Genomic DNA, 144,179 nt, shown 5'->3' with positions numbered 1-144,179 from the left:
TAAGTAATTAAGTCACTGTGTGTTTGCTTGGGGGACGCTAGTGGGGCAGATTTGTCCCGACTGCTGGCAGGCCAGGACACAGGAAAACTTCAGCTACAGGTAATGGCTGAAAACTCCCCAAATGTGAGGAAGGACATTCAGGAACAATTTTGATGAATCTCTCTAGACACAATATACAAAAGAGGTTTAAAAAAATCAAAGATAATGAAAGAGATAATTTTGAAAGCAGCAAGAAAAAATATTCCACTGTCCGTGAGACATGTCTTATAAGAGTAAAAATAGCTTTATTAGAAAGCATTACAGGTCAGCAAAATGGGATGGGCATTCTTAAAGTGCTTAGAGAAAAGAAAGGTTACATGAGAATACTTTGCAAAACACTTATCTTTAAAAATAGTGGAAATAGTGACTTTTTTATGTAGACAAAGGCTGATAAAATTCATCTCTAGAACTGCCTTAGAAAACTTACCAAAGTAAGTTCTTCAATTTGAAATGAAAGGGTGTTAGATAAAAACTCAAACCATATTAAATTAGAAAAGTTCTTGCCAAAGAGAATATACAGACACATACAAAATCCTGTAATGTTGTACTGGCCCCACACAGATCTAGGTGCAGAATATAAGAAATAACTCTAAAATAATCTTAATGGCTACCAATTACAAAGGATGTACTTTGTGATACTTATAAAATAGAGGGACATGGGAAGGACAGGCCTTATACATAACTAAAATATCATTAATATACATTATTACAACTTTAGGTATTTTATATAACTCCAGTGTCAGCCACAGAGATATCATCTTTAAAGGACACAAGATAGAAAATGAGCCAAGAACCAAAGCTAGAAAAAAAATCAAAACAAAAGAGTAAAAAAAATCTACTAGATGTAGTTTTCTTGAAGTTGGCTGAATGTTTTGTTTTGTTTGACAAGTTCCCACTGTGTAGTCTAAGGTGGTCTGGAACTTAAAATCTAATTGAAGCTAACTCGTGTCAGATAATTTCTACTTGTGGCTATGATGCACCTTTACCAAATGATTAGTGATATTAAGTATCTTCTAATGTCTGTTGGCCACTTCATGTGTTGTGTGACACTATTCCTGGGAAGACATGAACAAATGTCTGTTTACCCAGATTGGAAACCAGCAGCAGACCCGAGTCCATCTTGGCGAACCAATGAGGTTATCTAGGCTACTTTGAGGAAGATGGGTGAGCAGACACTTACAGAAGGAGAAATGACTCTAAGAATTAAATAAAATTGCATGACAATTTTCAGGCAGTTTAACAGGTTGAAGAAAGTATTTTTTCCAGGAAGCTTAATTTGTCTGAGCCTGGTGACTTGTCTGGTCTGAGAGTGTCTCTGGACAGTCCTTACAGCTTATATATTCTTAGGGAAGAAGCCTAGAGAATTTGGTCAGTTTCAGGGACTTCCTGAAATTTTTTGTTGTTTGATTTCTGAACTTAAAGACATTCTAGGTAGGATGGGATATTTCACTTCCTTTAAGAACATCATGTGGGGAGCTGGAGAGATGGCTCAGTGGTGAAGAGCACTGGCTGATCTTTCAGAGGTCCTGAGTTCAATTGTTAGCAACCACATGGTGACTCACAACCATCTGTAATGAGATCTGGCACCCTCTTCTGGCCTACAGGCATACATGCAGGCAGAACACTGTATACATAATAAATAAATAAATCTTAAAAAAAAAAAAAGAACATCATGTGCCTTAACGAGCTTCTCTTCATGATGGAAGGTTTTATCTTCGAGAAAATTGTGAAAACATTTAAAAATATTCATTAAAACCCTTTGCTCATTTTTATTTTGTTTTTGTTTGAAGCTTTTGACATGGAGTCCTCTTTTTATTAGCCTGCATCTTCTCATTTACTGCATTATGAAGACAGCTTCTAATCCACCAGCTTACTCTGGGGAGGTGGGGGTGGGGTGTGATTTTTTAAGACAAGTAGAAATCAGATTTTTTAAGAAGTTCAAATCTATTAATATCATCAACATTAGTGAAAGCATTAAAAAAAGTACTATCAAGAGTTGATCTGGGTTAAATTGTCTCCCTTCAATGTGTGTTGAAGACATAACTCTGAGTTCTTGTGAGGGCCTTATTTTGATCTTAGGTCTTTGCAGATACAGTCAACTTAAAATGAGATCATTGGAATGGGCTACAATCCAGCTTGTCTGGCATAATAATAGAAGAAAAGAGAAGTACACATAGCAGGAACATGGTGCTAAGGTTAAGACCAAGACTGGAGTGATGTGTCATCAAGCCAAGAATGATGAGTGTCAAGGATCATTAGTGCCTTTGGCTAAAGAGGAGAGGCATGAAAGAGATCTCACAGTGGAACCAAACTGCTGACACCTGGAACTCTGATGTCTAGTGACCAGATTTGGGGGAGAATACATTTCAGTTTTAAGCTTCCCTATTTATGGTACTTTGTTCTTTCAGCTTTATGAAATTAATACTGCAGTTAATAAATGTTGCTGGCTTTGCAGCTGGGGTCTCACTGTCTCTGATTCTGGAAGCAGAAAGTGAATAGATGCAGAACCAACAGCACAGGCTCTGGTAGATTGTAAGCAATCTTGTTTATTAAACTAAGGACTGAGGTATTTGTGTGTGTACTTTTTGGCGGGCTCTGCTTCCAGCTGCCATGGTGGTTCCTAGTTGGCTCTGGGTCCTATGTCATCTTGGGGGTTCGGTTTCAGGGTCTTCTGGATGTCAGGATGCTACTGCGCATGTCAGAGCATGTCAAAACTCTTTGTTTGCTTAAGGCATGGCCCAGTGCTTTTGGCCTTACCCGCTTCAAATAATACCTATGATTCAGTAAACTTACAGATTAAATCACCCTGAGAATTTGTAAAAGTATTTATTGTAGTTATGTTTTTTTCTATAATTATGCAAGGTACATCGGTATCATTATCAACCTGACTATCCCCTGAGCTGTGATTGCTAAAGATGGCTGCTGCAAAGGTGAGCATTCTCTCAATAAGCATTATCAGATGCTTATGACTGGAAGAAGCACAAGAGGCAAAATTAGGACTAACAACGCCTTTCCTAAAAAAAAAAAAAAAAAAAAAAAAAAAAAAAAAAAACCAAACAAACAAACAAAACCTTAATAATAGTTTTTATACAGTAGCATCAAGGAGGGACAATAGTACAGACTGCACACTAACAAGAAGTCTGATCAAAACCGTTATCAAGGGTCTGAAATGTCAGCTAATTTGTCTCACAGCTATAGTGCAAACCAGAACTGAGATGCAGACCCAAAGATATTTATCTGTTAACAAATTCTGTGGTTTTCTACCATCCTACTGCCTCTCTCTCTCTCTTCCTCCCTCCCTCTTTCTCCTTCCTTCCTTTTGATTTGCAAATAGTGAACATATTGCTTTATTATTTCTTTCTCCTTTCTGTGTGTGTAGGTGTGTGTGTGTGTGTGTGTGTGTGTGTGTGAGAGAGAGAGAGAGAGAGAGAGAGAGAGAGAGAGAGAGAGAGAGAGAGAGAGAGTGTGTCTTGCTGTATAACCCAGGTTGGCATGGGATTCACTATGTAACTGAGGTTGGTCTCAAAATTTCAATTCCTGTCTGAGCTTTTTCAGTGCTTGGATTACAAGAATGGATCACAGTGTCTTGTTCCCCTGTCGGCTCTGAAGGAAAAACTTTCATGCCTCTCCCCTGGCTTATAATGGTGCCCACTTCTTCCCAATGTGTGAAAGCACGCAATATCCAGGGTGGGATTTTCATGCTCCCCTTCCCTAGCGAGGGGTCAAGGAGATCATATGTACTAGATGCTTGAGTCATAATTGATGCCACTCTGTCAGCTGGGGCCTGAGAAACTGTGTGGAGCAGGACTTCTGCCATGCCATGATGGAAAGATAGCTTTGTTTTGTTAATCCATGGAGACCTGTGAGTAAATGTATTCAGTCTATGCTAACTGGTCTGGAATACATACTCTACACATTTTCTTCCTTCCTTCAACATTGAGAAAGATGGGGAAATCGAAATAATCTTTAAGTTAATAGTATCAAATTAAATCATGTATGTCCAGAGTGCATATAATAAAGGTTTATTGCAAACCCTGAGAGAACCCAGAAGCTGTAGCTGATAGCTGAGAAAGTACGTTTCTTAAGATGAGATAGCACAAAGATCCATTCATGGTCAGAAAGCCACTCACTAAAGATCATTTTTCTCATTCCTCCAAACCAAATTATTTCAGTCAAAAATAGCAGAAGGGCATTATAAAAAAAACAACCCACACATATAAATGATAAAAGTTTCAACTTGAAGTTTTAGCACTATTCTGAACATCCCTTCAGAGAGTTTTGTGGAAGACATTCTGGAAGGTATTAGTCAACAATAGAAGTCTTTATCTTCTCTACAGATTGGGATGTGGGGAGAAAGATGACTGCACATAGAATTTCAATGCTTCTTCTCAGACAACAATGCTTCTATTGAGTGTCCCATATGTTCAATGATGCTAGCCAACCTTACTTCTGCTTCCACCCGACATAAACTCTCTTCTAATCCAGCCTCCTCAAAATCAACAGGCAAGCTATGGTTGCTCTTCTTAAGCCTATTCAATTTGCCTGAAATGCTTTTCTCTCCTAGCAGACTAAGCCCTAGATCTATCTCTAGTGGTGCGGTGGTTTGAATGAGAATGACCCCATAGGCTCATATATTTGAATGTTTGGTTCCAAGTTGGTGTAACTGTTTGGGAAGGATTAGGACCTGTGGCCTAGGAACTGTGTCATTGGGAGCCAGTTTTGAAGTTTAACACCTCTCTCTCTCTCTCTCCCTTGCTTGTTCTTTGCCTCGCAGTTGTTGTCTCATGGAACTTTTGGGATAAGGAGGTGAAGTTTTACACTATTCTCTGGATTTTATATGTTTAATGCCTTATCTGAACTGTAAGCACCCTATGAAACAGAAAAATGAAGTCTTTGCACTTCACCTCCATATTCTCAAAGTTCTATATAACAGTTTGTATTTTGAATGGTGCTTGATTGTTAGCTTGTGATGCTCCTGGGAGGTAGGGGGGCACCCTTAAGAAGTGGAGGCCACTGGGAAATTTTAGATTATTGGGCATGTACTCTTGAAAAGTACTGTGTGCCCTATCTCTTCCTGTCCATCTCTAATGCCAAGCTATGAGGGTGGCAATTTGCTCCCCAATTTTGCTCACCAGCACCTGTACAGCAAGCCTGAAAGCAAGTAGTTGGCCATCAGCTGAAACTGGCAAAGCTGTGAGCCAAAACTAATCTTTTCTTGTTTGTTGAGTTTTCTCAGGTGTTTGTCTTAGTGACCAAAGCTTAGTGATCAAAGTTGATACACTACGACACAGTACTGTAATAAATAAATATATGATGGCTGATTGGTTTGTAACTCTGTGTGTGATGGTGTAAGGATAGGAGGGAAATTGGTGTGGTTTAGTAGCAAGCTAGCAACTGAAATAAAAATCAATTTCTGGTAAAGGAAGACTATTTATTTATTGTTTATTTTCTGACATGCTAGAATAGTCAGTACTTTAGCTTAGAATCCTTGCATGGAAAGAATGTGGAGAAGAGTATGAGTCTGCTGAAGAGACACAAGGGAGGGTCAGATTGAGAGGGAGGTGTCTAGTTACATTCACTGCTGTAGATATCACTTTGTATAAATAAAATGCTGATTGGTCAGTAGCCAGGCAGGAAGTATAGGCGGGACAAGCAGAGAAGAGAATGCTGGGAAGTGGAAGGCTGAGGCAGAGAGATGCTGCCAGTCACCATGATGAGAAGCAACATGTTAAGATACCGGTATGCCATGAACCACATGGCAACTTATAGATTAAGAGAAATGGGTTAATTTAAGATATAAGAACAATTAGCAAGAAGCCTTCCACGGCCATGCAGTTTGTAAGCAATATAAGTCTCTGTGTGTTTACTTGGGTGGGTCTGAGCGGCTGTGGGACTGGCGGGTGAGAGAGATTTGTCCTGACTGTGGGCCAGGCAGGAAAACTCAAGCTACAATTCACCATTTATTTGGTTCATATTTCTTGAGTGCTAGGCACTGTGCTAAGTGTGAGTCACTACAGAAGAAGCAGACAGACTTGCTTTCTGCAGCTGAGTGAGGAGAAAGCAATAAGCAGTGAGTGTCCTGAAGCAATGGAGTTGGATAGAAAGAAAATAAAATGGCGATTGTCACAGTGGCATGGGAGGGTCATTGATCAAAGACTCTCAGGGATGTGAGCAGAGAAGAAACCAAAGTAATACCAGGGAGAAAGCTTTACCCTAAAATAGGGGGAAACATCCCAGCACTGTAGTCTGGAGTGGGTTTTGTATGTTTGTGTTTGAGAAACAGTAAGAGGCCAACGTGACAACAGAGAAAGAAGGAGAGCATGGCATGGGGTTGGACCAGATGGTGACCCAACAGCATCTGCACATGAGTTTCACACGACTGTGCACATTTTATCTTCTCTGCCTTTCCTAGCTAGTGGGCTCAGATCCACAGTCTCCTAGACCATGGTTCTGAAAGATCCACTCTCTTTCACACAGGACAGCTTTGTTTCTTTGAGGGGTTGTTTGAAGAAAACCTGCTCTGGCTTACTAGCCATCTCTTACAAGCATTCACTGTCCTTTCATGTGGCTTCTCTGCCACAGTGTACTAGCCAGGAAGAAGATGAGTGAGGGCCTTTTAGAAGCTCTGTAAATCTTTTGTGGTGTTGATGCCATGGATAATGTTTACGGCACAGTGGGGAAAGTAGCTAGGACTCACGATGCTTTGAAGACTACAAAAGATGGTGAGATCTGTTTTACAGTCAGGAGAACACAGGGACTTTCAGATGGAAGAATCCAGTCACAGCACTATAGTCATCTTTGTGAGAATATGGACATAAGTCCACAGCTCCTCCCTTACTGCGGAATTGTGTCTTAATGAGTGTCTCCAAAAATATCTCAAGAACAGACATGAATTTAGTGAACATTATATTGTGAACATCATAGCCACCAAGAGTGCTATAGTGGACACACTATATAATTTCCTCTTGTGATTGCTTGCTGCCTGAAGCTAAGACAAGATAAGTAAACTTTGCCTACTCTCTTCACCCAGGGAAACATAAAAGTTCAAACTTTGATGTATGGTTTCAACTAAATGCATGTTCCCATTCATGCCGTCTTAATGTTTAAAACTTCGAAGTCAAGGACCATTAGAAAAAGAAATCACACAGCAATAACTGAGATGAATGTATGCAATTAATTACTTTCCATTTAAAGTCCATTATAACCTCAGCTTTAATAACTTAGTCTGAAACACGGCTTAGAATATCTCCAAACGTTACATAGTAACAATTTATTAGAACTGGGACTATTTGTCTAGATTGAGCCAACCTAGATTTATTCAAGACGAGGATACTGGAAAAATAAACTGAGTTTGAAGCAACATTCGTAAAAAAGAAGCTTGAAAGCCAATGGTAACAAAAAGGAATTTCCACCCAGTCCATTGAGTTGCCCTGGCCTACTCCATATTTACCAAACTCCCCTCCTCCTAGCTATTTTCTTCATCTTCTATCATTAACCGAAACAGTAGGACTCAGTCTTGAAGCTAGCAGAAATAACCCCCTGAGGGAAGTAATAACTACCTAGATTTCTGACTGCACCCTTCCCGTAATACTTCGAGGCCTCTCCCTCTCTGCCCACGAACATTCCTGCCAAAGGTCTGACAGACCTCTGCTGGTTTCCTCTACTCCATTCTTGCAAATATGGCCTCTCTGCCGAAGGATCCCAAATAAGCAGTAGCAGCTGGGACTTCACATTGCAGGCTCATGGGACAGTCCCAGCTACCTTCTGCTCAGACTGCTGGGTATCCCTCAATGGTGCGAAGTCCATGTATGCAAAAGCCAACCCTCAAACTTCCTCCATCCCAATTCACTCTTCTAGTTCTGTTGACTCTCCCACCTCCTCTACCTACCTGCTTACCTACCTACCACACGGGGTAGTTTCGAGTCCCCCGACTCCGTTGTGCTTCAACCCCATTCTCGCTCCAGCTATGGGCACTGTTTTCCCTCGAGTTCCCTAGGGTCTCTGCTTCCCAGAGGAACAGATGAGCTTGCCCCATCACTCTAATGCTTGGCTCATATTGTATTTCAAATGTTCTATTGGAACTTCTGGTTCTGGTTGTATAGAGAGGAATGCTGATTCTTCACGCTGCTGTTTGAGAAGATGGTAAAAATCTGTCAAACGTTTCTTTATTTACCCTGGAAGTTATAGCTTATACATTAAAGTTGAAATTAATTACAGTACACAATAGGATTTGGGTTTTGTCACCTACAGAATCAGAGTAATCTAGATTACCAAAAAGTTCAGAAGGAACTCTGCAGTGTGACTGAGGTCACTGGTAGTTAGTCAATTAGAGTTGTATACAACATGCCCAAGGAAATAGAATTTTCAAGCATCCATATATATATATATGGATTCACACATACATATTCATATGTGAGCCAAGCACTTTAAAATAGAGAGTAAGACTTGAGATAAAGATAGCCCTTGCTTTCCTTGGCTAATGATCCTGAAGTTGACACCTAAACCCAGTCTATTTCCAGGACTCAGAAACTTAACCTAAAATTGACTGGATTGATGGGGCTGATGCCTGTGACTTCATGATTTATGAAACCAGTGTAACAATTTCTCTAGCTATGCTACATGTAAAACTGGATGACAAACTGACCCTCCATATTGGTCTAACCGGGAGCTGTGTGCCATTAGAATGAAAATATCCAAATACTCAATTTTGCTGTTCCTGTTCATTTGGGTCTTGTCCTGCTCTGGTTTTGCAACAACAATACGCAAGAAGTCAAGATCTGAATGTAAGGAAAGAAAACAAATCAAAGCTGAGGGAATTGTCCATCCACAGAATACGGGCTTTAGGGGGTCTATGTGCCAGCCATAAGTGGGCTACAATAATAACCCTGGGTTTTCTTATGTAAATATTATAGATCTTTGAAGATATATTTTTTTTCTTTGAAAAACAACTTTCTTAGAACATGAAGCTAAAAGAGGATCTGTATGGAGGAGTGTGTGAGCAGTTCCTAGGAACATTTTCTCCTTTTCCTGGGTCAGCCACACTGGTTGACAGCTGTTTTTAGAGGCTGCTGCAGATGTTCAGTTCCTGTAGAGTGTTTCCCTAGGGTTGTGGTTCCCAAGTTGTGGGTTGCAACGCCTTTGGTGATTGAAAGGCCCTGTTAGAGGGGCCGAATAACGGATATCCTGCATATCAGATATTTACATTGTCATTCACAACAGTAGCAAAATGGCAGTTACACAGTAGCAATGAAATAATTTTATGGCTGGGGGTCACCACAATGAGGAGCTGTATTAAAGGGTCACAGCATTGGGATGGTTCAGAACCGCTGTCTTAAGGGATTGCCGTTTCCTGATTATCCTGTGAATAATCCGACCACTTTGTGTGTGCTGTTTTTTTCTTCCCCCCTTTTCAAGTCTACTCTGTGTGCTCTTTTAAGACATCTACTGAAATACAAAGGTTAAGATTTACTGGCACTGCTAGTAAAATAAGAGACACAAATTTGGGAACTAAAAAGAAAAAAAAAGTCAGTGACAAGAGAATTAGACCTAGCCACTGAGAGCAATCAAAGCTGGGCTGTTAAACAGCTTCATTTTGCATTTCCAATTCAGCACGGCTGCTAGGATCACTGGCAGCCATCTGGAGTGCAGAGGTTTAAGGAGAGGTGTGGCTTCCATCTGATGAAGGCAGGCGTGCACACATGTGCTGAGACACATTTGTGAAGACTCGTGCTCCCAGGACTGGAGAACAAAGCTGACTCCCCAAAGCCCCTCGTGGTTTTCTCTTCATGAACGTGCCAGACTGACAGTTCTGAATCCTCAAGTTTCTTCTTCCCACAATAGAAGAGCATTTCAAGCAGGAAGATATCTAACTTACTGGAACATTCTTGGTGTGAGAAAGCATTAAGGAGCCTAATCGGGGCAGTGTAAGAACTCATAACTATGCTACAATTTGACCAACCGGGCTATACTAGAAGAGGGATTGAGAAATTTCTTAACAGTGCAGGCAGCTGTCAATTATTGTTCCTACAAGTTAAGTTTTTAATAAGGCTTGAAGATTACTTAACATATGCATTCATGGGAGGGAACCACTAAACAGAAAATAATGAATGGGATTCCGTCAATAGACAATACACCATTAAAATACAACATTTGCCTGTTGATCATGGCAGGTAGGTAAAGTCTTTAAAAGACCTAACATTTAGTCTTAAATTGTGAAGAAACTGTAGACTGCTGGTGTTTCCCAAGCCTGGTAAAGCAAATACAATACTTTCTAAAGGACGAGAGCACCAATCCAGGTCTCCAATTATTTTTTAAAAATTATCTTGCAAATCAGTGTCAGACAAGGAATTAAAAAAAAAATGACCAAGTGTTAAAGACAACTTGGCATGAATGTAACCTATCAAAACAAGCAGGTAATAGAAAAATAGACTTTTTTTTTGAGACAGGGCAATAGTTTGTGGTTGGCTAGTCTAGAACTTACTGTGTAGACCAGGCTAGTCCAATTTGTAATGACCTTCATGCCTCTGCTTCTATATTCTAAATAACACTACCATATTCAAAGAGATAAGAGGCAAACTTGGGATTTTTCTGCCATTCTTTAAAGATTAAAAACAGAATAAACCAATTTACACACTGAGTAAACTTATAGTTATTTAAGCTTAGCTGAAGACAGATACATTAGAAAAACAGTCAGAGCAAAGTGAGGAAAAGTTTAAAATGAGCAATACATTAGTCAGAAGATAAAACAAAGAGGTGTTGGGGTAAAGTCCAAGATGTTTAGTCAGCAAGGGAGAATCTGGGGAAGATGTGCTGGCTTTCTTTCTTTCTTTATTATTAAGAAATCTTCTATTCATCTTACATACCAACAACAGATCCTCCTCTCCTCCCTTCTCCTGCCCCCCAACCCATCCCCCATTCTCACCTCCTCCAAGAATAATGGCCAAGAAGATTTATAAACTGACAGAGAACATTAGATCACAGATCCAAGAGCACTTACAGGCTGTGAAAAGAAATAAAGTCAAATCGTCCTTAAGCACATTACAGTAAAACTGCTAAAACCCAAGAAAAACAGGAACCTGACAAGTAATGTGGAGAGACATAGATTTCTCTCAAAAATAATGAGAGATGTGGGCTGAGAGGAGTGTTTGTTTGCTGAAGTTCTTGTGTTAGACCTGAAGTAAACCAATAATCCCCACCTGGTAACTTCTAAGGACCAAATAACTTCCTGGGATTCTGGGAGTTGTAGGTCTTGGAAAACAACAATAAAGCCCCATGGGAAAGTACGGTGGCCTATGGGCGCCAACATGAGTGTTGAGGCTACTTACCTGGAAAGTTTCCAGGTGATGGTCCTGACCAAACTCCATCTTGGTCAGTATTAAAAATTTTAATAAAAACTTGCTTAAATTTAGCCAAAAGGGAGGAACTGTTTTTTTTCTGGGGAATTTCAGGATTAGCACTTGCTTATCCATCATGAGAACCCAGACGTGGATCCCTAGCAGCTCCATAAAAAGCCAGGCACGGTGGCACTTGCCTGGAACTCCATCATTGGAGAGCTGGAGACAAGAGGATTCTAAACCTCTCTGCACAGCTAATCCTGCTAAATCAGTGCACTTCAGATTCAATTAGAAATCCTGTTGCAAAAAAAAAAAAAAAATGGCAATAGAAGAAGACACTTGACACATCCAACTCTGTGCTTGACATGTATGCACACACATGTGCTTGTGTTGCTGCATGTGCAAACTTACAAGCATGAACGTGTATGCACACACATAAAACAAAGGAAAATTCAATTCTGTCTATAATAACATTGTAAGAACAAAATGCTTGTGAGTAAATGTTGCTTCATAATTTGGAGACTACAAAATAGTATTGAAAGAAAAGGAAGACACCTAAAGAAAGAAATATATTCCATGACTAAATGTTGGAAGACTTAATATTATTAAGAAGAAAATGCTGTACTACTTGAACCACAGATTCAGTGCAATTCCTATCACAACACCAGCTGGCTCCTTTGTGTTCATTGAATAAGTGGCCTGGAAATTCAAGAGAAATTCAAAAGACCTGGAATAATTAAGTAATCTTTCAAAGGAAGAATGCAATTAGAGAGTTCATAATTCTTGATTTTAAACATTGAAAACTTATTATAAAGCTAATAATAGTACAGTTTAACACAAAACTAACATATAAATTAATGGATTAGAAGTAAGAGTATAGAGATAACCCTCATATTTATGGCAAATTGGTTTTTTGACTTGAATGTCATGGAATCAGTAGGTAAAAAACACAGAGTTTTCAGTAACTGGTAGTGCGGAAAATGCCTATATGCATGCAAAATAATGAAGTTTGGGTCTTCTATCACAGGACATACAAAAGTTAACTTTAAGATGTAGGAAAGATCTAAAAGTCAGAAATGCCACTAAGACTCCTGTAAGAAAGACAAGTACAAGCCTGTGACTCAGGAAACATGTCAAAAGCCTTTGCCGATATACTACCAAAGCCACAAGGGCCCAAATAAAACAACCAATCCCATTAAAAGTAAACTTTCTGTGATTCAGAAATGCTATTAAAGATATGTTAAAATATTTGCAAATCATAAATCAGATAGAGAACTTTCATGGAGACTATGTAAAAGATCATTGAAGTCAATAAAGATGAAAGAGGATCAATTAAAAATTAGCACTGTAACAAAACAAAACAAAAACAAAAACAACCACCACCAACAAAACAAATAAAATCTAACAGCAATGGGTCTGAATACACATTTCCCCAAAGAGGATACATATTGCCGGTAGGCACATGAACAGGTACTTACCTTTACTAATATGGTAGTTTGAATGAGAACGGCCCTCATATGTTTGAATCATATGTTTGAATGCTTGGTCCCTAGTTGGTGGAATAGTTTTGGAACTACTAGGAGGTGTGGCATTGTTGAAGGAGATATGTTACTGGGGACCAGCTTTGAGGTTTGAAAAGCCCACACCATTGCCAGTTACATCTATCTTGGCCTCACAGTTGTGGATCAGATGTAAGCTCTCAGCTACTGTTGTTACACAGCCATACCTATTTGCTTGCTGCCCTGCTCCACGCCATGATGTTCTGGACGCACCCTTTGAAACTGTAAACAATCGTCCCCACCCGCAAATTAAATGCTGTTTTTAATAAGTTGCCTAGGTCATGCTGTTTTGTCATGGCAATAGAAAAGTGACTAAGACAATTTAACCATGTGAGAAATACAAATTAAAATCAAAACGGTACAACCTGTTCCTCACTGGAGCAGATACAATGAAAAGATAGTGAAGGCTAAGATATGTAGAAATCAGAGCACTCAGGCACTGGAAGGTGGCAAATTAGAATGGTGGAGACTCTTTGGGAAACGTCTGGCAGCTTTTCAAATGATTAATTTCAGAGTTACTGACCCAGCAAGTCCAAAGAAAAGTAAAATTATGTTTATATATAAAAAGGTACAAAAATGTCCTCTATGGTATTGTTCATAATAACCAAAAGAAAAGTGGAAGCAAACCAAATGTCTGTCGGTTGATGAGTGCATAAACACCACGTGTGTAAGACAATAAAAAGCTATTGTACAATTGCTTACAGAAATTGTAGGAGCCAGACTTTTACCTTTAGTACAGGCCCCAGAACCTAAATTCCAGTGGCATTCCATGACAAGAGAAGGTCTACACATGTAGTGGGGTATAACGATAAGTCCACTGGAGTCTGCTTAAGGAGTATTAAGGAATTTATTAGGATATATATTGGGGAGAACAACTCACTAAACAGGATAAGACAAATCCGTCACAGAGCCCTGGAAGGCTGATATCTGCTTCCGCTGCCTGAGTCAGTCACCCTGTCTAAGCCCATGAGGGAGAGAAGAGAGTGAGGTGTACATGCCCCTTAGGTCTTAAGTTAGCTCTGAAGCTATTCCCTAGGGACTGGTACCCACTACAGTGGGGTTTCATTCCAGGAGAGAAAGCGTACAACCTGGAAGGAAGGTACAAAGAGAATAAATATCCAAACTTCAGACTTTTCCTATGGTTCAGTCTCAGGCTGTGCATTGTTTGGACAAACCAAGCCACATTTTGAGTTCATAGATGTATTTGGATGCCAACCATAAAGTAGATCTTCTTGGGGTTTGGGGGTATGATCAAGAAGGATGGAGAACATAACTCATGGAATAAGTGGGTGAGTGGGGAGGAAAAAAAGGAATAACAATCTAAAAGCAAGTGAAAAAATAAAGGAAATAGGAATACGTTAGTGGAGTGTGGTGATATTTTATTTGTGCTGAAATGTGATATTTTACTTGTGCTTTCATAAATAAAGCTTGCCTGGAGATCAGAGGAAAAAGCAAAGTGTTATAAGTAAACAAAGAAGTCAGGCAACAGTAGTACTCGCCCTTAATACTATCACTTGGCAGGCAGGGATCTGTCTGGATCTCTGTGAGTTCAAGGCCACACTGGAAACAGAGCCAGGTGTGGTGGCACATGCCTTACATTTCAACACTAGTTAACCATGGAGGTCTGGAGGTCTGTACAGACAGACAGGAAGTGACAGAGCTGGGGAGGAAGAGGAAGTGATGTAGCTGGACAGAGAGAGCAAATCAGATGTCAGAACAGCAAGGCATATAGGCGTGGGTAGAGAGGAAATCACTCGTATTTGGAAGCTGAGGTACTGGTGAGGTGAGATTAACTTGTGGCTGTTCCTATTCCTCTGATCTCTCTCAGGTTTTCACCCCTATATCTGGCTCCATGTTTTTGTTTTTGTTTTTAAATAAGACTGTTTAGCAATTCATCTACAGTGAAGCAAAATGTTTAAGAGTTTTCAGTAAAAAACAATGATCTACATGGATGCAAAACAAACTAAGCAAAGAGTTCCAGTCATTTATGAAAACACTATTAAAATGTACAGACACAAGGCTGGCTTGTGGCTCAGCTGGTAGAATACTCACCTAGCATACGTGGATCCTTTGCTTCTATCTTAGCATTTCCGATGTACATACCCGAGGATAAGAAGTTCAACGTCATTCTCAGCTACATGGGAATTTCAAAGACAAGCTAGGAAACATAAGACCTTATTTCAGTAAATGAATAAAATTCTTAAAAATTGAAATATTGAAAATTGGAAGTGTGGAAAAGATGTATTATAGGACCCTAGCTGATCCAAAGTAATAATAAACAAAGACTCAAAGACAAAAAACTAGGAGGGATAGAGAAGGACACTTCAAAATATTAAAATTTCCAAGAATACACAGTATTCTAATTTTAGAAGTTTATTAAAATTTAGCTCCTAAAAACAAAACTTCAAAATATATAAGGCAACAGCTGGAAAAAATAAAGCAAAATAAATAAATAAATCCATAATTGTAGGGCTACTTTTAATCTAACAACTCTTAGGAAATTAAAGAAAGTAAGAATTTAGAGAATTTAGACACAGATAGTTCATTTAGTCTAATTGGTGAATACTTAAAACAATAAATCAACCAAGGGCAGAAAACTCCTTCTTAGATCCATAGATGATATAAGCATGAGTTATAGCTGGATCATAAATAAATTTCCAAGGCACAGAATCATTTAGTGTATATTATGTCACAACAATGTAGTTAGATTTTATACTAAAAAGAACAAATCAAATGTTAGCCTCAATGGAAACTGTCAAATATTTTGAGCTGAATACAAATGGAAATAAAAATGAATTAAAGCTTGAAGAATCTCAGTTATCCCTGGACAGAAATGTAGGTCTTTAAATGTAAATATTAGAAAAAAATTAAATACCAATGTTCTACCAAAAAAAGGGGGTGGTGGTGGGTGAGATTAGACTGGGGATACAGGTCAGTGGTACAGTGTTTAACTTTCATAGGTCCTGGTGTTTTTATCTCCAGCACTGAAGGGAAAGAGAGGTAAAAAGGGAGGGAGAGAAGGAGAGAGGCAGGGATGAAGGAAATAAACTAAGGGAAGCAGGAGCAGGCAACTAGGGCATCAACAAAACAGAACACACAAATGAGGTCATCCCGGGCTTGCAAATTGATCATTATTGAATATTATCAGGAAAAAAGATAGAAGACATCAATATTAACTGTTAGGATTTAGAAATGGGATTATACACTAAAAGGTTCACATATTAAAATAACTTGGAGAGAGGGTGCTAGAGAGAAGGTCCAGAGGTTAAGACTGCTTGATGCTCTTCCAGAGGACCCAAATTCAGTTCTTAGAATCCACATTGGGCGGCTCACAACCACCTGTAATTTCAGTTCCAAGGGATCTGACACCTTCTTCTGGCCTCTGCAGGCAACAACCCAGACATAACATTCACACACACACACACACACACACACACACACACACACACACACACACACACACACTCATATACACATGTAATAAAAATAAAAATAAACTTCTACTACATGTTAAAATTTTAGATGAAAGTGATAAATTCTTAGAAAACACCATTTGTTGGAATAAGAATCAGAATACATAGCTACTAAATGTACTGAGATATTTATTAGAAGTTTCCCACAGAGAAAAATTATAAGGTCAGATAGATTTGTACATACATTTTCATGGTAATTAAAATATCAGTAGATTTATTTGCAGCTGCTAAGCAAACAGAAAAAGTACAGTGCCCAATTCAATTATTTTTCTAATTATAAAAAATGATAGAAACTAAAAATTTAAAGAAGTTATTCAAGACAGTGGAATAATATTAACTGTCATTGTTTGTGGGTATGTGGTTGCACAAGCATGGAACTCCAGCTACTCAGGAGGTTGAGGCAGGAGGACCCCACCCATGGGACTACAGAATGAATTCTAAGCAAAGTTGATAAAATTAGTGAGACCGTGCCTCAAAACAAAGAACAAAGAGTGAGTTGGGTCAGTCAACTGTTAATTGTAGATCAGGGAAGGGCTCATGGGGCCTTACCCTTCCCTGCTGAACTATTGGCAACTGATGGATTCTGGGGAGGGAAAGCCATTGTCCTAAGTTATATGTCAAAAGGTGAGCCCATCAGACTCTAGTGGATAATTCCAAACCTTTCGCCACATACAGGGTCTAGGTTAAAACATAAGGATCTCAAAACAAAACAAAAAGACATGAATATGGGAGAAACCTGTGGGGAAGAGGTAGGGAATAACAGGCCTGGGTAGGAGATTAAGAGAGGGTTGGGGGTGTTAGGAAACAGAATGTACTACACCACTATACATATGTGTGAAATTGTCAAAGAACAAGATTAATCAATAATGAAAAAAATGGAGAAGGGGTGCAGGTCAGTGGTTGAACGCTTACTTAGCATATGTAAGGCCTCGAGACTAAGCCCTAGTACCATGAAAGCAGCCAACAATTGCCGGAAGGATGTTTAACCACAGATGTGCATTTCTACTTAGAAGCCATGGAAACCACTGCAGCAAATTAAAGACATAAATCAGTAGAAAGACAAGATGATTATTTATGTAGGAGCTTGTCCTGGTTAGTCTTTTTTTTTTTTTTGTCAAGTTGACACAAGCTAGAGTTATCTAGAAAACAGAACTTACTTGAGAACATACCTCCATTAGATTGCCTGTAGGCAAGTCTGTGGGACATATTCTTGATTTCAGTGTAGACGGTGCCCATTCCTGGGCAACAGCAGAAAACAGGCTGAGCAAGCCCTGGAAGCAAGCCAGTAACCAGCACTGGTTTATATTTTAGTTCCTTCTGCTGAGTTCTTGCCTTGAGTTCCTGTCCTGACATCTTTCAAGAAAACTGTAAGGTGAAATAAACCCTTTTCTTCTCAAGCTGCTTTTGATCATGATGATTATTATAGCAGCAGAAACCCTAATTAAGATAAAGTTCATTTAAAAATATGATTTCTAACCAAATTGACATATGGATCAAATGCAATCCAATGAAAATCCCAAATGGCCTTTGTAGAATTCTAGAAGCTAATTTCATCTAAAATTAAGTCAACCTTTGAAAAAGATCAGGATGAAAAGTTTTCCTTTAATGGCAATTAAGATTTGTTTTTAGGACTTAGCAATCAGGACAGTATAATATAGCAATCAGGACAGTATGATGTTGACATAATTATTGATAACTAAGCAAATAGAAGAATACATTTGTGAATAGATAAGCATTTAAATTGAAAGGGAAAACTACTCTTGCCACATCTTACACCATCCTTACAATAAGTAAGCTTAAATAATCTAATAAATATCTCAGTACATTTAGTATCTATGTATTCTGATTCTTATTCCAACAAATGGTGTTTTCTAAGAATTTATCACTTTCATCTAAAATTTTTACATGTAGTAGAAGTTTATTTTTATTTTTATTACATGTGTATATGAGTGTGTGTGTGTGTGTGTGTGTGTGTGTGTGTGTGTGTGAATGTTATGTCTGGGTTGTTGCCTGCAGAGGCCAGAAGAAGGTGTCATCCTTACACCAAAATGAAAAACAAAACAAAAAATTCAACCTGAGTGTATCATATTTAAATGCCAAAGCTAAAAAATTAATTTCTGAATTGTACAGGTGAACTTTCTGTACAGGACATTAAAAATATAATTATGACAAAGACTAATTTGGTTATATTATGTTTTAGAACTTCTGTTTACTTTGAGATATCTAGACAGTCTAATAAAGTGGTGGGTCACTAGACAGTATAAAAGAGTGGTGGTTCACAACTTTTTTGAGAGTTGAATGACCTTTTCATAGGGGTCACATATCAAATATCCTGCATATCAGATATTTACATTACAATTCATAACAGTAGCAAAATAATAGTTATGAAGTAGCAACAAAAATAATTTTAGGGCTGGGGGGGTCACCACAACATGAGGAACTGTATTAAAGGGTCGCAGAATTTGGAAAGTTGAGAACCACTACTCTAAAATGTTAGGCCCAGAGTGGAAGAAGATATTTTGAAATCTTGTAACTAACAAAGAGCTAGCAAACTTGTAGTGGGTAGCCATTCCAGCTTGGTTCTGGAAGTTCCAACCCCCATTGAGACTCTGGCAACTGTCACGCCTACGAGGCGGGGCAAGGGGAGGCGCCTGGGGACCCGAGAGCTGGATGGGCCAGCGCTCTCTCGGGGCGCTCTCTCGGTGCCTCCCCTTGCCCCACTAGCCGGCTAGCTCAGTCGGTAGAGCATGAGACTCTTAATCTCAGGGTCGTGGGTTCGTGCCCCACGTTGGGCGCCAGATATTGGAGAAATTATTTTGGCCACTCCACGTAGTTAAAAGGATATTTATTTAATGGCGTAACTCACAAATTAAGTAATGGGTATGTCACAGGGTCTGGGGAAGGTGTAACGCAGTCCAGCGGTGTTCTCCGGAGCTCTGCACAGTCAATCTGCACCGGTCAGCGTCCCGGCACCGAGAGAGCGCCCCGAGAGAGAGCTGGCCCATCCAGCTCTCGGGTCCCCAGGCGCCTCCCCTCGCCCCGCCTCGTAGGCGTGACAGTTGCCAGAGTCTCAATGGGGGTTGGAACTTCCAGAACCAAGCTGGAATGGCTACCCACTACACAAACTGAAGTTCAAAGAGATGTATAACTGAGTTTTTAAAGAGATAAACTGGGGCCAGAGAGCGGCTCAATGGACAAGAGCACTGGCTGTCCTTTAGATGACCCAGGTTCACTTCCCAGTGCCCACATGGCAGCTTACAACTATCTGTAACTCCAGTTGCAGGGGATCTGATGCCATATTCTGACCTCTAAGGGCACTAGACTTGCACATGCAGTATGTGTATACAGGCAAAACATTGTAAACATAAAATAAAAAAATTCTATTAAATTTTTTTACAAAGCAAATGACCAATGATAAAATTTTGTAAGAGATTGGAATTGACTCCAAATGGAAAATAAGAACAAGAAAACTTACACAACTTCAATAGTTTTTTTTTTTTTTTTTTTTTTTTTTTTTTTTTTTTTTTTTTTTAAAGTATAATCCTACTCAGTATTGCTACTGCATTCATGAGAATATTTGCTTTGAAAATTCTGGTCATATGTTCTATATCAAGGCTCTGAAGAAACAGAGAAGCTTATGATAGTGATGACCACTGTTGCAATAAATCTGGAGACCGGCACTGTTGACAAAAGCTGACCCTCACATACTGTGACCTTAAAATACCATTGCTACATGTACACCTTCCATAATGTGTGCATATTCACAGCAAGGGTACAACAGGATCTCTGAAATAGTGTTAATTATAGTCAAAACTACAGACAGGCTAGTTGTCTATCTGCATTACCATAGGTACATACATTGTGCTATTTTCATAGCAAAGAAGTACAAGCCTTCGGTTACATGCAAACATGGAAAAACAGCACAAACATAATGTTAGGGAATGGAATCAAGAGCAAAACACTTAAATGATTCTGACTGTATAAAGGTCAAAACCAAACAATCTAATTGACCATTTTTAGGCATGGAGAGTTAAAGTAAAACTCAGAAACTTACGTTTCCTGTTTAACACCGTCTCCTCATCCCAGCAGCTGCTCTCCCAATAACTGACTCAGAGACTTAATATAAATTATAAATGCTCAGCCGATAGCTCAGGCTTGTCACTAGCCAGCTCTTACATTTAAATTAACCCATTTCTATTAATCTATATGTTGCCATGTGGCTCATGGCTTGTTACCTCATTTTCTACATTTCATGCTTGCTCTGCAGCTAGCTGGCATCTCTCTCTCTCTCTCTTGACTCTGCCCTCCTTCCCATCATTCAGTTTGGCTTTCCCACTTAACTTCCTGCCCAACTACTGGCTTGTCTGCCTTTTATTAATCAATGAGCATAATCCACAACAAGTTACCATGAAAATCTTGCTAGGAGGAGGCTTACAGCATTTGGAGCACTGGCCTGGTGTATTTCTTTTGGGGGAGTGTATTGTCTTTCCTTATATGAAGGACTAACTAGCAGAAGGGGATGGGATAATGAGGAGGATGATATATTTTCCTCAAGGTGGAGGCTGGCTGGAGTTCCTCAGGATAGGAGGTGCAGAAAAGAAGAAAAGGCCCCCAGTGGGGGAGGAGCCAGGCAGTCTGCAAGCTGATAGGCTCAAATCCAAAGGGCCAAACCCCACCCAGATCAGCCATCCTGCTTTTTGGTGCCAACATATCTTCTGTATTGTCCCAGGAGCCTTTGCCAGTATAAGGAGAAAACAAACAAACAAACAAAAACAAACAACAACCAAATGTAATAACCCCTCCTTCTCCCCACTCCTTCCCTCCTATTTTGTAGAAAAGTCTCTCTGTAGTTCCAGCAGTGTCCTATATCTTTTGTAACACATAGTCTCTTGTTTAGAATAATTTTTTGCAAACCTCTGCTGTGGGATGTCCTGTATGTTGTGAATATATGTTGCTATGATTTACTGATAAATAAAACAATGATTGGCCAGTAGCCAGGCAGGCAGTATAGGAGGGACTAGCAAAGAGGAGAATTCTGGGAACAGGAAGGTGGAGTCAGGAGACGCTGCCAGACACTGCCATGAGTACCAACATGTAAGATACTGGTAAGCCATGAGCTATGTGGCAAGGTATAGATTTATAGAAATGGGTTAATTTAAGATATAAGAAGAGTTAGCTAGAAGCCTGCCATGGCCATACAGTTTGTAAGCAATGTAAGTCCGTGTGTTTACTCTGTTGGGTCTGAGCGGTTGCAGGACTGGCAGGTGAGAGAGATTTGTCCAGAGCGTGGGCCAGGCAGGACTGGAGAAAACTTCAGCTACAAACCTTTTTGAAATGAAAATAACTTCATTTTTCTTCAAATGTATTTGGATGATTCTTGGTACAAATACTCAAGGTGTTAGTGGTAGTTAATTTGATACAAGACAAGGTATTTAGAATCTCATTCTTAGAGATTTACTCCTTTTTCTCTTTCTGCTTGTTTTGTAATGCCTTGTAAAGGCCTTATAATTTCTACCCACTGGATTATAGGACCAGAGTCTGAAAGTGGATCCTTCTGTGATTTTCACTGAGTATAAGGATAGTTGGAGAGGGAAGGACATTTGGAATCTCATCTGAATCAGCAAAGGCTCTTCCTTTGCATCAAGAAGTTATCCTGGGAAGTTGAATAGAATTCAATGCTGGGTGGTGGTCTTCTCAGTGATTTAAGACATGTATGCAGCTTCTCCACAGGCTTTCCTCTACAAGATAAAAATAGAGTGCTCTTTTACTGAGAGAGAGAGACAGAGAGAGAGAGAGAGAGAGAGAGAGAGAGAGAGAGAGAGAGAGAGAGAGAGAGACAGAGAAACTCTGTGTGTCTGTGCACGCACATGTATTGGGAGAGAACAAATTTTAGTCATTGATGAACTCTACTGTGACAATGTTCACACCCTATTATTATTTTTAGAGAGGAGGAACAGCTGCAAAGTGTTTTGGGTAAAATTTAGATAATGATAACAGCAAAGTTTAGTTTTTCTTTCTTTAGCTAAAGATATCTACAAACACACACCTCATTTGGATTTTGCTGGAACAGCTTCAATATATCACAGTGCTTTGCCATTAAATTCACTTAAAATCCACATGTATAGTCCAGGCCATAATTAAGACAGTGAGATGTGAGCAAGGAGCCTGCTTGGCGTACATGATTGAAAAATTTTTGGCTCTGACCATTAGTTTTAGTTTTATCCCCCAGGAAAGTCACTGTTTTGTCCTGGGCTGGCCACTGCCTTTGACAAGGCCTCCTGGGAACCACAGCGTCCACATAGCCATGGCCACTCATGTCCTTTTGTGACTCTTAATTTTGACTTTAGGAAAATAAAGAAGTTAGATATTTTCAGTTTTTTTTTTTTTTTTTTTTTTTTTTTTGACTCAGGTGTTCTCAGTTCATGGAGTCCCCAGGCTTTAACCATGAAGCTAGTGACCCCTGGTTGGCACCAGTGTTTGGGGCTGATGTTCTGATGGGGGAGGACATCCGGGCAGGGGAACAAGGGCTGCTCACTTTTTCAGGAGGAATGTTTATTTTGCCTTGGGCAGAGGTCATGGAGGTTAACTTAGGGAAACAGGTGCCAAGGCCAGATGATACCTAAGTCGGTCAAAGAACAAAGAGCATGTAGAGGATCTGGAAATCCTCCCCAGTGCACAGGGGTGTGGGACACTTCGTGGAAAGCAGGAACGGAGGTCTGGATTTCAGTGTGTGGTTGCTGCCTCGGAGGAGGAGCACAATGTGGTTATTATGTCATTGTCCGGGATTTTGTGATAGGAACTTACGGGCTGTAATTTTAACTGCACCAGTTACTAAGAGCTAAGCAAGGCACGGGATAGCTTGGGGCCCCAATATCCTTATGTATAAAATGAGGCGAGTACTAGAATCCTGGAGCTTTTGGGAGAACATGGCAGAATAAGAAAAATGCCGCCCCCTCTCAAAAACAAACAAACAAACAAACAAAACACCCTTCTAATAATCCTAGACACCTTCAGGTTCATTCAGGCTTTACTGAGAATTCTCACCAGTTCAAAGGAGTTTTCCTAAGACAGCAACCCTGTTCCTTCGTCTCCTCACTCCACAACATCTCTTGCCCTGGAGAGAAAAGAAGGGGATGGTGGGGGAGACTGGGGTAAACCTATGACCCCCCTGGCATCCCAGTACTGTGGGGTCTGTCCTGAGGATCCAGCCACAGTTTAGGTGATCTCCGGTGGCGGTGGCCCTACAGGCAAGGAAGGGTCTAAGGATCAGTCTGCCCTGACCCATGCAGGTTGGCTGTCGGTCTTCCTAGCCCAGAGTGGCACTGGGCCCGTGGGACTCCCGGATTCAGCCTGGTGCTCCGTTGCCCACCTGGGAAGGCGGCGACGGGGCCTCAGGAGCCAGAGGCCGAGGTCCCCGCGCGGCTGGAAAGTGACACCAGCGCCCCCGAGTGCCCAGGCCACGGCACAGGGTCCGCTAGGCTGGCGCGCCATCCTCCCCGCCCCCCCCTCCCCCGCACCGCTCCTCCCGGTCCCCACCCTCCACGTTCCCACCCTCCTCCTCCGCCCCCGCCCCTCCCCCGCTCCCCGCCCCACCACGTCCCAGCCGCCCCGGCCGCGAGCGCAGGCGGCCCTGCCACCGCACCTGCAAGGGCGCTCGCTGGCTGCCTGCACCCGCGCGCCACGGCTCGCACCCGGCCCTTCCCCACGGTCGCCGCGCGGTCGATGACTCCCCAGACCCCTGGCCGACAACCATGACCACATCCATGCAAGGTGGGCAGAGCGCCGCGGGCCGGGCGGCCGCCCAGGACTCGCCGCTGGCCGGGCAGGTGTGCCGCGTTGCCCAGGGCAGGGGCGACGCCCATGACCCGGTGCGGGTCCCCGGACTGCACGCGCTGTCGCCCGCCTCCGACGCGACCCGCTACGGTGGTGCCGCAGACAGGTAGGCAGCTTCGGAAGGGGGGTGGGGGGTGGGGGGGGCATCCGGGTTCGCAGCCTGCTGGGGGTGAGGAGGCGGCCCAGGCAGGGGTGAGTGTGTGTGCCCAGAGCCCGACCAAGTTTTCAAAGTGTCTGCAGACAATTCCCGTGGAGGCAGCCCCAGCGGGGTCAGCAGGGTCTCAGGATCTCCAGGTGCCCAGTTATAAATAGGCATCACGGGTTGGTGGAGAGCCGTCTGTCTGTCTCACCTCTGCCCTTCAGTGTGAACCGGGAGGCCACACTCCAGACTGACCACACTCGGCTGCTGGGTGGCCCTTTTCATACTACACTATAGGCTTCAAAAACCGAAGCGTGAATGCGTTCACCTCCCACGTAGAGTCTTCCAAGGACCCCGGGGACGCGAAGCAGGGATTGACATTTGAGCAGTCTTTATGTTCCCAGGAAAGAGCAGAGAGGCTTTCAAAGGTTTCCCGTCTCCACAGGAATCAGCACCAACTGCCTTCGGAGTTGTCATACTTTAGGAAAGAAGAAGGCGACATCAGTATAAAAATCTGTGGCCCTTCTCAGTCACACATGTAAATACCACTCTCGCCTCTTTGTCAGGATTGCAAAGTGCTCTGACTTCAGTCAAGTTAAAATAACTCACCAGTGGGCTAGAGTACATCCATGCTAACACGTTTTATTGACTTACCTTCCCAGAAGGACTGCCTTGATGTTCGGTATCTATAAGCACTTGAAAAATTAACAGACGGTGTGTGGGCAACATTGTGAATGAAATTTGAAATGAGATGAACCACATCTATATTTAATAAATCATAACTTCCAGCAGTGATGAGTAGAAGTTCCTGGGGATGAGTTCACTGGATGTAGCTTACAGATTTTGTCAATTTAATAGGCGCCAGGCAATGGCTGACTCCTTGGGGTAATGTTTGCATAAATCATGATGTAGCCTGTATTGGTGTTCAGGAAAATCCAAGTGCAAGGAAATGGAGTGACCATGCCTAGTGAGTTTTTAGTTTTTTTTTTTTCTTTCTTTTTTTCGGGTGGTGGTGCTATAGAATTATTTGTGGTAATTGGCATATTTTATTCTGACCCACAGATAGCACATCACAGCCCTTTTGTGTACACTTGTGTGGTGTTAGCCTTGTCATACAGCAAGAGCACATTAGCCTTAACAAACGCTCTTTCCCCTGACAGCAATTATAGTTTATATTCTGTTTTATGTAAATGACGTCCTATGTTCTCTTGGTGTAGGAGAAAAAAGAAAGATCTGGATGTTCTGGAAATGCCATCTATTCCCAACCCCTTTCCTGAGCTCTGCTGTTCTCCGCTTACATCTGTGCTGTCGGCAGGCTTGTTTCCCAGAGCAAATTCAAGGAAGAAACAGGTATGCACTTCTCAACTAGAAATGCTAATGTCTTCAGAGGTTTGTGTCCACACAGACTTAAAAGATTTCTGCCACAAAGCATCAAAAGAGAATTGACAGAACAAGTCTCTTGAGTCGACCTTCCTTTTGGGGCCTCAGTCTCCTTAGCTGTATAGTGGGAATGTCCAAAAGTTCCCTCTTACAATCTTGGGGACGGAAAAAGTGGGAAGTGCATGGTCCTTGTCTGCTTCTGTCATTCACCGGGGAGATGGGAGGGTGGTACATGATAACAGGTTATCAATTTCAGATTTCAATGTTAATTGGAAGGGATGGGGCAGGAATAGTGGGTGGGTGGGTGTTTGCTTGCTTTGAACAGTGTCTTTCATTATACACTTTTCATCCGGTGCTAATCTCATTTACCAAAGGAGAACACTGTAAAGAATCTGACACAGATTATGAAAGAAGCTGGCTCAGTGGCTGAAGGCATTTGCTGCCAAGTCTGAGGACCTGAGTTGGATCCCTGGGGCCCATATGGTAGAAGGAGATAACTGAGTCCCAAAAGTTTTTCTCTTACTTCTTGATGGGTTCTATGGCGAGTACACGTGGCTAAACACCACCCCCTCCCCACACCATCTTTTAAAAAGGATTCTGCAGAAGGTAATTGGAGTTCAGGGGATCAAGATACTTTCTAGTAAGTTTCACGTTTTGGAAGAAGACCTCTGACTTGGAAGTGATGATTAGAAAATGGATTTTATTTTTGTATTTTCTTTCTTGTTTGAGCCTGACTTATACGAATCAGATTACAATGTTCAAGCAACCAAGAGACACTACCTCATGATTATACATTTTGAGAGAGAAAAAGCAACACATCCTAGAATTACTCTTCTCTTCTCATGGACTTATTCCAGTTTTGAACTAACAAAATAAAGAACAGCTTCACTTGACAAAATCCACCTGTTCTTGTAAGGGAAGGAACAATAAAATTCAACACTCAGATGACTGTGGTGAGGTAAGGGGAGGAGACAGGAAGCCATGCTCCCGTCTATTCTCTTTCCTTTTTCTGTCCTCCCTCCCTCCCTCCCTCCCTCCCTCCCTCCCTCCCTCCCTCCCTCTCTCCTCCTCCTCCTCCTCCTTTACCTCTAATAGGTTCAGTGATGTAGTTTTTCTTAGAGGGAAGGGAGGAAGTACTCTGGGAAGCAGACATATTTTTATTACAGTGAAGCAGTATGGACATAGTAGGGAATGTGTGTGTAGGAGTTTCACAGGTGTGCAAGCACTGTGTGATGTGTAGATGTAGAGGCTAGAAGTCAATGTCAAGTGTCTCCTCAAACACTCCACCTCTTGTTTTTACATTTATTTATTTAATTGTGTGTGCACACGTCTTCATTTTCACGTAGAGGTCAGAGGACAGTTTTCAGGATTGCTATCTGCTTCCCCCATCTGGGATCAAACTCAGGTCATCAGACTTGGCAATAAGTGCTTTTGTCCACCGAGCCATAGTGTAACCACTGCCTTCCCCCCAGCCCCCAACCTTATTCTTTAAGGCAGTGTCTCTCACTGAACCCGGAACTCACCGATTTTGCTAGACTGACTGGCCAGTGAGCTCCAGGGGACTAACTGTCTCCAACAACTGTACAGATGTACACTAACACACCCAACTTTTGGAAATGTGTTTTTGGTGGCTGTCCTGTAGGGAACAACGTTGGGACCCGATGGAGGTTGGGAGAGACTAAGAGGGTCCCTTCTCAAAAACATTTTTTTATCAGAGTGAGATTTCGTCTGATTGCAAGGCTGCATATAGCCTTACTGAAATATCCAAGCACATTGAGAGTTTGGGCATGTAGTTAGGGATGACATTTAAATGTGTGCTTTGTTGGATTGCTTCGTCCTGGGTGAGGAAGGATATGAATGATGTTGGCATAATAGTCATTTAAAGGAATTTAGTAGACAATTTCTTCAGTCATGGAGGGCCATGCATTTCTCACATTATCCTAGACAGTAGGCACCTAGGCAAGGCAGAGATGCCCCCCAAGGAGTGACTGGCAAAGCAGGGCTGTGGTGTGTGGTTGGGGTAGAGGCTGGAGAGAGGAAGAACAGTTGAAAGAGTGGTCTGTCAAGACTTTCTCTTTAATTTTATGAATAGACACAGGATGCTTCTGTCTAAAAGAAATACTGATAGAACAGGCTGAGTTCCGGGAGAAAAGTATTGGTGTGTCCATGCTCCTAGGGTGGTGTGGTTAGTGTTCATTTTCAACTTGACAAACTCTAGACTCACCTGGGAGATGGGCCTCTGGGCATGTCTGCAGGGATTATCTTGACTTGGTCTAATTTGAAGTGGGAAGATTACTTACTGGGGGTGGGACCAGTCTCTGGGCAGAGACACCCAACTGTATAAGATGGAGGAAATGAGTGAGCAGAGCAAGCATGCATTCATCCATTGGTCTCTCTTTCCTATGGATGCAATGTAACTAACCGTCTCATGCCTTACCACCATGACTTCCCTGGCAATGGTGGACTGTAACCTTGAATTGTGAGTGGCAACAACTCTCTTCCTTCTTAGGTATAGGATGTCATCACAGCAAAGGGAAGGGAACTAAGATTAGAAGAGAAAGGGGGTGGGCCAGGTCTCTCATCCAGGTAGGAAGTGCATTTCAGAGACAGGCAATGGTTTTCCAGTTAGGAAATGGAAAACAGGGGGAGAGGTGACCTGTTGCTCACTCCGGCAGGCTTCCTCTCTGCCCTTGCAGCCCGTGTCCAGCCTGACAGAGAACACTGCACACACAGGAGGCTCAGCCAGCCCAGGAGCTAGTGTCGGCTGACTTCCTGGGGCCAATCGCTGAGGTGTGTCCCATCTCCCAAAGACGCTTTTGTCCAACTCTGCCTAGGCCCAGGACCGACAACTTCATGTAGAGGACATCCCACTGCTGAGAAGATCCATTTCCTCTTTCTTCCTTCTTTCCTTTTTCAGCTCACCTAGACATCACATTGAGAATTGATCTTTTATTTTACTTTGTACCATCTCAGTTCTTTGGCATGTGGTGCTTTGAGTACTCTTGGCTCTCTGTATCAGACATTTCCCTAGGCTCAGCGCCTTTGTCTCATACAGACCAGCGGACCCCGCTTGTGACAAGACAGTATCTGCAGCTGTTGGTTGAGATGATGTCTATGATAGTGTGCCCCTCCCAATATGACTTTGAAACATAGGAACATGGCACCTTTCTTTGCAGTCTCTTTCATTTGTTAAATCGTTCCAGACATCTTAGAAGAAAATTCTTTTCTCTCCCTAGGGAAAGCAAAGAATTGTTACTTGTTATTTACAAACGAATGTCCAGAGAGTTTGAGAGAATCCAGACTAGAAATGTTAAATTTCATTTGACCTTTCAAAACCACAGTCAAAATCACTTTCCAGGCCACAAGTATGCTTCTAAAAAAAAAAAAAATCTTGAGATGCTTACATGAGTGTGATTGGTATATTGCATTGGAACCACAAATAGGACGGGCTTTATCTCTTTTGCAAGTAAGATGTGCCAAAGCGTATAGTGCTGTGTGATTTCAGTATTATTTTAACATGAGGAGCTAGGATGGAAATTGCTTCTTTATTCTCCATCCCTATTTTTTTCTTATTTTAATCACATGATATCGTGAGCCTATTTCTTTGTGTTTGACAGTAATAGCTATTTAAAGTAGTCCTTCCTTTAACATGTGTGATCTGGGAAAATTACATCAAAAATGATTTTCATTATGTAAAGAAATGTCTTTTCTAGTTTCTGATAGAAATTTGCTAGGAAATTATCCTTTACTGATGGATGCTAAAGGCCCATTACTTGAAGAATAGGAAAAAAGAGGTTTTGGTCCTCACGGCAGTTATCGCTTCTTGTGTTGATTTTTGGACCTTCGATGATTTTTGAGCTTGGACACAGTCTGTGTAGGGATTCTGGTCAGTTGCCTCCCAGGACTGTCTAGGATAGCTATTGCAGAATAAGGTGCCTGGACACTTTTAAGATTTAACCCAGTGAAAAACTGTGTCAGTGAAAGTTGGAGTAGGAGGAATGCTTGACATCATCTACTGCCCTACTTTCACTGATCTGGAAATTGTGTCTAAGTGAAGCTAGGTGCTTAAAAGTGATGTAACTAGGACTTGGCATTTGTATTTCTTGAAGACTTGACAATAGTATTTTTTTTTTTTTAAGGAAGGTACAGTTTCTAATGACAGCAAGGACCACATAACCAGTGTACATAATAAACTCTTACAAACATTCCTAGCTACAAGCCCCACCTATAATACAAGATAGCAGGCCCAAACTAATACCATTTGTTAATATTTATCTAAAGGTGTGGAATTTCTCCTTTTCTCCATTTTTTTTGAAATACAACTCTGATTTTTCTTCATGACTTTAGTCTCCTAAAATTGATCTGAAAAATCTATCAAAGAATTAGTTACATCAAATCATACTTGTTAGTATTTGTTAGTAACCAACTTTTATATGCAGTTTATGGTCCTTGGTAAAAAAAATATTAGAATGTAGTTGGTCATACTTTTAGTCTTTTCTGTAGCATTTTCTCTCTCTCTCTCTCTCTCTCTCTCTCTCTCTCTCTCTCTCTCTCTCCCTCCCTCCCTCCCTCCCTCCCTCCCTCTCTCTCTGTCTCTCTTTCTTTCTTTCAGAGGATCTCTATGTAGCCCCGGGTGACCTGACATTCATTATGTAGAAGAGGCTGGCATTGAACTCACAGATTTCCACTTGCCCCTCAGTCCTAAGTGCTGGGAGTAAGGATGTGCACCATAACACTCGGCCCCTATAGCCTTTTAAGATATATCTTATGAAAACCAAAAAAATGTCTCCCAAATAATTAAGACATTAGTTTTCCATATTCTTTTCCTTGGATTTTCTGAGTTCCTCTAATGTGTTGATGATGTTCAAAAGATAACTAGATTTTTGTCTTCTAATTAAAAGTTCTCATTCCATTGTGATGCCAATAATTATCCCACTGTGTACGTGTCAAGCCTGTATGTGTGGTCCCCAGGATTTATGTGTACTCTTCTATATTCACTTTCCTAATATACATAGGAACAGAGAAAGAAAGTCTACCCAGATGCTTCTGGTTTTCAGACTCAACAATTATTAAGAATTTGCTTAGTTTACTTCATCTGTTTCTTTAAAAAATGATAAAAAAATGATTTTTTTGTGGGAATATTTTGGAGTAAATCTCAGGCATTCTATCATTGTAACACTACCTAGTTTTTATATGTGAGCCCTGAAAAATACATTTAAGAGCTATAACCCAAATAGTATTATTTCCTAAGAAAAATAATTCCTTGATATCATTTGAAAAGCATTCATAATCAAATTTTCTCAGTTGGAATGACACGTGAAATCCTTACATTACATATTGACTATGTTTCAATGTCTGAAAATTAGTCCTTTGGAAGTCCGAATTCATCTTCAGATGAAAACAACATCATAAATTGTATTTAGACCCTTCAAGCTATTCTATAAAATTCCATTTAATGTGAAATGAAATGCATATGTATATATGAAGAAAAATAGAAACAAGTATTGTTTCTATTAGAGTGTCAAACTAGTCTACCTCTGAAACAGCCATTTGAATGGTGTTACTTGATAAATATCATTGTTATTTTTGAGAATGTAAAACTGTACAGATCTTTGTAGCACTGTTAAAGCAGGCTGTAAGAGCCAAGGTTTCTCAATGGGTCCTCACAAAAACACCTTCTGTGGAGAATTTGGACTCCTTGCAGAACTCCTTGAAAAATAATGTCCCCGAGAAGGACAGGGGAAATGGACTCCTTGTGTGTTTTCTTTGCTATGTGCACAGAATCATCTGTTCTCTTCTCTGCCACTTTTAGAGTCTGTCAATATGACTTTGAAAAGCTGTGGAGAAATCCCTCTAGTTGAGAGAAGGCAGGGATATTGCAGATGGACTTTGGTTGGTATCTTAGCCATGTATTGATTCTTTGGAGGAAACAGAGCCTCACATGAACTGGCCTGCAGAGTTATGTTTTGGTACCCAAAGGACAAAAGTTCACTGGTTTCATGAGAGACTGGACTTGCACAGTAGAAAGTCAGCAAAACCCAGGGCAATCAAGTTTTCTCTCTTTCCTGCCACAGACCCACCATCTAGCCCGTGCTTCTTACAACTTCACTTTGTTGTCTTAGGTTCTGTATTCTTGTTCACCAATGGCTGCCCCTCGGTTCTCTTAGCAATGGTTCAGTATGTGATAGCTGATAAGAGTCTGTATCGGTAGGGATATTATCCCAAGGTATACAGCTTCGAAACAGCTGTGGTCAAAGGGACAGAGGAATCTAGACCTCTACCTGCTCAGCTAGGGTATGGAAGGTTCTTGGAGGAAGGAAAGGTTCAGCAGGCATGGCATAGAGAGACAGAGAAAAAAGATCTCAGGTGCAAAAAGAGCTGCCCAGAGTGTGCAATTGCGAGCACAGCAAAGCCAAACAGGCATATGGGACAGGTGGTGACCGCTTATCAGCTGTCTGACTTTGCGTGTGGTCCTTAGTGTCCAGTTGTTCGCTTTAATTCATGTATTTTACACAAAGCCCGTTTTTCTAAGCAGTGGTTTCAGTTGGTGCCACTCTTCTGAGACAGTTAGCTGTTGGTGACCATTGTCTTGAGCTTCATGAAGCATCTTGGCCTCTGATGATGGGACTATCAACTCGGGGTCATCTCCACTTTGTGTAAGTTCCTTTCATTTACAGCAGAAGACACATATCTCGTTACATTCTACTGTTTCTGTAGCACGTCACCTACTTCAGGGTATTCTAGTTGGAAGGTTACCTCCAACTTTGGTTAATTTTGCGGGCACATTTGCAGTCCTTTTTTATTTTTCATGTTTTAAAAGCTTGGCTTCTGTTTTGTTTTTTTGCCTCAGGGTTTAGATTATGTTCTATCAGGGGAGGGAAAAATGGAGTCATTCACTGTTCAGTGTAAATGTGTATTTTAATATAATGATTCCTCAGGCTTTCATGTATTGCTTTGGAGAAAACGCTGATTTGTATGGAAGAGTAATACATTCTATTTGTGAATATATACCCTTATATTTAAGTAGATAGAGATGAACAAACTAAGGAATTATCTTTATGAAACTTGAAGGGCAGATCAAGGGAGAACCTAGTGAGTGGTCAAAGGCCTTGGCACTGGCAGAGGAATAGAAAGGATTCTGAGGTCATTTAAAAGTGAAATGAGAAGGAACATAGGAAGAGAATTCCTTGTCTCTTATGCTTTCTTGAAGTCTCATATTTAATAATTTTCAGAGCCACAGGGAAAATAAAAACGCACAGAAGACTTGAGTTCCTTACTCTGCGTAAGAATGTCTCCATCCCTAGAGGTTACTAGTAAATTTGAGGGTTATCCACATACTTCATTCCATAGATGAAATGCTGTATGTGTTCCTTTTGGAATCCCCGTAACTCTAGAGCATAGTGAACTTACAATGTTCTGTGCACCCCACGTTTAGCATTGTGTCTGTGGGATGATGTGAGTCAGAATGTTGTGATCGAAGGATGTTCGAGCGGGGACCAACAAGCCTACGTTATAATGCCATCCTACTGCTTCTGACAAATGTGATAGCAGACCACGGCCCACGCTTCCCAGGCCTTGGAGCTCTGCCATTTTGTGTTGGTCCCAGAGCAGGTGAGTCCTGTGGCTTTTATGTCATTTGTGACTCTTGTGTAGTAGACCGAAGATTCACAGGAGATGTCTTCCTTTTTCGCACTAGATGCTCCCTCAGTTGCCTTTCTGAGCTTCTTCCATGGTCACTTTTCTTTTCTTTTTTTTTTTTTTTTTTTTTTGTTTTTCGAGACAGGGTTTCTCTGTGTAGCTTTGCGCCTTTCCTGGAGCTCACTTGGTAGCCCAGGCTGGCCTCAAAATCACAGAGATCCGCCTGGCTCTGCCTCCCGAGTGCTGGGATTAAAGGCGTGCGCCACCAACGCCCGGCCCATGGTCACTTTTCATAGAGAACGCATCTGAGGTGAGATGGGGCAAGGGGAACAGACCCTCCTCCATGGAGAGAGTGAGAATAGGAAGGTGTAGTTCAAGTAAACATGGTACAGCAAGTCAAGTCAACTATCAAAAAGAGAACCTGGGGTGGGGTGGGGGTCTTCATATCTGGGAGGCAAAGGGGTGTGGCACTGAACTAAGTACTGAAACTGAGACCTAAGGATATGAGATTAGTTATGAACAGTTGAGGTTGCCATAGGCCCAGTCTACACTTAGCTCTGCTTGGCTTCCTGAGTGTGGATTGGCTATAGCTCAAGTTCTTCAAATTCCTCTGTTCCACCCTCAAACCCTTCATTTGATTGTTAAAGACAAAACCTAAGGAGACTGCTGCTGCGGGCTGCAGGAATATATCATAAGAACTCAGCTGGTTATGGCAAAGTCACTACCTGGAGGAATCAGGGAATTCCTCCAGAGGAAGCCAAATCCCAAGGAGTTTTTGGTGTTACTTGGCTTGTTATATATCAGCTGTATTCTGTTATGAAAATCATGTGTGCCTCCATAGTTTTTCCAATTGACTTTCCCCTAAGAAGGACTAACAGTGTAGACTGATCACTCTCTGGACATACACATTCCAGGTATTTGGAGAACAGCCTCAGGAAAGGCTTTCTCTGGAATCAGATTATCTCCCTTGGCCACTTTCAAGGACTACAGGAAACACCACCCAGGTGGGCGCCCATTGTTAGTCCCAGGTGGACTAACAATGGTAACAGCCCACGTGCAAGTCTCCTGACTTAGAGTAAATTCCACAAGGAGACGCCACCTAGGAGAGGTGGACGTTAATAGCTTTACACAATTTAGCTCAGACCCTCCCTTTTATATACCCGGACTTCCAAGGCACAAGAGAGAGAAGAGAAAAGAGAATGGAAGAACTAGATGGGTAAGAACTTGAGAGGAACGAACTGAGATGGGGAAGAACTAGATTGAAGGGCTAAAAGAGAGGACTAGAGGAACAAGATGGAAGATGAGGAAGAGCCAGATGGGGAAGAACAAGATGAGGAAGAGCCAGATGAGAGAGAAGGAGACGAGAGAGGAGCTGATAGGGGAAAGAACTAGATAGATGAGAACCTAGAAGAGACAGAACTAGATGAAGGAATTAAGATAGATCCTAAAGGGGACAGTAGATAAATACAGAGAGAAATCAGGCAAGAAAGGAGCTAGACATGAGAACAGAACTGAAGCTGTGTATAAAGGATGTTATGCCAGAGGAATTAAAGCAAGTGGACGATAGAGCTCCGTGTGCTGAGATTCTATTTCCTGAAAATAGTCCTCGCCGTTAGTAGTTCTCTCTCCTGAGCCCCTGGGATGTATAATATTAAGGCTGGTCCCTCTAATATTATACAAGAGACTACTTTCTGTTCTTAATTACTACTGGCTACACCTTAAACCAAGCAGACTAGAATCTACATAATTCCCTTTGTCTCTGCTGTTAACATCCTATTTTAAGCTACCTGCAGAGACCACAAATGGCCCTGGTTCTACATTAGCCCATTCTTTATCCATTTTTCTATGAATTTTTTATTAGGAACTTAAATAAACAAACAAACAAACAAACAAAAAAAACAGGACAGGCTGCTACAAAAGGGCATGGATCCAGGTAGGCTATTGATGCATGTAAACCAACCCTAGAGCTGAAATAAACTCAGAAAACCTTTATGGAAAAACAAACAAACTGGAGCATATGTCTTTGACTGGATGAAAGAGCTTTGATCACTTAAAATTAAGATAGCATCTCTTCCTTGGGCCTATGGTTTCTGTACACAGTTGATCCTGTCCAGCGGCTCCTCCTCTGCATTTTACACTTCACTCATTAAACTGTACTCAGAGTCCTGTCTGTTGTGAACTGGGCAAGCTTTTTTCTCCGACCGCAAAGCCCTGGTGTGGCTGCTTTCTGTGTTTGGCGGCTCTTCCTTGGGTCTTTATAAGATGACCCTTCTTATGTAGCTTTTGGCCGAAGACTCTGCCATCGTTGTGGTCCCTCTGCAGCGGTGTCCATGACATATATAGCTTTCATTCTTTTATTTTACTTGTTTTCCTACCTTGTCACATGTCTCAGTTTAGGTTTTGACTGCACTTCCATGCTCTGACTTGTCTTTTTATCTGTTTTGTCTCTTTATTGTTTTTCCATCCAAATGGATTACATTGAGTTCATTGTTCCTAGGTTCTTTTGCTGAAAATGAATGGACAAATGGATTATTGAGGGTAATAAATAATGGAAGCCTAATTTTATCCAATTGTGTCTGTTGTAGTCAAACCGTAATCAATGAGCTTCATTAAAATTTAAAAGTAACTGTAGTCCTATTAGAATATTCTATTTATAAAAACAAACTTAGAGATTAGGACGAATTGGACTTTAGAAATTCAGTATTTTACTTTAGTTCTTAGTACTTTTTGTCATCTGTAAGGAAACAGTGGAGCTGTTTCTAATTTTACACATTATTCTCATATAAGCGACAGTGCTCAGTAGACCTACTACACTTCCTTCCAGCTTACTCTGTATTCACAAAATCTGCACAGGAATACTTAAATACAAATAGTATTTGCCTGTAATTCTCTCAGCCTAAGGGAAAGACATTAGCAAATGTCTTATTGATTTACTTATTTATCATTTATTTTTGAGACAGGGTCTTGCAGTGTAGTTGCAGGTAGACTAGAATTTGTCCTGTTAGACCAGGTGGCCCTCACATTCTCAGAGATCTGCTTGCTTCTGCCCCCTGAGTAATTAATTACTAAGTATTACTGTCACTAGTGACTTATTTAGGCCAGGGTTTATCACATGAGAATAGGAACACACAGACCCCTTAGATACATGTCAATACCTTCCCAGGGGTGGGGGACTCAGAGAATCAGAGGGAATCAGTTTTCAGGTCTTCATCTTCTATAGAAACCTTACCTCCCTAAGAACTTACCGTGCTCACAATAGCCTCTCTACTTTGTGCCTTTCCTTAGGACAGAAAATTCCCTAGGGTAGTTGTTCTCAACTTGTGGATTGTGACCCCTTTGGGGCAGTTTATTAGATATCCTACATATCAGATATTTACATTATGACTCACAACAGTAACAAAATTACAGTTATTAAGTAGCAACAAAATAATTTTATGGTTCGTGGCCATCACAACATGAGGACCTATGTAAAAGGGTCGCAGCATTAGGAAGGTTGAGAATTACTGCTCTAGGACATCACAAGCCATTTTTATTTTTATTTTCTTTGTGAGATAGGGTGTTACGGAGTTGTTCCTGACTGCCCTGCCACAATTCTTTTGCCTCAGTTTCCACAGTGCTGGGGTTATCTTGCCCTGTATTTAAACCCATCTGTTGACAGTGCATCATGGTTAGAAAGGATTCAGACTGGTTTATTGAGATATATGAGCAGTTTAAAGGGACTAATGACACTTTCCATTGTCCATTTGTTCATGTTTCCATGTTCGGCTTCAATTGTTTTGTGTCTAGACTGTTAGCAGAAGATAAAGCCTCAGGGGAAAAAGTAAAGGGCTCATCTGTGAGAAGCGCTAAGTACTTAAGATGAACTTTGTCATGAATTTCAATGTACTTTTTACTGCACTAACTATATTCTTTTTTTTTCTTTTTTGGAGCTGAGGATCAAACCCAGGGCCTTGAGCTTGCTAGGCAAGCACTCTACCACTGAGCTAAATCCCCAACCCATAACTATATTCTTATAGGATGCATTGGCTGTTGAGAGAAAATGTGCCTAAAAATACCTGGTGTGATGTAGGCTAGTACTGAGGTCGGGTTCCCAAGCATGCTTACTGGAAGCCTTTTGCTGAGCACATTCAATAACAGCACCTATAGTGGTCAGTTTTGTTCAACTTGGCACACACTAGAGTCACTTGGGAAGAGGGAACCTAGTGTGAAGAGTTGCCTCCATCAGACTGGTTTTAGACATGTCTCTGGGACATTTTCTTGGTTGTTGATTGATGCAGGAAGGCCCAACCCACTGCGAGCAGTGCCTTCCTTAGGTAGGTGGTCCTTGTGGAGGACCGAATTGCAAGGCCTGCAAAATGAAGAAACCATGCAGAACAAGCCAGGAAGCAATGCTCGTCTGTGGTTTCTACTTCAGGCTCTTGCTTTGGCTTCCTTGGATAACTGATCATAACTCATAAGCTAAAATAAATGCTTTGTTTGCCAACTTGCTTTTGGTTAGAGTTTTATTTCAGCAATTGAAAACAGACCAGGTCAGTACTGGTGGGAATGGATACTGGAGAGAAGTCAGGCTATCTTTGTGCAGTTGCAACAAAGCCTTCAACCCATTCCTTAGACACTTTGGAGCTAGGTGGGGCCTACAGGATTGTGGAGAATTGAGGCACAGCACCTGGGCTGCTTAGGAAATGCCTGGCTTTGGTCATAGTAGCTCCCTTTAGCGGAGTGCAATGGCGGGGCTGGGAGTCTTAGCCAACTGGCTGCTACTGGGAAAATGAGCACTTTGGTCTGACTAGAGTGGGTTCGGGTGGTTGCCAGCATCCTCTATAGTGATTGGGTCTTCTAAATGAACATTTTTTTCCTACAACTACTAAGTTTTTAGGATGGATAAAAGTCAAAGATAAAATTTATTTATCATCTCTTTAAAACTTTGTGTACATCTCAATATTGAGATTAACTATATGCTAACAAATTATATTATGAACTATTTATTCCAGCTCAGATCAGTTCCCATCCCATTTCATCACAAAATATCTAAATATATTCCATTTCCTAAAATAGTCCCATGCTAGTGACTGGGCTGATTTTGCAGAATACATCATTTGCTTTCATCAAAAACATAAGAAAAATTTATCATGACATTCAATTTAGACATTTCTAATTTTATGCTTGATTTTTATTTAATTAAACCCAAAGTTGCAACCTGGAGGTGAAATGTGTACATACACAGTTTCCAAAGCAGGTCTGTGTACTTCCTAGGATTTCAACATAATGTGCAGAAGTCTTAGTCCCTCATCTTTATTATTATTATTATTATTATTATTATTATTATTATTATTGTTTTTCTCATTTTGGGGGGGGGGCTTTGCTTAGAACTCATATGTAGCCAAGGTTGTTTTTGAACAACTCTACTAACTGCACCTTCTAAGTGCTGGAAATACAAGCATGGACCACCATGTCTGGCAGTATTCTGTTATTTTCAATTTTGACTGTTTTTAGCTATTTCTATTATTCAGTCAAACACAATTTATTTTGTCCTTGTTCTTTGTTGTTTTGCTTCAGAATGATAATGATATCACCATATAAATGAACAGAAAAGTTGAATTTTATCTGATAGACTGTCTTTTCTGAGAGGAGATTAACTTCTGAGTACTTGGTTGAGTACTGGTTCCCTCTCCTCTCCTCTTCTTCCTCTTCTCTCTCCTCATCCTCTCTCTCTTAACAGGGTTCTACTACGTGGCCTGGCTGACCTCAGAGTTCTGATCCTCCTACCTTAACCTGATTGCTATGATAATAAGCATTCACCACCAGATGTGGTAGACATTTCCTCCAAATGGAACACACTAAATCTTACGTCTTAAGCTTTTGAAGGAAATATACTTGACACAAAGGACAAAAAGCATTTTATGAAAGTAAAAATCTAGGAAAAAATCATGCAAGAGCCATATGAATGCATTGGCTTGGCCAAAGTATGATAAAATTATCCATTTACTTCCAGAATTTTCTATGTATATTAGTTTGAAAAAATTGTATTTATGTAAAAGAGAGTAAGTCATTACTGGTAAAGCTGTGTTAATGAAGTATCTAGAAACTAAGAGAATGAATGAATCTGATTTGATGACATACCGTTTTCTAGTCAGTATGAATTTAGGAGGCCCTGACTAGTTTGCAGTTGACTGATTGATGAATGAAGATGATTTTTACCTCAGATGGACTTAAAGGTCAACATAGTCTTTAGTGACTTCAGCATTCTTGTGCCTCCTTTCTGTCACTCAGGCCTTATTACTGTAACAAAATAACTGAGGTGATCAACTGAAGAATGAAAGGGGCTTTGGGTCACAGTTAGGCAGGTTTCCTTTGGCGTCATGGCCTCTAGTCTGTGGGGAGTCAACCCATCATGGTAGCGAGTGCCCGGCCAAGCAGAGCTGTTCAGCTCCTGGTGGCTTTGAAGCTGCACAGGAAAGGGAAGGGCGCATGTGCCAGGTTCCATTTTAAAGCACTCCACTTGGGCCCTCCTCCTCACATCTCAAGGACCTGCTGTGTTTCAGTGATGCCATGGGTTGGAGACTGAGCTTTGAATGCCCAGGCTTTTGGGAGACCTTCACAATCCAAACTGTTGTGTTTACCCACCTTAATCTTTCTCCCTAGTACTTCCCGTCACCCAGGATTCCTTGTTCACATATATATGTTTACTCATTGCCTTTACTCACTAGAACAGAAGTTCTGTAACGACAGAAGTGCTATTGTATTAATATTTTACAATTTATTTTACTTTTGATTAAGCAAATATGTCTGCATGGATAGCAGGTGCAGGTGCCCACAGAGTAGTGGGGCAGATGTTAGATCCCCTAGAATTGCAATTACAGGTGCTTGTGAACTACCCTTTGTTGTTGGCACTATAAACTCAGTCCTTTTACAAGAGCATACCCCTTGTGTTAAGTTTTCTTTTTTTTTTTAAAGAATTTATTTATTTTTATTATATGCATTGTTATTTTGCCTGCATGTATGTCTGTGTGAGGGTGTCAGCTTTGGGATGTACAGACAGTTGTGAGCTGCCATGTGGGTGCTGGGAATTGAACCCAGGTCCTCTGCCAGAACAGCCAGTGCTCTTAGCCGCTGAGCTGTTGTAGAATATTATATCATGGTGTGTTACTTTTGTTTATGCTCTAGAACGTTTGTTTAATGATGCAAAGGATTTAATCAAACACACCCGCAGTCAGGAGGCTGAGTCAGCAACTAGCTGACAGGAAGTGGTAGGGAGGAGCCAGGTGGAGAATGGTTTATAAGGAGAGGGGAGGAGAAGCCCGAGGGCTTTTTGGAGGCAGAGAGCAAGGAGAAGAGGTGAGCTACTTGCTATTCAGCCTCTCTGACGAGCAGAGTTCCACCTTAACCTTTAGCTTTGCAAGAGTGGGTGCCTGAGGGAGCAGATTTCCCTCTGGCTGTGGCCCTTGCGACCTAACCAGGGCTGGTAGCAGTGGAGTTGCAGTTGCTGATGCAACCATTTAAAAAAAGAACAACGCTGACCCATCCCTCCAGCCCTGTGTTAAGTTTTCTATATTCAGTTTCTAGGAGGTTAAAAAAAAAAAAATGCCTGGCACTTAGTAGGCTCTCAAAAAATTTTTGCTTAATTAAAAAAAAAAAAAAAAAAAAGAACAAATGGGGAAGAAGCAGGGAAGTGTCTATTCCTTGGGGTGGGTGAGAGTCTATCTGTGATCATACTAATAATTTAATATAAATGATATCTAATTTATAAAAGAAACTTAGAAATGTTAAGTCTACTTCTTTGTCGGAGAGGGTTCTGCTATTGTAAGAGACTGGAAGGGACCTTGGGCAGGATAAACATTTGAGTATTGTTTGAGCACCATGAGCACATCCTAAATTTGGATCCCCCTTGCTAAGAGTAAGTCCTGTTCTTTGTCTCTTGGTCTCCCTGTCAGCAGGTTCACCCTTCCCAGCACACGTGTGCCAATGAAACAGCACATCTACTTTACGGGGCTGAGTCTGGTATGTTTTCAGCCAACCCACATTCACAGTGGGGGACTGCTTTCATTCTTAGGGAGGGCGACATGGTCACGAGAGTCTCCGTATTCGGTTGAAAGGGCCACTTTGGTGTTATTTAACTGTGTTTTGGCAGGACTCTGGCCAGTGTCTGGTTTCTCTTTAGAACCATTTTGCGTTATATTACAGTAGTCTGCCTGTGCTATGCCAACGAAATTAAGATCAGCTGGAACACTCTGGTGGTCATTGGCTTGGACTCTTAGGGCACTGGGAACTTGATGACCTCATTTAGGCAGAACCTGCCTTTGTCCCAAAACTGGAAGGGCTCCTTTACAAAACCACATCTGGTGTTGGAAGATATTTGGGTCAACGTCAAGTATGGAGTACATAGTAGATGATGACAATTTAATTGAGAAAGATGAAGAAGAGGTAGAAAGTCCCTTCAACAGGAACTTAGTCACGTCCAGTTATCTTGAAGACTTATTTGGAGATTGGTTTGTTTGACTGTAAGTGTGTACGCATTTGTGTGTGAAGGTCAGAGGTCATTTCTGGGTGTCTTCCTCAATCTCTCCTATCTTACTGTGTTTGAGATAGGATCTCTTACTGAACCTAGAGCTCTCGGTCTCCAGTGTTTGTCTTTGAGATGTGTGATGCTGCTGGCCATAGCTTTTTGATGTGGGCTCTAGGGAGTCAAGCTCAGGTCCTGAATCTTTCTTGTCAGGCCCTTGACTAACTGAACTGTCTCCTAAGCTCTGAAAGATGTAGTTTAACGAAAATTAAAAGAAATGTTTACAGTGCTGGCAGCTGTCTATAGGTCTTATGTTCTGTTAATCTGAGATTTCCAGGGTAAGGCCCACTTTTGAGTGAACGTTCTCCATACAGTGGGACCGCTGATGGCTATGTGTTGTGTGCACATGGTGTGTGAGATGCTTATGGAAGGATCACCATATGAGAAAAAGTCGCATGGTGAACACGGAGAACCTTTATGATGATGATGAATTTTGGAGACAAGGACTCACTATATATCCCTGGCTGGCCTGAACTCACAGAGATCTGCTTGCCTCTTCCTCCTGAGTGCTGAATTAAAGGCACACACTTGCCATTCCCAGCCTGAATTATTAAATTAATTTTAATTGAAAATATGAAGATGATTTTTTATTTGGGGAAGTGTTGGAGAAAAAGGACAGTTAACATGGATTTTCAAGCATAAATTAAGTAGCTCAGTACTATTACTTTCCCTGACATGTCAACGGCTGTGCAACTCATCTCTCTTCCATGTTGGGTGGTTATGATGGAGACAATTGCAGATTTCTAGTGTTTCCCGTTCTGTGTGTCTTTACAACCTCCTTCTCTTCTCAATTCTCCGCTGGCCAAAGTTTGTCCTCTAAATCTTTTATTTTATTAGCATCTGTGGTGCTAGCATTGCTGCTACTGGGTTTTGTAGCATTTGAAGAGTAGTTTTTTTTCCCTTGTTGACAGGAATGGTTCTTAGAAATGTGTCTGAAGACCGAATAATCCCCAGAGACTGGCTTTTTCTGTGGGGGGACCAGCCCTCACACTTATTTACCCCATGAACTCTTGAGGATTGAGGGATAAGAGACTGAGTTAGAGAGTTAAGAAGCAGAGAGAAACAGAAAGAAAACACAGGATAGACTTGGGTGGGCCGGATCCTTATCCACCTGCCCAGAGCTTTATTGCAAAGGTCTATTTATAACAAGGCCAAGGGGTGGAGCAAAAGACCTCCCCCTTGCTGGTTAGACCCTTACAAATACCTGGTACTCAAGCCTGTGGTCTAATCAAGCTCCCATGCAGTCCTGGTGGGTACAGCCACTAGGAAACCTAGTGGGCTCTAACATTTTGCTGCCCTTATTTTGATGGCTCTAAGGTTTGCTACATCGTTCCTTCTTGAGACACCATCTTGGTTTCTGCCTCTTGCAGGGTTTATTGTAGGGTGTTAATGTCCGTGCTCTTTAGGGTTTTAGCTTTCAATTTGTTTTCATCTTACTGCTGGTGTGATCTCATCAGCTTCCATGATTGCACTTGCAGTACTGTGAGTTGGAGCTAGAACTTTACCCCAGGGCCATTTGCTCCATGTGTTGACCAGCACAGCCTGGAAACGGCTCAAGTTCAGCAGGTTTCAAACGGAATCAGTTGTTTTCTCTTGGGATTTGCTCCTTCTCTACTGCCCTTCATTGGAAATTGAAGATTTTCCACTCACATCAGCCAATCACGGATCTCAGCTTATCTTCAACTTCTCTGTTCCTAGCTCTCCTTACCCATCTGATTGGTTACTAAGTCCCCTTGAGAAGACAAGTCTTGGGTCATCCACTTGTTTATTATCTGTCCTCCACTAAGGTAGCTCAGGACAAACCATCTTTCTCATAAGCATCTGGAGACTCTTCTCACTAGTTATTCTGTTTTGATTTTCTACTCTTAGAAATACATGGTTTAATTTAACAAAATTAATGCTTTAATTTTATTGTTGCTGTTGTTACTGAAGTCAAGTTCAAGCAACACAATAGCTGTTTTACAGTGATTAATTTACTGGCATTTCATGCATTCACAATATCACCGTCATATTCATATAATTTCAAAACCTTTTCATCATTGAAAAGAAACTCTCTCCCCATTAAATTATCAGCCCATCTCTTCCTCTCTCTCAGTCACTGATAGGCATGAGTCTGTGATTCATATCTATGACTTTACAAATTCTGAACACTTCATAAAAATGGACTCCTACCATCTGCGGCCCTTTGAGACTATTTCTTACAGTCAGCCTGTTTTCGTTTATTCATTTTTTAGTGTGAAACAACTCTCACTCTCTAGAGACATAATTAGTTTCTCTTTTTAAGAATGAAGAGATTGTTACTGTGCTCATTCCTGCCCATTTCTTTATTCTCCATCCTATTACATTCTACTTTGAGGGAAACACTGTTGAAGGTCGGCGAGCATTGTTCTTCCCTCCCATTATTTTATACCTTATCAACAAAAAGCACTGCCACTGCTGTTTCGATTTGTATAAAAGTACTGTGGGCCTGGCAAGACGGCTTGGCGGGTAAAGGTACTTGCTACCAAGTCTGATGACCTGGGTTCATCTCTAGGATCCATATGATGGAAGGAGAGAACTGACTTCCACCAGTTGTTAGTTGTTTGCTTATTTCTTTGTGTGTGTGTGTGTGTGTGTGTGTGTGTGTGTGTGTGTATGTATGTATGTGTATGCATATGCATGTGTGCATCCCCCACATATAGCCCCCCATCATAAGTAAATGAATGTAATATTTTTAAAAGGAAATATATATATACATACATATATATACACACATATATATATTCAACTATCTGTTTCCATTAGACATTTTATCCATATTAATGATTGTATCACTGGCGTTTTTTTGTTTGTTTGTTTTTTGAGACAGGGTTTCTCTGTATAGCTTTGGAGCCTATCCTGGAACTTGCTCTATAGACCAGGCTGGCCTCGAACTCACAGAGATCTGCCTGCCTCTGCCTCATGAGTGCTGGGATGAAAGGCGAGCACCCCCACTGCCCGGCATATCACTGGTTTATTTTCATTGCACACATCAGAATTTATGGTCTTTGCACCTGAGAATATTTCCATCACAAAATGTGGAGGGGTTCCTTTCCTTTCTGTTCTCAGAAGTGGAACTGAACGGGGAGACCGGTGCATTGTTCAGCCTTGCTAGATTCTGCCGAATTGCTCTCCCGAGTAGCTACCTATGCCTCTTTTTCCATACGTGCTGTCCAACAGCCACTATTTCACAATTGTGAGATTTTGCCAGTCTGGTTGGTACATCCAGTGGAAGGTAGCCACTGTGTTAATTTGCATCCCCCTGATTCTTTGTGAAGTTTTCAATAGCTTCTGATTATTCATTTTTCCTCTTTGTGAGTTATCGATGATTGTCTATTATGTCATTTTTCCCCTCAGGATGATTTGTGAGTGTCATGGCACTTTAGTAGTGCACTCTTGACGGTTGTAAGCATTGCTATTACATTTTCTCAGTAATTGTGACTTGCCTAAAATTTGCTTACAGTGTCTCTTATGATACAGAATATTTACTTTATTTTAGTCAGTTCTATTTTTAGTCATATTTGAGAAAAATCCCCTTTCTATATCATAAATGTATTTTTATCTAGCCATTTTAACATCTGAGTTAGCATGTGACAGCCTTTAAGGCATCACTATTTAATTCTTTTTTTTTTTTCAGAAGAATACCCTCTCATACTTGCACCATATGTTAATTACCTCCCTTCTCTTCCGAGAGCTTTGGAAACTTCTGTACATCATGACCACTTTTCCTTATGGAAATAATAGTTTTGAAGGCAACTCTATCATAGCATTCATTTCTTAAAATCGTTTCATGGATCATTCATCTCTATTCAAGTACTGCTTTCAGTGAGGTCCTTGACATGCTATGGCTGAGCTAACTGTCTAATTCTGTTTCTAACCCGTTCTTATTTATATTGCATGCTATGACCACACTGAACGTCTTCAGTTTCCTACTGCACAGCTTCTTTGATAAAAATAATAAAATTCAGTCACACCTTGACATGTGGGATGAGGGTCAAGGCTTCACATGAAGCTGATGATTAATCTTCCTGTGTCCCTTTATCCTTAATCTCAGAATAGCTAGTTTGAAGAGCATCTCTTTGAAGTGTCAGCTCAAAGAGTTTTCTCGTTCCCTGATAGATGGTTATGAGCTGCCCTGTTTTGAGATCATCTATCTGGTAAGCTACATGGCACTATCAATATATTTACTTACCAATGTTCCATGACCTGGGCAGCTTTCCCAGGAGTCATGCCTGTCTTTGACATCAATATATTTCTGGACTCTAACAATGTACCTGGACAAACTCTGTAAATACTTGTTGAATGAACGGGAGGTTCATAAAACTCAACTGTTAGTAGGATTTGTTCCAGGATATCTGATAGAAGAATAGATACATTCTATTCATATGTGTGTGTGTGTGTGTGTGTGTGTGTGTGTGTGTGTGTGTGTGTATGAACTGGCCAGAAGACAGCTTCAGATGTTGTTCTTCTGATCAGCCATGGATGCCAACCTTGTTTCTTTTTTTTTTTTTTTCTTTTTTTCGAGACAGGGTTTCTCTGTGTAGCTTTGCGCCTTTCTTGGAACTCACTTTGTAGACCAGGTTGGCCTCAAACTCACAGAGATCCACGTGCCTCTGCCTCCTGAGTGCTGGAATTAAAGGTGTGTCCTACCACCACCTGGCGCCATCCTTGTTTCTTAAGACAGGGCCTCTCACTGGGATCTGGGGCTCTCTGATTCAGGTAGGTATGCTGGTATGTGAACCTGAGGGCTCTATCTCCACCCCACGACCCCACTGCTAGGATTACAAGCAAGTATTTCACACTTTGATTTTTTTGCCCCCTGTGGGCTCAGGGATCAGAATGCCAGTTTTTGTGCATGCTGGCAAGCACTGGATGTACTGGATTGGCTCCCTACCCTCTCTTCCTGTTGTTTTTCCCATGGAGTAGGTATATTGTTTGAAAGAAATATGAAAAATCCTTTTTGTTGCTCTTTCAAGAATGTCAGGAACCTTTATCGTTATTTTGCATTGTGTAGAATTTGGAATGATTTTTCAGAGCCCAGAAGAGAAATTGGATCATCTTAAGTTCGGGATGTATACTTACTGAATGTGTAGCTGTGCCCTGGAGTATTAAATTAATTTTCATTGACAGATCATAGTCCTAGATTTAACTAAGATTGATGTCAGGAAGAAAAATCCTACTCAGTGCCCTAGAGAACAACTGGGCAAAACAGGTGAGGTGGAGAGGCCAGAGGTCCTTGGACAGAGCCCAGGGCTCCTACAAAGAGAGTGACAATCTGGCAATGGAGCGCTTTTGTTAATCTATGGTAGTCACTAACCAGCCCCACACATCATCATCAGAATAAATGCAGGTCTATAAGCATGACTGAGGGTAATGCTGTTTTTAAAATTAGGAAGTCATTCAGGAACGGAATTCTATTTAGAGAAGAATGTGACACTCCTTTACTTATCAATACAGTCAGTCTTCCACAGGTTGTTCATCTGTGATGCTTCATGGTGGCAGCAACAATCACTGGCCTACATTATTTGATAAGAAGTACAGGTTTCTCACACACCACCCTGCAGAGTCTGTGTCTCTAGGCTGAGGTACTAGGAGTTTGAACAAGTACCTGCCAGAAGAATCATCTGTTTCTAATGCAGCTTGTCTGTAGGGCACTTTTGAGGAGATCTTGCTGCAGTTACATTGAAGGTTTGAAAGAACAGCACTTCCCCTTCCAGGAAGCACTGGGCAGTCTGCCATCCTCACGGGAGGAAGTGTTTCTTATTCGTCATATGCTTGTGACATAAGTCTGTAAGTTTTCTACAGATAACTCCTGTCTAGATCTCTTTACTTCATCTCAAACTGATTAGCTTTTGCTTGTATTTTAAATGAGGTCACCTTTAAAATGAAAGTGTATTTACTGTTGGATAAGGAACTTGTATGGCAGATGGGAGTTGTCTTTGTTACATGCCTGTTGAGTGGCTGCTGAGCTCACAGGGGGCGCTGTGGGAATATGCTTTGGCCTAGGTAGGTCCAGACACACACACACACACACACACACACACACACACACACACACACCCCCAAAGGAGGCGTGCTTTAAATGACACAGGGAGCCAGCCTACTGCCTGATTTTATTTTATTTTTCAGTATGAACTTTCCTAGATCACATTATCAATTTATTTTCTTTGGATTATTAAAGCAATATAATTTGTTAAAATAAATGGTCTGTTGAGTAAAGAATTATGTGAGGTTCTTATTTGGTAATGATTTGAAGAAAAGTACTTAAAATGTACATTTAAGTAATTCTGATTCTTGTCATGGTTTCACATTGCATTATGAGCATTGGCCCCACATAGCATCTGTTTTAGGTTGTGTGTGTGTGTGTGTGTGTGTGTGTGTGTGTGTGTGTGTATTTTAATTGTGAGAGTTAAAATTATGATATACTAAAGGCCTAGTTGTCTATGAAACTGTAATTGGAGGATTTCTCCTGCAGATTATTATTTTAATAAAAATGTTATAGTGTTTTGCCAGATAATTGACATATATCGTCAGGTTGTATCATGTCAACATTATCCTTTCTTCTAGACTTACTGCATATGCAGATATTTTATTTATAACTTCGCGGTCTCTTTTATATAACATCATTCCATAAGTGATTTTAAAAAATCAATTCCCTGTTAATTATAATGAAATAAGCCTTGAGCTAAGCTGATTGTAAAATGAATACCTTTTTGCATCATTCTCTTTTCAAACTATCAACCTTTTGGTTCACAAGGTCATGGATGAAGAAGGGTCTGCTCCGTATTCATTTATAGTCTCTGCAGTTCCTTTGAAACATTGGACAGAGTAACAAATGTTAGTGTTGGTGTCAATGCCTAGATGCAGACTGTGTGGGCTAAGGATGATTAGGGACCCTGTCTTAAGCTTCCAGTGAGAGGAAGAGCCATCATCTCCTCTGGAATCTCAGAGGACTCTAGTTATCTAACAGTGTAACCCAGAGGAAGCACCAGTGTGAGTTTCTGGTGTGAAGCTTTGAGCAGCTGAGTGCTTGCTTTCCTCTTGTTGGAACACTCTCAGGAACTTTGAGCTGCCTTTCTGGAGCCCTGGCTGCATCACACGCTCCATCATTAACTTTGCCTGTGGTAGTTGAGAGTCTCAGACAGGTGATCAAGCAGAATTTATCATAGGCCTAACTCGCCCACTTGTTTTGTGTTTCTTATAAGCTGTTGTGCAAAGATACCTTCCAGTGTTTGTTTTATTCGACACTCAGCTATAGAAAGCTGAACGAGCAATGCACACAAATAATGTATGCTCATAGTGTATGTGCTCATATAGAGGCAGTTGAAGAAGTTTGTAAAATTTATATTCAAGCCATCCCTTTGGAAACTTTGCATGCACTTACCCATACCCATGGAAAGCATTGATTCAGAATTGAGTTTAGCATGTATTATGCTTAAAATACGACACTAGAAATGATCACTGTATTTATCAGTTCTCGAGTGGGGGATGCCTTCTGAATTGCATTTTGGTGTCTGAACACGTTGTCAAGCAACAGGAAGGAAAGTTCGTGATGCTCTGTGTGGAGAAGTGGGCTCCACTTCATGATGAGGGGAAAGCACAACACCACGATTCAGATCTTACTTGTGGTTGGCTTCATTGCTTCAAGCAAGCCCCTGGCACGTCACTTCTCTGCTTTGTTTTCAGACCCTTTGGAAGGATTGTTTTTCTTGGGTACCTTTTTTTCTGTTCTTTCTCTCATCTTTTCCTAAGAGGGATAGGAGGAAGCTAATCTTGCCTGTGTGTTGCTGTTTTTTTTTTTTTTTTTTTTAAAGAGGGAAATCTGTTTTTGTTTTCTTTCTTTTCTTCTCTTCTCCTCTTTTCTTTTTTTTGTGTGATTTTCTTTTCTTTTTTTTAATTTTATTTTACAATATAATTTAATTCTACATATCAGCCACAGATTCCCTTGTTCTCCCCCCTTCCGCTCCCCCCCGTCCCCCCTCCCCCATCCCTCAGCCCACCCCCCATTTCCATTTCCTCCAGGGCAAAGACTCCCCCAAGGATTGAGATCAACCTGGTAGACTCAGTCCAGGCAGGTCCAGTCCCCTCCTCCCAGGCTGAGCCAAGCGTCTCTACATAAGCCCCAGGTTTCAAACAGCCAACTCATGCAACGAGCCCAGGACTGGGTCCCACTGCCTGGATGCCTCCCAAACAGATCAAGCCAATCAACTGTCTCACCCATTCAGAGGGCCTGATTCAGTTGGGGGCCCCTCAGCCATTGGTTCATGTGTTTCTATTCATTTGGCTGTTTGTCCCTGTGCTTTATCCAGCCTTGATCTCAACAATTCTCGCTTATATAAACCCTCCTCTTTCTCGCCAATTGGACTCCTGGAGCTCCACCCGGGGCCTAGCCATGGATCTCTGCATCTGGTTCCTTCAGTCATTGGATGGGGTTTCTAGCACAATTAGGGTGTTTGGCCATCCTATCACCAGAGTAGGTCAGTTCGGGCTGTCTCTTGACCATTGCCAGCAGTCTATTGTGGGGGCATCTTTGTGGATTTCTGTGGGCCTCCCTGGCACTTTGCTTCTTCCTATTCTCATGTGGTCTTCATTTACCATGGTCTCCTATTCCTTGTTCTCCCTCTCTGTTCTTGATCTACCTGGGATCTCCCCCAAGCTCTCTTTCCATTGACCCTCACCGTTCATTGCTCCCACTCACGTCCAGGCTGTTCATGTAGATCTCATCCATTTCTCCATCATTGGGCGATCCCCGTGTCTTTCTTGGGGTCCTGTTTCCAGGTAGCCTCCCTGGTGTTGTGGATAGCAGTCCAGTCATCCTTGTTCCACATCTAGTATCCTCCTATGAGTGAGTACATACCATGTTTGTCTTTCTGAGTCTGGGTTACCTCACTAAGGATGATTTTTTCTAGATCCATCCATTTGCCTGCAAACCCCATGATGTCATTGTTTTTCTCTGCTGAGTAGTATTCCATTGTGTATATGTGCCACAACTTATTTATCCATTCTTCAGTTTAAGGGCATCTAGGTTGTTTCCAGGTTCTGGCTATTACGAACAATGCTGATATTAACATAGCTGAGTAAACGCCCTTGTGGTATGATTGAGCATTTCTTGGGTATATGCCCAAGAGTGGTATAGCTGGATCTTGGGGGAGATTGATTCCCAATTTTCTAAGAAAGCGCCATATTGATTTCCAAAGTGATTGTACAAGCTTGCATTCCCACCAGCAGTGGAGGAGAGTTCCCCTAGTTCCACATCCTCTCCAGCATAAGCTGTCTTCAGTGTTTTTGATCTTAGCCATTCTGACAGGCATAAGGTGGTATCTCAGAGTTATTTTGATTTGCATTTCCCTGATAATTAGGGATGTTGAGCAATTCCTTAAATGTCTTTCAGCCATTTGAGTTTCCTCTGTTGAGAATTCTCTGTTTAGTTCTATAGCCCATTTCTTAACTGGACTGTTGGTCATTTTGATGTCTAATTTCTTGAGTTCTTTATATATTCTGGATATCAGTCCTCTGTCAGATGTGGGGTTGGTGAAGATCTTTTCCCATTCTGTAGGCTGTCCCTTTGCCTTGTTGACTGTATCCTTTGCTCTACAAAAGCTTCTCAGTTTCAAGAGGTCCCATTGATTGATTGTTTCTCTCAGTGTTTGAGGTACTGGTGTTGTGTTTCGGAAGTGATCTCCTATGCCAATGCGTTCAAGAATACTTCCTACTTTCTCTTCTAGCAGGTTCAGAATAGCTTGATTTATGTTAAAGTCTTTGATACACTTGGACTTAAGTTTTGTGCACGGTGACAGATATGGATCTATTTGCAGCCTTCTACATGTTGATATCCAGTTATGCCAGCACCATTTGTTGAAAATGCTTTCTGTTTTCCATTGTACACTTTTGGCTTCTTTGTCAAAATTATATGTTCATAGGTGTGCAGATTAATGTCAGGGTCTTTAATTCAATTCCATTGGTCCACATGTTGGTTTTTATGCCAGTACCAAGGTGTTTTTATTACTGTAGCTCTATAGTAGAGCTTGAAGTCAGGGATTGTGATGCCTCCAGAGGTTGTTTTTTTTTTTTTTTTTTTTTGGTTTTTCGAGACAGGGTTTCTCTGCGTAGCTTTGCGCCTTTCCTGGAGCTCACTTGGTAGCCCAGGCTGGCCTCAAACTCACAGCGATCCGCCTGCCTCTGCCTCCCGAGTGCTGGGATTAAAGGCGTGCGCCACCACCGCCCGGCCAGAGGTTGTTTTATTGTACAGGATTCTTTTGGCTATCCTGGGTATTTTGTTTTTCCATGTGAAGTGGAGTATTATTCTTTCCAGGTCTGTGAAGAATTGTGTTGGTATTTTGATGGGGATTGCATTGAATCTGTAGATTGCTTTTGGTAAGATTGCCATTTTTCTATGTTAATCCTGCCTATCCATGAACATGGGAGATCTGTCCATTTTCTGACATCTTCTTCAATTTCTTTTTTTCAGGGAATTAAAGTTCTTGTCATATAGGTCCTTCACTTGCTTGGTTAGTGTTACCCCAAGGTATTTTATGTCATTTGTGGCTATTGTAAAGGGTGATGTATCTCTGATTTCCTTCTCAGCTTCTTTGTCAATTGTATATAGGAGGGCTACTGATTTTATTGAGTTGATATTGTGTCCTGCTATGTTGCTGAAGGTGTTTATAAGCTGTATCAGTTCCTTGGTTGAATCTTTGGGGTCACTCAAGTATACTATCATGTTATCTGCAAATAGGGAAAGCTTGACTTCTTCCTTTCCAATTTGTATCCCCTTAATCTCCTTATGTTGTCTTATTGCTCTGGCTAGAACTTCAAGTACTATATTGAATAAGTATGGGCAGAGTGGACAGCCTTGTCTTGTTCCTGATTTTAGTGGAATCGCTTTGAGTTTCTCTCCATTTAGTTTGATGTTGGCTGTTGGCTTGCTGTAGATTGCCTTTATTATGTTTAGGTATGTTTCCTGTATTCCTGATCGCTCCAAGACCTTTATCATGAAGGGGTGTTGGATTTTGTCAAATGCCTTTTCTGCATCTAGTGAGATGATCATGTGGTTTTTTTCTTTGAGTTTGTTTATATGGTGTATTACATTGACGGACTTTCGTATGTTGAACCACTCTTGCATCCCTGGGATGAAGCCTACTTGATCATGGTGGATAATTGTTTTGATGTGTTCTTGGAGTCTGTTTGCCAGTATTTTATTGAGTATTTTTGCATCAATGTTCATGAGGGAGATTAGTCTGTAGTTCTCTTTCTTTGTTGTATCCTTGTTTGGTTTAGGAATCAGGGTAATTGTAGCCTCATAGAAGGAGTTTGGCAATGTTCCTTCCGTTTCTATTGTGTGGAACAATTTAAAGAGTATTGGTATTAACTCTTCTTTGAAGATCTGGTAGAATTCTGCACTGAAACCATCTGGTCCTGGGCTTTTTTTGGTTGGGAGACTTTTAATGACTGTTTCTATTTCCTTAGGGGTTATTGGACCATTAAAATAGTTTATCTAGTCTTGATTTAACTTAGGTATGTGGTGCCTATCCAGAAAATTATCCATTTCTTTTAGATTTTCCAGTTTTGTGGAGTAGAGTTTTTTGAAGTTTGACCGGATGATTGTCTGGATTTCCTCAATGTCTGTTGTTATGTCCCCCTTTTCATTTCTGATTTTGTTAATCTGGATGCTTTTGGTTAGTTTGGATAAGGGCTTATCTATCTTGTTGATTTTCTCAAAGAACCAATTCTTTGTTTCATTAATTTTTTTTGATTTTTCTCTTCGTTTCTATTTTATTGATTTCAGTTCTCACTTTGATAATTTCCTGGCATCTGTTCTTCCTGGGAGACTTTGCTTCTTCTTGTTCTAGAGATTTCAGGTATACTGTTAAGTCTCTAGTATGAGATTTCTCCAACTTCTTTATGTGGGCATTTAGTGCTATGAATTTCCCTCAGCACTGCTTTCATAGTGTCCCATAAGTTTGGGTATGTGGTGTCTTCATTTTTGTTGATCTCTAGGAAGTCTTTAAATTCTTTATTTCTTCCTTAACCCATTGGTGATTCAGTTGAGCATTATTCAGTTTCCAAGAGATTGTAGGTTTTCTGTAGTTTTTGTTGTTGTTGAAATCTAACTTTAAACCATGGTGGTCTGATAGAATGCAGGAGGTTATTCCAATTGTTTTGTATCTGTTGAGATTTGCTTTGTGGCCAAGTATGTGGTCGATTTTAGAGAAGGTTCCATGGGGTGCTGAGAAGAAGGTATATTCTTTTTTTGTTAGGATGGAATGTTCTGTAGATATCGATTAAGTCCATTTGAGTCATAACATCAGTTAAGTCCTTTATTTCTCTGTTAAGTTTTGATTTGGGAGATCTGTCCAGTGGTGAAAGTGGGGTATTGAAGTTTCCCATTATTAATGTGTGGGGTTTTATATGTGATTTAAGCTTTAGTAATGTTTCTTTTACATATGTGGGTGCCCTTGTGTTTGGGGCATAAATGTTCAGAATTGAAACTTCATCTTGGTGGATCTTTCCTGTGATGAGTATGAAATGCCCTTCTTGATCTCTTTTGATTGATTTTAGTTTGAAGTCTATTTTGCTGGATATCAGAATGGCTACACCCACTTGTTTCTTAAGACCGTTTGATTTTAAAGTTTTTTCCCAGCCTTTTATTCTTAGGTAGTGTCTATTTTTGAATTTGAGGTGTGTTTCTTGTATGCAGCAGAAAGATGGGTCCTGCTTTCGTATCCATTCTGTAAGCCTGTGTCTTTTTATAGGTGGATTAAGTCCATTGATATTAAGGGATATTAATGACCAGTGATTGTTCATTCCTGTTATTTTTTGGTGGTAGTGTGTGTGTACTTCTCTTCTTTGGGGTTTACTGCTGTGGCTTTATCTATTGCCCGTGTTTTCAGGGTGTATCTGTCTTCCTTAGGTTGGAATTTTCCTTCTAGTGCTTTCTGGAGGGCTGGGTTTGTGGATAAGTATTGTTTAAATCTGGCTTTGTCTTGGAATGTCTTGTTCATTCCGTCTATGATGATTGAAAATTTTGCTGGGTATATTAGTCTGGGCTGGCATCCATGGTCTCTTAGTGTCTGGATTACATCTGTTCAGGTCCTTCTGGCTTTCAAAGTCTCCATTGAGATATCGGGTGTTATTCTGATGGGTTTGCCTTTATAAGTCACTTGGCTTTTTTCCTTTGCTGCTCTTAATATTCTTTCTTTATTCTGTACATTTAGTTGTTTAATTATTATGTGGCAAGGGGACTTTTTTGGGAGGTCTAGTCTGTTTGGTGTTCTATAGGCTTCTTGTATCTTCATAGGCATTTCCTTCTTTAAGTTGGGAAAGTTTTCTTCTATGATCTTGTTGAATATAGTTTCTGTGCCTTTGAGTTGGTATTCTTCTCCTTCCTCTATCCCTATTATTCGTAGGTTTGGTTTTTTCATGGTGTCCCAAATTTCTTGGACATTTTGGGTCATGACTTTGTTGGCTTTAGTGTTTTCTTTGACTGATGACTATTTCTTTTATCGTATCTTCAACGCCAGAGATCCTCCCTTCCATTTCTTGCATTATGTTGGTTATACTTACATCTGAAGTTCCCGTTGTTTACTCAGATTTTCTATTTCCAGCATTCCCTCTGTTTGTGTCTTCTTCATTTTTTCTATTTCCCTTTTCAGGTCTTAGACTGTTTCCTTCATCTGTTTCATTGCTTTTTTATGATTTTCTTTTAGGGCTTTATTGTTTTCTTCTACTTTATTTGTCCTTTCCTCTAGTTTTATATAGCATTCTTCCCATTTTTTGTTTGTCTTTTCCTCAATTTCATTTGTGATTCCTTCTATATAAGCCTCTACCTTCTTCATGATGTGATTGTTAAGGCTGTTTTCTTCTGCTTCTTCTAATTTTTGATGTTCAGATCTAGATGTTGGAGGAGGGCTAGTTTCTGGTGATGCTGTATTGCTCTTCATTTTGTTGTATGTACTTCTGCCTTGACGTCTGCCCATCTCCTTGTGGTTCATTCTTGGTCTTATCAGTGCACTTGGTCCAGACAGAGCTGACAGATTCAGGAAGTCTCTCTCTCTCTTGTCCAGATGGGAGCTCTCTTGTCCAGATGGGAACTCTGGGGCAGGATCCGAGCTGGGGGCCGGTTGGTCTCTAAGTCTCAGGAAGTGGCTGGGGTCTCAGGTGATGATGGGCATGGGGGCAGGGCTTGGAGATTGCAGGGTCTGCTTGGGGTCTTGGAGAAGGGGAGCCTTCCCAGTGGGGGTAGAAGGGATCCTGCCTGATGGCCAGAACCTGGGGCCAAGTTGGGCAGGTCTTCCCTGGAATGGCTGGTGCCCAGGGATGGGATCTAGGCTGAGCCCAGGCACGCACCTCTTGTCCAGATGGGAAGTCCGGGGCAGGATCTCCTCTTTTCTTCTTGTTTCTCTCATTTCCCCTCTCCCCATCTCCCACTTTCCTCTTCACCTTTTTTCTTTCTTTCTTCCCATCTTCCCTTCCTCTCTTCTGTCCTCTCCTTTTCTCACCCTCTTCCTCTTTACTCTTTTTTTTCCTCTCTTAAAAACAACCCAGTTTCTTTTATGCCTTGGGAATTGTTGGCTGATTCAGTCAACTGCATTCCTCAATATACTTTAGATTTAGGGAATGTGAGTGGTATGACTATATATTTTCACTGCTTATGACAAATAAGATAAATAATTTAAGGACTAAAGCAAAAAACAAATTTTGTGTGTGTGTGTGTGTGTGTGTGTGTGTCCGTGTGTGTGTCCTATTGAGGATGCAATATAGGGTCTTCCTTATGCTAAACAAACATTCTTCCACTGACCTATATTTCCAGCCTGTTGCTTAAACAAATTCTAGGTATTTCTACTAGATTACAAACTTATAAGAAGAGGGACTATAATTAGTTTGTCATTATAACCACTAAAACTTAGCAATACTGAGTAGTTAAGTGAGCAAAGATTAGGCCTATGACTTCTGTGTGCAGCTATATATCTGTGATAGGAAAGGGTGAATGCACTGGACTGGACATTGTCTTGACATCTCATAAACATTGCAGGCCGGCATGTTTCTAGCCTGGGTGCTGCATGCAGCAAGAGCATTCGAGGTTTTAAAGTTAAAACTGTTGATGTCCCTTCTACTTCCCTTTTCACTGGCTTTGGTTCAAGGATGCCGCTTGGTTCTCTTGTTAGGAAGTCCTCAGACCCTGGAGCTGTGGATCACGACAGGTCGGTGGTCAGCTCATTAACGTCAAGGGAAAACTGGACACTAGGCACTCATCAGACTAAGGAGGAGTAAAGGCAGATTTTACATGTGATTCTGAGGATTAAAGACTCCACATAGGGGGCCCTTCCTTCTGACAGTTTCTTTGAAATAACAAACCACAGTTCTTTCCTCAAGCTGAATAATGTACACTATGACAGTTCCAGGTTTTGCCAAGGATAAGATAATGATTGTTGGAAAAGTTCAAGGTAAGTTTTGAATTTTCTGTTGCCTTGAGCCTGATTAAAGTGTAAAAATAAGATTCTAAAGAATCCCAAGTGGAGAATAAATCATTCTACAAAGTGTTATCTTCCTTTGCACTTATCAGGGATTTTGCTCTAGCCATTCTAAAGTATTTGCTATTTTTATCTTCTTAGACTAAATATATTTCAAATAATTCCTCAAGTTGCCGAGAAGGGAAATGCAGCTATGAGAGAATCCTACATACTCATTTTAAGAGACATTTAGAATATGCAAGAAAATGTGTGTCAAGGATTTGAGTTTTGTTTCCCCTGCTCCCATTTTGAAGATGATTTGCATTTCAATGACACATGGGGTATTCATTACTTTCTTTGTATATTATTTGAGTTTGGGGATTGCTCACATTTTCATTACAGCACAAATTATTTAGGAGTTATGTATTTAAAAAACACAAAGTTACACAGAAAAATCTTATCTCAAAGAAACAAAGCAAAACAAAAAAGATGAAATTATTCTATTGTACCTTTGTGTATGTTTGTTACATATCCAAGCCAAAGCTTATGTTCTTTGTGACATGGCAGAATCTCTTACCTCTGAGAAAAGCTAATTTGCATTTGTACATAGAGTCAAATACAGGACATTGGAAGTCACAAGTTCATATCTGGGTATGGAGAAGGCAACCCATGTCTATCCCCAGTTAGACACATTCCACTTAAAATCAAGAGTTTTTCTACAATGTTGCTGCAGTCTCTAGTGCTAGCCACTGCTCAAGTACTCTTAGGTCCTGTCTATCTCTATCTATTCTTAAGATAAAGCTCCTGTATTATCTCTGAATACTTAATTCTTAGTGAACCATCATCTGTGGGGATTCTTGGTGTCTTAGGGTTATTTTGCTGTAATAAAGACCATGACCAAAAGCAACTTGTTGGGGTTTATTTTGTTTTATACTTCCAGGTACAACAACTCATCATGGAAAGAACTCAAGGCAGGAACTTGGAGGCGGAACTAAGGCATAAGCCATAGAGGAATGCTGACTACTGACTTGTTCCTTATGATTTGCTCAGTTTGCTTTCATAACCCCAGGCCCACCAGTCCTTTTCCTGTTATTTATGAATTTCTCCCTCCTCTTCCCTCTCTCCTCTTACTCCTCCTCCTTTTCCTCCTCCTCCATCTCCTTCTCTTCCTCTTTGAGATAAAGTCTCCATACATATCCCAGTGTGGCTTTAAATTGTTTGCTTTCCCCAGCTGCCCAAATTCTGGGATTTTAGATATGCACACCACACCACCTGATTGAGAGGGTTTCAGTCAATATACATATCTAATACATATATCTAATACAGATCTAATGTTGGGTCGTGTGTTACAAAGTCCCTGCAGTTGTTAGAAGCTGTACCTGGATCCTGGCATCTGTAACCAGCCATGCCTGACTCCTGTTCTCAATTAGCTAAGGAAAGAGATACATAATAGTGAAAAGCAGAGAAAGATTTATGTCATGTGGCTACATTAAGAAGAGTAAGTAAAGTGACAGTCCTTCCCCAAGTCTGTCTTCAGAACCCTGACATGGGAGTCCCATCATGGTGACAGGGGTTTTAATTCCTTGATATCTCACTGCAGGGTGTTCACATCATTTCTCTTTCTGTACATCCATTCATATAAGCCTGCACATACCGTTCACTACTGCACAGTACATTAGGGTTGTATTGTTTTTTTTATTATGGAAACTTTCTGTTTTCCCAAGGTTAATAGTTGTGTTGTGGTTTTATCTGTTTCTCTTTCTCTCAGCTGATCACCAAATCCCTCCAAGGAAACTGATTATACTCAACACAACCTTCCAAAGGGCACAGTGTAGGCAGTCTGTCAGCTCCTTCTCCACCCCAGAACCTCTGTGGATACCCACTGCTCTCCTGCTTCTCTGCCCTCTCCGGCGCTGCTCAGTGTCTGGGTTGTTGTCTGGTTTGTGTCTCTTCTAAGAATCCTGCTCTTTCATGTGTTCAATTCCTCATTTTGAGTCTCCTGATTTCTTCCTTTTTCTCTTTTTGTGTTGGAGTATCTTGCTGAGAGGAGACCGAGAAGTATTAGGTGTTTTTTTTTTTTTTTTTTTTTTTTTTTTTTTTTTTTTTTTTCCTGTTTATCAGTTTTGAAGTCAGCATAATTTTGCCCTAGTTTAGAACTATAACCATTTTCCCCCATTGGAGGCATTTCTTTCTTTTATTCTTTTTTTTTTATTAACAGATTGTTATGAGCTGTCTCTTTGGGACCTGGATTTTCCTCTGAGGGTCATCTGTTTATCGGTGATATTTGGTGGCTTAGTGTGAGGCTTTTTCAAGCATTCGTTGTGTTGGGAACGTTTTGACCTTTTTAATCTAAGTTTGTCTTTCTGTTTTTCTGCAACATATTTCTACCCTCTGTTTTGTTTTTTTCCTTCTCATTTTTCAAATTGCATAGATCAGATGTTGGGCCTCTTGACTTAATCTAACCATTTTTTCCCTTAATCTTTTTTTTTTCTCTTTTGTAGGTATTAGTTCACATTTTCACTTTGAGATAAAGACTTGTTTTCAGCCATTATGTCTCCAATATCTAAGAAAATAACTTTTTTTGTTTCTAAGTATTGTCTTCTATTTATATAATCTCTTGAATTATTTTTGCCAACTCTCTCAGAAGATCAAGTGTGGTTTCTTTGAAGTCACCCTGTCCCATGTATTGGTTTCGTTGTTTCTGTCAGTTGCTGTGGTCCTTTACTTCTTGGGTGGAGATATCAGAAACATGACTACCCATTTTTATTTTAAAACAAGGCCATAAAGTAATGGCCAGTTTGCTCAGTTTGGGGGCCAGTATCTTCAAGAGAGGCAATAGGAGTTGGTCAGAGGCATGGGCCAGACTGATCTCTGAAACAGAGAGTTCTTTTGAGAGACCTCCATTCAGTAGAGCCAGATCTTTTACTTCGCTGTATAAGAGAATTTCAAAATGAGCTGGTATGAAAAAGAGTTGGAGTCTATTAGAAGTACACCAAGCATGTCTTCTAGGACTCCCAGAAAGTGGGCACTGCACTAGAGAAGGCAGTGGGTTTAGAAAATTGGTACAGAGATTCTTGAGGATTGACAGCTTAGCTGCCTGGGGCCTTTGCAGACCAGCAATCCTGGGACTTAGAGGAGGCTGGCTTTCTCTGTGTCTATTCTCTTCGAGCCACAAAACAACTGGTGGTGGTGTTGAACCTGGTAGGACCTTTGTTTGATTGTGAGACAGTAGCTCCAGCTACCCCTGGCCTTAGAGTCTCAGTCTCCCAGGGTCTCCCCATTTATCCCGGGTTGATCTGGAACTCACAAAAATCACCAGCCTCTGCTTCCCAAGTGTCTAGTGTCAGGATTAAAGGAGTACCGCCACCATACCTGGCCAAATATGCTATTTCTTTTCTTTTTCTTTTTCCTTGGTTTATTTTTATTTTTTTGTGTATGGGTGCTTTGCCTAGATGCATGTCTAGGTAACATGTGCATGCCTGGTGCTCTTGGAGGCCAAAAGAGAGTGCTAGACCTTTTGGAACTGGAGTTACAAATGGCTGTGAGCTGCCCTTGGAGTGCTGGGAATCAAACTCAGGTGCTGTGGAAGAGCAGCCAGTGCTCTTGACTACTGAGCCATCTCTTTAGCCCATGGCACACTTGTTTCATTGGCAAAGTAAAGACAGCCATGGCACCCTGGGCCTGAGGCTCTGAATGAGGAGATGCTCTTGCTTGGAGGCTCCCAAGAGGACAATAGCAATTGTTCTCTAGGGCCTCGAAGCTTTGGGAGGCTTTGTCCACTTGGTGGAGAATTCGGTGGTGTGTTAGATCGTGAGTGGGATACCACGTGTTCTCATGGCAAGGGAGGTAAAATGCAGGTGGACGTGGCTGTTGTGCTCTTCCTCCATCCCTCGTCTGTCTTGGACATTTGGTGGCAGAGGGGGATTTGTAACTGCCAGAATGTCTCACTGCTGGGATTGGTAGGAACTCTCAACCGAGTGAGCTTTACAGTAGCACTGAGAGCCATTTCTCAGGGTTGATGCACATTCATTAGGCCCAGTAATCTTGCTGTGTTAACAAACTATGTAATTGATATACAATTGTAGTCATGGACTGAGTGCTACTCCTCATGTGGTATAGTTATGTTTGAAATCAATCAAGAGAAAGTTTACAAACATGGATTAGAAAATGGGATTGGTGCAGTTGCAGACTTAGAATACTCAATCAAAATAATGGAGATACTATTTTCTGTTTAGGAAAAGGATGTGGCTGGATCTTGGTTGTAGAACCAAGTGCTAGCAAAGCCACACAAATGAACTCATAGTAGATTAGAGGCAGTGGGTTTTAGAGGGTTCATCCAGTGGTGACAGCTTGCTATGTGCTCTCTGCAGAGGTAACTGAATGCCAATTTTGCAATTTTTTTTGATGTAATGAACAATCATCTGGTTGCTTTTCTTCTCTCCAAACTGTTGGAATTGCTTTATTTTAATGGGGCTAAAATTCGGTGGTTTATTAATTTTTTATTTTCTGTCACAAAAGACACATTTGGAAAAAGACAGTCTCATTCAAGCTAATCACTGGGAATGGGCTTTGGTTCTAGTGACTTTGTTACTGCCCAGTAACTCTGGAATAGGTAAAGAGTCTTAGAGATTGGTAGCTAACTTTGAACTTCTCATTGGTTATAGATCTTAATGCCCCATTAGTATCTGCTTTAAAGAAAACATATGTAGCTGTTGTGAGCCAATTCTGGGAAAAGAGATGAGGGATCTACTGAAAGAGAAGGTGTTGAGATGCAGAAGTCCATCTAGAGACCTTGCAGAGCTCAGGATTTGCAATAAGGAGCATTAGCATGCCTCTGCAGAAGAACACCCAGGGTGGAACACTTGCTCTCTCCTAACTTCCTGTGTTGAAATCTGTACTCCCAATGTGATGGAGTTAGGAGGTCATTAGGTCAGAAGATGGGAGGGTAGAATTCTCAGGAATGGAATTAGAGCCCTAGGGAGCTAGCTCAGTGAAGACCCAGGAAAAAAGATGAAGGCACTTGTGGAACCTGGCAGTGGTATCACCTTCAGTTTGGAGTCTTTGCCTTTTGCTTCCAGAATCATGAGAAAAGCATTTTTTGCTGTTTATCAGCATGTGGTTACAATGCAAACTGATTAAGATAAAAACTTTGTTAGAATAAGAATACAGATCCAGCAAAAATCTTTCTGTGGAACTTCAATGTGTGGCACTTTATCTAGAATAGGTTTTATTGGAAGCATTAGTGTAGTTGTGGTTTGAAATAAATATTTTCCAGCAGGATGGTTTCTGGTAGGTAAAGATTTAATAACCATATACCTCTATGAATGGCAATTGAATACTAATCTTATATTTTAACTTTGTGAATGCATGCCTGGATGATGGGATGGCTCTGTGTTCTGTGATGAGTACACTGAACATACAGAAACTGTAAATCTCCTTCATCAGTCTTCATGTGCAATTAATGTACTGGATTGAGAGTCATGACTACCACCAACTGAATGTTATCCAAAAGAAATCTCTGGAAAGGTTTTTCTTTAGAAGGAATTCTAACAAAAGAGTCTTGGATATTTTAAACGGAAGACATCGTTTTCCCAAAATAGCCTTCCTTGCAGCAAGCTGAACATTCAAAAATTATTGCATTGATTTCAGAGCCTTTTTACTAAAAATAGTTTGCAATTCCTCATTTATAGCATAAAATAATAGCCTTTACTTTGTTAATGATCTGTCGAATAGAAAAGAATGCCTGAAAAATAAAAATATAGGTGTATTTTAAACAATTTTGTGTGAAGCTTTGCTTGATGAAACCTGATTAATAGCTGAGACAATCACTTTGGGAGAATTTCACTTATTTGCTGCCATCTAGATCTTCTAGCATATTTCTTAAATCAGTATCATTATCAAAAAGCCATTCCTCATCAATATTTGAACTTGAAGTCAAAACGTTGCATAATCTCCCACAATTACCATTGAGAACACTTTTTTCTCTATACCTTCATATGGCTCTACAATGATGTCCACATTTGCTTTTTCAAAGCTTTCTCTGTGACCCCTGGCAGAAGTAGCCTAGTAGACCAGATGGTTTGCTGATTTGAATAAAGCCATTTCTTGGCCCTTGTTTTAATTTAGGAGTTCACCTCAGTCTGCCTAGGAGTATCTAACGAGAGAACATAAGGATGCTGCTGAGAAGACAGAGGTACTCTGGCAACATTTCTGTATTTTCTACCCACCCTTGGCTGGGCATTGATCTTAATTTCCTTATCTTAGTAAGACCATTAAATGAATCATTTGAGTAATAAAAAAACATTTTTCCACATGACATAGTATTTTAGAGAAGTGGCTGTAGATATAGAGCTCATCTTTATGGAGAATTTTAGAAACAGACTCATCTTTAACTAATGATGATGAAAGTGAATCAATAATCATATTTGGTTTAATTTTCAGGTCCAGTGTCAAGGTTTGAGAAATGTCACTCACAGGATCATTAGTTTGAACATTTGATCAGCAGCTGGTGACACTGTGTGAGGAGGTCGTGGGATCTTTGAGAAAAATTTAGCTGCCAATCACAGCTCAGAGGCCACTGGGGTTAGGCCTTGAGGGTTATAACCAATCCCCAGTTCTAGTATTCCCGATTCCTGACACGCTGAGATGTGTTGCAGAGATGTTTACTTCGTTGCATTTGACTGTGTCGCCCCAGCTGCTGTACCTCTCTGCCATGAGGAGGCAAAAGAAACCCTTCTGCTTTAAGTTGTTTTTAATCAGGTAGTCTTCATAGCCATGGAAAAAAATAACTAATAGAACCACCTTGCCTGTGTCATGGGAGGGTAGGAAAGAATGAGCAGGGAGTCCAGAAGAATGCGAGGTTCCCTTTGTGACTGGGCATTCACTTCAAAAGCTGCTATGGTGGACACCATCCTTGGGAAGTCTCTTGGTGTTCTCCACCTTCTGCTGTCAGAGATTATTTATCCTCCAAACTATAGGTGTATTTTTACTTCTGTGAGAAACATTTTATCCCTGACCCGTAGTTCTCTCCACTTGGTTCTGATACCCAGAATAAACATTTCCTTTGGGAAGTGAACCTAAGCATCACTTTCTGATCTTTCAAATAAAAATTAGTGGAGATTTTTTTCTGCATTGATTATCTTATTCAAAGTTTTAAACTAATTAACAGATACTAACAGACTCCCATTTCCTCTTTCCCTTTCATTGGTAAAGGTACAATCTATTAGTTTATAGTAAGAGAGTTAGCCTATGTAGCCAATGCAATATTATCATGCCAACTTTTATATTCAATACCATTACCATGGAGACATAGCAGCTATAAACACATTGAGGAATGTAGTATCCCAATAAACTAATTTATTATTACTATGATTAGCTAAAAGACACGTCTCTTATATGGAGAAAGAAACTGACTTGAGAAGTTATCCTCCCAATTGATGACTGCCTAACACAGTGCCTGAAACAGAATGAGTATTCATTAGTGAGGTGCTTCTTGTAAAAGATGCCATTGTTTGATGATTCCTTTTATTTCATAGTTTGGCTGAGTATAGAATTCCAAGTCTAAAATAATTCTGCTCCCAGAGCTTTGAAGTTATGAATCTGTTGTCATGTGATACTCAATTTTGTAGATTAAAAACAAAACAAAAAAAGCCATGTAATGAGTTCCATTTATTTGTAAGACTTTTTTGTTTTGATTTACTTACTGGTTCTTAAGCTTTTCTGCAGAAGCCTTGTAGTTTTCACTTGGTGGGGTTATAATATTTTCCTTCAATATGCTAAAAAAGTATTTTTTAGAAGAATCCAAACCTGACTCATGATTTGTCCTTGGTAAACTCATTTAAAATCAAACCCACCGTCTTTTATTCAGCTCAGAGAACATGATGTGTTTTGTTATTTCTTTCTTTTCTGTTTTCCCCTTCTGGGTCCACATTTTGCCAAGCATTCTGCTAGCTAGCCTTGCAGTTTTGAGAGCATTGATCTCTAACATCTTTGATTGTCAATTGTATTATTATAAAGTGGAAATTGTAATCCCTGGAAGGAGGGGTTAGGACTCAGTATGTCCGTCATTCTTTCCCTTTCAGATGCTGTGTAGCTCTGAGCCTATCCTTTTGATCAAGGGACTCCAATCTAAATATAGAACTCCAGCTCCTACAGTGATGTCTAGGCTGTTTTTAGCATGAAGGTTATTGGACATGACTCAGGTCTTCAAGGTAGCACTTACTCACTTGTGAAAGCCCTTTGAATAGTGTGGCCAGCGGGTTATGGGGCAAATACAAAGGTCAATTGTAAGGAAAGGATCAAAATATGTGTGCAAATGGGAGAAGACTGTTGACTGACGAGGTTACCCTTAGAGCTTGCTTTAAAGTAGAGACCCATAAAATAAACAGTGGAATCCATAATATTCTCATGTAGCTTCATCTAATGTTTTGAGAGGCATAGCTGTGGTCATGTACCATTCCTTCTTATTGTGTTCATTAGATCCTCATTGTTGATAATGCTAATGTGCCACCTCAGATTGTCTTCAAGCTGTTCGGAAAGCTGGCTGTAGTGAAATGTTGCGATTTTCTGTCCCTTATTCTCTATAGAGCCCTCCTGTTAAACCCAATGTATTACTTTGTTTCCTGGATCCAAGCCCTAGTGTTACCTTTCTTTGAGATTCTACCTTCCACTTTCTCCAAGAAGATTGTTCTCTTACCATCTGGCTCAGAGGCCTTTTCCTTCACAAAGCTCTTGCCAGTCTCTTTAACTCCATATTCTGCTTCTCTTTGTGGGCCAGAGACACATGTTACTTGTGTGATTCTTATGGCACATGGTATACTGCATCAAGGTGTTTTGTATCTGGAGGGAGGAAAACACATCTCCTGTTCTTTATGGTGGAGTCTTTCACTTGCTTGAAGTCTTGAGGCTCAGGGAGGAGTCCTCCTAACATGCGCAGCTGAGAGCCAAGATCCCAGTGATACAGGGACACAGAGATTACCATCACTGGATGATGCTTGACTAGACAAAATTCCTGGGTTCAAAGTTAAATGTGATGATGTCATAAACAGTACTACAAGCTGTTGATAATGCAATGTTTCCCTCCTAAGTAGAATGCATGATAAAGGAAGGAGTACTGGGGTTGCAGAATGCATGGCATGCAAACACCAGAGACAGCAGTTCAGGAGCAAAGCTGTGCAGTGTGGCTTCTGAAGAATCGATCGCTAAGCCGGGCTTGGCACCACATGCCTTTAATTCTAGTGCTTAGGAGGCAGAGGCAGGGGCATTTCTGTGAATTCCAGCCCAGCCAGGGCTACATAGGGATACCAACTCAAAAGAAAAACAAAAAATGAAAAGAAAAAAGGAAGAAAGGAAAAATAAACCATTGCTGGTTTTTGAGCAGTCAGAACGCATACCTGTTTTTATCAAGTACTTGCCCCTCAGTTTAAGGAGTCCTATCCATGACATAAACCTATGGATAAAATATAAATACATTTAAATAGCTACACAGGGAAATGTTATAATGAATCCTATTATGTTGTATATTATATTACAATGAATAAAGATATAGCCCTGCCGTGATCATACCTTCCTCCAATCTTACTGTCTTTCCTAGAAAATAAAATTGTTAAAAAAAAATTGGATGGTTCTCCTTGGTCTTTTCTACTGGCTTATTTACATTTATGTATCTGTTGCTTTGTTTTATTTTATACAAATAGGGTCAGACTAAACAACTTTTAATTGGGTGATTAATTCCTTTTGATTTAACACTACACAGTGTCACACCTCTTTGTTGGGCTGATCCTTCATTGCTGCTTAGCATTCTGTGGTGTGAGTAGACTGTATCTGATTGGTATGTAACCACTCTCAGTCTTGCCCAGTAGAGGTGGTTTATGACTACAAATTATAGTCATAGAACAGTTTTATGAATATATGACACATGGTACAACATATTGTATTTTAATGACATCATCATTAGAGTCAGGCTTTTCAGATGCCAGGAGTTAATCTTATAGCTAGGTTCTGTTAGTGAGTTTTCCTTTTTTAATTTTGTGTTTTGAGAGAGTGAGGTGGATCCTTTTCACTGTCAGAATTGCCAGGGTTTCATTCTTGATGCCATACAAGAGCATGTTTTTTCTTAAATCAGTTTTTTTTTTTGAAAAGAAGATACACACACACACACACATATTTACAAATTTACCTTAAAGTCTAATATAGAGCAACTCAATCTTCTTTATTATGTTAGCCTGTTAATGTCTGTTTGTATTTATATCTGTCTGTAATTCCCCTATGATTCACACTTTGAAAGGGCCAGATAAGAGTCTATTAATAATATATTAGTGCAATCTGATTCTCTTAGTAGCTGCATTTGCTTTACAAATGTGTGTTACTTATCTAGCCTCACTGTCCCTTTATTGTGGGTTACAGCGTTCAGCACTGTGGTGTTTTCTTCTTCCTTGTTGAATGCTTTTTACTCCGAGTTCATGGTCACCTGAGGCTTACTGCCTGTCTCCTTCCCCTTCCTCCTCCTCTCTCCTCTTCCTCGCCCTATACATTTTCCCGATTCTTTTGTTTTCTGAAGCTGTGGATCACTATTTATAAGGGTTTCTCTTTCCCAAAGAATAAAGTAGAGTTATCTTCATGATTAAACTGCAAATGTGTTTCCTTTCAGTAGACACGTTTATCTGTGTAATATTTCTGAGACAACATGGAAGCGTCTGGCTATCACTGCCATTTTCTATTGTTTTACAATTTATAGACTAAAAAAATCAAGACATTTTTCTGAACTTTCTGTTTACTTTTTATTAGAAAAGTTTGTATTTTGTTAAATATATGCTAGTCATTATAGGATAATTAGAGAAATTCTTAAATAACCTTTAAAGTTACCATTCTTCTCCAAAGATCAATGATAAAACTAATATTTTTCTTTATACCTCCCTTTTCTGTCAGCTGATTTTAGCATTGTGAGATAAGTTCTTTAAAATTCCCCTGTGAGTTACCATTTTCTATCGCTTTGATCTTAGTTACCAAAGAAGTCTGCTGTGTATTGCATGGCATGTGCTCCTTAGACTTTAAAACCTTTTTAGAAAGTTTTTATCATTTCCACACTGCTATGGTCTATATTTTTTGCATTTTGTTGTGACAACACAATCACATACTTGACTGAGCCTTAGTACTTTAGCTAATGCCAGTTTTTATTCCAGACCTGCCGGCTCTCTCATGTGTATTCCACCCATCTCTTGGTGGCTTTGGTTTATCTTTTAGCAAACTCAAGATGATCCCAAGAGAATAAGTAAACTTCTGAACATAGTTGCATTTATTATTAATGAGTCTTTCTGTTTATAAACCTCCTTACAGTTTCTTTCAAGTGTTTCATGAGAATTACTCTTTCAAGGTTAGCAAGCTGAATCCATGAAAATATGTAAGGGATGGATTTTCCCATCTCTCTTAGTAGCTATCAGAACTTACTTGCTTGCTATCCAGAGGTTAGATTTGGGAGAAAGTATTATAGTATGGAGTTTTTCTGGGAAACTGTGTTTTTTTCTTAATGCTTTTTTGTTAATATATACTTATTACATCTTAATCAATTTTACCCTCTTACCACTCTTTAGTCCTTTTCCTACTCCCACTGATCTCCCCACTCTTCTCAACTAACCCCCTTCTACTTACAGACGAAAGGCAAACTTTTAGATGAAAGGCAAATTTCCCTAGTGTTTCTGAAAGTTTGCCTTTTTCTTCTTTCTGCTTTTATTGTTTTGTAACTAAATAAGTTTAATTAGAGTTGCTAGTTGTGTAGGTGAGGGTTCATTTGTAGGAGCATGCGCACCTTATCAATGGCTGTACCACCAAACTCACAAACCATTAACTGGGTATAAATCCTCAGTGAGGGCTGGGGACCCCCAGAGTCCCTTCAGCTTCCTTGAAAGGATGTTGAAGGTCTCTGTCTTATATAGACTTCACAGGTGATGGCAGCTGCTGTAAGTTCAAGAGTGCATCAACCATGTCATGTACTTCCCATCATACCTATCCCTTCTTCTTTTTGCAACATTATTTTTGCCTCTTCTCTGATATTTTCTGAGCATTGTGGGGAGTGACATAGAGGCCCCATTCAGAGATGAGCATTCATCGGTCATTTATTTTCACCCTTTGACTAGTTATAAGTCTTACAGTAACTGCTAACCACTATGAAAAGAGGCACACTAATGTGCGGACTTAATCAGTGATTTAAAAGGCAGGTTGACAGGGATATCACGGTCATCTATCAAAACAGCAACAGCTTTCCCACTTTGTCCTGTGACTTCTTCAGCCTCGGGGTTCTGATTGGATTACAGTACTATCTATGAATTCCTTCTTGTGAAGGTGATACCAAATCTAATGGAAAGTGATTGGTTACCCACTCTGCATACTTAACCACTATTGCTGTAGAGGACACATCTTGCCTGACTGGTCCATAATGTTGTGCCCTTAGTTGATAGCTGAGTAAGACTGTTCACGACAATTCCCCCCCCCCCCCAGCAGCTTGCACAGCTCCTTTTGGTACTATGAGGGATAGCCAGCCGACAGAACACTTCTCAGTCACAGCCTGATTTCTCCATATCCTCCTTTATAGGTTTTTTTTTTTTTTTCCAGCAGTAAGGTTTTTTCATATAGTTCTGGCGTGTAACCCACAGTTGTGACAACTACCTGAATTATTTTGGGGGCTCTCAGGGGCCTCCTTGATGAAGTGCTCAAACTTCATGCTAAGATTATAGTATAAATTTTTTTTCTTATGTTTAACTTTCATGGTTATCCATTACCACTGTTCTTATTTTCTTCTGTGGAGATGTGTCTTTTAGATCTTTGGAGGAGGGAAGAGAGGGGGATCTGTGGTTGGTATGTAAAAATTAATAAAAAAAAATTCTTTCAGTTTTGGAGGTGGGGTATGTGCCATGGTGTGCAGTGGGCAGCTTGGAGTTTGTTCTCTCTTTCCACCTGGGGTCAAACTTGGTGCCAGTCTTGGAGGCCAGCTGCTTTCCTCCCTGAGCCATCTCGTCAGCCCAGGTCTCACATTTGAAAGTTTTTTTTTTTTTTTTTTTTTAAATCTCTGTCACCTCTTTGCCTGTAATTGCAATTTTCTTAGCTAATTTAATGTACTGAAATTGGGTCTTCATATTCTGCTTGTGCAAATCCCATATTTCTTGCTACTGTGTTTCCAGTGTGCTGGCACTCACTTAGAAATCTTTGAAGAGGACCTTCGTTGGAGGCTCTTGGTTGCCTCTGTGGCATTCCTGTTATGTTAAGTCCTTGCTTCAGGCCCTGGGATTGTTTTTGGAGTGTGGTTCCAGGGCTTTTACCTTGGGGTCAGGAGAGGGTTGAGGACGGCCTCCTTTCAGCTCTCTGCTCTCCTCTTCCTCAAGTGCTTCTCAGTCTCTCGTGAGCTTCTGGACCATGCCCTGTCACTTCTCCATGTGACAGTGATAGCTCTGATTCTGTTTTTAAAATTAATGCAACTCTAGGGATCTTCTGGTTTTAGAAATAGTTTGAACTTCTTCTCTCCATAAAGCATCATTTTTATCCCATCCCAGAATAAAAGGATGAGATGACATCTTTCTCAGCAGCGCGTTCTTCCCTCTCCTCCCTTGCCTCTTCTTTATCCTCTTCTCTTCATATCATTTGAAGTTTTGAGGGGATGGGAAGAAAGGCGAGTCCTTGGCTTGCACATTCAGTCTACTTGTCTTAAGAACAGCCTTAAAGGAAATTTCAATTGAAGGCATCTTGTCAAGATATTTATGTCTTTCTGGCCTTCACTTTGTTGATTACAGCTTAGGCCACAAGCTCATGTACAGAAAAAAATATGACTGATGGTTTTATATCTTTGAGACTGCCTCATTCTACTGTCTCTATGTTCCTAGTGTCTCTGGAAGTTTTTCCTAATCTGGTAATTTTAGATACTTTATGTCCTTAATCTTCCTATACAGCATTCCCAGATAAAACATAGATCTTCCAAATTAAGATAAAATCTGTACTATACTGTGTATCTTTGTACTGCAGATGAGAGCCAAACTCTTGAAGGGCATAGCGTGACTGTTCTCATCTACCTCGTCCCCCATTTTTCCAGACTTTCTTCAAATAACTGTGTAGTTTTTCACTAGGACTTAGCTTCGTTCTTGAATTCTTTGCCATTTGGGGAGTCTTATCTAATCTTTTACTATGACATGTCTCCCCTTTAGGGTTTCCAAAGTTTACATTACAGTCAGTTGCAGAACTTAATACATCCTTTAAGTGTTTTTTTTTTTTTTCTTTCTATTTATGTGCCCTCTTACTCACCTTGAGACACTACCCCCTTGACAGGCTGGGATAATGAATCTGGGAACAACTTTTGGTAGAACATGCAGAGTGATTTTCAGATATTGGAATGAAGTACACACTGTGATTCTCGTCATCACTAGGGCCTGTGGATAAGTCACTCAGCAATTTCCTTTAAGAAGATATTTCCCGTGAGTGGCGAAACTGGTGAGATATTCTAGGCATTCTCAAAGAAAGGGAACAGCTGTTGGAGTGAAGAGGGAAAAGTATCATGGCTGACACTGGGCTCAGTGGTGTGAAGAGACATCATGTCATAGGCCAGAGAAGTGGCAGGCCTCAGGGGAGTGATGAATGGTGATGGAACCAGAGGGTCTGACTTTTCCTTTAAAGGTAGAGGCTATGCATGCTGGCTGCCGTAATAAATTGTTTCTGAAACTTGTGTTAGCAGGACACTCTGCAGATGTAGCATTCACACCAGTGGCCATGCAAAGAATTTCATAACGCAAAGATACGCTGCTGGGTGTGGAAGCACACGCCTTCAATCTCAGCACTTGGGAGGCAGAGGCAGGTGGATCTCTGTGAGTTTGAGGCTAGCCTGGTCTACATAGTGAGTTCCAGGCCAGCCAGAGCTACAAAGTGAGATACTGTCTTAAACAAATAAATAAACAACAACAAAGAAATATCCAAAGTCATGTAAACAGATACTTTTATTTAGAAATAGCCATAAGTTAAAATAAGAAGGGAGGCTTGTTTTCTGTGACCAAAGTGACTAGTCTTTCACCATCGACTGTACATGAAGATTAATGTCCACTGTACACAGAGAGTACTCTGCTAGGTATTCTGGGAAAGGCAGAAAAAAATTGGAACCTGAGTCCCACCAGGAAGCAGTGTAGTGTCCTTAGGCAGGATTGCCTACAAATTGTGAAAGAATTTATGTTATCAAACCAATGCAATATTAAGCCCAGACCAAAACACAAGAAGTGGATATAAAAATGCACAAAGCAATAACTGCTATGACTTTGATGGAAAGATGACTTCCCAGTTGAGTAAACTTTGACCTGTGTCTTTGAGAGAGTTGATGTACCTGGATATGCAATAATTTCCCTCAGGTGGGTAGCACAGTAGCACAGTGTGTAAGGCTAGATGAAGGGTCAGGGAAAAGCTGTTTTGGGTAAGGCAAGCACTTGGTTGGCTAAGAGGTCCATGTAGGACTTGGTAAAGAGAAAGCATTTCCCCTCCTTGTACCTGTACCCTTCTGTATAGTTAGTAGACTGTAATAGTGACACTTGAGCAATTAGCTGTTTATCAAATGATTTTAAAAACCCATCGAGGGTTAATATGTTGTACGTTGGTAAACTCAAGGCCTGGATTCTCTCTTGACACAATGGAACTATTTTATTGCTTAGCAGGCTCAAGGGTATGGTACAAAACAATGCTAGGCTGAAGTCACCCCGACTTCAGACCTGAGGGTGAGCTCTCGAGACAGTCTCATAGATCCACATCCGTTCTCAGACTCTGGGCTCTTTTCTCATAGTGATTTCTGAAGGCAAGTGAGGCTTCCCTCTTGGAGTCTGCTTTATCCTGATGGGCCTTTTCTTCACCCTTGGCACACCCATGGGACTGGATGTTTATTAACTATTAGTCTTACAGCTAGAGTGTGATGTTTTAATTTAAAAACTGATGTCTGTATTTCACTCTGAGTCAGTGATATATCTTGTTTAATAATATACCTAATATTTAACAATGTGGGGAAAAAGTGAGTTATTTCTTTAAATGATATAGTGAAATAGATGATTTCATTTTTGGTGAAATACCAGTAAGATATTTAAGACTTAAAAATAATACTTTATAATACTTACTCTGAAATACGGGGTACAGAAAAGTAAAATATTATGGATAATATTTTTGAAATTATGTAGGTACTAAAAGCTTTGCCAATATTGGCTCAAGATTATACCAGAATTTTATTTATCTTTTATTTCATAGATGGTAGCTCCTACCTCTTGTGATTTTGTTAGTAATTTTTGTTAGGAAGATCACACACACACACACACACACACACACACACACACACATACACACACACACAGACACAGACACCACACATGTGAACATCATGAAGGATTGAAGTGGGGTCAGCTAGATGGCTCAGTATGTAAGGGTGCTTCCTGCCAGGCCTATTGTTATGAGTTCAATTCCTGGACCCGCCCAATCAGTTGCAGAAGACAACTGACTTCTACAAGCGGTCCTCTGACCTCTATACATGTGTGGTGGCATATGTGTGATTATACATATGCACAATAAATAAAGGCCATACAATTAGAAGGGATAGTGTGGGAGACAGAAGAGAGTAATGAGGTGAAAATGGTCAACGTACATGGCATAACTGAATGTAAATATTATTATGAAATGATTGCTTTGCATAATGAATGTATGCTGATAACTTTTAACATGATAAACCTAACTGTGCAAGCATCAAACTGATGTCCCCAACCTAGACCTGTCCGAGATTACTCACATTAAGGACACCCAATGGCCCTTCTCCCAGACACTAGGCTGAGGGGACACTGGGCTTTGGCGTTCAGAGCAGAGAGAGTGGAGGTGCAGTGCCGCTCTCTTTTGACGAATATGAGCTTAGCCTGTGCAGAACTGTCTCCGGTGGAGCAGCGAGGCACTCCCCGGGAAGAACAGTTTGCCCAGTGAAAAGGAAAGTGTGTGTCTGGGAGTTTCCGCTGCTCCTGCCTGCCCTGTTGATGCAACACTCTGGTCATTCTCTAGAGAAGACAGTGCGCCTTCAGGGCTGAGGGCAGTGCTCCGTCTGTGGGTCACTGCTGAGAAGCACGAAGGTTCAGCAGGCTTTGCCAGGGATTGTGAAATCAGTCCAGTCCAGACTGATTGCACAACTGTGCAAACGCTAATTAGTTTTTACCTGCAACAGTTTGGGACATTTTTTTTTTTGAGCGTTTCTTTCATTCTTTATTGGAAACTTCCTTGTTAAGCATTATTTTTTGTTTTGTTTTCTTTTACTTGCGAACTTCCTCTAACCCCTGAACTATTAGAATAAAAATTAGAGTTATTTTAAGAAAAATGCAAAAAGTTTGGCAAGGTTTAAGATAGCATTGAGCAGCAGCCATTTTTTAATATGCTGAAGTATGCTAAATTATGCAAACCTCTGCTTTCTCTAAACATGTGTGACGATCAGACTAAGTACCGTGAATTCTCATTTCTCTATTTAATATTATTTATATTGATTGCTAGACTTGTGTTTCATAGGTAATATTTAACAGCATCTGACCTTGAGAATGGCTGGAAGTTTCACCGTAGAAATATTCCCTCTGTTTGGGACGTGATCTATATCACTTATATTAAAACTAGCATTAAAACTTATGGCATAAATTAAAATACTTTGTTAGTTTTAAGTCAGGGCTTCTTTCTGCACCTCTTAGCTGATGCTGCGGTTGAAGCATTTATTAATTTTGTGAGTAGCATGCGTAAATTCGGTTCACTTACATCGTTTATACTTCAGTGTTTCTAACTAATGCGATGTATGTAAATACTGTAAAGAGTTTATCTGCCTCGCTTTGAAACGCTTTAGCGAAACAGCTGTTTAGTCAACAAAGATGGCATTGAATTGCACTGTTTTGGAAAAAAAAAAAGAAGGGAACTAGATGCCTGTTAATCTGGTTCTTTAAATATCATAAACAAAAGTATCCGAATGAGTCTCCAAGGACAAAGGCGGGGTTCTGGGAGCTGTGATTGGCCGCTGCCCTGTCCTGTTCGCAGCCATCCTTAATTGGCTTTGGGTAGACTGGGATCAGAGGAGCAGGGTGACATTTATTACTTCCCTGGAGTTTCTTTGCTCTGAGCCTTGAGATTCCTGAGGAGTAACCATCAAGGACTCCTTTCATTTCGTCTATGATCTCTAAGAGGGGATCATTCTAGAAGGACAAACATGAGTTTGAGTGCAAGAAGAGTCACTCTGCCTGCAATAACGCCAATAGTTCTACAAAAGAGGGTAGGTGTCTTATTCTGTGTCTTTCCACCCTTGTAATTTTTCTTTCTGCCTTTATTTTTCTGTTGCTGTGTATTTACTAACAACTTTGAGCCTTACATAACCATGAGAAAAGACTAGAATGCATTGAGGCTATGGGTACTTAAAAAGACTTGTCATTGGTATTAAACCCAGGAAGAAATGCTGCCAGAACATCCCTGTGGTAAAAATACCTCTATACAAAAGCTGCTGGTCTCCGTTTCTGTCTGTTGTGATTTAGAGATCACATAGTGAGCATTCCCCTTTTTATTCCTTTCTTCTGTAACTTCAGGCATCTCTGCCTCTAGTTCAGCAGGAAATTTGCTAGCTCTTGTGATCTGTATTTGTGAAGGGACAGCGTCTTTGTTTGCCTGTAATTAAGACTGCATCATCCACCTCTTCATTGTGGGGAGGACTATGTAAGCATTTAACTGATCATCTTCACGTGTCTACCCATTTCTACAGAGTTTCTGTTTGCTCAAGAAAGAAATTTCCATTAAATTCTCCCAGGAAAGGGCTTTCTATTAATTATTAATGCAGCGAAGCCCATGTATGAAAATATTAGTTTTGTTAAAGATTCCTTTCATGTCTTACTTGGGATATTTCATTTTGTAAGACTGTATCTGTCCCATGCAATGTAGCCACAGTCGACTTCCCCTGCCAGCACACCCAAATTCTCCAAACTTACAGAATCAGAGACGTGGTGTAGAGAGTTAAGGCATGGAGACACATTACTGCAAAAATACCCTTTCCTGAATGCTTCTAGTGGCATAAGAAAGTGTCATTTTTTCTTGCTCTACTCGGCCTTTTAAAAGTTAACTGTTAACTATTAGTGCATTCCATTAAGCCAAAGGTCGTGTTTTAACTTACTTGAAATGGGACAGATTGAACAACTAAAAAAAAAAAAAATTTAAGAAAACCATTTCTCTTATTGCTTTTAATTTTTAACTTATTTTTTCAGCTAGTCAACTACTAGTTACTAAGTCCATTCTACTTGGCATTGACGCAACCACACTGCAATTTATTTTTTCTTGATGCTTTTCTTTCACTTTAAGCAAACTTAATTAAAACATTTTGCTTTGAATCTGAATCTTTATTTTGGCTTAGACTTAATTGCAGTGTGGGTTCTCTGAGGGATATGCATGTAGGAAAAGTACATTAATGTGTATCCAATCCATGTTCTGTTTTTTTTCCTCAAGTTAATTAATATTACTGTATAGGTTCACCAAAACTCCCACATACTTTATTCTATGGCCCAGGAATTGGATTGGTTGCCTATTGTCTGGACTCCCTTACCAGCTGAGCTGAGCTGTGTTGGCACATGACCTCAGTTCATGTCTGATCTGTGTGGGCACAGCTGAGGTATAGAGAAATGCTGCAGGATTTGGGGCTGTTGTTCTGTGACCCTAACAGTAACTTTTGTGTTGCCTCAGTTCTAGTTACAATGTTAAGTTGCCTAATTTTTTTTGTGTGTGTATGTGATACTGTATAAAAGGATGGAAAAGGGTGCCATCCTTTTCAAGGACCTTGGGCTGCTGGCAAAGGTGGGATTGGTTAGAGCAAACCTTGACTGGGAGACAGCAATAGCACAGTCTGCTGAGGAGAAAAGCAAAGTGGCTCTGCCATGCTGGAATTTCTTCTGCTTTCTCACTAAGGAATTTCTATATCAGATTGTCACTGTGTGCATCAAAACTCCCAAAGGCTGGCTCTATGAATGTATACTGATACAAGTCGGCACACCCTTATTTTCCTGAACATATTTAGGTCATTTCGCCTGCCATTTAACCCCCAAAGGATTTGTCTACTCAAAAACCTCAGGGTTTTTGTTTTTCTTTTTAATTTTAGACAGTTCTCCTTTTTCAGACCAAAAAGACATCCACCTGCTATGACCACACTGTTACTAAATTTTCTTCTTCTTCTTTGAAGGTATGAAGATCTTCCACACTCGTTATTTTTCATATGCCCTTAAATTTAAAATGATTTTGCACTTAGCATGTGTTTCATTAAGACTCATTTTGGTCTTTAACACTACCTCCCCAACAGATCCTACAGATAAACACAAAGCACTTTAGAATATTGCCTGGGAGTGCAATTTCTCCGCTTTCCCAGAAGACTCTGAGCACACATTTTTCATAGAGCTGCTCACCCTAGATGAATGGTCCTTGCCAGACAATTGAGCAGCTGGAATCCCTATCACTTGAAAGGCCAGGAACATTTCTGAAAATGCTCAAAAGCACTTGAGGAGGGGGTTCTTATCAGCCAGTGTGTCCTTCTGATGTGACCCTGGGATTCTCTTGGAGTGACTAGAGGCTGAATTTGAAACATAATCCTTTATTCAGTACAGGCCTTGTTTATCTCTGAGAGTGGCTTGGTAAATTTTGAATGGTAGATTGATGAGAAAATTTGGACTTTCTCTAATTCTATAAGTATTTGAGTTCATTGATTTCAACAAATCAAAATTTTAATGAAGAAAAAGTTTCATCAGACCTTTGACTGACTCTTTCACCTCAGCATTTTTTTCTTTTTTAGAAGCAACTACTAGGTGGTTGCTTCCTTCTCCTTCAAACTTCTCCTTCTTCATTTTCTCCTACCCCTTTCTGCCTCTTTTCCAAAATGTGAATACTGAGTCTTTTGGATGTTGAATACCTTATACAAGGTCACCCAGAAGGTCAACGACAAAGCTAGAAATAGAATCTAGGCTTTGTGACTTCCATGGTGTTTTTCATCAATGTGTATTATGTCCTGAAACCAATCTGTAAATGAAATTGCCTTATGGTGTGTATCAACATCAATTCTGGGTTTAGTGAAGGCAATTCCTCACAATCCTCTGCACCTCCACCAACTCCCATATGTTCTAGTGCAGAACATATTTTATGTAGAAAGCAGTCTTTATGCCCCCTCTCCCTACCCCACCCCTGTGTGTGTGTGTGTGTGTGTGTGTGTGTGTATGAGAGAGGAGAGAGAGAAAGAAGGACAGACAGATACACACACACACACACACACACACACACACACACACACACAGAGAGAGAGAGAGAGAGAGAGAGAGAGAGAGAGAGAGAGAGAGAGAGATAGAGAGAGATAAGGGGATGGTATATCTAAACTGAAACTTTAGATTGGCATATTAATTACACCAAGAAAGATAACATTTTAAGGTCACAGAATTAACAGTTGAACATTTTAATGTATAAAATAAATGAAATATAAAATGTCTGCATGATCAGAAGAGCTGATATTATATTTTAATTCTTCAGGTTGCCGTATTTGATGCCCTTTGTTTGACTAATACTACTTTTTAGATTATGTTTGCAAATTATTTTGCGTTCTTCATGCAGCCTACTTTTGCAGGAGACATTCATAATAAGCCCACGGCATCTTAAAGTAGTTTCAGAAATGAAAGAGGTGGGAAAAACCCAATTTTTACAATATACTTTTTCTTAAGACCCAAGACCATTTGTAAGTGGGAATTCTGTTTTGATACAAGATAGTGTCTTAATGTTCTAATCATATCGTATTTCTTATACAGCCAGTCATTGCTATAATTCCAAACCATCATATTACTGTTTCTCCCAGAAAGTTTTGAGCAGATTCATAGCTGCTCAGTGAGGATGTGCTCCAGGTCTTGCTGGCCATGGAGCTGCCCAGCTTCACAGGAGCCTGCAAGGGATCCCTTTCCTTCTTCCACTTGAGATGACTTTAACCCCAAGGGCTCCATGCTTCAGCTCCCAAGGTTGGCTCTCCAGCTCTGCTATGCCTCCTGCTTTCTCTCCCAAATGCTGTTGTTTAAGTCTCAACCCAAGCTGTAGACTTATTCTAGTCTTCTAAAGGTCTCTCTTTGCTTTTCTCTTCGGTGTCTTAATTCTGGATGAAAGACCATGCCTTTGTTACTCAGCAACCACATTCTGTGACATTCTTTTACTGTTGCCTTTCATAATACTGAAATCTTAGTAGCCATCATGTGTATTTATCCACGGCTCCTGAACTTTTTAGATTTGGCTTTTTAGTCTGTGTGTTTTGTTATTTTTGGATTTATTATTTTTTTCAGTATTTGTTTTTCAGAATTCTTTATTTTTTTTGCTTGATTTAGTTTAATAATTTATTTTGCAATTCCAGTTTAACAGTTTGTTGCTTATACACAGAATTTAATTTCATGTAGCCAGAAAAGACCAAAGACATGGACCGAACAGGGGAGGGATTTGTTTTCTTATGCTTTGCAGTAAAGATCAGGCCACAGCTCATCCAGCAGCTGCAATGTCCTCAGGCAACCAAATTCTCTCTTGCTTAGTATATGCTCCCTGGTGTGAGTCCCCTTCCCTTTTATGGAGTGATAAATGTGAGTCCTCAGGCGTTCTGTTCATAGTCTTGGCACTGAGGATGGATGCACAAGGCAGGCAGGCAGGCTAACTGGCCAGTGCTAGCTCCTGTTAATGTGACACTCAAGAACAAATCGGAGCTCATGCTTCCTGGCTGCACCTGGACCCTGTCGGGTAACCGAACACAAAGCACACTGGGAAAGCAGGCCCGGAGCTCAATACGTTGGGCTCCTCACTACCATCAGGATTCCATTAAAATTAAGTTTGTTTTAATAATTTTATACAAGTGTACTGTATCGACATCATTTTTGCTCCCTCCCCTCCTCCAACCCCTTGTATATCACCCTTCCCCTGTTCCCTCTCAAATACTTAGCCTCTGTTTCTTTGATTTTGTATTGTATTACACACACACACACACACACACACACACACACACACACACACACACACAAACTGGGGAGCCATTTAGTGATGCTTATATGTATAGGGCTGACCACTCGGTATTCGATAATCATTTAGGGGTGCATCCTTTTTCTTTCAGCAGTCATTAATTGTCTGTAGCTCTTCATCTAGGGATGGGGACCCATGAGATTTTCTTCATTTGTGTTGCCTTGTTAACTGATGATGCTATTGTGATCTTGTTTAGGAGACCATATTGTTAAGATTTTGTGGGTGCAGCTTCCTCTTTATATATAGAAATTACTGTCTCATAGCAGATGTCCTGGTCCTCTGGCTCTTACAATCTTTCTGATCTGTCTTCTGTGATGTTTCTGAGCCTTAGCTCTAGGAATTGTGTTGTAGATTTATCAGTTGGGGCTGTGCACCACCAAAAGCAATTTATAGAGTCAATGCAATGCTATCAAGACACTTATAACATTCTTCACAGAAAGGCAAAACCATCCTCAAGTTCCCATATAACCACAAGGACTCCAAAGCAACCCTGAAGAAAAAGAACAATGCTAGAGGGATGACCATTTCGTATCTCAAGATGTGTTACAGAACTGTGGTAATGAAGCCAGTATTCCATTGGCACAGAAAGACACATGAAAGTGAACAGAACAAAGTAGAAGACACAAACATGAGTATGTGTAACTGATATCTCACAAATAGTGCTGGGAAAACTGAGTGTCAACATGTAGAAGAATGAAATTAGACCCATATCTGTTGCCCAGCACAAAATTAGCTTCAAAGGGATCAAAAATCTTGATCGGAAACCCCAAACAATGAAACTTCTAGAAGAAAACACAGGCAACACCCTACAAGGTATAGGGTAGAAAAGGAGTTTCTGAATAGGACTCTATTCTCCTAACAATTTAGGCATCAGGATTCTTTGGAAAGGAATATGTGAAGGGTGGCCTTGAGGCTCAGCTAGCCATCACTACCATAAGTGCCTCTGCTGTTCTTGGCATTCAGTAAATATTTGTAAATAGTATACTGTTATGATACCATGTACCAAGTTTGGTGGTGTCCTTTGGAGGAAATGTATTCTGTGCTTGTGTGGGGATGGCAGGTGGGCTAATTGGGGAGAGGGCTGCTTCTGTAAGTGGGGCAGGGCCATGAGTGTCTATAGGTGGTACTTTAATTTAGATGGAGTCTTGCTTGGAGGGTATAGTGGTAATTATTCCTACTTGTAAAATCTCATTCCTTTTAAACATTGGTTTTCTTTCTGCTCATGTCATTTTTATTAGGGTAACTTAACTTTGTCCTTAACTCAGAAGGGTGTCACCCAGAGCATGGTTCGGGTTATATTTACACAGAGTATTCCCTTCCTTGAGAAATAAGGTTTCAGTAAACATGCCTTGGTGGACATTGTGTGTTTTGGAGGTAGAAAGCCTGGCACCTAAGCTCAGTACTCTCCTTAACCTGTGGAGTGACCTTAGGTATATCCTTTCTTACGTGAGAGCCGGTTTCTCTGTCTTCCTCACTGTGTTGTATTTACATGGACTGCTGGTGAGCACAAAACAGACACATACTTAAAAGCATTAGCACATAGCAGAAGCCTAGCAAATGTACATTACTTTCCTGACCCAAGAAAAGGCATGTGCTGTGTTTTTATTCATTTGTGAGATGGGGTATTGATCTGCTGTCATTAGTGGAGTGTGTATTTGCTGAGAGACAGTTCCCGTATGTAATCCAGAATGGCTTCAACCACTACATTCTTTCCTACAGCCTCCTGAAAGCTGGGAGAACAGATGTGTACCACTGTGCTTGGCTTCAAAATACCATGTTTTATTAGCTTCATGAGTAGTTTAAATTGTATTGTATGAGAAAATATTAAATAAAAACTTTGCTATTATCAGGAATTTAAGTTTCCTGCTAAAGTGGTTACCTACAATTTTTTTGTTGTAGCAAATGAATTCAATAAAAACTTATTGTCCTTTATATCATTCCATCAGGGCCAGAGGAATGGCATACTTTACAAATTCTATTCCCACTGCTGGCTTTCTGTAACCGTATTTACGACTGCCATGGAACTTAAGAAAAATGAATTACTAATATGTAGAGTTCACATATATCTACCTCTCACCTATCTTTTCTGGGAGTGTAGATTGAAATGCAACAAGATATGCAGTTAGATGATTCTTCCTCTCAGGGGTTGTTAGTCAGGGACTTACAGATTGTGTGCTTGTGCAAGACCGAGCTGTATGAAGGCCAAAAGGTTGGCAATGTTTGAAGGTTTGCTGCGTGGCAGTGGGGCTGTGTTGCCTTTGATCATGACATGGACAGCGAAAGCACAATATTAATCTATGCAGGCAGAACACCCTTAATTTGAAAATCCCATATGTGAAATACTCCTAAATTTAAAGCAAAATAATGTGCACCAAAGACACTGAATAGAATTGCTCCAAACTCTGTATAAAGTGTAGATGAAACATAACTGATTCAGATGTTGACAGAGGGGGTCTTACTTTGGAATAGCTCATTGTGTATGCACAAATACTCCAAAATGGAAAAAAAAAAGGAAAAGAAGAAAGAAAAGAAATCTGATATACTTTTCACTGAAGCATTTCAAACAGGCTACTCAAACTGCAATTCCTATTATTTGTGTAAACTTGGTTTTTGTGAAAACAAGATACTGACCTACTATTGATATTTCTCAACATTGTTATTTCTCTTTATTCTTCTTAGAGTATTATTCCTTAGGGTGAAAAGCCACAGTCCTGGGCCTTTTCATTATTTTTATCCAGCTCCAACTTGTTGCTTTTGACTAGTTAGAAGATTCTCTGCCTTCCCCAGAGAGCAGTAGAAACCAAAGCAGTTGTGATCTGCTTAGCACTGAGTCACATCTCTGTAGTTTTCACAAAAGCCTCATAAGGTTGGTGGTCAAACCTGTTCTGGATAAGGAAGATTGGTTTGGAGAAAGGTCATCACCAAAGCTCCCGCTAATAAATGACAGGGGGTGGGACTATAGGCTAGAACTCTCTTCCCAGACAGAAAGCTGTCAGCAAGCAACCTGGGCACTCATGCTGCACACCCACGCACGCTCCCTGTAACAGCTGAGGAATGCATACTGCATGACCCTGCTGTGCGAAAGAGCCTAGGCACATACATTTTACACCCCTGCTCTGCACAACATTCTAGGCACACAGTGCATGGCCCTGTTCTCTACAACATCCTAGGCACACACACTTCATAGCCCTGTTTCACAGAACAGCCTGGGCATGCATACTGTACTCCCCTGCTCTGCACAGCATCCTAGGCACGCACAGTGCATGGCCTGACTTCACGGAACAGCCTGGGCACACATACACTGCATGGCCCTATTCCACACAACAGCCTGGGCACACAGTGCATGGCCAGTTTCCACACAACAGCCTGGGCACACACTGCATAGCCCTATTCCATACAACAGCCTGGGGCACACACAGTGCATGGCCCTGGCTTCACAGAACAGCTTCTCCTCTTACCTGTACTCTTCACATGGGACAATTGTCACCTCTCCTGCCAATCTACTTTTGCCCTCTGGTCACTGCTCCTTGCCGTGTCCTCAAGTCTTACTTTCAAGCCAGTGACTAAGCTAACATGTCAGAGCACCTGCAAAGACACTTAGGGTTCTAAGGGTTCCTTGGACTCCGTCACGGTAGACTTCCTCTGCTTTAGACCTTACAACACTACTGCTAAGACACACCACACAACACTGAGTGCTGTTGGCTCTTTGTATGCTGTAAGGTTTGAGGCGCCTAAGATGCAGAAGGCCAGTCTGACCCAGTATTCCCAATGCCAGTCAAATGCCAGTATTCCCAGCACTGTAGACACCTGGGCTGCATCTCCCTGGGAACAGGCACCGAGCCTCACACTATTTTGTAAACCACAATGCCTGGTCCATGCCTGGCATGGAAGGCTGATTAAAAATAGCTGGCCTGGTAGACAGTCTCAGACTCCTGCTTGGGGCAGTCTGGAGGGCTGGCTCTCTTGGCTGTGACCCAGCCCCTTGAGCCAGAATTTAAAAATAATAATCTCTCTGTTGGCAAGGAAGTAAGTAGGACTTTTGGTAGTTTCAGATACTACCTCCCCAGAAAATATAAAGGTTTCCACCCCCGCGGGGTATTAAAAATGCTCAGTCTTCAGATAGTTCCCAAAGAGAAATATAAAAAAAAAAAAAAATTGTGTTGGGAAGAGACACATTGTCAGAAAGTGATTATGCACTCATCCCTATATTTTAAATCACAGGAACTCAGAAAATATTCTCCCTCCCTCCCCTTCCCTTTCTCTGGTAATTTTTCAAGACATGTATTTCCTTCATTATTTAGTTAGTTTTACATGTATTTATTGACTTGTGTGTGTGTGTGTGTTTGGGGTGGGGAATGGGTATCCTTGAGGCGGTCAGAGAATACCTTGTGGCAGTCAGTTCTCTTCTTCCACCCTGTGGGGCCCAAGGATTTTATTTAGGTGGTGCAGACCTGGCAGCAAGCGGAGCCATCCCCCCAGACAGAGGAAAAGTAATTGGCGGCAGGGTGAGGGGTGATGGTGGGGGAGGTGTCTGTATTCCGACCAACTCAGAATAAAGACTCCCTCTGCTGGCTGTTTCTGTATTTGCGTATTTTCTGACAAACCATGAAAAAAGCAAACTACTCTTCGGCATTTCAAAAGCTAGGTGCTTTGGGACACACATTGCATTTATAGTCTAGTGTAGTGTGTAGCTAGCGAACACTTTTACATCACATATCACATAGCAGTAGCCGTTTAAAGAGGCATGGATGCTGGACTCGCAGCGGGAGAAGAATTCAGGCAGCATCCGGCTGGAGCCTAAACAGGTTCCATCGCTCTGCCAGGGAACAGGTGCCTGAGCAAGCGCTGGAGCCTCGACTTGTGCCTTTCTAAAACTAGGGGACTTTGTTAGTTTTCCAGCCCGAAGTCTTCTAACTTTATTATCTTATTAGTCGGACAACACTGATTCTGTTTTTTAAAAAGGAATATGCACGCTTTGCATTGCACACCCATTACATGAGAAATGTGTGAAAGTTTAACAAAAGCCAGGATTGCAGCATGGATATAAATTTATTGTCCCTAGAATTGTCACAGCACGGGAATGTTAAAATCTGGAAAGTGAGGATCTGAAAAGTGATTTTTTCGGGTGTGTGTGTGCTATTTTAAGTCTATAGAGTAACACATAAATAGCACAAAAAGACTATGCATAGTATATATCATTGACTAGTTGGCACTATATATTACATAAAAATGTTATTTTATATAGCTCCAGTTAAATGCTACAGATCTTTTATGGTAAGCTTCATGTGAATTTCTGAGACATTAAACTATAAAAAAAAAATTTAAAAATCAGTGAAAACAAATAATTCCTAACAGTGCAGGGATACCACACATCTCAGTAAATGCAATACAGTTGATATGTCGTGTTTGCAGCCTCCTCCTCTCCCTGGATTCTTTCCTCTCTACCCTTCTCCATTTGGCCTTTTTCTCACTGTGGGAGCTGATTTGGAACTTTTTCATCTAGGCACCTAGTGGTTATTCAGGGGATCAATGGTTACTTAAAAACTGAAATGAGATAGCAAGTTAACATTGTGCCCAACAGAAGCTTGACCAGTGGGTTTCTGCCTTAAGGATGAGTAAGTGTTAGCATTTGAGAAGGTTTGGACCTTGCAGAGAGAAGTTACTTTTATATGACTTTCATGTGTTTTAAAACACCAACTATTCAGAGACATGTCTTAGATGAAGTCATTGGGAATGTAGTGTGGGATTTATGACTTGACTCTCTGTAACACACACTGAATTCAAATGCACAGAAATGTAGTGTGTATGTATGTGTGTGTGTGTGTGTGTGTGTGTGTGTGTGTGTGTGTGTGTATGTGCATATGTATGTGGAAGTAGCTTAGGTTGGAAGCCTAGATGTGAGTCAGTTCTCAGGTCCCATATGTGGTGATTTGAAATCTCTTTCCAGGTCAATTTTAGGACATATCCACTATTGAGGATGTATGGGACCTTTTATACCCAGTGCAGGAAGGGGAACTAATCTGGTACATTCTAAACCTTCCCCCAGTGCATTCTGGGTCTGTATGCAGAACTCGATCCCCAGTTATGCAGGTCTTTGAGTTTTGAATCTGTTGTCTTTGACCAGGCAGTCCTTATAACTGTCCAGACGAAGCAGAACGGCAAGCAAATGCCTGCTAAGCCAGCATTCCTACACAGGAAGCTCATGACTATCCACCTTGATGTGGTCTGAAGAGGAAAAAGGTTAGGGATGAGCTTAAAGACCCCAGGTCAGTAAGAAAGTGAGGGACCTGCCTACTCAAACCCAGATCGTCTGAATGGGAAAAAAAAAATATCCAGGGTAGATCTTAGTAGCTAAACTCTTCCCTGGATGATGCCCTCACCATGAGGCTATTCATCAGTCTATTCTCTTGCGACTATTAAGCAAAACAATGCAAAACTTGTATTTTAAACCTTATCACTATATTCCCAGCTAATTTTGATTTTGAGAGGTGCCTTGTAATTTGAGTGTTGTAGACATGGTCCTACATTGTGGTGGTACCAAGGGAAATAGGTGCCCAGAAGGTCTGGGTGAGGCCACTTTCCCCTCGGTAGTCTGCTGGCAAGGATGAAGCTTCACTAGTCTTGTGAAGGCAGTACCAGCCTTCTCATTTTGGATTGTAAATTATTACTATTATTATTATATTTGCTTTTTTCCTTTCTTAATATCTTTTCTCATAATATTTGCTCCACCCAGGTTTTTCCCTATGCGTTTTAACTTTTTCACCCAACCCCAAACATGCCACCATGCCACCATAATCTCCCGGTTGGCCTTTGTTCAGCCGAGAAATGCCATGAAAACTTGTTAATATTTTTCTCTTTGGTCTGCTTGTGTGGTTTCAAACTGGAGGGCTCGATACTGCTGCTGTGGAATCCCTAATGTCTCACATGGGTCTACAGACAATGACTCCATTCACTACGGAATAACTGTTTCAATTGTCCGCCGTGAGCCCTGTGCTCTGCTAGCTGATTTAGAGATCATGGGAGGCAGCTATAACTCCGAGGTCATGTGGCATTCTGGGTAGCAAGGACCTTGGATGTTGATGGCATAGGTGCACCAGATATGGAAGAGACACTCTGGCCCTAAGCTGGAAAGATCATCGAAACCTCCTTCATAGAAATCTGAGATTTTGGAGAAGAAAAGTAGGTTGTGGGAAGATGGCTCATATAGTACCAGCAGCTCGTGCTTTAGTGCCAAGGTCCTGTGTTTTGGAAAGAACTCAGCTCTTGTAAGAAATGAGGGTGGTGGTGGTGGGTGGTGGTTGGAGTCAGGGAGGAAGGAGCAGGTTGTGTGCAATGAAGCCGAGAAGCAGAGTAAGTGGATGAGGTGGATCATGTTATGTCAGTCCCTGAAAGTCATTATTAGTGACATTTACCTGTTTGGAATTACTCAAACCAATTAAAAACGCACAGTTTGTGCTCTGGTATGATGCTTTTTCAATATTTCCTTCAAATTTAAGACTTTATTTTGTCTCGGGTCTCTGAACCATGTCCTCCTCTTCTCTCTGTATTTCACACCTAGGAAAAGAGTTCAGTAGAGACATAGAAAGCAGCAGCTCTTCCTGAGAACCGGGGGCTTTTGGAGCGGAGCTGTTCTAGAGAGTCATCAGTGTTTGAAAAGCAGAGCCATGGAATAAGAACAAATGCATGCATTATTTCCATTCCCTTAAGCAAACACACAGACTTGTCTAATTCAAAATCCCTACACTGTCTCCTCTTATCTCGGGGCACAGCAGTCCTTATTTAGAAGAATGTGAAGATTCAAGGCTGCTCTGACCTTGCTATAAAAATATTCGCATGATTTAAGTACATTTTCTATCTGTTAAAAAACAACAAGAAATCTTGAAGAAGATGTTTTGTAATCTGACTTTAGTTGGTGATAAACTTTCGAACAATTATAGGAACAAAATAAGCTCTACTTTGGAGCCCAGTTCAGGGAACTCCTCTGTGGAGCTTTCCTCTTAACTTTAATTTCCTAGTAATTACATGCTAATGATAGCTATGATTAATACATATGATAAAATAATGGAACTTTGTGCTTAAACATTTTTTATAATTGTGGTTGTTGTAAGATCCATTTAAAATACATTCACCAAATTATTTTAAATTCAGTATTAGTTAATATTACTTGAGTTCAAACTTTTTCTCGAATAGAAACTTCAGCACAGGAGACAGCAGGGTACAGTCATGCCCCATACATTATTCCTCTAAGGTTGCCCTTTATTCTTTCTCTCACTCCATTCTATTGATTTTTATTATTACTGGTTAGCACCCCTGCCTTCACACACACACATTGAATGACAAGCCCTGGACCACCCTTTAAAGAAGCAAAAGACACCGAGGGCAGAACTCTGGGGCATTCATCAGTTTCCCACGATGGCAGTCTGGAAAACCCTTGTAAAATACTCAATCCACTCAACAATCCTGACTCATTCCCGCTGCTCTTGAAAGGGACTGGGAATCCCCTTGGCATCCACTGCTGTAGTCAGCAGTGGGGCCAGGGAAGGGCCTTGCTTAGTGTCTGCTCTGTTTTCCAGGGTTTCTCCATACAATCTATTCTTAGAATCAAATTCCAGGTGATTTCACAGAAATCCAGAGTGCTCTGAGAGCAAGGCAGTGCATACTGCCCTAACTCACAGCCTCTGTCTTTATTTTTATTTTTATTTTTAAGACTCAACCTTCAGTTTATATTTTAAGTATTTTGTCTCTTTAAGTCTAGGGCCCTCAATCATTGTTCTGAGGTCAACTATTCTCTCTCTCTCTCTCTCTCTCTCTCTCTCTCTCTCTCTCTCTCTCTCTCTCTCTGTGTGTGTGTGTGTGTGTAGTGGGTGGGTGTGGGTGGGTGTGGGTGGGTGTGTATGGGTGTGTGTGGGGGGTGGGTGGGTGGTGTGTGTGTCCTATTTAAATGGATAGGTGGGTTTTGAAATCTCTTTCCTTTGCTTATTTTGTATGGAAGAAGAGGAGTTGATGAATCAAGGGTTTAAACTAGGATATCCCCATAAACGGATGCACTCACCCCTACTCCAGACTGTGTCCCTGCTGTGTGATCTCGAGTGCCTCAGGCCTGTGCTGCTGGAGCGGACTTTGGAGCTCTCACTGGCTCTGAAGGCTGAGGTGGTTCAGCTTGCTCAGTGTGTCAGTCATCTGCTCACACTGAAGGATTTCTCCTCGTCGCCATTGCATACACCTTGGCTTCCCCGGGCAGTCTGTTTATGCTAGAGAGATGCTCTAAACAGACCTATCAGAGCTGTGAGTCACTTATTACTCAACTGTCTAACTATTGCTAAAGCCAGTTGGTTCCTATTCTTTGGATCCAAGCAGAATTTCTTTCTTCTGGTGTACGACTTCAAATGTTATTAGTCTTCTCATCCTATTTTCTTCACACTATAAAGCAAGCTGGGAATTCGGGGCACTTAACTAGAAATGTTTAATATTCTTTTATTAAAAAGCATGATTATATAAACTCCAGCCCTTTTAAGCTTTCAGCTGTAGAGTAAACAGGATACTAATACTGTGTTCTAAGGGATCTCAAGAACAGTGTGTTATTTGTCTTCCTAAATCCTAAGCAGTCCAAGCTTGAGTTTTACACACACCAGTCCTGTGGCTTCTGTGAGGAGTTGATTTCTTTTTCTTAGATAGGAAGTTTTTAGTGTAGCAATGCTTTTTGCAAGACGCCTAACTCCACTTGAGAGCTGAGGCTTAGATTATCTTTTCTGTCTTCACATATTTAAAGGAGATAAGTAGACACAGAACAGAGCTTTCAATTGCCTTTCTGCACTAGTAGCATGAAAAAATGTTCTATTACTGAGTGGGTTCCAGAGACCCTAGGGATGTGCTACAGAAGAATGCCAACCTAGGTAAAATCTCACCACACCACTACACACAGACATATGGACACACAGACACACAGACACACACACACACACACACACACACACACACACACAGACTCTTCACAAGCATACACACACATACATACACACACCACACATACCTTACACATACACACACTGCTGACATACATGTACCACACAAACATGTACATACATACCACCCATATACACATGTGCACATACATGCCACACATACATATATGCATATAAATAGAACACAAAGTATATATTTGAAAAACATCAGCATTAAATAAGTTTTCCTTCTGTCTTTTTTTTCTTTTTATAAAATCAGGCTTTTAAATGGAGTTCAAACCAAAGTATTGCTTCTTTTCAGTACATATTATTTTTTAAAATCAATAACACTTATTTCATAAATTTCAGTTGCCTTTGGGGCCAAGTTCAAGAAAAGTTTCTGTTGGCTTTGCTTCTGAAATTTAATTTTCTGGTACTTATGCACTGGAGACAGATATAATTGATAGGTATAATAAAGTAATGAGGCTCTTGGGTTACATGTCTCAATTCTTGGTAATCTTCAAAATTTGTAGCCACAGAGGCTGCATGAAGCAGTGGAGTTTCCTGGGTGGGTGGCTAAACTCTTGGTTTCTCAGTCTTCCATCCTGCTCTCTGCTCTTCTTGCCCTTGTTTACAATCTAGCATAGCTTCTGAGTGTCTCCGGCTTTATTTTTGTAGCTTCCGTGAAATCAAAGATGGACATGGAAATTAAGAAGCAGGCTTCTCTGACACCAGGTGATGAGAGTTTGCTGTGAGAAAACACGCAGGGTAGTCAGGAAGCTGAGGGGATCTTTCCAGCTCACCCATCCTTCTCCAGCCTCTCTTCCTGGGTTTTGGCTGCAGAACACAACATTGCTCCACTGAGTCCCATGCTCACCCAATGGTTATGCTCACATGGCTGTTGGCAGGAGCACCTTCTAAAGTTTGGTCAAGTACACTGTAAGCACAGTAGGATGGGCACAGTGGCAGTGTCCCTTAGACAGTCAGCCCTGGTCTAGCCTGGTTTCCTACCCCAGACCCAGATGTAGGAGGCATGCCCTCATGAGCAACAGCCTACCGAGACGATGGCACAATGAAACTCTACACAGCTCACTATGTAGGGAACTGCTAGGAGACAAGTGACAGGAGGACAAGTTCAACAACCATCATGATTCTCCATGGCCATCTCAATGGCTTTGTAACTCAAGTCTGCCATATTGAATCAGTTCCTTCTTGGGATTTTTTTCCCCACTGAAAAATTGTGTGTACAAACAACTTTCCGGAACAAAGATATTTTTGAGTAATTATATTTACTGTGGTGGAAAATAGTTTCAAATTGGTTGTCAAGAAGATATATTGAATATTTACTGTGTGCAGCATGCTGGTAGGCTTCGCCGTGGATATTAACTGCACCTGCTTGGCAGAGCTTCATCAAGCCAGGGTGACCTAGGGTAGATTACTGTGGTACAAATGTAAATAGTGAATAGATAGAAACTTTTGTGGGGGTGGGCGCTTGCTAACACAGGTGGGGAAGACACATCATGAAGCTCTGAACATTCAAGAGAGCCTTCTGAAGAGGAATTAATTTGAATTTAGGTGAAATATAAGTAGGCATTTTCCAAAATAAACATGGGAGAGGCACATAGAGCAGAGATGTGAGTTTCAGGAGGAGCTTCACATGTGATAGGAAAGCTTGTTAGGCATATTTTTTTTTAATAGTATCATAGAGTGACCCATTCCATTAAAACGTTGATTGCATCCAGAAGAGCCACAACCCTAGGCTGACTGCTCCCCAAAGGCCAGAGCACAGGCCATCCCATCACTCTGGGATTAGGGTTTCAATATGTGAATTGTGTTAGGCACAAACATTCAGCCTATTGCCACATGGCTTCCTCCATATGGGTTGCATCTGCCCATGGCCACTGTCTTTGTGACCAGTAGCAGCCTACATCTTCACAGCTACAGCTCTAGAGAACAGAGATCCCGCACAATGATTGTTGAAGAGATATGGCTTTTACAACACTGGCCTCTGTGAGTGACTACTTCTGTCATGGTTCATTCCAAGATGCCTGGCTTACCAGGTTCTGGGCTTCCACCAAAGCCAGTCCCAGAACTGCAGTACAGCATCCCTGAGCTGGATGAGGAGTAACCATAATTGAAAAGGTAGCTGATGATGGAGACGGGGAAGAGGACTGCTTAAGAAAGAAACAACAGTCAGAAGAAGATGGATAGGAGTCTAGGAGCCAAGGTTAGGGAAGCTTGTGTTGTATCCTGTAAGTGTTTGAAACCCCACTCCCTCAGGCTGGCCTCAGACCCGCTTTGTAGCCAAGCCTTAGCCTTGGATTCTGGATTATCCTGTCTCTATTTCTCAAGTACTGGGATTACAGCCGAGTGCCACCATGCCTGGCTCTCAATATTCTTATGTAATTTCTTTGGGTAGTGTTTTCAAGGTCCCCAAAACAGTCTTTTCTATGGCAGTATTATTTTTTCTTTTATTGTTGCAAACTTAGGTCATTAGAATTATGAATAATGCTTTGTTGGCTATGTCAGTTTCTAAAAATCACTTTCTAAAGTTAGCAAAAACATTTTTTTTTTGAGATGTTTTGCTAAAGTGAAATTGCTGGGTCAAAAGAATGCACCTTTTAATACTTTCAATAAATATCCTCCCATTAATATACAGAATTGTGGTGATATTGTGGCCCCCCCCCAATATATTGGGCACTTTAATAAACTTATCTGGGGTCAGAAAACAGCACAGTCACTAGACAGACATAGAGGCCAGAAAATGGTGGCACATACATCTTTAATCCTAGCATTCTGGAGGCAGAGATCCATCTGGATCTCTGTGAGTTCAAAGCCACACTGGAAACAGCTAGGCATGGTGACACGTGCCTTTAATCCCAGGAAGTGATGGCAGGAAGCAGAAAGGTATATAAGGCACGAGGACTAGGAAATAGAGTCTTGTTAAGCTTTTAGACTTTTAGCAGCAGTTCAGCTGAGATCCTTTTGGATGAGGACTCAGGGGCTTCCAGTCTGAGGAAACAGGATCAGCTGAGGAACTGGTGAAGTGAGGTGGCTGTGGCTTGTTCTGCTTCTCTGATCTTCCAGTGTTCACCCCAGTAACTGGCACTGGGTTTGTTTTTATTAATAAGACCTTTTAAGATTCCTGCTACCCAGAATAATTTTTCATTTTATGTCTCCTGTCCATTGTATGAGAATTTACCTCATTGTGAAATAATAAAGTATGCTTTAAAAAATGAGAAGACTGAATTGTTCTCTACTGCATTTGGCTGAATTCCTGGCCACATGTAAATGCTGGTGTTCTGATGATAGGCATGTTTTCTGCACTGCATTTTCTGGTTTCTCACTTTGGCATGTGTGCACAGCTACAGGATTGCTCCATTGCCAGGTGAAGGGCTTAGCTTATTATTAACTTCATACAGATAATAATTGATACTGGAGACTCTAGTACAGAGCACAGCTTGGCAAATGCTGAGTGGCTCCTTTGTAGAAACTTCTAATTCTGTGTCGCTTCAGTTGGACATTGGATGCTCTCGTAGCTCACTCCTAATTCACAGAGTTGACAGAGTGTAAATTTTCTTCTTATTCACAAGGATACTCCTAGCGGGGAGTTGTCCTTGAAGTCATTTAGGGACAAGAATTCCTTCTGCCTGTGACCTTACTCTCCTCAAGGCCTGTGCAGTTGTTTTCATTCTGGGGGAGGGTGCTGAAAGACAGTCGGGACATGTGGTACTATTTCACGGGACGGATCCGGAGGCTCGCTGTTCCACGGGCTTGCATTCTGCTGACTAAAACTCCATTCCACGGCCACACAGATTGCAAGAGAGAAAAGAAGTGTTAAAGGACACGTGAATACCCACTGAGCCCTTGCTCAAACTGCCTGACGTCCCTGAAGCCACAACATCTTGCCAGATAGTCTTTTGTATTCTGGGCTTCATGACTATGTCTCAGTGTAGAGCACCCAAATTTCTTTGACTGTTTACAGAATATAAATATGGAAAGGAAAATGTAGAATATTGATAAGAAGCTCATAGTTTTCAATAGACCTGAATGTTGAAGAAATGATAGACTAGTCATCAAGTAGAACTTAGTTCAGATAATAGAGAAAAGATAAAAGTTGTTGAATGAAGTGGTTTGATACCTAGGTGCAGATGCATGTAAGAAGATGAAACGCACAAGGGATTGTGTAGGGAGTTTATGCTCAGTTGACAAATTTGATGACTCACAAGAATGACATTTGTTTGAATGGAATATTTTAATGAAGGTCTTAGTATAGCACGGAACTGCCCAGATGTTTGAAAGTCATGCACCTGATGAGGCTACTCTCGTACAGCTCACCAGCAGAAAACAATCAGAGTGAGGAATGAGCTGCACCCTTTCTCTAAAGGCATTCAAATGGTCAGCTGACAGGTGTGTGTCCCTGAGCACTGAGAAGTATGAATCAGAAACACTATGAGGTGCCGTCTTGCAGAGACCAGAAGATGTTGCTCTGGAGATGATGTGGTGGAAGAGAGAAAGGCTTCTGTTTGGATGCAGGAAGAAGGGCATATTAATCAGCACTATGAAAAATGGCACAGATGTTCCTAAAGAAATTACATAGAACTACCCATGTGACTCAGTGGGCAGACACTCAAAGGAACTAACATCACTACCTCTTACAGAGATTTGTAGTTTCATGCTCATTGTGAAGTTATTAATGATGCCACGATATGGGAACCACCTGTGTCCCACTACCAGACAGATGTATAAAGATGTATTTGTGTGTATGTATGGTCATAATGGATCTTTTAAAAGGAGGAGATCCTGAGCTGAGTGTAATAACTTTTGCCTGTAATCTCAGCATTTGAAAGGCTGAGGCAGGAGGACTGCTCTAAATTTCAGGCTAGCCTGGGTTAAATAGTAAGTTTGAGGCCAGCCCAGGCTACATAGCAAGACCTCTTGTCAAAAGAGAAAATAGCCCTGTTTGCCTCATGTCTTAATCCAGACACAGAAGGGAGATATCTCATTTAAGTTTGGAAGTATTGAAGAAAAAATGTCAAACCTATAGCTATACAAGACAAGGTAGTTGTCACTGGGTGCAAGGGTGGGGAGTCATAGCTCTAATATGCAAATCAGCAGGTGCCTGGGAAAAGAAAGTCTTCAGCTTGTAAAGTCCAACACGAGGACTGTGAACTGGTGTCATGTGAGGTGTGGCAGAGTAAGTGATCTCAGCTGTCTTGCAGTAAGCGGAGTGTGGATAACTGGAGAATGATTGACACATTAGTTGCTTCCATAGTAACCATTTTATTAGTTATACCTATCTCATGATTTCATGCTGAATATCTCAGATATAAAGAATCACCATGGAAACAAAATTTGGTATGTTTGAAGAATTATTAAGGTTGTGATAATTAGCATGGCAAGATTCATGTAAATGTGAGTGGCACCATTACACAGGCTAGACCCTGGATCCAGTACATAAGAGGAATTGAGCTGGGCACAAACATTCATCTCCCTCTGCTTCCTGACTGCAGATACAGTGTGGTGACCAGCCACTTCAAGCTCCTGTTGCCATGACGACCCACCATGATGGCACAAATTCCTTGTAACTATGAACCCAAAATAAACCCATCATTCTTTAAGTTTCTTTTCTCAGGTGTTTTGTTTTGTTTCTCTCGTTTCTCACAAACACAGGTGATTAAAGTCTACAGTGAGGATGAGACCAGCAGGGCGTTAGAAGTGCCCAGTGACATCACTGCCCGGGATGTTTGCCAGCTCTTGATCCTGAAGAATCACTATGTGGATGATAACAGCTGGACCCTTTTTGAGTACCTGTCTCGCACAGGTGTAGGTAAGGACACAGGACCACTGTCGAATAGTTTCTGGATTCATACCCACCAGAGGGCAAAAGCTTTCTTCCTGTGCACAAACACAGATACGTTATGTGTTGAGTAGTCCTTTCTTCTTTTTCATTTGGAGCCATTGATGATGGACAAAGAAAGCACAGAATAGAAACAAAGGTAGAAATGTTGTAAACATGTCACCATTCCTAGTTAAATCATGACAGAGACGTATCAATTTTGGAACCAAAGCATGGAGTTAAACTTCATAGTCAAATCTCATAATAACAGGAACTCCCCTCCCCCAAGAAGTTAGTAGAAAAAGATTTTGTTTGGTCTGCTTGTGAGTTGGTTGGGAGTATACACTCTAGATTTTTTTGAAGACTTAAAAAAATAGTAATCAAGACTTAAAAATAGTAGTCTTTTCTCAAATATTTAATGGGATACATCTCTGGGTTGTAAATTGTGGAGGGAGTTTTAAGGTCTTCTTTTAATTAAATATAAACAATTTATTGCCCCTGAGAGTAAGAACAGGGTTTGGTAATAATTTTCCCTCTACTTCCTTATTCTTATAGGTACTTAGGTGGGAAAGCATGCTTTTGTCTTTAAGAGGTGAGGAAGGAAGGGATGGGTTATGGCAAGCTAGTTAATTCATTCGACTTTGTGTTGCTTCCTCGTGGGTGCTGTAACAAGTTACCATGAACTTACTTGCTTATAACAATGCAGTTGACCATGTCACACTTCTGGAGGTATGACATCAATGACTTTGGATGAGATGAAAGTTTGGGTGAGTCCTTTGGAGGCTCTGTGATGGAATTTTCTCCTTTTTTTCTTCTTCTTTTCAGTTTCTCATGGCTGCCAGCATTCCTTGGCTTGCAGACTCATCACTCTGACCAGCCCCCCTCTTGGTCCAGTAGCCTAATTCTCTTCTGTCTCTCTCAAGTCCCCTGTTTTAATCCTAGCAATGTTTGGGGCCTCCCCTGTCATCTACAGCAATGCCATTGTTTCAGATTCCTTACTTAATCAAACCTGCAAAGCCTATGTTTATCTTTGGAGGGCAGGTGTTCAATGCATCACACATTGCTTCTCTGTTTATTATATAACTGTTACAAAGCAATTCTCAAAATAATTTCTTATAGCTTACTATTGACAGCCAGATTACTTCCAGTGATTTATTTAGAGAACTGTAGAAGATTTTTTTTTTACACTCATCTCAACAATCATTCACTTTCTTGACATAGCTACAAAAGTATACATTTTTACCTTGGTTTCATTTGTTCTGCGGTTTATATCTCAAAGCAGCATTCCAAAGTTAGGTCCAGTTCTGAAAAGAGTTTTGCCTTTTTCTCGAATGGGATGAAATTGAAAAATATGATGATGACCACCGAGTTATTCGGTAGACTTTCTTTAAAAAGATTCTGGAGTTGGACGGATGGCTCAGTTAGGAAAGTGCTTGGGGTACAAACATCCAGATCTGACTTTGATTCAAGAACCCACTTTGAAAGCCAGATGTGGTTGCTTGCATTTGTGACCCCAGTGCTGGCTAGGTGAAGGCAGCAGATCTTTGAAGCTTGATGGCCAACAGGTCTAGTTTATCCTGCCAGCTTTAGGTACCAAGAAGAGATCATCTTAGAAAAATCGAGGGGGATATATCCTGACCTCTTGCCTACAAATGTGTGCTGTGTGCTTATACACATACACTGTTGTGTGACTTTTCCTGGAGAGACATGCACAAATGTCTCCTCATCCCAGAGAGGGAGCTGTGCACAAAGTAACAGTTCCACCAAAGTTGCACTGGGAGGTCCAAAGAATTTTGATAACTTACTGAGGTATGGACCAGGGGTTCATTACAGGTGTGAATAGATCATAGGCTGTTGCATAACCAAAAAGCTGCTAAATATGGCACTTTCTCTGTGACTTGCAAGGAACGTGACAGATCAGAGAGTCTGCACCAGGCAGTTCAGCTGGTCAGTTTCCTCCTGTCATCTCAGCTGCTCAGTCTCCCCTCCAGTTGTTTATTGCTTCCCTGACCTTGGGGAGGGGGGGTCTGTTGAGTCTTGTAAGGTTTCAGGAACTTCCTAGGACTTGTGAGTTGCTTACCTCCTAAGTCTCCAGAGCCCCTCTTCATGAGGGGATGTTTCAGTTTGGAAGAAATTGCTATCCAACACCCAGGCCCAGACAGACAGGCAGGCAGGCAGGCAGACAGATACACACACACACACACACACACACACACACACACACACACACACTCACACTCTGCTGAAAGTTTTGCTACCATTTGGAAAGTGTTGGTAGACTTTCTCTTGGTGAAGACAATTGTGGGGTGTGTCCAAACTTAAAAGAAAGGAGGAAAGTATGCCTGGAGACAATCATCTGCTTTGTTGCATCATGGTCCACTAAGTGTGGAACATGTAGAATCTTCTGAGGATATCTGAATGCTGAATGTGGGCTAAGTGGCCTATGGCATCTCCTGACTCCCCAGACAGGAAAGCCTAGGCATTGGCTTTGTCCATTGCCCCTTATGATGAGTTTAACGTCAGCTCCTGATAATTCCCAAGAAGCCTGATGTTAACTTTCAGTAGATTCTTGCCATATTACAGACAATTTCATTACCCATTCAGCTATTAATTAACACAACATACAAGTGCCACATTTTATACTTTTATCTTTTTTTTTTATTACTATCTTGGGGGACTTAGGAAACATTTTGTATTAGTCACCACAATTTATGCCTGACGAACAGCTTCAAAATTCAGAAATAAAAATCTGTTCTGTAAACAAAGGGGACATGCTCACAAAAACCTACCAAGTATTTATACTAGGTAATGAAATGCACTTTTAAATGTAAACGCCTTTGAAATAGTTGTGAGTTCCACACTGAATTTAAACTTTTAGGCATTGTTATAAAGTGTGCTTCTTTGTGACTTCATGTGTTTTCTAGACATTGTTGAAATGAAGTCAAAACACCAGAACATCATCTTCCAGACTCATCAGTCAGAGGCCAAAGGCTATGGCAAAGGCATTTCCTTCTGGATTTTCCTTGTGTTGATTTTCTTTTGGCCTTGTACCCAGGCTGCATATCCAAACAAAGCAGTTGCAAACACTGACTTCACCTGAGTACTAAATGACCGAGCAGTAGGTGAGGAGGCTGCAGCGCTCCAGGGGCTGTGGTCCGTGGTCTTCCTTGGCATCAAATACAGGCAGGTGTATCTTCGTCATGTTTCCTTTGGAGACCCTTATCAGTATTCCATGCCTCTAACAGCAGTTGGAGCAACATGTTTGTGTTCATTCTCTGAATAGGTTGTAAAAGGAAGGAGGTAATATCTCCATCCTGAAAAATACTTCTATACACAAAAATAATCAGCTCCCTGTACATAATCGAGAAATAAAAATATTCTGATTTAAATATAAATATTTTTACAACACTGAGAAGACTTCTCTTAGCTTTTTAAGACTAGATATTTTCTCCCCCACCTCATCATTTTCACTATTTAACCCAGACTAGCCTCAAATTTGCCTTTAGGTCAAAGCGGTACTGTAGCAACACACTTCCATAGACCTCGCTCTGCACTTTTCTTGACAGCCACTGGGTGTCACTATAGTTCCCCAGATGGAGCCCTCTGTGGTCACTATCAGTGAGTGGAGCTGGTGTGTGTGTGTGTGTGTGTGTGTGTGTGTGTGTGTATGTGTGTGTGTGTGTGTGTGTGTGTGTCTGTTGGGTGCGGCTTCAGTTTCAACTCTTCAGGAACTTAATGGGATCCATGTTTGTCTTGCTCCCATTTGGATTCCTAATTGAAGCCGTGGTACAAGGCAGTGGCAATTAACACTGTACCTGGAGCACATACCTACACACGCTTCGGGAGGAGGGATTAATTGTGTTTTCATATCATTGCCATCGCAGCTGAGAGTTCCATTGTGAATACTACTGTGGAGTGAGTGGCTTTAATAAGCAGAATGAATGACCAGAGGCTTTTACTGAACCCATCTTTACACGTGCAGCCACGTCCGCACCGCCTCTCATCGTCAGGAGGAGTTGGGCAGTGTGGGAGTTTGCTGCTACCTGCTCTGAAGCTGCGGCTGCACTTTTCTGTTTCCTTTGTTTCAGACAAAAGAGGTTCCGTGTGTTTCCTGCTGTCTGGAGCCAACATGCAGTGGCACGTTCTGTGCTGTTTATAACTTAGCAGGTTTCAGAATTGTGACTACCCTTGTTAGCATCAGGAACCTCAGTGCAGCCCTTAGGACATGTTCTGTGCAGAGAATCATGCGCCCTGACCTCCTGTGCTCTCAGATGTGGGTCTCGGCGGTATACGAAGTCTCCAAATCAGGAAATATTTTACCAGCAAAGAGTAGGATGTGTCTGTCAGTAAAACTGCCTCCTGGTTCTTTGACAGGTTCTCAGAGCTGCCTGAGACCCCACTTCTTCCACCTTTGGGCATTATGGTAGCCTCACAGCTGGGCCTCTCCCCCTGCGTCCCAACTTTAGCCATCTGGGTGTGGACCTGGGTCTTGTAGTTTTCCTCACAGTCATTTGTGGGACCGGGAGTGCCTGCCCAACCCCTGTGTGCACAGGCTGTGTCCCACCCCTCACTCTTCTACGTGTGGAATCGTAGGCACCCTGCACTAGCTGCCCCTCGGTTTCCTTGTTGCGCTGCTAGGCTTCTCGGGTACCGACTTTTTCTGGCCACCTGCGTGGGCATCTGGGCTGTTACTTTAGTTCCCTCAGCATTTTCTCACAGAATACTCAGGGCGACAAGGTAAATGTGGGCATTTTCTTTAGCAGCTGACCAGGCTGATGGCAGTCCCCTAGTGCTACAATCTGGGAGGGAAAGCGGGTCAAGGCAGGTAGTGGCCACCGTACAATCAGTCTTGTGTGGTGTAGTCGACCTCTGTGTCCGAGAAAGGGCAGCTTGTCACAACTGCTTTTTCCATATGTCCAGCCTGAGGTACATCCCTCTTCTAGTCCCCGTGGGAACACACTCTCTCCCTTCTTCCCTCCTTCCCTACCTCCCTCTCTGCTTTCCTCCCTTGCTCCCTTCCTGTGTGTGTGTGTGTGTGTGTGTGTGTGTGTGTGTGACACACATAATTAAAAAATAAATCTTAAAAGGACTGATTTGGACAAATATAAGATTATAATGATACTCCAATAAAATGTGAACAAATGCAGTATTTCCCAAATTTTATGAGAAATGTTTACATATAGAACCTCATGTCAAGCTGGGGAAAAAGCAAGGGAAGAATGCTCCCTGGTTGGTAGAGTTAGAGATGGATCGTGGTGACCAATAGTGTAACATTTTTTCCTAAAGACTTAGCACAGATACCTGGAGTAGCACTGACACCTGGAGTATCACAGACACCTGGAGTAGCACTGACACCTGGAGTATCACAGACACCTGGAGTATCACAGACACCTGGAGTATCACTTACACTTGGAGTAGCACTGATACCTGGAGTACCACAGACACCTGGAGTAGCACTGACACTTGGAGTAGCACTGACACTTGGAGTAGCACTGACACTTGGAGTAGCACAGTCACCTGGAGTAGCACTGACAGTTGGAGTAGCACTGACAGTTGGAGTACCACAGACACCTGGAGTAGCACTGACACTTGGAGTAGCACAGTCACCTGGAGTAGCACTGACAGTTGGAGTAGCACTGACAGTTGGAGTACCACAGACACCTGGAGTAGCACTGACACTTGGAGTAGCACAGTCACCTGGAGTAGCACAGACACCTGGAGGATCAAGCAGAGCTAAATACCTGTCTTCTTAGCTGCTGTAAGATTTTTAATAACTGTCTTCCTAATGATCTTATTAAAATTAGATAGTACTTCTGTGAGATAAGGGACTCTGGCTGTGCCTACATCTTTGTATCTTAGGGTTAAAGACAAATGAATGTGTTTTGAGTTCACTTGTACTGAATTGTAAGGTATTTATATCCAATAATTCAAAGCATATCTTATAAATTCCAGTGAAGAGAGAGACTTGGAAAACACACCATAGACTTCACATGTCCAGATGGATGGATATTTAGTCCATCTCTCAAGGATGCACCTGGTCATGTGCAGTTTATAGAGGCTGTTTGTATGCACTCCAGTTCCACATGCTTTTCCAGTGGGCTGAAGCCAGTGTAGATACAAGCCTTTGTAGAAAAGGACATCTTTCTGTGAGTATACGTTGTCATTGTAGATCTGAGTTAATGCATAGATTATTTTGATTTACTGAAAAATGGATTTAAAGGCCTGTAGGCCTTTCAAGGTAATGTGCCATAATTTCTCTGTGATTTTTCTTGGGGAGTTAATCTGATTGGCAGTTGTCTGGGGGCTCTTGGTGGTGTTAAATAGCATTCTCAGGCTAAGGAACCCTTTAGAAATTGAGCTCTGGTTTATTCTTTGCTTCTTGTGTTCAAGGTTTTGTTTTGCTTGGTCAGAGGCTGTTCATTTTGATCTGGAAATAAGATTGACAAAATATAGGTGGTTTCAACCCAGCTCTGGGAAATACAAGGGACATTTATTTGTTGCCTGGAGGTTCCTGTAACAATGGTGTAGGAAGGACTGTTTCCTGGGTGCATTAGAAGTAAAAGCCACTTTGTTTCTTCCTCTATCAAGTGCTGAGAAGCGCAGGGGTTTGCCTTCTATTTCAGCCCAATGCAGCACTTTTAGTGGATTCAGGGAACAAATCCAGGCAGAAGGTCACAGGTGAGCACTCCCATTCTTGGTGGATTGAAGTTTCTTAAAAGACTTTGAACTTAAATCAACAGTTTCAGATGAAACTTTTCTTCATTTTTTTTTCTTAAAGAAAAAGTTCTTGAAAATTAAACAGAAAACAGAATTATTTGGTAACATTTTTTTTTCTAACAGCAAGACCCTAGAAAATACATTAGAAACAAAAATAAAATTAAAAAAAATGCAGTTCTCATTTGTTATTGTTGTTGTTGTGAGCATCATTTAAAACTCCTGGAAGCGTTTCTTCCCTTTCACCTTCTTACTGGCTGTTTGGAAGTAATTTAAGGGGGCCTCCCTGTTATTCTTATGTATGAGTGATGCTTGATGATTGCATTTCACTTTCTCATGTCTGAAAAGTAACGCCAGCAAGTTTATTTGAAATAGGCTTAACCAATTATTTGTTAGGCATTTAAGGGTAAGCAAAATGGCCTTTCGGAATGAAATGAGTCTTAAAAACTGTGTCCATGTTGATTGCTTTTGTGTGACTCTGACCAGGTGCCCAACTGAACCGCTTCAAAATACTCAGGAAGTATTTTGCTTCACAGTTCTGGAGGAGTCCGTTCATGGTCACTTTCTCCCATGTTTCTGTGCTGTTGTGAGCACACTATCATGGTTACAGGAGCATGTGGAGAACAAAGGGACCAGAAGCAAGATGATGCCAAGGACTTGTTTCCAGTGACCTATTTCCTCCAGCTGTGTCCCATCCGCTAACACTTCCAAAGTCCTCCAGCATACCACCAGGCTGGAAGATCAAGTGTTCAGCACATGAGCAGTGGGGACCATTTCATAATTCAAACTGAGGATGCAACCGTAAAGTCTTCGTTAACGTTTTAACAGATTATTTAGGTCGATTTTATGAAGTTAAAAAAAATTAAATAAACAAGGCCTTTAAAATGCGAGCGATGGATCTATACAAACGGCACCTGCGGCTCTTTCTTAAGTGGCAACACAAAGAGCTATGTTTTGAGAATTAATTTTTTTGGTATTGAAAATATATAGGGTACTTAGAAGGATTACTTAGTTGGCTAAAATTGGCTTGTTTTTCAAGTATAGTTAAAGAAGGACTGTCAGGAGAAAAATTACTCAGGTGCCAAGGGAGCTGCTACTTCTCTTTTCATTGTCAGCTCTTGGTAACATGGTTTACGGCAATGCCTAGGCTTTCACACTGGTGGTCTGCAACTTTTCGCTCCCTCCACACATTACCTGTCTTCCTCTCAGAAGACTCTGCCTCAGCATCCTGTATCTTCCTGTTGAACGTTATACCTATGAACCCCTACATTTAGCAAGCCGCCTCACTAAAAAAGAACAAATCACAGTAGGCTGTGGTTAGTTGATTTCCAGTTGTCCCTACTAGGGTTGTTTAGATCTCTGGAGCTGTGGTCCTTTGAGGGTTGAAGTCAGCTGGAGAATGATAAGCAACAGTGCATCTAAATCGAGATGCTGATTTATGGATGCATAAAGATTATCTAATGTGATATAATTTTTATTTATTTATTTTTGGTTTTTCGAGACAGGGTTTCTCTGTGTAGCTTTGCGCCTTTCCTGGAACTCACTTGGTAGCCCAGGCTGGCGTCCAACTCACAGAGATCTGCCTGCCTCTGCCTCCCAAGTGCTGGGATTAAAGGCATGCGCCACCACCGCCCGGCAGCATGATATAATTTTTAAAAGCCAAATTTCCTGGTAAGAAACTTTATCTTCATTGTCAGACTTGTATATGAGGTAGAAACATAGCTGTATCCAGCCTTGTAGGCCTTTATTGGCTGTGTCTATATATTATCTACATTATCCATAGGTTAGAACTAGAACATTGCTTTAGATGAGTAGAGCTGATCTATTTTTCTTTCTTAAATACAGTCTATGTTTTGATAGCTCTTGAAAGTATGTGTCTTCTTAATGAGGATATTCTTCTGACTTTATTGTTTTCATTATTCAAGCATTAAGTACTATAGATCTGTGAGATTTCCTGAAGTAGTTCTTGCTTATCTTTTCTTTCCAGATTTATATTCTGCCTTTGAGGTGTGTGTGTGTGTGTGTGTGTGTGTGTGTGTGTGTGTGTGTGTGTGATGTCAACAGAACACTAGACTACATTCTACTTGGTGACCACACACACCACACTATTTTTTTTTCAGTTTCTTATTCATTGTGGCTGTTCAAATACAGCTTGATTTTTTTTCCCAACTCATTTTTATATTTAATTTTGTATGCATCCCAAACTCAAATGATCTAAATTACTTTTATAGAAGGTTGTGGCTGGACAATTTGAAATCCAACTATCACTTTTATTCTTCTGACATTCAGAACATGATTGTTTATTTTCAATAGATTAGCAAATACTTATTGGACACATTCTAGAATAAAAAAGAAACAGATAATTAAAACCATAGGAAAAGGGAGAGTGATTTAAACTTTTCTTGGTTATAGAATTAGGATTGCTGAGGTGGCAATGTGAGCACCATGTGTGGGAGCTCCCATGTAGGATGAAGCAGTACCCTACAGGAGAAAGGCCATCGGCTTGGGTCAGGCACAAGGGCTCAGTCAACCTGGGTAGGTTGGCTGTCTTTAAAACAGAAACATAACTTGCTCATTAGGTTATTACAGTAATTTCATAAGGATAGTCTAACCGATTCCCACAAACTTGGTGAGCTATAAACTGGAGAACTGTATTTCCACAATTCTGGAGGGTCATGTTTCTTTGAAGGGCTCTAAAGGGAACCTGACTATACCTTTCTAGGTGCTGAGTGCTGCTGATGTTCCTTGGCTTATAGTCACATCACTTAATCTCTGCTTTGTATTTCAATTCCCATGTTGTCTATATCAAACCCCATTCTGTCTGTGTTCTCAAGGATGCTTACAGATAGATTGAGAGCCTAACTCAATTCCGTATATTTGTCATTAGACATCTGCGAAGGCTTTCCCATGTAGCATTCACAGGTTCTAGGCATTAGGTCTTGATATCATTAGAGACATTATTTAATCTACTTAGGGTATTATAAAAATGAAATGTAACAGTGATATTCTCATAGATTGAGCCATGCAGAGTTGCAATCTCTTTTTGTAACAGGAATGAATTTTAGACTCTGCTTCTCCAGCCCTCAGAACAGCAGAGAATTTAACCTCATAGCATTTGTTTGCAGTCCAAGATTGTCTGTTGGGTTCAATAATTCAAGTTCTGCCAGTGAGTTGCCTTTGGTTTGAAATGTTTATATTCGACAATTGAGACCCCTTTTACCTTTTCAGCATCCTGGTGGGACACATCATTTTTAACCAAGGTATTTGTCTTATTTTTGTGTCACTGTTTTCTTCATTTTCTGGAAGCTCCTGCTTGTCTCACCCTTCCTTTCTGAAAAGCATAAGGCCTTTTAAGCTTAGGGCCTTTTTTTTAATTTTTATTTTATTTTTTTATTTTTTAAGCTCTCCTGTTTTCCTTCTGAGGACTTAGCACTCTTTCTCCATTCTGGGATGCTGTGAGCTTGGCATTGCCCTCAGCTCTTACTTCTGTTTGATACAGGGGTTCTGGAGGATTAAGAAAACATTGTCTATGGTTTGACCCACTCAGCATGTTTCAGCTTATTGGGACCCTGACACCTTGAAAGTATTCCTGTTCCTGAAGGGGGAAAGATAGAGTCATTGGTTCCTACTCCACCCAGGGTCTGACTTGACTCTCTCTCCCCTTCATGATCCCCTTACCTGTAACTCCCTCTTCAAGAGAGGTTGGATCCCCATATGAGGCAGCAGAGGACCATGATTCTTCCCAAGCAGTGATATCTGCCAAAGACTGGTGAAATGTACCTTGAAGTTTAACCATCAAGAAAAAATGTGTCTGTCGCTTTTCCCTCTCTGTGTTGGTATACATTCAGGGTGGAGCACGAACTCCTTCCTTCTTGGTAGAGATAGGCAATTGTACAAAGAAACGCAGGTTGCTGAAACCAGTGAACAGGTATCATTACTGTCCCTCTGAATTTCTTCTCTTGGCAGTCACAAAGAATATCAGTACACACTCCATCCACAGCACGTTTATTTATCGTAGCTTGGAAGCACAAGTTAGATTTGTGGGGGAGATTGCAGAAGTCAGTACTATCCAGAGACCGCTGAAATGCAGCTCTGCACTGTGGTTCACTGATCTCTGGGCCTCACTAGCTTGGTCTCAGTCTTCCCAGTTCCTCCTTACTAATACCATCCTTCCAAGCTTAGCCAGAGGACCTCAGTGTCTTCCATGACTTGTCCTTCTTTCTCACACATTTGGAATATTCCCTCCGATCCCTCTGCTTAGACCCCCCAGGGTGCACCCAGATCCTGGCCACCTTTTACAAAACCCACAGTTACCATGTTAATCTACTCTCTACCACCTCTGCCCTGGCTAACGCCAATCAACTTCCTAACTGGACTCTGTGTTTTCAGTCCTTGTGGCTGCGGAAAATCAGTTTTACCCTCAACAGCAAGCGCGATGCAGTTAAAACCGGATCTTTCATTTCGTTCCTCTGTCCGTCGTCCTGTCTCCTGTAAGTCCTTATCGTGGGGGGTGGGGGCTTCGAACCCCCCTCTCTACTGCCTCTAGACACCCTTCTCCTGGTGCTGTTCTGTTGTCACTCAGCATTACTTACGCTAACCGCCATGCTGTGCATCCGACATCCCAGCCTCCTCTGCCGTGAGTGCTTGGCTCTGCCCTTCTCCTCTGCATCTTTGCTAGAAGATCATCCTCTCCACAGGCACTTCTCTGTGAAGCCACTGGAAATGAACCCTTTCCCTTGCTCTCAGCACAGTCTCTCTTCCCTGCTCTGTGTTTTCCTGTCGAGTTTATTGCTATCTTTAAAGGGCTCACATTTTATTTATTGTCTATATTTTTCTATTAGGGACTTCTCAAGGGCAGCCATTTATTCCTGGTTTTGTCCATTTCAAAACTCCCAGGTCTCAGGGGAGCACCTGACCCATGCAGGCCTTTGGTGACAATTTGAATGGATAGATGGATGGATAAGGTGTCATTGTCAGGTCTTATGGCTTTGTTTCATGAGAAGTAGAAATTGCTATGCATTCTGGGCAGGATTTCCATGGGCACAGATGGTTTAGGGTGACTGTTAGGATATCAGCGTTCAGGCTGGAGGTAGAGTACAAAGAGTAGCTGGAGGTTTAGGGATTAGTTAAGAGTTTCTGTGAGAAAAGATGGGGGTCCATTGGCATGGTGACATCGGGAATAGGCTTGGGGGGTTGTTGTTTCTGAGGGGGATGTGGAGAGAGCACAACTGGGAATATCAGGAGTAAAGGATACAGAGTGAGAGGTAGAAAAACATGCAGAAGGGACTTTTAAGTTTACGTTTCTCTGACAGAATATGGCCAAAATGATATTAACAGTCACAAAAATAAGATTTCAAGAAGAACAAGTACTTCCAGGTTTGAAAGGAAGATAACTGTAAGGGTAATGAGGCATACTATTAAATTATGGTAGAATAGCATAAATAAAATTTACTATCTTATCCAATGTGACTATGCAGTTCAGTGGGCTTATATATCACATAAGCCCCGTAGAACCAACACTTGTCTATAGAATACCCTCTCTTCCCACATGGAAATTATTTACTAGGTAAGCAATAATGCTTTTTATTTTCTCCTCACTGCCAGCCCTGGAAACTACCATTCAGTTCTCTGTTACTGTGCATTGGATTGCTCTAGGTACCTTTATGGGGTCACATAGCGTTTGCCTTTTGTGTCTGTCTGATTTTACATAGTACAGAGTCTTTAGGGTTTTATCATATCTAGTGTACATCATACCTTCATTTCTTTTAAGGTTGAGTTTCTATCTTGTGTATCTGTCCCTGCCCCCCTCACCCCCAAGGATATGGTAGTGTTTTTGCCTTTAGGCACAAATATCTTTTGGAATCTTAGCTTCATTTCTTCGGGACTCAGAGCCAGATGTGAAGTTGGGAGTCTTAGCTGTCATTTCTTTGGGACTTAGAGCCAGATGTGAAATTGGGAGTGGCATTGAATGATCATTCTGTGTTTACTGTTTTAAAAAAATTAGGGTGTGCTGTAGAGCCTCCATGGGACTGGACTAGGCCCTCTGCATGAGCAAGACAGTTGTGTAGCATGATCTGCTTAAGGGGCCCCCTGGCAGTAGGATCAGGATCCATCCCTGGTGCATGAGCAGGCTTTTTGGAGCCTGCTACCTATGGTGGGACACCTGGCACAGCCTTGAGGCAGGGGGAGGGGCTTGGACCTGCCTCTACTCAATGTACCAGGCTCTGCTGACTCCCCATGGGAGGCCTTACCTCTTGTAGGAGGGGATGGGGGGAAGGTGGGTGGGGGAAGGTTGCAGGGGTGGGAGGAGGGAGGAGGGGAATCTGTGATTGGTATGTAAAATGAATAAAAATTTTCTTAATTAATAAAAAAAAAGATCTGGAACCCTGAAAAAAATTAAGGTGTGACCTTGACTTTCAACAAAGTATATTTGAGGAGGTGGAGAAGCTCAGGCCTGTGGAGAGCAATTTTAGGCAGAGATTTCACTTCAGGGAACTCGATGGGTGTGTCAAAAAAAGTGACTTCATTTAGAGAAGAAAGGAAAGAGTGAAGCCAAAAACCGAGTTTTCAGAAAGGGAAGCAGTGAAGGGAAACATAGCCAGGGAGCAGAAACAATGGTACTTGATCCAACCAAGGCCAAAATTCTGCTTGCTCGTGAGCACTTACTGCAACTCACCCATGTTCATCGAGATGAACTCCTTTCAGAGAACAGGCTTCTGTGGAAGGTTCCCTGTAGTATGGCCCAGATCACGCCTGAGTGTTGAACTTCTGAGATGCCGATTCTTTTCAAAAAGTTCCTAGGAACATAAAAAGAGGAGTTCCTATTCCCTTTTTAGCTATTCCAGACTCTCTCTTCCTTATTGGCAATTTCATAATTAAATTATCCTGACTTTTTGTTGAAGAATGAGCTGTACTGAGGAAGGTGAGCCCATCCCATGGGGCAGCTTTGTGACTTTTCAGACACTGCATGTTCCTGAGTAACATCTACAGGACTAAACAGAATTGTGACCAGTTGCTTCCTGTGCTCCCCACTCCCCTTCTATCTCTTATTATTCCTAGCCACATAGATGAATTTTTCTCCCTCTGAACCTTATGTGAGAGGACTCGTGCAATATACATCTTTCACTTCTGAGATTTCTGTTTGGGATTATTGTAGAATATCCTTTTTGTGTATGCTTTGGCAAAAGTCATTTTCCTGTCAAGGGGTGGATGGGTAGTCTCCAGTTTGGGGCTGTTATGAATGATGCAGTCACAAACACCACCGCAGTCTGCATTACAATGGATATTATGTTGGTTACGTTTGACTTCTCAAAAGTTCCCACTGCTTGGTTCATTTCTGCTGAGCACCTTCCTACATTACTTACTTATCTCCATTGTTAATACAGGGTCTATTTTCCTTGAATTAGTTTTCAAAGTCTAAAGTGCCACGAGGAATTGAGTTTCATAAAAGACTGTATCGACTTGAGAGGAAATTCCCCCTTTTGAGCATGTGTTTTAATTTTTTCAGCTACCTAGATTATGTATCTTAAAATGCATAGTGAACCTGTCAAAATTCTTCATCTCTTAATGAGGTGAATTGTTCAAACCTGGAGCAAATATTTTAATTTTGGCACCATGATGAGTTAAGGAAAGAATAGCTCCCACATCTTAATACAGGTTTGTTATCAAACTTATACAGTAATTTACATAGCAACAAAAGGAGACTGAGAATTAGCAAAAATGGCATTTGTGATATTTTATGTAATTTTCTCTTTAGATGATGGTGCTGGCATAAAAGTCGATATAATAATTCAGAATTGAAAAGAAATCTTGCCAGTGTAGATATTTAAGAATTGAGATGAAACTTCTGTTTAATAATGCATTGTGAACACTACATAATTTACTCCATATGTTTCTATGCCGATGTATTTATGCGTATTTTCACGTTTGCCTATTGAACTATTTATGTATCTGTCAACATACTCATTGAAACATTCTCGCAGAAAGAATAATAGAAGACCATGAGTTGGTGATTGAAGTGCTGTCTCACTGGGGGATGGAAGAAGAAAATAAGCTGTACCTTAGAAAAAATTATGCCAAATATGAATGTTTTAAGAACCCAATGGTGAGTGGACTCTCCATTAACAGTTATGGAATTAATGAGTCAGTTAAATTTTATGTGCGGAAGAGCATTATTATAAATGGGGTAGAGCTAGTTACTTTGGATTTGTGCTCTGATTTCTTATTCTAACAATGGTGAGCTAAACATGATGCATGATAGTTTACATTCACAGACGAAACACTAACATTTTTGACAAAACCTGAATGGAAGTAAATTTGATTATTTAATTTCAAACTCTTTGGAAAACCAACTTGGAGATCCTTGCTATCGCTTCTCTTTTCTGCCTATTAAGATACAAAGTCAAAGAAATTCTGTATTTACTTTAGAAAATGAATTGTTATAGGTCCCCAAGTGTCTTCCAGAACATTACAGTTTAGTACATTTCATAGAATTAAGGGAAGTAAGGCATTCTCTAAAGTAAATTGGTGATTGTTGCGAGTACTGTAGCTTTGCCAGACATTTAAGACTGGTATGTATCTTTCTTTAAATTACTTTATTTTCAGTGTAGTAGCTTCTGAACTGAGTAGAAATGAGATAAAGAACAGCACATTACCTAGTAAACACTATGTTCATTACAGTTCTCTTTAAAAGAAAGTAAATGCGTGCCATCCTAATGAAGTCTGCGGATTCAGAGAAGTCAGAATCGCCTCTGGGCTCATTATTTTAAATTGTTTTTGTCTCTGCAGCTGTGGTGTATTTTTATACTGAGTTTTGGATAATTGGATTGAAACGATCCTTTATGAAAAATATATGATACACACCATAATAGAATATTTTCAAACCCTGAAAGACCTCTTATGTTCTCTTTTATTGTAACTTATTAATAGAAACATAATGGGTTGATCTTTGACAATGAAAATGAGAGTTCTAATAATGATGAAATAGAATTAGAATTGAAGGAAAAGTATTTTCTTGTTGGGAGTCTTTATTAAGACATCCATTTAAAGGTTATATTTAAGGAAATATGGCTTAGGGTACAATTTTTATTTTATTTATTTTTATTTAAATAAAGCTTGACATTGATTTTTGTAGATCTGAGTAGTGGTTCTTGACTTGGGGTTGATGTGATAATCTATGGGGCTTTTTTTTTAAATCCATGCAGCACTGGTGAGTAGGAGAACAGCTGTGGGATAGGCTGGAAAGCCAGGTGTTAAACATCTGTAACACACAGGTCAGCCCCAACAATGCACAAGTTTTCGACCACAGTATTAGTAGACAGCTGTTGACAAACCCTGTCTTGGAGGAGGTAGAGTAGAATATATGTTTCCCAACTTTTCTTATCATGAAATGTACCTTGGGGAGCCCCAGGACTTATTAAAAACACAGACTTCAAGACCTGTCCAAACCTACTGAATCAGAAAAGTCAAGAATGAAGCTTGGGAATTTCTATTTTAAACAATTTCTTGGGGTGAACTTTTTGATTAAACAAGTTTGGAGAAATAGTAGGTAGAAATGAGTGGCCTTTTAGCTTCTCAGCTGAGTCCTGGCTGTTTTGTGTTCTGGACTATGACTTTTGACACAGCCTTTGACCCTTACTTCGATGAGTCTTCACTTTGTGAAATGGGTCAGGGCTCTTCCAGTACTTGGTGGGGTGGTTGTAGGACTGAAGGAAGAAATCAGAGCAAGCTCACTATGAACTCAAGGGCTAGGCTTTCTCCGTGAGTATGATTTGGGGTGTCTGCTGATCTCAGGACCCAGTGCCACCTGGGTTCATTAAGAGGCCATTTAGTTTAGGTTTAGGAGTGACATTTTTCAAATCATTTTGCAGGAATTTTAGACATGTTGATTTTTAAGACATTTTGCTTAGGTTCCTCTAATGGTCACCCTGGTTTGGGATTGATTTAACTTGTATCTTTGGTCAGTATTTCTTTCCAGAGCACATGGTGTCCTTTGCACCTGAGACCAACGGTGACAGATCCCCTACACAGATCCTGCAGGTAAAATGTTTTCCTTAAACTATGTAAGAACACCAAAGTGGAAACTTTTGTTTAATTTCCTGAATTTTTGGCGGATTTTGAAATATTGTGGCCTGCATGATTCATTTTTTTTCCTGAAGATAAAAAGGAAAAAAAAACTTGAATAAATAATTTACTAAATAATCAATAACATTTTCTCTCCTGGTTGTAAAGAATTTTCAGAATTAAAAAATGTTCTCTGTGAAAGAAAACCTGCAGGTGATTTGTGTTAAAAAGAAATGTGCATCTTTTGAAAAAAAAAAATGCACTTCCCAGGAAACTGCAGACATTTCACTAGTAGGTACTTAGTATAGCTTTTGTAATAAATAGCGTCAATGCTACTTGAGAGAAAATACACAGCAGTTAAATGAATAGACAGGGTATGCAGTGCATCCTTCCCATAAGCCAGCACTTGCAGTGGTGTGAGGGAAACACGTACATGCAGTCCTAAAACATCCTTAGCATCTCCATGAAGTTAGCCTTATGACTGCTGGGCTCACTCCTGTCCCCCCGGCTGTGGCCTGGGATAGGCATTTACCAGGCATTGTCTTTACAGTCAGCCAACTGTTTGGCTAACTTTATTTTCCATAGATTCAGCGATCTGGCATCCACAGTTGTTTTTCACAGGTTCATTAGTGCTATTTAAGCTAAACCTGGTGTTCACAAATTCAATGAATAGTCATGGTCCCTAGTCCAGTATTTATAGCATGCTTTTTGATATATTAGGCAAGGGGTGTTTAGCACAGATTTGTTTCCTGTGGATTTTTAAATAGGGTGTGTTTTATTTTAACCCTTAAGAATATTTGATAAATATTGTTAGTTTCAAGAGAATCTGTTTTCTACAAGCAGCTTCCATGCTGCGGGGTCTCTAGAGGCAGCCCTTGGGGTAGTAGAGTAGAACCCCAAAGCCTTGCTGGTGGCTTCTTCACTGATTTGTGTGATGTGGTGGTGGGAGGGAGCCTTTCTTCCACCTCATTTCCTAATTGTCCTCTCCCATGATTCTCTTGCTTTAATGTTAAATTATAATAAAAAGGAAAATCACAGGCTTTAGAATCAGATAGTCCGGTGTACGCCCTGACCTCTCCTCTCCACTGAGGCAATGTTTCTACTTTTTAAAAGGTTTCTTCTTTTTCTAGTGTGACCCTTATGACTCTTCTTTAAAAATTTAATTGGTTTGGTTTAATAACTTGGAAAGCACTCAAACTAAAAAAAAAACCCACTTGCCTGTTTTGCATATCAATTAATTAATGGCTCGTTGCATCAAAATTTTTTAGTGATTTACTTAAAAATGTAAATATTTCCTATCAGCATTTCCCTGACTGTATTACAGGCCTTTAGGATGTATTACCCCATTTTAGTTAATGATTTCTACTACTTTAGATTTTTCCCATTTTTGCATCTGTGTGCTCCTAGGGACTTTTGTTTTCATTCAGGAATCACTAATGCATTTTCACGATCTTAATAAGGACACAGCATAGCCACTTATGACTGCCCTTTTTCATTGCCCAAGCATCACATGCCCACTGTCCCAACTAATGACTGCATTGTAACAAACTTCCAAATATGAATGGCTTCAAGTATCTGTTGACATTTTACCAGTGATGTTTGTAGGGCATGAGTTGGGTAAGAGCATGCTGGCTGGCTCAGTTCTGTGGCTGTTTGTCTCAGGGGCTGGAGGCCGAGCATCCCCTTCAAAGCTGATTTCCACTCTGTCTCTCCACATGGTGTCTTATCCTCCCCAGCAGGGCTTTCCCACTATCATTAGGTTTCTTGCCCATGGTGGTCTCAAGTAACCACCTTTTTTTTTTTTTTTTTAAAATCTGACAGCTGGTTTCCATGAACCAATTCCTGGAAGCTATCAAGCTATGGCTCTACCTAGAACTGGTAGTGTGACTCCAAACAAATTCTAAGGGTAACCGACTTATGAAAATTTAGGGGGTGAGAAACAGATGCCACCTCTTCATGGCTCAATGGGATAGAAGATGCTGTTAAAATTCTCTTTAAAACTTCACCCTGCTATGCCCACCTAAAACTAAAATCACAGGAGACAAAGAGAGATTGCTTGCCTTATCCTCACTAGGCAGGTGAACGTGACTCAACTGTCTGTGTAATGAGTGAAGTCCAGATAGGAGCCCTACAGTATTGCATAATATCCTTTATAGGCAAACTACTGTTTGTGAATCTATAGGAAAGATGAAGCACATCAGGACATAATTCTCTAGATAAGGCCCACTGTTAAGTAGAAATTCAGATAACTTGTGATTTTGGTTTTTATCTGTTTGCTGATTACTTTGAGTGTATATTTTCTGCAGAACCTTAGTTTGGAACTTGTGCCAGGTTTTTAATAGAGTTCTATTAAGCATGCATTGTGATCTCCGCACAGCACAGACACCACTGATACTGTCTGATTTTGCGTGTCCATGTCTGACAGGTAAAAGACTATTGGCATCACTGTTTCCATAATATTATGAAAGCATCTTCTGTATCTTCCAGATGTTTTTAAGCTCAAGCACATATCCTGAAATCCATGGCTTCTTACATGCAAAAGAACAGGGAAAGAAGTCTTGGAAAAAAGTTTACTTTTTCCTGAGAAGATCTGGTTTATATTTTTCTACTAAAGGCACATCAAAGGTAAGCCAAGGAATCTGGGGTATGTTATGAACTATCTGTTAGCTCTAAGATATCAAGTTTGATTTTGTTATGGCGATTTCGTTCTTAGCTGATGTCAAGAGTTGGAAATTTGTCTGAATCCTAGTCATCTGCTATAATACTTTTCAACAGTCTTTGAACTTACTTTACACTGATTTTATCTACTCTATAGCATTCATGGAACCTGGATGCTCTTATTCCTATATCAAAGGCATCATTTCCTCCCACTACAAACCAATTTTCTGGTTCTTCATCCTCATCCAAGGCTTCAGATTTTGAAGCCTAATAGGATTTACAATTTTTCTTTTCAAAAATATATTTATTTCATTTTATGTGTGCATTGTGCTGTGTGTCTGAGTGTATGTCTGTGTACCACACATGCATGCAAGACCCTGTTGTGATCAGAAGAAGTGTCGGGTCTTCTGGAAATGGAGTTATAGACAGTTGTTTGTCCACTTAGGAGCTGGGAACTGAACCCAGGTCTTCTACAAGAGCAGCAAGTACTCTTAGCTGTTGAGGCATCGCTCCAGCCCCTACACCTTTTTTTTTTTTTTTTTTTTTTTTTTTTTAATCTGGTTTATACAATCAGTCTCCAGAGACAGGCAAAAAAATCTGTCATAAGACCTGAAGTAGTAATATTTTAAACATAGGTTGCCAATTGATACCATAATATTCTTCTAATCTACATATGAGGCGGGTGAAATGGCTCAGTGAGTAAAGGTGTTCTCTGCTAAGTCTAGCAACCTGAGTTCAGGATTGTTAGAACTCACATGTTGGAAGGAGAGAACTGACTCCCACAAGTTTTCCTTTGAAACCTCCACAAGCACACCATGGTATACACACACACACACACACACACACACACACACACACACACACACAAACATAAAACACACAAAATAATAAGGTAATTTATACATGGAGATAATTCTAAATTCACCCACTTAAAAAATTTGGGGACATAAGAGAACTTCAGTTTTTTAGACTTTAATACTTATGCTATCCAATGTACTACATGGCATGTCTACCTAGTAAGGAGAATATTTCTCGGTTTTGTTTCTTATTTTTCCTATGAAATGGTCTTGGTTGAATACTTTCACTTCCAAGGAAGTGAAGTTGCATGGGAGTTACTAACCACTACCATAAGGCTTGGAGATATGGCTGTGAATTGCATGTTAGTGAAAGCCTTAAGTACCATCTGTCCTCCTTCCTTACATAGCATATGTACATTTACCAATAGATTTTGATAACTCAATCTAATAGCCTTTTAGTATGCATTTTTATTATCAAATTTGGTTCTGTCAGTGAATATATATTCTAATATAATACAATACTAAGAAAACTTTTTTATTTTAATTTTTTATTTATTTAAAAGAAGATTTGGCTGGGCAGTGGTGGCGCACGCCTTTAATCCCAGCACTCGGGAGGCAGAGGCAGGCGGATCTCTGTGAGTTCGAGGCCAGCCTGGGTTACCAAGTGAGTTCCAGGAAAGGCGCAAAGCTACACAGAGAAACCCTGTCTTGAAAAACCAAAAAAAAAAAAAAAAAAAAAAAAAAAAAAAAAAGAAGATTTGTAGCGAGTCTTTTCTGTCTCACCTGCTATTTTCCAAGTAACCATACAGAGACTTATTAATTATGACAGGTCAGCCGATATCTTAGGTTTGTTTCTAACAAGTTCTTATAACTCAAATTTACCTGTATCTTTTAATCTACGTTCTTTTATGTGGCTTGGTTACCTTTACTTTGTAAAGCCCATGCTGCTTTCTCCCCATCCCTGGCATCTCCTACATTCTTGTTTCTAGCGACCTCTGTGCCTGGAAATCCTGCCTAGCTATTGGCCATTCAGCTTTTCATTAAACCGACCTGAGTGACACATCTTCACAGTGTACAAAAAGATTATCCCAAAACAAAATATATATATATTCAGGCTAGGCATGGTGATACATGCCTTTAATCCCAGAACTTTGAGCCAGAATCAGGAGGATCTTGGTGAGCTTAAGGCCAGCCTGGTCTAAATAGTGAGTTTCAGGATAGTTGGGACTATATAGAGAGACCCTGTCTCAAAAACTCAAAATAAATAAATAAATTTAAGAATTTCTGTTTTTATTCTCCAAAAGAAGTACATTTTTTTAGACTAAGATGCTTAGGAATAGTGACATGCAATGACATCTTTTGAGTTGGAATAGCTTACTGGTAAATGAAAATGAAATGTATTCCAATTTGGACAAGGTGGTTCATACTGCTGAATGTATTGTGTGTGTGTGTGTGTGTGTGTGTGTGTGTGTGTGTGTGTGTGTGTGTATGTGTACTGCTGCTAAACACTGCATGCAAGACCACCTGGGATCTTGTTAAAATGCAAATATTGATTCAGTGGGCCCCGAATGGGCCCTGAAATTTTGCATTTCTAACAAGCTCCCAGGTGAGACAGATTCTCTGGTTCAGTGACCACACTGCTAGTAGCAAGGTTTTGGAGAACAAATGCATTTTGGCCAGTTTTGATTATATAGTCAACCTCAGAATTAAGCACTTCTCCAAGTTATTAACCTACCTCAGAATGATGTGACCTAGTGATTTCCCATGGCCAGCTCCAAATCTCTCGGATTTTCCCGAAAAGAAATAGCCACTCACGATTTCCCTTTGCCCTGACAATCAGACACATTCCATCCCAGGTAATTTCCCTGAACTCGTGTGTGCAGGCTCCTCTCCTTTTGTGGAACAAGATGGCCACACAGACTGCTGTCAGGCAGCAAACAGATGTGAGAGGGATGGTTGTGTCTGAAAGAACCCGAGAGTTTCTTTTTCTTTCCCCATTTTCTTCTCAAGAAGCCAAATTTCCTCCTTTGGTAGAACCTACCACGCGGAACTGAGATGAGGGGAACGCTTTGAAAAGCCTTTGAGGCTTTCTCTTTTCGTTTGACATGATGGTTAATGAGAAGAGGAAACTTAAAATAGGAATTTGCCTGTTAATGGAAGTAAGATCGTAAACAAATTTCCACTTGCCAATTTAAATGAAACTGTATGTAGCTACCGGTTATCTAAGGAAGTGGCAACCTCTTCTTTTTGTGTTTGTGACATTGCACTGATATATTGTTTGAGGTAATTTTTTTGGTCCAAGCTATAAATTGTGTAATATGAGAAATGCAAAAGATACTGTGAAAGCATGCATCCATTTCAACATTCACATGTATTTTTTTTTTTAAAGGAACCACGGCACTTGCAGTTTTTCAGCGAATTCAGCACTAGTAATGTTTACATGTCACTGCCAGGCAAAAAAAAACATGGAGCACCAACTGCCTATGGATTCTGCTTTAAGGTACAGGCTAAATGTTTTGATAGATGAGTAAGGCAAGCCTCAGTCTTTTAGGTAAGCTTGAGTTTCTGTCAATTTCTTTCAAAAAGAGATAGAGTTCCCTTATGCATAGGAGAATTTTAGTGGCTTTTATTTCAACAGGTGTTACCTTCAAGATATGCATTAACAATAAACAATGTGCTGTGGCCTTCTAGCCTAACAAAGCAGGAGGACCCCGGGACCTGAAAATGCTCTGTGCGGAAGAAGAGCAGAGCAGGATGTGCTGGGTGACCGCCATTAGATTGCTGAAGGTAATCTCCCAGGAGGGTTGGGTGCCTAGTCAATGCTCCGAGGTCCGTAAGTGTCTGAAGACACCTCTATTTCCTCATGTGAAGACCCTGTGCTAGTCTGTGTGGCTGTATGAGAAAGAAGGAAAATCACCCCCACCAAATGTGCTCACTATCTTTAGTTCAAGAGATGAACATAAAGAATAGAGCCCCAATCCCCATGCCTTTTGTGTGTGAAATAAGTGTTCTGTTTCTAGAAATGACTCATCTTTACTGTTGTGAGTAAAGTGAAGCTGGATGACATGGTCTGTGCTTGTACAATGGTCCTAAATCCACAGGGAATTGTATTTAAAAATTTTTCTCCTGGATATTGCTAATTGGAATTATTTTGTGTTCTATTGTGTGTGTGTGTGTGTGTGTGTGTGTGTGTGTGTGTTCTTTGAGAACTTCCTATATCTTTTGATCATTTGACCATATTCACCATCCCTCCTCCAGCTCTTCCTGGATCCACCCTGCTTCCCTCCCAAGTCAACTTTTTGTCCTTTCCCCTGCCTCCATAAAGGCCAGTTTATGTTCTCCAAGCGTTCTGAGATGTGTGCCTTTACACAGGAGTGTGGAGTGTGGTTGGCACTCTTCAGTAACACTGGCTCTCCCTCTCCCAGCAGCTACTGTTTATCATCTGATGTCTAGCTTCATAAGTGCAACTGAAATTATTGTACACATTTTATTTTGAGTATGTTTCTAAAACATCCTTTGTATGACATTGTTGAAATTAAAGTTCTGTAAGTGTAATTTGTTGATGAACCTTTTGAAAAGAGTTAGGACGTTCTAAAGGTAGATAAAAATAGGAAAGCTGCAGAACTGATTTCTTCCAGATGGTGTTGAAAACACATATTTAGGGGCCAGTAAGATGAATTTGTTGAAAACGTAATGACCTGAGTTTGATCCCAGAGACCCACACGGTAGAAGCAGCAAACCCACTCCCCACGGTTTTCCCCTGACCTCCACGTGCGTGCTAGAACATGTGCATGGGCTCATGCATATGCAAACACACAGCAAATGAATGCACAGATAAAAGTGTAAAAAATAAAGACATTTACTTTAAAAGTGTATTTGCTAGTAAATTTGTCACAGCTTTAAGTGATCAACCATTTCCTTTTGAAAATTCTGCTGTTAGTTATAATTGGGGAAATCACAAAAAAGTACTTTCTATTGAAAAGAGGTACAACCCAAAGAATGTGCCTGCCCATATTTTTCAGTTTCCTCATTGCTACTGAAGTTTACAAATATGTGATTTACTATCATTCTTAAATCTTTCTAATAACATGGAAGTTTCAGTATTTTCTGAAGCATTCTTCATAATTCATACCTGAGAAATGGTATCATTTTCCAATGTATATCGTGTGTATTATACTAATTTTATCCTATCATGTACCCTGTATTTTACTAATTATCATGTATCCTATCACTTCATATGTTGCCAGAAAGGGATTTAGATAACAAAGTATATACTCAAGCCAGCTTTTTGATGTGTTTGGAAATGAAAATTAGAGAAAACTGAGTCTTGTTTGGTATCTTCGAGTGTCCCCATTTTCTTTCTGCTGAGGCTGAGGAGGAGGTACACTTCCCTCTTGGTTGACAGTTAATGTATGTTCTAGGTCCACTGCCTTCCCTTTCAGTTGACAGTTAATATATGTTCTAGGTCCACTGCCTTCCTGTCTTTGTCATTCAGTTTTTACTGTCATTAGAATGTGTCAACACTTTCCTGGCACAGTGGGTGGGAGTGAGATCATAATGAAGACAGAAGAGGAGAGAAAGCTGGATCAGGTGTCATGTCGGGCGGAGGGGAAAGCTTGATTTTGTAGTTTTCAAGTCTTTATTGAGTTCAAATTTGTCATTATCTTAATATGAACAATTTATGTTTAACACATTCAGCACGTTGTGCAACCATCACTTTCATTTAGGTTCAAGAGAAGATAATGCTCTCAATAAGCAGTTTCTTCCAGGCCCTGGTAGCCACTGATCCAAGCTGTCTTTATGAGTTCACCTGTTCTGGGAATGAAATGGTGCATGTCATCTTCCACAGTGTCATTTGTTTACCCACTGATGGACATTTGAGTGGCTTCTATATCTTGATTGGGGGTGTATTTGTCATCCTAACCCTGGAGAGTCAGAGACACAGGAGTCTCTGGGACATGCTGCCTGGCTGCTCTAGCCACTCTATGAGCTTTGGCTTCACAGTGAGATTACATCTTCAAAAATAAAACGGAACGTGATTGAGGAAGATACAAGACATAAAGCCCTGGCTTCCAAACACATGCATGCTCACATGTATACACTCATCTACATACAAAACCATACACACACACACACACACACACACACACACACACACACACACACGCATACACACACCCCAAGCAGCTTAGGAGACAGTCTTTTTCTCTATGGAAAATACTCCAGTTACATAGAGAATTCTAGAAAACCCGAGGCTTGGAAAAGAGGCCCATCACTTCTGTATTGTGCTGTATCCTGGCTAAGTGTCAGCTCTTTCCCTTCCCATCAATTAGAACTCAGCCAGCTTCTCTCTAGCCTAGTTTGGTGCCTATCTGCCCCTCCATGGGACAGGCAAATGTTGAGGTGACCCATGCCCTACCCCTCGGCCAGAGTTAAATGCTTTCTAAAGACCCCCAACAGCACAGAGGCACTGCCAGGATCAGGGACAATACATCTTTGAAGAAAACTGTCTTATTAGTAGGTAGCTGGCTTTTCAATGCTGATAAATAAAAGGTGGCCAAGCAGCATGTTTCTTGTGAAAGTGCTGGTTTGAGGTTACTATCTGTTCTCTAAAAATGAATGTGTCTAGGAATTAAGCTCCTCTACTTTTCTTTGGGAAGTTATTGTTGGCTTGGAGTTAAATTTCATTAGGTCCCATTAATGTCAATCAAACTTTAAATTAAAAAAAAATTTTAGAAATTGAGAAATAATTGGATAAAAGAGTCAGCATGGAGGATTTTAAATGAGAATGGGTTTATATTCATGTTAAAATCAAAATCTTGAAAACAGTAATTCTCTTCTCTGGCAATTTTCCTAATTACCAGATATATTCACTTTGTGGGATTTACTTTAAGGAAATATTTTAGTAGAAAAATAGCTGTTCTAGAATTCATCCTATGGATAGGTTTTGATTCTTTGGTTCTATATTTTCTATTCAGTCTCTTTATTGGACATGACCCTCCACCCTCTCGTTTTTCTACTAGTTCAGGAAACAAATTGATGTATGTGGCCCTCCATGTAGAGGTTTCTAAGTATTGTGCAGGCAGACAAGTGTGTCATAAGCCCACACTTGCCCTGGGAGGCAGCACAGGGAGCTGGCCCAGAGAGGCTGCAGGAGTAGAAGAAGGTGGCCCCGGCTGGCAAACCCACCAAGAGATCTGCAACCAGCTTTTCAGAACGACTCCAAGCCGGGTAGTGAGGCCCAAGCTGTACTCGGGCCCTAGGATGTGAGGTTGAGGCCTGGTTAATCTCAAGCTAAAGAGATTGGCGTTAGGGGTCTGATGGTCGGACTGTTCTCAGAGGTAATTTTGGTATTGCCCATTCCTCTCTTCAAAGTGGAACAGACGAGAAATGGTCATCTTCAACTGGAGCTGATGGTGTATTTTGCTTCCCAAAGTTGTTGCCCTTGCATTCCATGCCTGACACACCTTCTTTTCTGGATTCCCTCTGTTACGTAATACCACTGGCTCAGATGCTGCAAGAGTTGTGTGCGGGTGGTGATGGTTGTGACAAAAGCTGGTCCCAGGAGGAAGGTCGAGGCTTATGTTTGAATCCAGGTGCTAGGACCTGACAGAGTTTCATTAGAGCTCCATGCAATGGGGGATGTTTGAAGAGTATGCCAAAATAATTCTATCAGTAAAGCTGTCCATCTCATTGCTTTATTTTCTTTAGCAAAGTGACAAATTCAAGGGGAAAGCATCCAGATTGTTATGCAGACATCCCCAGAGTGGATTTGCTCCTAGCAGCCTGTATGCTTGTTTCTCGAGCATATGATCCTGGCCTACTTTCTCTCAGTAGCCTTGTAGTGAAGTCTCCATGATACTGTCTCGGAAAAGCAAAGCCCCGACCACCACTTACCTTTGGCAAACTGAAACTCTGTCTGAAATCCAATTCAGTCTCCACTTCTTTGATGCATGAAGTAAAAAATAAATGCCATAAGAATAGCTAAAGAAAAAAATGGGCTGGGAAATACTCCAGCCGACAAGTGTTTTTACAAGTGGGAGGACCTGAGTCACCTGAGAGTTGTGGGATTCCCAGAACCCCTGTGAAAAGAAGGCTGGCTTGAGGGTATACATTTGTAACCCCAGCACTGGGAGGGCAGAGGCAAGCTTGGGGCCTGCTGGTCACCCAGCCTTGCCTACCTGACAAGTTCTCTGACAGAATGTGGCTCTTTTCTAAAAAAGAAGAAGGAGGAAAAGGAAGAGGAAGAGGAGGAGGAGGTAACTGAGGTAACTGAGCTCTGAGGAATTACATCTAAGGTTGATCTCAGGACTACACACACACACACACACACACACACACACACACACACACACACACAAGTGGTTGGGAGGGGGCAGACATAGGCCCACAAACATATGCAGACAGATATTTATGGAATATATTATTATTATTATTATTATTATTATTACTATTATTATTATTATTATCAGTATGTTATCCGCATAGGACCAAATTTATAATTTACTTAATTAACAAAGCAAAACTCCACAATTAGAAATCAGAGGGACTGAATTTCTCAGTGATGCTTAGGTCGTGGAAGGTTTTACAAATATCATTGTCCCCAAAAGGATACCATATTTTCTAAGTCAGCTTTATCACTAGGCAGTGTACCACTCAAAATGCTTGTACTACAATTTGGCACCAAGGAGAATTGGGGATTTTAGAGCTTTGTTCTATTGAGCTACACTAAAAGCTTTGTGTCTAAGTAAAAACACTTCCTTTTTAAATATATCCTTTTAAGGCTCTGAAGTTTATATTTCAAAACATTGGTTGCTTGCTTGTTTTAAAAAATGTTGGGCAGGCAGTAGTGGCACACGCCTTTAATCTCAGCACTCGGGAGGAAGAGGCAGGTGGATCTCTGTGAATTCGAGGCCAGCTTGGCTACAGAGTAAGTTCCAGGAAAGGCGCAAAGCTACACAGAGGAGATACCTTGACTAGAAAAACAAAAAACAAACAAACAAAAAAAAAAGTTATCTATTTGTTCATATTTATTCACCCTAGAGCCCTTCTTGTTACCTAGACTTTCTGGGCTGTGGGTTATAGCTTGATTATCCTTTACTTAACAGCTAATATCCACTTATGAGTGAGTACAGACCAAGTGTGTCTTTCTGGGTCTGGGTTACCTCACTCTGGATGATTTTTTTTTCTAGTTCTATCCATTTGCCTACAAATTTTATGATGACATTTTTTTTAAAACAGCTGAGTAATATTCCATTGTATAAATATACCACATTTTCTGTATCCATCCTTCAGTTGACGGACATTTAGTTTGTTTCCAGTTTCTGGCTGTTATGAATAAAGCCACTTTGAACATAATTGACCAAGTGTCCTTGTTGGGTAGGATGGGATGTCCTTTGGGTATATGCACAAGAGTGCTATAGTTGGATCTTCAGGTAGATCGATTCCCAATTGTCTGAGGAACCACCATATTGATTTCCATAGTGGCTGAACAAGTTTGTATTTTCACCAGCAATGGAGGAGTGAACCCTGCAGAAGAGGGGGAGGAGGAATTATGAGAGCCAGAGGGGTGGAGGACACTGGGAGAATACAGCCTGAAGAATTAGGGCTCAAGGGGGGCTCACAGAGACTGAAGTGATAATCACAGAACCTGCATGGATCTCTGCTAGGTCCTCTACATATATGGTATGGTTGTTGGCTTGGTGTTTTGGGGGGACTCCTAACAGTGGGAGTGGGGGTTGTCTCTGACTCTTTTGCCTGCTCTTGGGACCCTTTTCCTCCTACTAGGTTGCCTCATCCAGCCTTAATATGAGGGTTTGTACCTAATCTTATTGTAATTTGTTAAGCCATGTTCAATTAATAGCTCTAAAGGCCTTCATGCTCTCTCTCTCTCTCTCTCTCTCTCTCTCTGTCTCTCTCTCTCTGTCTCTCTCTCTGTCTCTGTCTCTCTTTCTCTCTCCTTTTTCTGTCTCTCTTTGTCTCTGTCTCTCTTGGAAGGGAAATGGAAATGGAAGAGGGGTGGATTTTGGGGGAGAGGGGAGGTGACAGGGAACAGGGAAGAGTGGAGGGACAGGAAACTGCAGTCAGGATGTATTGTATGAGGGAAAAACATAAAAATTATAAAAACAAAAATGCTGTAATTCCTTTATATATATATATATATATATATATATATATATATATATATATGTATGTATGTATGTATAACTATGAAAGTGTCAACATTCAGTGAGTTTGTATCTTGAGAACATGTTTTTTTTTTTGTGTGTGTGTCTGTTCTGCAGTATGGCATGCAGCTGTACCAGAATTATATGCACCCATCCCAAGGTAGAAGTGGCTGCAGTTCTCAGAGCATATCACCCATGGTAAGGACCAAGGTTTCAAATCTAGACTTTATAATTATATTATCTACTGTTACATTACACTAGACATATAATTGTTGTAGTTTGTTTTTTGGCTCTTCTCCTTCTTTGGCTTTTAAATCTCCCCTCCCAGATTTCTCCTTCTATCTATTCTCTCTGCCTGCCAGTCCCACTTATCCTTTCTCCTGCCTTTCTATTGGCTCTTCAGATCTTTATTAGACCATCAGGTACTGTAGACAGACACAGTAACACAGCTTCACAGAGTTAAACAAATGCAACATAAACAAAAGTAACACACCTTAAAATAATATTCTAATACATATAATGTCTTTACATTTTGACTTTTGTTCTCAAATAAAGTAAATCCTTTGCAATATTTTCATATAGTGTTATAAAGAAGTTTTGGTTTTATATTTTATATATGTTTGGTCTCTGTAATAAAAAAGAATACAGAAATATATATGAAGCATTGTATGAAAGCCAATAATTTTGTGTGTTAAGTAAAAAGAATTGAAAGGATTATGTGAGCCATTCAGGGTCATTATGACATTTGAAAATTAGGTCATAATAAGATAACTTGCTGAGCATTTTTCTTAGCATTGTGGGTTATGCCTTAATAACCATTGGTTTGAGTTGTAGATAGATTTCTTTCAGTATTAATTTAGTATTGTTATAGCCAAGTACCATACCATGATTTAAAATTTGAAGGTAGATTATGAATATCTAGGCTCTTCTGCATTCTGATATTTTAATGATAATATTTTTTAAGTTCTAGGCCCTTAAAAAGCCAGTTGCTTTCTGAGAAACCATAAAACTGGAATCTAGCCAGAATCTAGGTTATACATGACATTTGCACAGAACTGCTTTCCTATCTGTACCCTGGATGTTCATTCATAGCCATACACAGACACACATCTTGAGCTTTCTCTAGAACTTAATTTTCATTTGCTGTACATTAACACAAAAATTTATTTCTGAACATTAAGCTTATGTTCTCCTCTTTTTGCTATAATCCTTGATATTGAGTGCATTCAAAATTCAGATGTATGTGCCTGCATTACAAATTAGTTAATGTGCATGTTTGAAATCTCTTTTTCCACTGAGGTTAAAATATATTCTTCATGGCTGTGACCAAGGAAGGTACATGTGTCTCACATATCAGGTAGCAGATGAAATGCCCTGCTCTAGGAATGAGGCATGAAATGATGTTGACTATGGAGCCTGATAGAACTATAGAGAAAAAGGCCTCCAATTTTGTAGTGATATTCCATTAAGTGATAGAAAAATAACTTTTCATTTTGAAACATAATCTTATAAGCCTTAAAATAAGAAACTAAGGAATATGATGGATTTTATAAAAGCAATCTCTTTAAGGTGGGTGTTTTTTACTTTGTCAGCTTACTTTTATCTTTCAATCCACTCGTATATAAAAAGCACATTGAATTTTCTTATCTTAATCTTCTAAATCTCTCCAAATTTCTTTTAGGGTTTGAAGTTATTAGGATGAATTTGTTAACAGCAATGAAGCATGTGGAGGCAATTATTGTTTAATGTCCTTTTAATCATAGGAAAATGTTGTAATCAAACTCCTTTCCATTCTCATCACTGTCCTTAGCATGCAAGCATGGGGTCACTGTCACATTTGTCCATTGAAACTGGGTAATGTGGAAAACGCTGGCAGTCAAGGTGTGTGTGTGAGACTTTAGTTACTTGATCACTATGTATAGGAAGACAAGCTCCATGAGTGACTCTTGCTGGGTATGGGGACTGAAGAGGGCAAGAGGTTCAGGGGCATGTCTGAGAAAGACCTGCCCATGGGGTGGGGCTATGATCAGGAAGGGCAGCGTTTCTGACTTTTATCTAGGTGGTTCATAATTTCCATGGTGGAGACTTAGAAGCTGTGGGAGGCATTTTGCTCATTTTGGTGTCAGTTGAGGGCCCCACTTTTCTAGGTTATTATGGAAGAATTAGAAGCTTAATAGATGCCAAGCCCTGTCACCTACCTTTTGCTGCTTTTCATTTGGGGACTTCTTAATAGGAAGTCACATATAAAAGACAGGATACCCAGTTACACATTTAAAGGCATAGTCTATGATTTTTTTTTCCACATATACATTTTGAGAAGAGAAATGATGAAAGGGATTCCTACACCATAATGAACATCATAGCTATAAAACTGCATATAGCTACCCCTCATTGGCTTTGAGATGAGGATCAGCAGCAGCCGTTTCACGACGCCAAATGTACCTGATTCTTCACAGGGCAGAGTAAGGATTCATGTGAAAGCAGGGCCTGTTGATAGGGCCCTAGCTGGAATGAGGAGACAGGAGAAATCGACCAGAGTTCCCTCTGTTTTCCACTTTTGACCCTGACCCACACATTCGAAACTAAAGTTCTTCCCTGTGCCTCCTACTTTGCTGTCAATAAAAGAACCCTAGACAAGACACAGCATGCCAGTTACCCCTTTTACCATAAGCTGTCTGCATGACTTTGGCTAGTCACTGGTTTCCTACTGTGCAAGATAAAGGGATTACTGTATAGTATTTGAGGGTTATCATATCTCTACTGTCCTGTGGCTCTGTAGGAATGAGATGAGATGACAATATAGGAGAAATTCTGTGCCCTTTTTGTAATGAGGGACTACAAATTGATCCAGCTTGCTCAAATGGGATGGTGTGCCTTGTAGCTAAACTCTTAAAGAGACAGGTTATGCAAACTGCACTAATAGTGGATGGATCAGATTTCAAAGTGTGGATTGGAAAACCCAAGCTAGTCCCAGGCCCCTTCTGGTTTGGAAAGAAGGCAAGGCTATTATAAGCATGGACTGCTTCTTGGGGAATGTCTCATTCATCCCCTAAGAAGAAGGGGTGAGAAAAGGAGGCGAATAATTGAGAAATTCAACCAGTTCTGAATGTTATCAGCACTGCTTTCCTATGTGAAGGAAATCGAGCTGAAAATGACCTTTCCAGGCTGTCAAAATCTGCTTCACTTCTATTTCTTTGTCCACTAAAGGTAAACTATTAATTTTTCATCCACCACCTGCCATTCCGTAGAAAACATTTGCTGCATTACTGTTTTCCCACGGTGTAGTTACCATAGCAAAAACAAATGTTCTCTGCTTGTCTTCCTATCTCCTTGCATTTGCCAGGTAATTATGACCATGGGATCTTGTTTTACATCCTTGCCTGCCATATTGAGGGGAAGAAAAAAAAAAAACCACGAAACAATCGATTGTGCTTATGTCTTTTTCCTAACATCATTTTTATGTTATCAGAAACTTGAGAGTGCAGAACCATCTTGGCATGTGGAGGCAGAGATATTATAAGGATCAAGCTATCATTAGGATCGAGGCCAGTTACTCTGTGTTGGGGCAGGTGGATGATTTTCATTAAGGTCGGCAAAGCAGAGGCATATCCGACTGGTCCACAGCCCAGCACAGAAGGTCACGGGGTGAGAAGGGTAAACTAAAGTGGGACAGCAAATAGAGATTACAAAGACAGCATCAACTGGGAAAGAGCAGCTGTCAGTAATAAAAACTCCGTGCAACAGACAGGGGATTGCAGGCCGGTCTCAGGAAGAGAGGGGAGCCATCATAAGGCTGCAGCTTCTCTCACATGTTTTGAAGAGAAAATAGCAGATGCTAATAAGTAGGGGTCTGTGATACAGTGATAAAGGAACCCTAAATTCTTTCTTGTGGATAAAATTTTGTGTGAAGCCCACATGTGACCACAGTCGGTTGGCGGAATCCTCAGAGATGTATGAAACCGCACTCCCCAAAGGTCCCCATGTGCAGCACGGCTTGACTTTACCGCCAGCACCCTACTTTGGAGTTCATTCTTTTAATAATTAATGGAGAATAACTTAAGTATTTCCCTTTTGTGCTGTTTTCTTTGGGGGAAGTTTTATGTTATTCCCGGACTTCAGAAAACAGCAAGACTCTTGGCTAGAGAGTTTGAAAATGATCTCTTTTCTGGACTCTTGACTTGGAGGGGTGATATACTTTTTAAGAGATTTATTGCAAAATACCCATCCCGCAAATGAAACCAAACTCCAGGCATTGGTTGTTTTATTTTCAGAGAATATAAAGCAAAGAATTAGCAATAAAACAAAACAAACAAACAAACAAATGGATGACCTTCTTACTTATCTAAGGCGGTCTTCATTTTATGGCCCTATCTGTGGTTCAGGTTCATGCTCGTCATCCCCATTTTTCCATGTGTCTTCCCAAAGAAGGGAAAGGGTGATGCATTGAACACAGATATTTTAATAGTATGGAAATGTCTGAATTATTATCCCACTAAATTTTACTTTCTAAATAAAATTAGAGTTGAGACAAGGGATCTTCAAAATAGATGTTCAAGTTGGTTCCATCATAAAACATGAGTACTTTTATTCAGCAACTATGATACATTTTAGAATGATAAAACACTGTAAAAAGCAGATTTCTCAGTGCTTTCAAATTCCTGACATGGTATTCTTTGGGCTTGGGTGACAATAAATTACCATTCCCTAGAATTCTCAGAAACTTCAAAATTGTGTTCATTTTAAGGATACTTTATATATATATATATATATATATATATATATATATATATATATATATATTATTTTACAATACCATTCAGTTCTACATATCAGCCATGGGTTCCCCTATTCTCTCCCCTCCCACCCCCCCCCCTTACCCCAGCCTACCCTCCATTCCCACCTCCTCCAGGACAAGTCCTCCCCCGAGGACTGCGATCAACCTGGTAGACTCAGTCCAGGGAGGTCCAGTCCCTTCCTCCCAGACTGAGCCAAGTGTCCCTGCATAAGCTCCAGGTTTCAAACAGCCAACTCATGCAATGAGCACAGGACTTGGTCCCACTGCCTAGTTGCCTCCAAAACTGATCAAGCCAATCAACTGTCTCACCTATTCAGAGGGCCTGATCCAGCTGGGGGCCTCTCAGCTTAAGGATACTTTTAAACAATCTCCACACTATTATATTTGGATAGCTAAAATTCATGTTTAAAGACTATGTACATTAAAGATGAATAAAGATAAAACATGAATACTAATTCTAAGTAGATTCTTGTTGACTTAAAATATACCCTTTGTAGATATGAGTTTTATAAAGAGCTATTCCAGGCTGGAGAGATGGCTCAGGGGTTAAGAGCACTGGCTGCTTGTCCATAGGACCGGGGTTTGTTTCTCAGTACCCAAACAGTGGCTCACACATCGTCTCTAACTCCAGTTCTGGGGAATTTAGTCTCTTTTAACCTCTCTGAGCACTATATGCTTGTGCTGCACTGATATACATGCAGATAAAACACAAAATAAAAGGCTATTTTGTAAGTAGTTGAACCTGACATTTAATTGATAATTTTTAAAAAGCTTAGAATTATGAACTAATGGATCATTTTAACATAAAGAGTTATTCTTTGCTCAATAGACATTTTGCCATCTTCCTGGAAAATATGAAGAGCTCGCTTTATTTCGGAGTTCTACTAAATCCATCCATTCATTGTTTACTTAGTTTTCTTGACAGAAAACTCACCGGACTAATGAATGTTAGACCACCACTTTACCTTTTATATATATTTTAACTTTAAAAATTTCTGATTAGCCACATTTGGAATCCTGTAGGAGGCACAGTTTAAAGAAAGCATTGAAGAAACAAGAGTTGTTAAACACACAGGCCTTTTTCCTTCAAAGGGAGAAAATGACTGATGCTTGGTCACCTAACAGCTGGAGTGGATGTTGTCTAACAACCTATGATGTTTTTGCTATTCCATGGAGCCAGCCTCCTGGAAACCCCCAATATCCTGAGCATTGTTTAGGCTCTCATCTCCCAGTGAATAGAACCCATCCTTATGAAAAAAGGTCCCATGTACCTTGCATCATGTATCAACAGAATCCATTCTTGTTCTTATTAAAATCATTCCTCCTTAGGCCCTTCCCCTGAGTACTGTATATCAGTCAATAGAACCTATTCTTATAATAAAGGTCACGGGAGTTCCTAGGTAGCTATGCCTAAAGCTTTGTTGTGGTAGTTGTCATGTGGAGACTTCCCCCAAAGTTTTTCTGTGCTTAAATATGTAGGAGAAATAAACTGTGAGGTCAGACTCTGGAAGTTTTGACCCAGCACCTGCTAAAGTGGTGCAGATCTTCACCTTGCAAGGGTCATTTCCCTGCTGGCCATGACACTTGCAGGGTCCCTGACAGAATCCCAGTCCAGAGTGGACACATATGGACAGAAAAAAAAGAAGGTTAGTGGTAAAATATATATTGATAGTTCAAATGTTTTTGTTCTATTGTTTGCATTTTTCAGAGAAGCATATCAGAGAATTCCCTCGTAGCAATGGACTTCTCAGGTCAGAAGAGCAGAGTGATAGACAACCCCACTGAAGCTCTTTCAGTTGCTGTGGAGGAAGGACTCGCTTGGAGGGTACAAATAACTTCATTTTTCTCAAATGGTTCTGACTTGAGTCATTTCACCCGAGAAGTTGAGATTTTATTTTTGTTTGTTTCTTTTTTTTTTCTTTGCTCAGAAGAAAGGATGTTTGCGCCTGGGGAATCATGGTAGCCCCACTGCCCCATCCCAGAGCTCTGCTGTGAATATGGGTATGTCTACTTTCAGTGTTTGTCAATCAGTTGGTGGAAAACCAGACTGATGTTCCTCCAGATAGAGTTGCATGGGATAAGATGGGAAGTGCATGTAACGAAATCATGATCATGTCAGACAAACAAACTTGTCTTCCTGCAGCTATCCATCGGTCCCAGCCATGGTTTCATCACAAAATTTCTAGAGATGAAGCTCAGCAGCTGATTATCCGGCAGGGGCCTGTGGATGGGTAAGTTTGATATTTGCAGTTTGAGTGATAATGTTTGGATTGTTCCCCCTATGAATGATGATTACGTAGCACATACTAAGAAATTTTAATTTTGGCTTATCACAAAGGAGCGGTACTTTTGTTCTATAAGCACAGTTATCACAGTATTATAGCAGTATTTAATATTTGTGCATAAATAACCAAATAACTGGATACTTTATCTTTGACCAATTGGCATTAATATCCATTTTGTTTGTGTGAATGCCATCATCTCAGATACTACTGGATGAGTGGTAGCATTCAAATCTCTTTGATGTATCAACATTTTGGTTTGTATATATAATAGATATAATCCCTAATATATTTTATAGCATGGTGTTGTCTTAAATTGGGTTTCTTGGATAAATTGCAAAATACATTAATTGTAAATTTTTTTGTGTGTATATTTTGAATTCTTGCCCCATTTATATTTCTTTTTATGTCTCTAAAATAGTATGTACCTATAAAATTTCTTTTTGGTGATATCTCTTATTATTTTTAATGAGTATAAGAGAGGAAGATAAAATAAATTGTCAAACATTAATAATCAGAAGGATTTTCTGTTTCACTTGGTATATTTCATTCACTTAGTATAATTTTACCCAGATTTCTTTCTGAAATATAGAGCAAATTGGGGAGGTGGGGAGGGTTGCGTTGGTATTTGAAAGGAAAGAAAGTATCCATTTAAACAAGCACCAAGATTGACTTAAGATGTTGACAGTATTGAGGTTTTTTTGACACTGGCATTTAGATAAAGATGCACATTTACACATTTCATTTGACTCTAAGAAGAGATGTGACTATGTTTCTCTACATAGTCCTTGGGGTTATAAATTTGATGAGTCGCAGAGCTACAGAGAAGAGACCAAGAAAAAAAAATACTTACCTAAGTGTTTTAGAAGATTACAATTCCAGTAATTTTAGAGTCCAGTATTTATAAATTAAATAAAATAATTGAATATGTTTCTTTAAATTTTTTTTTTTTGGAAAGATGAGGTGGCTCCAAGTAGCCCACTAGGTGGTGGTGCTGATCTTCTTGAGAAGGGAAGAGAATTACAGCTTGCTTTACCACTGAAATGCCCTTTTGTCTTGTCCTCAGTGATGTCATCTCTGAGTCTTACACAGTACACACACGAAATGGATGCTTGCCTCAGACACTGGCTGCCTCTTTGCCCAGGCACAGTGAGATTAGTATTGGAGTCAGCAGAGGGACAACTACACAGTGTGCTTCCCAATAATTAATACAAAACTGGTTTTGCACAGCACTGCCAGTAAATACGTCTCCCTGCCTGGTAGTCTTTTTTCCTTAGGCCATTAGGCCACATCTTGCTTGTCTAGCCTGACATTATAAAGGTTTTATGCTGAACTCTTCAAGGTTAAAGTGCAGGTTGTTTGGGTGTTTCTTTTACTTAAAACATCTTTACCTAAACATTTCACAAACAATTTCAAGATTAATTTGTTAGAATATATACTGGTAGAAACAAGAGGGCCCACTGGAGAAGAAGGTCAAAAAAAAAAAAAAAACTATTTCATTCCAAATAATTACCTCCTTTCAGCAGCCTGTCATGACCCGTCAGTTAAAATAGTGATGTCCATTCTTTATGATGGATAGCTATGTGGGAGTACCTAGTTTCTCAGTGAGAAAAGGACACAACAGTAATTATTGATGCCACTTTCACATTATATCGGCAGTAGTGATCATGCAACCTGACAAAAGGATTGTATATTTACCCTACTATATTCCATTAGTATAATGACAGTTTTATTGTGCATGTTTATTACCTGTTCTTCGCCAGGTTGGATAGTCTTACCCATTGATGACCCAGTAAAGGAGGCCTCTATTTATATGTATGCTTTCCTGCATTTGTATACAATATATTTCTATGAAATCTGAGTATGAAGAAAGACACAATGAAATTCCTTCTCTCTCTTTAGAGTTTTCTTGGTACGGGACAGTCAGAGTAACCCCAGAACTTTTGTACTGTCAATGAGTCACAGACAAAAGATAAAACACTTTCAAATCATACCGGTAAGTAATTGTGACTTCAGGTTCATGGATTGGAGATGTTCTTAATGCATACGCTTTGGGAAACTTTGGTTTTCTTTTGTTCCTTTTATTAAATACAATTTGGGAGCTTGTACTTTGACTAGAGTTAAGTTTGGCAGAAATGGTTTTATGAGCCTGAATTAATATAAGAAATACAGGAATTGTAAAAATTAAATTTCTCCTTTTCCACAAAATATGATTTAGCAATACTGTGTAGACCTCATGCCACCTATTGTTAAAGGCCACTAAAAAGTCCTCCTTTTGAATGTCACTAACAGATTTTTACAAAGCAGTTCTTGAAAGCCCTCTTTGTTTCCTTCCTCCTCTCAAAAATATATGCTTTTGATGTTTCCCATTAACTTCTTTTTAGCCATAAAGAAATCAAAGATGTGGCATAGCTAACGGGTATCTAAATTAGTCTTAGAACATTAAGAAAATCTTTGTCATAGCCTGCTTTGGTGTTTCTGCCGTATTGCTGATACATGCCTGTATGTGTGCATGTGTGTGGTGTGCACACTGGAAACCCACAGAGTGGCAGAGATAGGATCCCTCCTTAGGAAGCTATTTTGTAAGATTGCTAGAAGTCTGGTGATCACTCCTGAGTTGCCTCTTTCTGGATTTTTCCAATAGCTGAGTAACGTACCCTCCCTGCTTTGTTGATTATTTTTTTAGTATGTGATCAGCAAACCCAGTAAATAAGAAGTGATCCATGCCCAAACGCATGACTAAAACAAAAAAAAAAAAAAAGAAGAAGAAAATGAAAACAACTCTAAGTGAAAACATTGAAGTTTTTTACTTAGTAAAGAGTACAGAATCCTCACTGTTGATAGGCAATCAATATGTTATCATTATATAGAACACTGGGAAAATTAGGAGAGAAAGAATCAGACTACTTAATCAAAAAATAGATACTGCTTTCAAATGCAAGAGATGTTCCCAGGAAAAGTGGCCATGGGGCTGTTTTCATGGTCCTTAGTTTTATATGCTTGTTGATTTAGTCTTATGAAAATGTAGTGTGCAGAGGACTATACTTGCTGTTCGGAGTATTTATCACCTCCTTTGTTTTGTTTTAAAACATTTGCTCATTTGGTCATTGTTTTTCCTTTCACTGGCTTGTTGCTTGTCCTCGTGAAGATGGAAGATGATGGTGAGATGTTCCACACCCTGGATGAAGGCCACACAAAGTTCACAGATCTCATCCAGCTGGTGGAGTTCTACCAGCTCAACAGGGGTGTCCTTCCTTGCAAGTTGAAACATTACTGTACTAGGATGGCTCTTTAGCCAATCTGTATGTGACTCACTAAGAAAAAAAAAAAATGGAAGAAAAAGGTTGCAAAGAAGAATGTTTAAGGAGAGATATAACAAATAGGCTGAAATTAAACCATGGTGAAAAGAATATTTCACCTTTGAGTTACAAAACGGTCATGCATTGAAAATTATTGAAGACTTGGATTGGTATTACACTCATTACTTAGAATTTATTAGTTAAAATTAAATCTTAGTTAAAAAATGACTTGTTTGTGTTCTTGTGTGATTATCCACTCCTATGGTATTTTGCTAAATGTGCAACTTTAAGCAGCGAATTGTCTTTATTTACTTTCATAGCATCCAAGTTTTCATTATGCAATATGAAGGAGAAGTTGGGGGTTGATACAGGGTTTGGAAGCACATACTTTAGACCCTGCCCTGATGAGGCAACGACATAACAGTCATGAGTTCAAGGTCTGACTGTGCTGTAAAGTGACACCTTGTCTCAAAGAACAAGGTGTCGGGATGTAGTCAAGTAGTTCTGCCAATGCTTGAGGTCCTGGGTTTGATCCTCAGCACAGCCAAAAGTGAAAACCAAAAACTGGTTCAGCATAATTTTTTACACACTGTATTTCAGCTACGCTACCTTAAAAATATTAATAAGTATAATAAAAGCTTGAGTTATCAATTAAATGAAACTACCTACAACTTGTTGTTTATAATTATAAACCATTTTGAACTGGATGTATTTCTGAGTTTAAAATAGCCAAAAAGACAGCAAACCATATTGTTAATTGGGAGCTAAATTATTTTTAGAAAAATTGATTTTTGTGATAATTCATAATGTTGTTAAGTCACTAGTTATACAAACTCTTTTAGTAATGTACCCTTAGTTGCATATTATTGAAATATTTTCACTTATTTATTTAGTTATTTAATTTTTTGCTTGGGTGGAGTGATTTATCTTTAAGGAAATAATCAAAACATAGAAAAGGTTGGCATAATTAACATGTACTTCAAGACATAATCTATGATTCTGTGACTGGTCACCCCAATATTTCACATTTATCTCATGTTCTGGTTTACACCATACTCTAGATCCTTTACCAAATCATCTTCCCAATCAGAGCAGGTGAAATGAAAGGTTTCAAATCTAAAAATCCAAACAGCTAAATCCATTTTTTTTCTCTTCTTTGTGTGTTCTTTTTGTAGCTTCTCACTATGGTAGCTAATCAATTTGCAAACCTGAAACCCTGAGACACTGTCCTCCCTCATCATCTCGAGAGCTTTGGGAAAGAATCCTCTGCCACCACCCCTTCCTCCTTTGGCTCCTCCTCTTTTCTCTCTTCCTCTTGTTTCTTTCTATTTTGATGACTCTTGTTCTCTTTGGGGGCATGTTAATAGTTGTTCTTAAAAAAAAATGACTAGAAACAAACCACCAGCAAGCATTAATATATCTTTTTTTAAAAAAACTGACCTTTGTAACAGCACCATGGGAAAGTTGAAGATTTCTTTAAAAATATTTCAGAAGTGCATACTTTAATCTGAGATAACAGTGATGTATTTTTGGTAACAGAGCATGGAAAATATTCCCAGGATGCTATTAAAATCAGTCATCACTGAGATATAATTGTTGTCAAACTTACGTTGAAAGCTTAACTCCCGAAGAACTAAAACATAGGCCATTTGTCTGTGATAAAATACTGGTCTGGCTGGGCGGTGGTGGCACACGCCTTTAACCCCAGCACTCGGGAGGCAGAGGCAGGTGGATCTCTGTGAGTTCGAGGCCAGCCTGGTCTACAAAGCGAGTTCCAGGAAAGGCGCAAAGCTACACAGAGAAACCTTGTCTCGAAAAACAAAAACAACAACAACAACAACAACAACAATCCTGGTTTGGTCTCTTGGAAGGCATAAAAATACAAGATCATCAAGTGTATCAGTCCCTCTTCACCTTCCAGAACAGGTCTGAGTAGATCTGATTTATTTCCAATTTATAAATAACACATTATGTTTTGAGTTAGAATACATTTTATTATTTTTGTAGACAGTCCAAATAGATAATATGATAAAACTATGCTGTTCGCAATACTAAATCCTAATCAATTGACCAATTTGTGTTTGTCTTTGTTATTTATGTCTCTGACTGTATTCATAATTTACAGATATTATAAGTCAAAGAAAATTATTGAGGAACAGTTGGTGAAGGGAAATCATTAGTTTTTATTCCTTCTGAAAATGTGTTTGTGGGGGTGAATTTAATGTGATGTTAAATCTGATGATGTCAGACACATCCAGTTGCTAGAGAAGTTCAATGTATTCTCTAGAAAATATGAATTGCCTTCAGATTATTTTCCACTTTGATTTAGCTCTGTTCATTCAGTTGGCAGTTTTGGATAAGGGTGAGGATGAATCAATCTCATTCTTCTCTGTCTGTTCACATGTTGCAGCAGTATGCTCTACTCCTTCAGAGAGGGGAGGATAGGGCACCTGTTCTCTGTCCTTTTTTGTCCTCTGAAACTTAAGGATAAGAGCATTATTAAGAAATATTTAAATATCCAAGAAAACAGGATAATAATTATTAGGAGTGTTTTATTTAAAATTGCTTGTTTCTGTTAGAATATAGGCCTTGACTAATATGAATAGACTAGTTTGGTATTTTGGTTTAGCTTACTTCCAGAGTGCTTACCATTAATTAATCAGAGTCCTCTAAGGCCTCTGACTTTTGAACACCAACAATGATAACTGTAGACATTTTAATTGTATGTTTAGTCCTCAGATTATACTGTTTATGAGGAGGAAGAATTGTTATTGCAAAGTTACAGAGCAGTTCCCAGAGCTGGCCTCCCTATTTAAAAAGCTGTTCTCTCTATTGCCAGACATTTGTAAGCTCTAAGGTGCTCTGGATTCATCCAGTGGCTAGGTGAAGCTTATGGACACCTTTCATAGAATGCCTTGAAATGTGAATGATAAATAGAATTCAAACTAATTATGTAGATATATAGTTCTGTATCTTCCTGCATCTAGATGACCTCAGTGCAAACCCTGATATACGGTTTCTTTCTGTGTCTACTTCTGGAACAGTGTTTTCTATTTTCATGTAAATCCTCTAGGTTTCTACCTTGTGTTTTCTAGAAGCTCAGTGGGTGACTCACAGTTCTACTTATACTACCAGTAGGGTAGAATAATTTTTTTGAACACAAGGTCCTTATAACATTTGCTGAACATTCATCGACAGCTCCATGCCTACTCTGGGATGTATCATCTTTGCCAGTCTTGGCTCCCACTTTGCCCATCTGTGATGTTTAGGAATGCACATAATTGGGGTACTACTAGTAATGTCTCCATCTGAATGTTCCTTGGGCTGTAAGTTTGGTATTTGCATAAAAGAAAGGCCAAACTCTTGGCTGAGCATGTTTATGAAATAATCACCTTGAAATATATTGCAGAAATTTCTCAAGTGTGTTTCTTTCCAGTATAAATGCACATTTTGTAGCTGTAATGCCATGTGATCAGTTCTTCATCATGCCAGTTTCCCTACTAAGTTTACAAAATTCCCAACTTTCTAATTCAGCCTCACTCAATACACAAGCAGTAGGAATCAGGGTTAAGATGATAGTTCAGGCTTTACAGTATGTGGGTTTGAATTCCAAACCATTTCCAGTGGCTGTGTAGCCCTAGCCAAATAAGTTTTTTTCAGCTCTGTAGAGTGTTCCACTACTGCTACCACCACTATCATCCTTATCATCACCACTACTTCTTAAATTGTCTTGAAAGTTAATTAAAATCACTCATTCCCGACAGTGGTTGCACACCTTTATTCCCAGCACTTGGGAGGCAGAAGCAGGCAGATCTCTGAGTTTGAGACCAACCTATTCTACAGAGTGAGTTCCAGGACAGTCAAGGCTACACAGAGAAGCCTGTCTTGACAAACAAACAACAAACACACAAAAAACGACTCATGAAAATTGTTTAGCAAATTGTTTAGAATCTCAATTTAGAATTTATATTGCATTATTGACTGTACATTAGGTCCACTGCTTCCCAGAGACATCCCTCTTTTTGTATAGTAACATGGCTTTGCTACCCCTCTTTGGCACTTCATGCAGGAGCAATACATTGCACTTTGTATGGTGTGCCTCTATCCTTGGTCTAGGCTCCCTCCAAGGCTGTCTCTTGAGCACTGTTCTTGGTCCTGCTCCTAACTTCTGTAGGGCTGGCGAGGATAGCCAGACTGTTTGTACCAGATCCTACAGAAGTCCTTAATTGCTTTCACCCGCTACATAGCACAACGAAGATGAATTTGGCATCTCAAGCGTCGAATCCTCCATCCAAGTTATGGTGACTGATACAATAGGAAATACAGAAGGATGAAAACTCATTTTGGAGACATTGCATGGACAGTGTGGAGAAAGAGGGAATGCCAGGTTAGGTGGGGAAGGTGAAAGAACGCTTCCTAGTGCTTTTTTTCAATACTGAGGGATTAGGAAACTGCACACAAATGCCATTCCTCAGCCTGGTTCTATGCTCAGGCCTTGCCTTGCCACCTTTGGAAGCTTTTGCAATTAGGAGCAGAAAATGCTGTTATTGCCTATGTGCTTGTTCCATTCCCTCCAGGATGGACTGAGTGCTTGTTATGTGACAGCCACTTTTAGACATGCAAAGGTGAGTATCAAGCTATGGCATCGGCCCTAGAAGGCAGATTAAGTGCTGCACTTTAGACAACAGGGGGACATTAACTATGCTTGAAAGAAGATGGGGAAAGTGAAGTTGGGTCCTGGAAGGCTAGTAGGAGGTAGTTATACAAAGCCTCTGGCAAGGAATTGTACAGTGTCATCGGAGGACTGCGGGACAGTGCCAGGCAGCGTAGAAATGCTGTGGATAGAAGTTAAGAGGTTTTCAGCACATGATAGTAGCCTCATGGTGACTGAAGTACACAGGCTATGACAACAGAAGAGTTGTGGAAAATAGGACTTGAAAGCCTTCTGCATTAGAGCATTTTGCTGTGAGACAAAGAGGGTTTTGCCTTTGTTAAGTGAGACTACAGTTAAGTGGTTCAGTTTTTTTATTCCATTTTTTATCTATTAGACATTGTAAGTAGGATTTATTCTTTCATTCAACTTTACATCTTTTTTTTCATCTCTAAAATAAGATAATGGACAAACTTTTTCTACATGTATCTTAAAGTTGGTTTAATGGCCTGGAGTTAGAAAGGGAGTTGTTGATGAGTTGACTAAAGCTGGAGAAGGGAATTGAGAGGGATGATGGGAGAAAGAAGCTTTTGCAATATATTTTATGACATTGTAATAATCAGAAGAGCCTGCTTAAGAGCCATGGCATGAAAATAGAGTTGTTTGGAGGGCATAGTAAGAGATTGGAAGAGAGGGATGAGGGAGAAAGAAAGAGCTAAGGATACTAGGAGAATAAATGGTGGTGATGAAAAGAAATGAATTTAACAAATGAACTCAGAATTTTTAGAGAGCAAAAACTGGTTTCATGTAGGCCTCCTCACACAGGAAGGTGAAGTCTTAGGGTAGATGCTTATGGGAGTAGTGACATACAGGGAACTTGTTTCTCTCTGGAAGAACAGAGTCAGAACACAAGAGTGAGGGAGGGGAGCAGTTAGAAAAAAGGAGGGAATTCAAGGGTGGGGCCGTTGGGCCCTGAGGAGAAAGGTGGCTGCTGGGAAAGCAGAGTTTTATGGGTGAAGAAGTAAGCAGTGGACAGGTGGGGTTCTCTAAGCACATGGGGAAAGGTCCACAGCAAAAAATAACAAAGTATATTTGAAAACTAGATGAAGGCCAGTATCATTGGCATGGTACGTGGGGAGGGAAAAACAAGGAAGGTAAAAGTGAAGCTGTAGGTGACAGCCAACCATTGATTCTTATAGATCATGGGATGTGGTTTGGGCTTCATTCTGAGGGAAATGGGGAGGCTATGAATTTTAAACAACCCAGATAAGATTTATGTCAGGATAGGGCCCCTCTTGATGCTTCCCAGATCATGGATGGGAAGCAGGCAATAGTAGATGCCTCCAACAGAACCATTTATTTATTTCATGAAAAATTTAAACCATCCAAGCAGGGGATTGGTCATAATCATAATGCATAATCCCATGTATGCTTATACGGGTATGGAAAATTTTCTTCAACTTTTGAGGAAAGTTTATCTCTGTGAGTGTGTGTCAGTGTCAGAATGTTCACAAACATGGTAGGTAGCACAGACAGTTGAGTCTGCTGTCCCTGTCACATAAAAGCCACCGGATATTAAGGTATCTTTATATTTTATTTTATTTTTGTGCTTTTTAAATTAGTGATTATACTTTTAATAATATGAAAAATTCATATTCCATAAATATATAATATACAGGGAAATATTATTCAAAGAATATTCTTGATTCTTTCCTAAATTTGACTTTATTTGATTGCCATTAATAGATTTGAACTTGAATTGTTTTCTCTAAAGTCCACATTTAGAAAACTTTTTAGCCAACAATCTAGACTCATTAATTCCCATTAATTGTGACGGTTGATGAATGTGTACAGCAGAAGCCTGAATATTCCTTATGGGAAGAAAAGAAATGAAGCATCAAGAGGGGTCCTATCATGACATAAATCTTACCTTGGTTGTTTAAAATCCATAGCCTTCCCATTTCCCTCAGAATGAAGCCCAAACCGTATCCCATGGTCTATAAGAATCTATGGTCAGCTGTCACCTGCAGCTATGTTTACCTTAGGCAGTAGTCTTTGTAACTGGCAGGAGCTGGAGAATTTTCATTGAGAGGATTGGCTTTTTAACTTCTGAGATGAGACTAGCTCTCAGTTTTTCATCTTGGAGGACTGGTAAAGAGTAACAAGTGCTTCACCAGGAAGCTCCCCAGGCCTCTGTCAGCTGTAGCATCCTGAACACACAAGAATGAGATTCACAGAGCCTGAAGGTTGAGCAAAGCTTCTGAACAGACAGTAATGTCTTGTTGATGAACATCACAGTATGACAACATGTTAATCAGGCTAAAAGAAAATAACTTATCTGGAATTGTAATCTATGGGGCTAATTTTCAGTTCTCTCAGAAAATAAAAAAAAAGTGTTTCTGTAAGTTCTAGATGTGGTCTCCTCTCCCCACCCCACAGCCCTAGTCCCCTAATACCTTTCCTTGGTTTCTCATAGAAAATAGCTTAGCCTTTGGACTTTCTTGCCCTTGTGTGTCTTATCTTCTTGGAACCTTTCAAAATTGTCCTTTACTCCATGCCACAATTATGAACTTAAATTTATTAAATTGGTGCTTTCATGTAAGTTCCAGAATCCTGTGCATTAGTTGAAATCATCTATGATGCTCCTGAAGAACTGGGAGCTTAGTTGCTGGATTTAGAGAGAGAGAGATGCAGCTGCCACTCATTAGTTAACTGTTATCAAGATTGTTGAAGGTGCCACCAAGTCCTCCCCTCTACCCACCAGTCCTCAGAAGCTATAAGATGGTGCTTAAAAACAATTCACACAATAGGAAATATCTTCATGAGCAAAAAATTAGGTAACATTAGGACAAATCTAATCATCCGGAGTTTTATAACTTGCAGATGACACAATACTGTACGTACTGGTGATACAGTGAGAATGCCCTGTGTATTATGCCTTAACATTTCATGCTAGTTACCTTCATCTAGCTAAGCTAAATTCATTTTGGACACTTAGCTATGTTTTTTGCAAGTGGTCATAAGTGACTATGATCTTCTATGTGCTTTATGCACTGCCTGAAAGGTTTGGGAAATAGTTTTAGAAGATTATGCATGTGTGGGCATATTGCGTGTGTGTGTTGTGTGTGTGTGTGTGCACATGCAGGTGTGTTCATGTATGTGGAAGGTGGCAGAAGTCGATGTTAGGTTATTTCCTTCAGTAGCTGTCCACCTCATGTGTAGACAAAGATTGCCGCTGAGCCTGGAGCTCACTGATTTGGCTAGATTAGCTGGTTATTGAACTTCCAGAAACTGCCTGTCTCTACCCCTACCTTTCATCCACCGTTATGGAAACAGGCCATCACACTGGCTTTTTATGTGGGTGCTGGGCATTGGGGCTCAGGTCTCCATGCTTCTGCAACATGTACTTTATCTACATGGCATCTCCTCAACCCCATTAATAAGTTTTGATTGACATGGTTATGAGGTTTTAGGAAGTGCCAGAGTATAAATATATAG

General features: G+C 40.5%; 1 protein-coding gene across 2 annotated transcripts; it reads left to right on the top strand.

Annotated features, from left to right (window-relative positions):
• The first annotated feature begins 24,002 nt into the window (after positions 1-24,002).
• On the top strand, positions 24,003-136,258 carry Grb14 (growth factor receptor bound protein 14). Of its 2 annotated transcripts, XM_028861445.2 has the most exons (14): positions 24,003-24,343; positions 25,594-25,726; positions 96,091-96,247; positions 110,953-111,074; positions 112,934-113,008; positions 115,520-115,657; positions 118,877-118,987; positions 119,179-119,274; positions 125,772-125,852; positions 132,158-132,274; positions 132,378-132,450; positions 132,593-132,680; positions 134,634-134,727; positions 135,880-136,258. In XM_028861445.2, the coding sequence occupies exons 1-14, from the start codon at positions 24,156-24,158 to the stop codon at positions 136,024-136,026; spliced, it is 1,620 nt and encodes a 539-aa protein (XP_028717278.1). In that variant the 5' UTR covers positions 24,003-24,155; the 3' UTR covers positions 136,027-136,258. The 2 variants fall into 2 exon arrangements, with proteins under 2 accessions (XP_028717278.1, XP_028717884.1); XM_028862051.2 differs by lacking the exons at positions 24,003-24,343; positions 25,594-25,726 and adding an exon at positions 75,455-75,698.
• The last annotated feature ends 7,921 nt before the right edge of the window (positions 136,259-144,179 follow it).

This window comes from Peromyscus leucopus, chromosome 4 (genome assembly GCF_004664715.2).
Source record: "Peromyscus leucopus breed LL Stock chromosome 4, UCI_PerLeu_2.1, whole genome shotgun sequence".
Lineage (NCBI taxonomy): Eukaryota > Metazoa > Chordata > Mammalia > Rodentia > Cricetidae > Peromyscus > Peromyscus leucopus.
The sequence above is the reverse complement of the archived record's forward strand: the minus strand, read 5'-3'. Positions and strand labels throughout refer to the sequence as shown.

Coding starts and splice junctions, on each gene's coding strand:
- Grb14 (XM_028861445.2), top strand. CDS start 24,156: ATGACCACATCCATGCAAGGTGGGCAGAGCGCCGCGGGCCGGGCGGCC. Junction 119,275..125,771: donor CCGCCATTAGATTGCTGAAG/GTAATCTCCCAG, acceptor TCTGTTCTGCAG/TATGGCATGCAGCTGTACCA. Junction 132,451..132,592: donor GAGCTCTGCTGTGAATATGG/GTATGTCTACTT, acceptor GTCTTCCTGCAG/CTATCCATCGGTCCCAGCCA.